This window comes from Gymnodraco acuticeps, unplaced genomic scaffold (genome assembly GCF_902827175.1).
Source record: "Gymnodraco acuticeps unplaced genomic scaffold, fGymAcu1.1, whole genome shotgun sequence".
NCBI lineage: Eukaryota > Metazoa > Chordata > Actinopteri > Perciformes > Bathydraconidae > Gymnodraco > Gymnodraco acuticeps.
Genome location: NW_022992351.1, coordinates 5,506,473 through 5,648,906, shown reverse-complemented (window position 1 = coordinate 5,648,906; position 142,434 = coordinate 5,506,473). Strand labels below are relative to the sequence as shown.

General features: G+C 40.7%; 9 protein-coding genes across 25 annotated transcripts; 4 read left to right on the top strand and 5 right to left on the bottom strand.

Moving 5' to 3' along the window:
- Nucleotides 1–36,796: 36,796 nt before the first annotated feature.
- Nucleotides 36,797–38,150, top strand: wfdc2 (WAP four-disulfide core domain 2). The gene is made up of 4 exons (XM_034209020.1): nucleotides 36,797–36,943; nucleotides 37,084–37,227; nucleotides 37,378–37,515; nucleotides 37,600–38,150. The coding sequence occupies exons 1-4, from the start codon at nucleotides 36,844–36,846 to the stop codon at nucleotides 37,731–37,733; spliced, it is 516 nt and encodes a 171-aa protein (XP_034064911.1). The 5' UTR covers nucleotides 36,797–36,843; the 3' UTR covers nucleotides 37,734–38,150.
- A 561-nt stretch (nucleotides 38,151–38,711) lies between these two features.
- pigt (phosphatidylinositol glycan anchor biosynthesis, class T) lies at nucleotides 38,712–46,139 on the bottom strand. Its single transcript, XM_034209019.1, has 11 exons — nucleotides 45,685–46,139; nucleotides 44,895–45,072; nucleotides 44,597–44,724; nucleotides 44,332–44,432; nucleotides 43,987–44,161; nucleotides 43,758–43,855; nucleotides 42,696–42,852; nucleotides 42,086–42,286; nucleotides 40,500–40,665; nucleotides 40,247–40,330; nucleotides 38,712–40,141 (listed from the first exon to the last, which is right to left on the bottom strand). The coding sequence occupies exons 1-11, from the start codon at nucleotides 46,091–46,093 to the stop codon at nucleotides 39,892–39,894; spliced, it is 1,947 nt and encodes a 648-aa protein (XP_034064910.1). The 5' UTR covers nucleotides 46,094–46,139; the 3' UTR covers nucleotides 38,712–39,891.
- Nucleotides 46,140–46,966: 827 nt separating this feature from the next.
- Nucleotides 46,967–78,440, top strand: phactr3a (phosphatase and actin regulator 3a). 3 transcript variants are annotated; one of them, XM_034209017.1, is made up of 13 exons: nucleotides 46,967–47,227; nucleotides 64,206–64,367; nucleotides 65,634–65,801; nucleotides 66,332–66,547; nucleotides 68,254–68,473; nucleotides 68,912–68,959; nucleotides 69,109–69,359; nucleotides 71,834–71,987; nucleotides 76,159–76,214; nucleotides 76,617–76,678; nucleotides 76,801–76,941; nucleotides 77,282–77,358; nucleotides 77,839–78,440. In XM_034209017.1, the coding sequence occupies exons 1-13, from the start codon at nucleotides 47,125–47,127 to the stop codon at nucleotides 77,852–77,854; spliced, it is 1,674 nt and encodes a 557-aa protein (XP_034064908.1). In that variant the 5' UTR covers nucleotides 46,967–47,124; the 3' UTR covers nucleotides 77,855–78,440. The 3 variants fall into 3 exon arrangements, with proteins under 3 accessions (XP_034064908.1, XP_034064907.1, XP_034064909.1); XM_034209016.1 differs by having other exon boundaries at nucleotides 64,203–64,367; XM_034209018.1 differs by lacking the exon at nucleotides 68,912–68,959 and having other exon boundaries at nucleotides 64,203–64,367.
- A 79-nt stretch (nucleotides 78,441–78,519) lies between these two features.
- On the bottom strand, nucleotides 78,520–103,477 carry sycp2 (synaptonemal complex protein 2). 5 transcript variants are annotated; one of them, XM_034209011.1, is made up of 47 exons: nucleotides 103,366–103,477; nucleotides 102,796–102,873; nucleotides 102,531–102,671; nucleotides 102,310–102,441; nucleotides 102,116–102,220; nucleotides 101,998–102,022; nucleotides 101,682–101,767; nucleotides 101,489–101,583; nucleotides 101,361–101,395; nucleotides 101,125–101,267; nucleotides 100,947–100,999; nucleotides 100,607–100,652; nucleotides 100,351–100,455; nucleotides 100,170–100,230; nucleotides 98,583–98,731; nucleotides 98,391–98,465; nucleotides 98,087–98,170; nucleotides 97,365–97,473; nucleotides 96,732–96,895; nucleotides 96,581–96,655; nucleotides 96,423–96,486; nucleotides 96,274–96,319; nucleotides 96,043–96,122; nucleotides 92,928–93,361; nucleotides 92,725–92,852; nucleotides 91,897–91,933; nucleotides 91,749–91,813; nucleotides 91,610–91,655; nucleotides 91,428–91,471; nucleotides 91,267–91,327; nucleotides 89,754–89,919; nucleotides 89,542–89,606; nucleotides 89,192–89,416; nucleotides 88,402–88,563; nucleotides 87,711–87,869; nucleotides 87,243–87,396; nucleotides 86,249–86,556; nucleotides 85,223–85,501; nucleotides 85,007–85,058; nucleotides 83,945–84,073; nucleotides 83,058–83,257; nucleotides 82,313–82,407; nucleotides 80,904–81,003; nucleotides 80,685–80,743; nucleotides 79,509–79,587; nucleotides 79,141–79,197; nucleotides 78,520–78,933 (listed from the first exon to the last, which is right to left on the bottom strand). In XM_034209011.1, exons 2-47 carry the CDS (start codon nucleotides 102,817–102,819, stop codon nucleotides 78,877–78,879), a joined length of 5,058 nt encoding a protein of 1,685 aa, XP_034064902.1. In that variant the 5' UTR covers nucleotides 102,820–102,873; nucleotides 103,366–103,477; the 3' UTR covers nucleotides 78,520–78,876. The 5 variants fall into 5 exon arrangements, with proteins under 5 accessions (XP_034064902.1, XP_034064904.1, XP_034064905.1 ...); XM_034209013.1 differs by having other exon boundaries at nucleotides 89,192–89,413; XM_034209014.1 differs by having other exon boundaries at nucleotides 89,754–89,916.
- A 402-nt stretch (nucleotides 103,478–103,879) lies between these two features.
- On the bottom strand, nucleotides 103,880–106,037 carry ppp1r3da (protein phosphatase 1, regulatory subunit 3Da). Of its 4 annotated transcripts, none has more exons than XM_034209243.1 (2): nucleotides 105,633–106,037; nucleotides 103,880–105,324 (listed from the first exon to the last, which is right to left on the bottom strand). In XM_034209243.1, the coding sequence occupies exon 2, from the start codon at nucleotides 105,298–105,300 to the stop codon at nucleotides 104,377–104,379; it is 924 nt and encodes a 307-aa protein (XP_034065134.1). In that variant the 5' UTR covers nucleotides 105,301–105,324; nucleotides 105,633–106,037; the 3' UTR covers nucleotides 103,880–104,376. The 4 variants fall into 4 exon arrangements, with proteins under 4 accessions (XP_034065134.1, XP_034065135.1, XP_034065132.1 ...); XM_034209244.1 differs by having other exon boundaries at nucleotides 103,880–105,312; XM_034209241.1 differs by having other exon boundaries at nucleotides 105,638–106,037.
- ttll9 (tubulin tyrosine ligase-like family, member 9) lies at nucleotides 105,256–115,040 on the bottom strand. Of its 5 annotated transcripts, none has more exons than XM_034209237.1 (15): nucleotides 114,253–115,040; nucleotides 113,846–113,892; nucleotides 113,446–113,538; nucleotides 113,250–113,361; nucleotides 112,937–113,122; nucleotides 112,777–112,845; nucleotides 112,598–112,688; nucleotides 112,422–112,462; nucleotides 112,249–112,336; nucleotides 111,811–111,869; nucleotides 111,398–111,594; nucleotides 110,889–111,002; nucleotides 110,469–110,593; nucleotides 110,225–110,323; nucleotides 105,256–105,324 (listed from the first exon to the last, which is right to left on the bottom strand). In XM_034209237.1, the coding sequence occupies exons 1-14, from the start codon at nucleotides 114,265–114,267 to the stop codon at nucleotides 110,253–110,255; spliced, it is 1,308 nt and encodes a 435-aa protein (XP_034065128.1). In that variant the 5' UTR covers nucleotides 114,268–115,040; the 3' UTR covers nucleotides 105,256–105,324; nucleotides 110,225–110,252. The 5 variants fall into 5 exon arrangements, with proteins under 5 accessions (XP_034065128.1, XP_034065131.1, XP_034065130.1 ...); XM_034209240.1 differs by lacking the exon at nucleotides 105,256–105,324 and adding an exon at nucleotides 113,662–113,719 and having other exon boundaries at nucleotides 110,066–110,323; XM_034209239.1 differs by lacking the exon at nucleotides 105,256–105,324 and having other exon boundaries at nucleotides 110,066–110,323; nucleotides 113,662–113,892.
- Nucleotides 106,082–109,999, top strand: fam217b (family with sequence similarity 217 member B). The gene is made up of 4 exons (XM_034209234.1): nucleotides 106,082–106,618; nucleotides 106,739–106,838; nucleotides 106,971–107,035; nucleotides 107,138–109,999. Exons 1-4 carry the CDS (start codon nucleotides 106,512–106,514, stop codon nucleotides 108,591–108,593), a joined length of 1,728 nt encoding a protein of 575 aa, XP_034065125.1. The 5' UTR covers nucleotides 106,082–106,511; the 3' UTR covers nucleotides 108,594–109,999.
- An 837-nt stretch (nucleotides 115,041–115,877) lies between the features above and the next one.
- On the bottom strand, nucleotides 115,878–117,197 carry LOC117541922 (protein polyglycylase TTLL10-like). 4 transcript variants are annotated; one of them, XM_034209249.1, is made up of 5 exons: nucleotides 117,165–117,197; nucleotides 116,852–117,037; nucleotides 116,692–116,722; nucleotides 116,513–116,603; nucleotides 115,878–116,377 (listed from the first exon to the last, which is right to left on the bottom strand). In XM_034209249.1, exons 3-5 carry the CDS (start codon nucleotides 116,704–116,706, stop codon nucleotides 115,917–115,919), a joined length of 567 nt encoding a protein of 188 aa, XP_034065140.1. In that variant the 5' UTR covers nucleotides 116,707–116,722; nucleotides 116,852–117,037; nucleotides 117,165–117,197; the 3' UTR covers nucleotides 115,878–115,916. The 4 variants fall into 4 exon arrangements, with proteins under 4 accessions (XP_034065140.1, XP_034065139.1, XP_034065137.1 ...); XM_034209248.1 differs by having other exon boundaries at nucleotides 116,513–116,627; nucleotides 116,692–117,037; XM_034209246.1 differs by lacking the exon at nucleotides 117,165–117,197 and having other exon boundaries at nucleotides 116,513–116,627; nucleotides 116,692–116,760; nucleotides 116,852–116,869.
- Nucleotides 117,198–130,648: 13,451 nt separating this feature from the next.
- On the top strand, nucleotides 130,649–137,958 carry edn3b (endothelin 3b). The gene is made up of 4 exons (XM_034208941.1): nucleotides 130,649–131,051; nucleotides 131,178–131,394; nucleotides 135,414–135,572; nucleotides 135,688–137,958. The coding sequence occupies exons 1-4, from the start codon at nucleotides 130,982–130,984 to the stop codon at nucleotides 135,740–135,742; spliced, it is 501 nt and encodes a 166-aa protein (XP_034064832.1). The 5' UTR covers nucleotides 130,649–130,981; the 3' UTR covers nucleotides 135,743–137,958.
- Nucleotides 137,959–142,434: the final 4,476 nt, after the last annotated feature.

Below are 142,434 nucleotides of genomic sequence, written 5' to 3'. Positions count from 1 at the left end.
GACATATGTAAAAATGAGGTAGATTACTTTAAAAATGAAACGTCACTCTCAACATATTGTTCTTTAATTCAAGTTTAAATCAGTATTTATTCCTATTTCATTTTTACTCTTCCATGCGATTCTATACTAGTGTGTCGTGGTAAATCAATAGTCAATCATTGCTCTCAACTTCTGCAAAAAAATATCTCGCCTGTGTCCCAATTCCTATCTCCTTATTATAAAAATGTGTCAGTGAGCAGCCACCTGAGCAAGACATGGATAATAAACACTGCTAGAGTAGCTCTTCAGTTCTCCACTGTCTGATGGAGGAGGAGGAGGAGGAGGAGGAGGAGGAGGAGGAGGAGGAGGAGGAGGAGGAGGAGGAGGAGGAGGAGGAGGAGGAGGAGGAGGGAGGGGCCAGGAGAGGAGAAATGAGATTGAGCACTGATGAGGACGAATAGTGAAGAGAGAGGAAGAAGAGGAGGAGGGTAGGGTAGTAGAATGGGGGGTAGGGCCTGTGAGGTGGGGAGTAAAGGGGAGGTACTGAGGGGAGAAAAAGGAGAGATTGGGAGGGAGCGAAAGGGTGCTGAGAGGGGTCTAACTCCGGCATAAAAGTAAATTCAAATGCATTATTCATGGCTCTCTGTGTCAAAATATCATTTACGTGTGCTGTGTTGACTCATGGCTCGTAAAATGAGAAGGACATGAAAAGAAAGAACGAAGGAAGGAAATAAACAACTCGGGAGGCTTTCTCTATTCTTGGCCCAAAAAATAAAGAAGAGGAGCCCTGCCGCACTCTCCCTCAACTTATTAGGCATCATTTATGTATTGTACTCTCTGTTTACTATTCTTTATCTGTGTAATAAGCAGCCACCTTGTCGGAGAAAGTCTCAAATCCGTCTTCAAAGTATGACTGAACAATATATATTTCACAATGCAGAAATATCCTAAAGAAAACAAACCTCACCTCTCGTTGTTGAACTTAAAACTCTACACCCCACGGGTGTATGAGGGGGACAATTTTCAAATCAACCCCAATTCCACTGTCAATAAATCTTAGATTGTTTAGTCGCCTGCCTTAAATCTGGGCCAAGATAACCAGCTGTCTGTAAGATGTTTTTTCCCACTTTTAATTTTTGGGGATTTTCTGAATAATGACTACACTGTACCATCAGCAGGCCCACAGCCTCTCTGGTGGACCATTGGGTTCATGCAGAAAGTACACCGACACCACAGCAGCTCCTACAGGTGGACAGCAGTACTACCACGGCCTTCTGCTTAAATCCTGTTGATTACAGTAATGGTGGTTTCCAAGCTGGGGCTTGACATCTGCAAAAGTGGCCGGCTCGATCAATTTAAGAGGTCATGAGATGATTAACAAAAGTAGGAAAGCTGGGAAAAAACGTAAAAATGCAAAAATAAATCTATTTTATTTTGTCCAAGATGTTCTTTTAATCTTTGCTTTGCTTTTCTTTTGAAAAGGTTATTTTACCTCTTCAGGCAACTAAAAGTATTCAAATAAAAAACAGACTTACACTTACAAAACACACACTTACAAAAAGCACTTTGTGTTTGACCTGGTTACAAGTCATAGACGCATGCAACATTTAGGATAGGTCACAGTAAGACATTGCTTTATAAGACGTTAGAAGGTATAAATGGCAGCAAAATGTGTTTAAAATCTGCAAATACAGGATACTAGTTTGAATGAAGTTAAAGTCAAAGGTATCAATTATAAATATGATCATTGCTTGTCTGAATTTTGATTGCACATGTTTAAAAATAAACAAATCTTTTGCAGTTATATAATGTAAAGAAATTGCTGCTATGCATTCAAATACACAAAAAGCTAAATGACTGACAGCAACACGAAATAATCGGTTTGAGGGGAAAAGCTCATTATATTTGGTTCAAATAAATGGTATACAGGCCTTCTCTAAACATGTATCCGCATGCATCTAATATTTCTACACGTACGTGTGTGCATGTATATAAATATATATGTATATGTGTATTCAGTGAGGGCGGGGGCACATATGACCTGCTCTACTTTTATTTTTGATTTATAAGGCTGGTGGAGAGCATCATCACAGAATCGCTTCATCTTCTCTCCTTTATTACACCACATTTGTTTTCATTTTACTCCCAAGGCCTTGCTGAATACATTACAGATTTCCCATGGGGCAGTCTCCTCCACCACGGGAGACAATGGGATGACGGGGAGAGATTTCTGGGCATGCTTCATCATTAGAGGCATTAGCATTATTTGGACTTCAAAACATTATCATGGGATTATAATTATTCTCTGTATAAGCGAGATAAGTGGACCCATTTGTGGGAGCATCGGTCAAGCGAGTTGGTAGTCATAAAAACGTAATAATTGCACAAGGCAGTAAGTGAAAATTAGAGACATTTAAAGTGTCAGGTGTCAGATGGCACTTTTCAAAAAGGAGCTATTTTACCCTATCTAATGGTAAAATATAAGAACTCTGTTTTACACCCATATCTGTAACTCTCAATTCTAGCCACGGAAGAAATTCCCCCTCCCTTCTTTACTGATGCAGCTTCTACCTCAGATCCCAATTCTGGTGATTTAGATGAGACAACCCCCCTAACCTCACAACCATCCATACAGCCGAGCATTCATTTGAGACCCTTTTTATGCCTCAGGGTAAAGTGGGACACAAAATCAGATTCAGTCCGAGGAAGATAACTAAGAGAAGAACATTACGGTGGAGATAATATGGCAATTGGGTTTAGCATACAGAGGTCAATGGCAGGTTAATGCACAATGTAATACATGATTGACTATAGTAGCCCAGGGGGGAGGGGCCTTGAGGTCAAGGGGTGGCATTGTGACTTGTTTTGGGTCAGTCTGGAAACAATATGAGCATGAGGTGGAGAATTATTCCCATTCATCATGTTTGTCATATGACTTTGGCCCGAACTATTTCTGTTCTAAAATATGTTTACAAACCCCTATATCCATTTATGAAACCAATGTTACATTTATTTGAGGGCTCTAAAATATATGTATAGCCATTTTCCAATATCCTCAAAATAATAATATGCTTTAATTTTTGCTGTTGGATCCATAGACGTCACGCATGAGGTAGATATTGAATTTTGCTGAATAAAACTGCTGTCAACTATTAGTACTTGCTGACACATCTCAATTTTAAATCTTGTCAGCCAGATTTTCAGTTTCCTTGGTTCCGTTATGCAAGCATATCAAATAGCTATTGTTCATTTTCACCTTCTATCTACGATCCTGTCTTTGCAGACAATAGAAAAGGCACAAGGAGGCCCTAAAAATGAATCGATTTCCCAAAACTTTACTCCTCACGATATAACTGCATGCTCCATCTTTCAGGTACAGTAATACAGAACCATCTTTTTACTCCGGCTCATTCGCATGTTCAACATTCACAGCCAGTAGTGAAACTGATAGCATCTACATCATTTCAAGGACATACAATAACACTCACTAGCCAAGCCTTGTTGCATGAATACATAGAGGAAAGGTTTTGAGCAACATTATTCCATGATTGAATTCCCAAGGACAAGAGCAAAAAAAAAAAAAAAAAAAATGGGGAAATTAAATGGAAGGGGAGCTAGCACATACAAGGTGATTCATAGGTGTGGTGTGCTGAGAAGAGTCAAATGTTTGTGTGTATATATACATTATATACATACACCAAATTATAACAATGCTATATGCCTATACTATAACCTGTTAAACATGTATATCTAAACATTGACAGGCACTTGCATGTGTCAGATATCTGGTAAAATAGATAATAATAATAATAATAATAATAATAATATCAACAAATATGTGATCTTAAAAAGCTCACACCTAAAATCCCATTGGCTATTGAGCTTTCTATAAGCAATGCAATTGTACATGTAAATTGCATGGCCTCTCCACTCCTGGGGCTAAAATGACTCACTGCACCCTTTATAATAACCCCCTGCTGTAAGGTTTGGGGGATACCTGTCAATCAAATCAAAGCCAGACAGAATACATTTACATAGTAACACTACATCGCAACATCTGAGAGACACTGAATATATCTCACAAAAATAAGCAGATATTGACCCAAAATATGGGATTTTATCAGATGTTATCTTTGTGACTCAAACACAAGATGCATAAAATCACACCGATACTGAACCATATTTATTATTAGGAGGTGATTTCTGTCCAACTATAATAATGTTTCAAAATAAAACTGACTTGACTTTAGCAATAATGCACAGATTGGTGGAAGATTAAAAACAGGGTATAAGGCTAAAGATATCTTCAAGTGGAGACTCCCACCCAGAGGTAAGAGATGGTACTGCGCCTTGTTGAACAATGTTATTATACCGATTATGGATTAAGGAACAATATAGGATATGACGATGATGTTATAGCCTATCATACACATATCGGCTACAAAGAAAGTGCATTGACAAGTCAATTATACAGGCACTACACCATATGTCCAAACCAACAATATGTTCCTTTTCTAAAAACATGTGGATCAATAAGGCAACACAACCTAACAGAAAAGAAGAACACAAATAGGGCTAGGACAGCACAGTGGGTGCAACAGGCATTATAAAGCTAGATAAATAAAACAATGACATTGTTCATAGAATCAGCAGAATAAAACAGAGATATTAAAACAATACAAAAAAGGCCACCAAGATGCAGCCACACACATTAAAGGTAAACGCTGCTCAGTTTAAAAGGTAAATCATTAAGGCCTGCTCGAAAAAAGGGTGCGTTGTTGTATTTACCTGTCTCTACGTCATTTGGCAATGGCACTAATAACCCTGCTGAAAAAACCAGCATAGTCGAGTTTAAGATGGTTGCTGGTTTTGGTGTTAGGCTGGTTTCATTGGTTTACCAGGCTAGACAAGCTGGCCAGGCTGTTCTTGCTGGTTCAAGACCAGCCTGGTGAGCTAAACCAGCATAGCCCAGCATGGATGTCATGCTGGTTTTAGCTGGTAGTTAAATTGGTATATATGCTGGTGAAGCTGGTATTTATGCTGGTCTACCAGAAGTCTTGCTGGCGAAACAAACAAACAGACAGACAGACAGACAGAGAGGGCGGGACACGGGGGAACGGCAAGACGGCAGTGGTTGAAACTAATCAAATCAAGTTTTATTTATATAACACATTTAAAAGCGATGTTTGGTCGAGACAAAGTGCTGTACATGGGAGCGGTGGAGATGGGGAGGTGTCGGCGTTCTGGCGATTTACTCGGAAGGCTTCAGTAGAAGCTGCTGGGAAGTCCCTAACTCCGGGGACTTCCGGCCGGGGATTTTGGGCGGCAGTCTACGCCGTAAAGTTGTTTGCGGCCTGCCAGTAAACCCAAAGCAGAAGAAGAAGAAGTGACGTCAGCGGCTTCATTTGCCTAATCCACCCCCAGGGACCTATTCCGGTGTGAACCATAGACTGTATATGTGTGAACACGATCTGTACTTACTAAAGAGTTCTGATGAACTAAAGTGGGAAAAGTACTGTGGTATGAACCGCATATGCGGTATAAAGGCAGCTGTCAGGTCTAACAGCACCAGGACAGCTGGGCTACCTGAGTCGGCGGCTATGAGCAGATCATTAAAAACTCTTAAAAGGGCTGTTTCAGTACTGTGCATAGGTTTGAAGCCAGACTGAAACTTTTCATGGATGCCATGCGTGGTTAAGAATGACTGCAGCTGGACATACAGTAGACTACTCGCTCCAGGGCTTTAGATAAAAAAGGTTGCTGAGATGGACCTAAAATTTGCGAGAATGGAGGGGTCGAGATTTTTCTTTAATGGTATGCTCATGACACTCATTTGTTAATAATTATCATCCGATAAAACAGACCAGTCTCTGCCAGTCTTTTTTTTTTTTTTTTAATCCGATGACATTATCAGTGATTTTAAACTGATTAATTACCGAAATAACATCAACACTGTGGGCGGCGCCATTTTACCGGACGTGACGTAAACCATGCGTTTGGTTTCGAGGACACGTTGATGTTCATGTTATTTACTGTAGTTACTCTCTTCAAATATGCCTCATTGTATCGCGAAACATTGCCACAATTCTGATAGGAACAATCCACGGAATGCTCGGTTCCATCTGTTGCCAAAAGGTAAGCGTAGGAAGTACGTTCGGAGGCAGTGGCTAGCGAAATGTGTCCGGCCCGAACCGAAAGATCCACAGGCGCATGTATGCAGCGAACATTTCAAGTTTCCGGACGACTACTCTGAGAGTATGATAAAACATAACATGGGATTTATTGAACAACCATTACTTAATGGAGATGCAGTACCATCGGTCTTTCTGGTGTCATCACCGACCAGGACACCAGTTCGGCCAGTTGAGAAATCGCCCTCTGCATGTGTGAAGCGACGGAGGACCAGAAGTAGTGCTTGGAGTAAGAATAAGGTATGTTATGGCGCATTTCCATTGCAGCGGGTAGCCCCGTTTAAACGTCCTTTATCGTCCAGGCCAGGCCAGTTTTTGGTGGCCTTTCCATATAGCGTAGTACCGGCTAGTGGGTATTTCCCCCCAGTTTTTCCGGCCCCATAAAATCGTGGTTCTAGGGCCAGGGACAACGAGGCTGAGTATGCTAAAGAGGGAATCGCTAGCAAGGGTGGTACTACATGCATACATATCTAGTAATCAAAATCATTGTATCTACTAAGTAGTACTAAGTAGTAGGGGTGGGCGGATCGATCCCAAAATATCGATACTTCCGATATTACGTTACGTTTCAAAATATCGATACTAGAGCCAATAGGATCGATACTGTTATACTTTTTTTCTCGTCTCCTCTACTCGTCAATTTCTTCAAAAAACGATGTGCAGACGAACACAAGTATATGCTCTTTTCTTCTCTCTCCACTGCTGTCTCTTCTCCTCGAGGCTCCCTGCCTGAACGCCGATTATCAAGCTGACTGACGGCAGCCAGCAGGGCAGGACAGCAGCAGCCAGCGACTCGCGAGTGCAACACACACACGCGCATGATGGCTGAGAGAAAGAGCAGCGTTGTGTGGAGCAATTTCACAACTGGCAATTAAAACTTAGCGAACTGTGATGTGTGCAAGAAGACAGTTCGCTACTTTGGCCACTTTGTATTGTTATTTTTCATGTTTGCACTTTAAATTTGCAAAAGTAAAACGTGTATTTGTCTATAAAAACTGTCCTGTCTTTATTCATGAAAATGAATTCAGATTTAGTCTATTTATGATGATTTCAGCTCAAAAATCATGTCATGCAGCTCTCCCCTATATGAAAGTACATAAGACGCTTTTCATTAAAAAAGTATCGGTATCGATATCGGTATCGGCGATACTGGCCCTGAAATACTTGGTATCGGATCGAATCCAGATTTTGTGGTATCGCCCACCCCTACTAAGTAGGCTCGAACCTGTATGGCTGAATTCCCCCATCCAATCTCTACATATTGCTCAAAACTTCTTCCTCGGCTGACGAGTCCGAACTCAAATACTCCGCCATGTGTTCGTGTGTTTACAAAGTGAACGCATGGATGACGTCACGACCATCACGTGACTACTGAAAATGGCAGCGGCCTGACGGAATATACAGGTTTTGATAAAAAAGAGCTATAAAATCATTATTTACCGGGGACTATCGCTGATTTCTTCAGGGTATGGTTTAAACATAATGTTTCACTAAATACTGAAGTTTTGATTAATTATCTAATGAGTGGAGCATTCCTGGATGGCTGGACCACGGCATGTTTGAAGGCAGCTGGGACGCATCCTAAAATACTTGCTCCAACTGATTCGAAAACATTTCTGAGAAGGCGAGAGGGAATGCTGTCTGAGGTGCAGTTTGTCGGCCGCAGGTGCTTGACTACATCCGAGAGAGAAGACAGGCTCAAAAAGGTCGAGGACAGCAGGGCACAGAAAAGGAGCAGGATCTGGGGTAGCATTAGTGTGGGCTAGCCTAAGTGCAGATACTTTTTCAATAAAAAAATGTAAGAAACTTATCACAGAGAGTAATGGCACAATAGAAGAAACATCACAGGGATTAATAATAGAGTGTATGGCTGTTTTGGGAGATTAACAGATAAATGTGCTCTGTTTTGGCTGCCGTCTGGTAGTCGGAAAGGCAAGCACGAAGGATTTCTAGGGAGATATAGGGTCCTTCTCACTTCGGTTAAATGGATTCCTTGCGTCCCTCACTTGCGTCGTTTCCCTGCGACTAGTCCCTCCCACCAGGGAAGCATGGAGGGACGCAAGGAAACCACGAGAAGCAGGGAAATGAGTTTTAAGAGCAATGGGACGTCCTTTCCTCCGGAGCGTCACGTGAAGCGACGTCCGTTTGATGACGCCGCACAGCTGATCGTCTGACAGCAGCTCTGTCCCCGTTATTTTCACAAACACCCCCGCCACACATTTACTGACACAAACATTTGTATCATCTGTTGTAGACCCCAATAAATAAAATAAAATAAGAACTCATTCTCAAAAAAGATAAACGCCATTCTTAAAATGTAAACGAACATTAGTTTGATTAATATTGATTAGAGTGCACAATAGAAATAAAATAATTGAGAGAAGAAAAAGAGATATGTTATCTATCAAAACCCAGTTGGATTAACATTCATTGGATTGCACACTTTGTTTGTTTGTGTGGATATGTAGCACATTAACATTTTAATAGCACTTAATGACTGACTGAATGGAAATGACAATAAATAAAAATGTAAAACGAAAAAAGCGATCATGAAAATGTTTCCAATAAATGAATAACATTTTTTGACCACTTTGTTGTTCAGATATATCACATGTTTGTAACTAAATGATACATTAATTGAAACAAAACACGGTATAAACTGAGGAGTGACTCCCGTGAGGTTCATGTATTTTCTTCACTCCGCTGGGAAACTGCTCTCATGTCAAGAAGCATCAGATCAGTGCATGCACTGCATCGTCCAATCAGTGAGTGATACACATTAAGGGGGTGGGGCGAGTGTCTGAGGATTTAATCGAAGGATGGTCTGGTGGTTTCTCGATTATAGCTCCTCCATTATCGCTCCTCGATCCTCGCTCCTCCGGCAGAAATAAGGCCATTGGGACGCTACTCAAGATGGCGCAGACAAATCAACTTCCGGTGAGACCGAGACCGAGGAGCGAGGAAAAAGTGAGAAAGGCCCATAGAGTTTATCCTTTTTCCATTTTCTCTCTGCACGTCTGCAGGTGCGTCTGAGTGCACGAATAGGCCTACACTACAGTCATTGAGCCACGGCTCTGAGAGAACTTTGGTGCGTGTTACGCCCGTTACACCCCACCTTTAAAATGGCCCTATGGTGCTAACAAAATTCCGCATATTGCCTTCATATTTTTAAAACTGCCATAATTCCCAAACCCTACATTCCTGAGACATAATTTGTCCTGACAAATGTAGGAAAACATCTCGTAGCTTGAAAAATGACAAATAATTAAGCAAAAAATAATTAAACAAAATACCTCTTGAGGGCATGAAGTGACACAAACTTTCAACATGTCTCCATTAAAGCCCATTGTAGTTTCAGGCTGATATTTCCTCACAGCAGCAGCCGCACACCTTTCTGCCAAAAAGGCCACATTATTGACCCGAAAGTACACAAAAAGCACACTTCAGATACTCAAGGTCCTTGAGATGCTTCACGCTTTGAAATTTCACCGATATCTGTTACGGTTCTTCAACAAAACGTTCACATGTAAGAGGTTTATCTCTCATTCAGAACAATGGAAACCTTTGATCTCTGGGCACCTCGTTAGCTCAAATATAAACACCTGTGTCATGGAACACGATGATGTCATAACTCCAACTGACATGCTCAGAGCAGCAGACTGCAGATAATGGTTAATGGTCCTGCCCTCAACAGCTCTACGTCAATTATGGGGTGTCATCATATGCCGTTTCCATCCCTCGCCATAAAAGACGATGTCGCTATACATTAACTCCTATGAAAATGTTCAAAAAGTGCTCAAACTTCACATGTGTGCTAACAGTCCAGCCGTGAAGACATCTACGGGACAGTTTGGAGATTTCTTCAAATACCGTTGCCATGGCAACACAATGCTCGCCATGAAACACGGTTTTCTCATAACTTCAGTGAAAATGCTCCACACGGCCCAAAACTTCACAGGTTTGGTAACGATGCAGCCATCAACTAATCTAAGCGTATTATGGGGTGTCATCAAATGCCGTTGCCATGGCGACAGACCACTCGCCATGAAACACGATGTCGCTGTAAGTCCAATAGACACGGTCCAATCGTCCCCCAATCTTCACTTGTCCATGCCTCAACAGCTCTATGCCAAATCTGAGATCTCACCATATGTCGTTTCCATGGAAACACATCCCTCGCCATAAAACATGATGTCGCTATAACTCCTGAGCAAAAAGTGCTCAAACTTCACATGTGTACTAACAGTCCAGCTGTGACGATATCTACGTGAGAGTTTTGAGATTTAGTCTAAATGTAAGCCTAATTAGTTCAACACCTGGTACAGCACATTTCACAGGGAGATATTACACCTATTTCCACATGCAATAATTAAACCGCTATATCTAGAGCAATATCTAGAGCCTTCTTAGTTAGGCTATATAAACAGACTGGATTACATGTTTATAGTATAGTTTAAGTTAGCTTGCTTTCGACCAGTTAGACCAGGGGTCGGCAATCCGCGGCCCACGGGCCGCATGCGGCCCTTTAAGCCCTCTGCTCTGGCTCCCTTGAGCTTAGACAAAAATAAGAAGGAAATAAAAAAAAGTATTTGTAGGACTATTTATATTTTGTTGCATGGTTGAAAATGTTTCGTATCTTGTATTTTGAGGTGATACTGTGACACATAAATAAAAAACTAAACGGTTTTAATGAGGTCAACTAAAATATGCGTCACATCCTGCTACGGTCCCGCGCGAATGCCTTTTCTTGGAGGCGAATAACCTGACCCCCGGCTCGATGAGCGAACTATGGATAAATCAAAGAAAAGTACCGGAGGAACACAGGATTTAATTCTGTGTGGACAGAGTTATATACTTTCACAGCAAACGATGCTGGTTTACCGGTATGTTTGATATGTAGGGAGAAGTTGTCAACGGTGGTGCAGCCTTTACGTATCGAGGAACAACAAGGGAGGGGAAGACAGCTGACGATCTTCAGTCATAATTCAATAGATGAGAGTAACAAATGCGTCACTTCCGGGCAAAAATAACGGCTCCGCCCACTTTTGGGGGAAAACAACGCTGTCAGTTGAACGGCGGTCAATACAAATTCTGAAGTTTTTGCCAATCCGATCAGAAATGTAAGAAAACCGGAGACTTTTGGATCTTCAAAGAGCCCGATTCCAATGGCCAGACAGGCAAACAATTGCATTAAGCCATTAGAAATCGACGATCGGGCTCGATATATGGTTAAATATAGCAGTAGGCTATCGATTTTCATAGATGAGAGTAACATCTACGTCACTTTACGGCCCCGCCCACTTTTGGTGGAAACAACGCTGTCATTTGAATGGCGATCGAGCCTGAAGCCACAGAGCTCTTCTGCTACTGTCCTTTGTTCTAAGAGGAAGTTTAGAAACACTAAACTCTTGATTATTTTTTATGTTTGAGGTGCAAAAAACGACACAGCAGCTTTTTGGCATGTTAAAACTATTATTTTCCGCCTCGCTCATGAGAGTAACAGCTGGAGAAATTACAGGCTCGCCTACTGATTTTAATTTAACCATATATCGAGACGGATTGTCGATTTCCAATGATCGAATGTAATTGTTTGCCTGACTGGCCATCGTAATCGAGCTCTTTGAAGATCCAAAAATCCACGGTTTTCAAAAAAATTTGATCGGATTGGCAAAAACTTCAGAAATTGTATTGACCGCCATTCAAATGCAACCCGGTATCACGGCAAGACGTGAACATGTGACGATTTACCATGCTGGGAGACGTGAAGATGTCACGGTTTCTTCCCCTTCAAACGTGACAGCTACACGGTATTGTTAACCCATGTTAACCAGTGGAGAAATAACCGGAAATACCAAGCAAATGCTACCCCGACGTAATGATTTATTTTTTAATAGTCACACTCGATTACAGCGATTTTCTTGTTGCCCCAGCTGGTCGACACCTCTTTTAGCAGAAAAAAAGGCTACATTAATGTATTAAATCGATGTTAATCCATGCGTGTGGATGTGGAATTAACGGACGTGACGTTGTGCGATTGAGTTGCCAAGCAACAGCTTCGGTTCATGTTAATTTACAAACTATTCAACTACAACCGTAGTTATATTTAAAAACATGTTAGAAGGCGTCACGAAATACTTTAATGCACATTAAAATGTAAATGTGAAGGAATGTGTTTAACAAAATACATCGGTCATTAAACGAAACCGGAAACAGACGTAGGCAAGATCCTCAGCTCGATGATTGGATGGTTATCCGCAATGCATGCTGGGATTTGGTGTTTATGTGATGTGAAATCTGAAAACGTTTTTTAAAAATACAATAATACTTTATTCCGAGTGTGCTTGCTTTACTCTTTGAAAGTCATCACATAACGGCATTGTAATACACGGTTCGGCTGCATTAAATATGACATATCTGCCGTAGTTCTCTATTTATAGAACCCTGCTGAGAAGACTTCTGGACAAACATGAGGAACTGCCGCCAAAACTGAAGATGTGACGTGGATCATAAATATATAAGCAATTATACAACATCTTACATTTATTTTCACACAATGCGTCTCCTTGCAGTATCAACACTAATTCGGCTGACTTTTATATTTGATCCAATTGGTAGATAGGCTGTATTTAAACCATAACCGTGCAGAGCTGATAGAAAGGGACACCTGGTGGTCAAAGCACGTTATTGAATTTTATTATTTTATTATTAGATATTAATAGGATCTCTATAAAGTATATTCATTACTCGTTATTCTCTACTAATAGTTAATTAAAGACTGTATATAATGACTAGTTTGAACATCCCTTTCAAGATTTCATAAGCTAAGGTTTATTGACATATCATATTATACACAACTACTGTGTAGTTATGCAATGAATGAAAAACTTGGGTCGCAGGTTCCTCAACAGTGCATTACAAGACATCTATCAATATGTGTGTATACTCCACCATTAAACTGTCATTCTGCACATTTCTTATACTATCTACATACATCTTATAAGAGTATAATACATATGTATAATATCAGTTTAATAATAAACAAATAAGTGCTTAAACATAGTTAACATTGCAGGAAAGCAATATATTAGACGTTAAGTACTTTGTCAGGCTTAATATTTATCTGTAGATACAAATGTCACTGTGTGTGCTGTGTGCTCTGCATGTGTGTGACCATTAAAGAATCAGAATCAGAATACCTTTATTAGTTCCACAGAGGGGAAATGTGCAGCGTTACAGCAGGAAAGAGCCACAGACAGCTTAGTGTTGCATATGTTACATGCGTTAAAAAAGTACTAAGTTAGAATAAAATAAACAATATGCTAAAAAAGTACTAAGTTATTGTTGTGGAATATTTTCCAAGGCCCATAACTTTGACCCAGTGTATCAGTTCAAACTGTCCTGACTGAGCACAGGCACCGGTAACCTTGGCTGCTGTGCTCTCAGTGTTTTGTCTCCCTGTTCCTGCCTGTTGGCGTCAGCTGATAGAGGTGTTATCATTCTATCTTGTTATGCAGCATGTTGATGATGCTCTCTGAACTAGTTAAATACATGGGTCTGGGGTAGAGTTCTTCAGAATTGACGTGGCAACTCTACCGTGAAGTCAGAACCTCTGACTCTTGGACTTGTGATGTGAATCCTCCGGCCGTTAACTCCAAATAAACCATCATGTGTTTGACATCAAAGCTACTGCTCTTCCCGTGTCTCCTTCCTGAGTCGGTGACTCCCACTGCATAGCTACACAGAAGTTTCCTCTACAGTTATAATATAATAAACAATATGCTAAAACAAAGATAAAAAGTTACATAATTTTCAAAAATACAGATCAAAAACAAAACGGCATATATATTGATTTAGTGGCCAGGTATAAATTACACAGTTATTAATGGCATATATATATTGCACATATAGCACATATTGCACAAAGTTGGTTTGTATTTAGCAGCAAGGGGTGTTATAGTCTGTGTTGTGGTGTGTGCAGGAGGGTCTACTAGGGGCAGTGCTGGTTGTAAAGTCTGACCGCTGCAGGAAGGAAGGACCTGCGGTTTCAAGAGGGTTTCATCCCTCCATATTCTTCTTAAAGCTTTTTTCTTATTCAAAATAAGACCTTAACCTAAAGTACTCTTTATTGTTTAAATTAAGCCTTATTAGTTTGTCTGTTTTGCACATCCTCCTATTAATATCTAATAATAAAATAATACAATTCAATAACGTGCTTTGACCACCAGGTGTCCCTTTCTATCAGCTCTGCACGGTTATGGTGTAAATACAGCCTATCTACCAATTGGATCAAATATAAAAGTCAGCCGAATTAGTGTTGATACTGCAAGGAGACGTATTGTGTGAAAAGAAATGTAAGATGCTGTTTAATTGCTTATATATTTATGATCCACGTCACGTTTTCAGTTTTGGCGGCAGTTCTCCTGTTTGTCCAGAAGTCTTCTCAGCAGGGCTCTATAAATAGAGAATTACGGCAGATATGTAATATTTAATGCAGCCGAACCGTGTATTACAATGCCGTTATGTGATGACTTTCAAAGAGAAAAGCAAGCACACTCGGAATAAAGTATTATTGTATTTTTAAAAAACGTTTTCAGATTTCACATCACATAAACACCAAATCCCAGCATGCATTGCGGATAACCATCCAATCATCGAGCTGAGGATCTTGCCTACGTCTGTTTCCGGTTTCGTTTAATGACCGATGTATTTTGTTAAACACATTCCTTCACATTTACATTTTAATGTGCATTAAAGTATTTCGTGACGCCTTCTAACATGTTTTTAAATATAACTACGGTTGTAGTTGAATAGTTTGTAAATTAACATGAACCGAAGCTGTTGCTTGGCAACTCAATCGCACAACGTCACGTCCGTTAATTCCACATCCACACGCATGGATTAACATCGATTTAATACATGAATGTAGCCTTTGTTTCTGCTAAAAGAGGTGTCGACCAGCTGGGGCAACAAGAAAATCGCTGTAATCGAGTGTGACTATTAAAAAATAAATCATTACGTCGGGGTAGCATTTGCTTGGTATTTCCGGTTATTTCTCCACTGGTTAACATGGGTTAACAATACCGTGTACTGTAGCTGTCACGTTTGAAGGGGACGAAACCGTGACATCTTCACGTCTCCCAGCATGGTAAATCGTCACATGTTCACGTCTTGCCGTGATACCGGGTTATTCAAATGACAGCGTTGTTTTCCCCCAAAAGTGGGCGGGGCCGTAATTTTTGCCCGGAAGTGACGTAGGTGTTACTCTCATCTATGGGGTATGTAATTTATTTCAGAAAACACTTTTTGTTATATTCCATGGAATGCTCTTAACGTCCCGATAGCAATGAATATATTAAATGCTTTGACAATAAATACATACAAAAATTAATCTCTGGAAGCCGTAGCGCTGTAAAAAGCACGACCAATCCTCTGAGCCGGCCTGGCTAAAGTAACTGGATGGCCTAACTGCCTGTCAGCCTTCCATCTGTGCACAAACTTATCTCGTGCCCTCATTGGTCATGTGCGCGTTCGTGTGTGTTGGAGGAGGGGCTCTGTAAGGAAGTCTGAAGGAAGGGGCATATTTTTTCCGGTTGTGTATTTTCAAATTCTAGCGCACTCGAGCTGGTTTCTCCATTCTTCCATACCCTACCTTTAACTCTTTTTAGGGTGCAGCTATATGTTTTATTTATTTCAAAGTGGGCCCATTTTAATAATATTTGTTTTCCCTTCAAATGTGCAGAGGACTCCCCAAGTGCTGTGTTTAATTTATTTTAAAGTAGGCCTGTGTATTATTTTAAATTCTTTAGTTTCTTATTAGAGGTTAACAGTTTTATATCATGTAATACATAACCTAATAAATGCAAAAAAACTGTAGTTTTTGTCTGATATAACAATAAAAAACTATGAAATATGTTTTGCGGCTCCAGACAAAAAAATGTTTTGGAAAAAGGAGCAAAATGGCTCTTTTGGTCAAAAAGGTTGCAGACCCCTGAGTTAGACCATTAAAATGCAGCTTACAGTATAAACCACTGGATGTTCTGCCTCCTTTCTGATAATATGGAGGTGAATGGTTCATGTGATATTACATTTAGAAATGAGGTACAGCAAATCTTTCCATCTTTAGAAAAAGTAATTATGAAAATTGTTCATGAATCTGTAGCTTTGACCGTCAGTGTAATGCTGATATGTCAATTTAAATATTGAATTGTATTTATTACTTTTATTTTAATTCAAACATACCGGTTTTAGATAATATATTTATTTTGATGTGTAGGTTGATTTGCAGGTTGGTTGTTATTTGTATTGTTACTGTGTATTTTATTATATTAACTAGCTATTTATTGCTATTTATTAAATTAAAATACTGTTATGAACACTATACAATGTCTTTATTTTGGTAGATACCAGAGTATGACACAATGAATCTTTGTAATATATTTATATTCTCTAGTGTGGTGACACGTTATAAGACACATAATAGGCTCTGTGCACAAGATGGCGTCTATCAACTTCCGGCGGGTGGGTGTGAGGCCGAGCACTTCCGGTTTGAGTACAGAGTTTTGACAGCTTGACAGTTTGTTATGACACACCAAGAGCAAGAATGAGCGGATTTTGGGGTAAAGAAAAGCGATTGGCCGTCCAGCGGGTAAGAAAGTCGGCACTACATTGCTGTGTGGCCCTTTGTACAAATTTGTCCCGTTATAATCGGGAGATAAGTTCCCATTCATTTCGGCAAGCCTGGGCAACAACGATTAAAAGATTTCTTGCTCCCAAACCAATTGTGTATTTCATTGTGGTCATTACAAAAAGCAGTTATACCATACTATGTTTAGGTACTAATGAATTATATCCTCAAAACAAACGCACACATAAATAACATAGGAAAATACATAATTTAATAAATCCACAATATGATACCATTTTACAGATTAATTTAATAAACTTTTACAAAACATAGGTTGATGTTATATCGGGGGGGAAATACATATTTAAACATTTCAATTAGTCTCTGCATATTTAAGTAATGCTAGTTTATATAACAGATGAACAGATGTACAATATCCAGAAAATAGATTCAAAAAATATATATAATGTGTGCATTTCCAACATTTCCTCTGAAAGAGTGTTATATCAATGCAAGATAAGTTAGTTAGCATCCACAACTTTTGTTAATGGATAACTATTGAGTAAGTTGAGTAGTGAGCCATTCGTTTTTTTTTTCGTGGTGCGATGTCTGCTGAGTCCTTGTATGCCTCGCTGACTTTGAGGACATCTGGGTCTGGCAGCTCCCCCGCACGGTCTTGTAACGTGTACTCCTTTGAACATGTTTATATGATAATTAGGACTTTAAGAACCATTTTACACTCAGACAACAATCACAAAGTTGTAGCAGGCTACACACAATTACTTAGGACAATAGATATTACCTTACACCGTCAGCAACTGTAAACTGCTTTGGCTTAGTGGAAATGAACACCATGTCACTCACTCTGCCTGGTTTCACACCCTATTAATTACACAAAATAATTGTCAAATTAATTGAAAAGGTTGTTGATGCAATATACTAGATCAGCCCTTGGCACAAAGGAAATACTCATTAAACCGTGGATTGGTTGTGAACACATACTGTACTTACCATGGTTCTTGGCTTGTACCATCGCTGCTCTGTTTCAGTGCGGCTGAGGACAGGGGGGACAGCAGCCAGGTTGAGTGTGGAGTAGTGTGCGGTCTGGAACAGCAGTGCAACATTGTGGTTGCAGAGTGCTGTTCCAGCTACACAGGAACACTGCCACTGCAATCTCCTCAGGTGAGCAGTTCTCAAAGACAATATACACATTAAAACAAAATGTCAGTCATTTTACATTTAGGACACGGCTTCAATACAACACAGAAAAAGGAGAAAGCTGAGAGCAGGCTGATCAGGCAATAGTAGGTGTGGGAAAAGGCTAAACCATGTCAGGTTATCAGTCACATCACATACACAGAAGTTCTGCTGTTTGGAATACTGTAATTTAAGGACATTCAAACAGATACGCTTGTATAGCCTGTCTCAGCTCTCTCAATGTATTATCTTATATTATAACTACATAAAATAGTGTTAGTAGAACGTTGAACAGCTTAACATAGATGTAGGGTACAAAACCAGCACTTACCTAACACTGGCCCATACAAATAATTGGACCCTACATGGATTATACTAACCATTCAGTAAAGAACAGCAGCCGTCACAACCAGTTTCTGGGGTTTCCATGAAAGCAGAGACGGTTTTCAACCTCTCATTAAGAATCTTTGATGAAAGCTAAGTTTGGGTTTAGCTAATGTATTTATCATTTTATACGAGAGGGTTACAAAACGAAAATAAATCTGTAGCCCCTTCATGCTACACACTACTACCAGTTGATGTGAGCTAATGTATTGTCACTATGTAATCTGTTGCAACACGTCAGCTAGCTGGGTTTATTTGAATCCTAAATCACAGGTTACCTACTCTAGCCACATCAAAACCCCAGAACATGAACCTGATTGAGGCTTTGAACCGATGAACACTTTTTATTTTCCTCCCTACTCTGAGATCGTGAGGCTTTTCATGCTTTCTCATGGACCTGTAACAGTGAGATGCTCACTCTAGTAATAGTACATCATTAAAACACTTGACACTGTATCAAGACTGTCAAGTTGTCAAAGTTAGCCAGTAACTACAGCTTTGTTTGTCACTTACCTTCATAATTGTCGATGTAACTGGATATGTACATCTTGAACCCCTTTTCTCTTTTGCTCCTCGGGGCTGAGCCTGCCGCTTGTACCAGCCGATGTACATCACTGATGTTAACCTTCGGTAGGTTTTGGAGACATCGAGTGTAAAATAGTGCCAATATAATATCTATACGCTATCTCTCTCGCTATCTATACACTATCTATACGCTATCTATCGCTCTTCCCTCTACGGCGCTCTACCGTAGATCGGAAGTTTACAACCACACACTCAATGAACCGGAAATGGAAATACGTCATCCCGTGCAACTAGCCTATTCCAGAGCCATATAATAGAATATATTATATCATATAATATATTATATTATATGGCTCTGGAATAGGCCAGAGCCATAGGCCCCGTCTCAGGTCGGTTAAATAAATTCCTTGCGTCCCTCACTTGCGTAGTTTCCCTGCGTTTAGTCCCTCCCACCAGGGAAGCATGGAGAGACGCAAGGAAACCACGAGAAGCAGGGAAATGAGTTTTAAGAGCAATGGGACGTCCTTTCCTCCGGTGCGTCACGTGAGGCGATGTCCGTTTGTGATGACGCCGCACAGCTGATCGTCTGACAGCAGCTCTGTCCCCGTTGTTTCCACACACACCCCCGCCTTTGTTAGTACACATTTACTGACACAAACATGTGTATCATCTGTTGTAGACCCAAATACATTAAATAAAATAAGAACTCATTCTCAAAAAAGATAAACGCCATTCTTAAAATGTATAAACGAACAATAGTTTGATTTTTGACCACTTTGTTGTTCAGATATATCACATATTTGTAACTAAATGATACATGAATTGAAACAAAACACAGTATAAACTGAGGAGTGAGTGAGTCCCGTGAGTTTCATGTCTTTTCTTCACTCTGCTGGGAAACTGCTCTCATGTCAAGAAGCATCAGATCAATGCGATCAGTGCATGCGCTGCATCGTCCAATCAGTGAGCGATACACAGTAAGTGGGCGGGGCGAGTGTCTGAGGATTTCATCGGAGGATGGTCTGGTGGTTCCTCGGTTATCGCTCCTCCATTATCGCTCCTCGATCCTCGATCCTCGGTCCTCTGGCAGAAATAAGAGCCATGGGACAGTACTCAAGATGGCGCAGACAAATCAACTTCCGGCAGTGCTTGAATTGGAATGAAAAAGGTGCCAGTACTCTAAAATCAGCAACTTTTTCAAGTCAATTTTATATATACAGCCCACAAACAAGAATGTGGCTACTATAATGCTGGTGGGTTTGTCTCTTTACTACTGTATATTTTAGAAAGGTTCACTGTACTTAACATTTTTTATGATAGGCAGCGGATATGGCTAAAGCTCAGTAAGGTCAATATTAACTGAAAATATAGCAATCAAAGTCTAGATCTTCTGCTGAAGACACATGAAGCAGAGACCTTTCAGGTGAGAGCCCCTCTGGTGGTGTTCAACATTAATGACAAGGAAACAAAGCTCTGGTCAGAAGCATTTTTTATAAAAAGCTTTAACAAAATTAAGTATTTCTGTACATTTTGAATGCAATCTAACTTTCCAACTCAGAAAACGAAAAACGAAAAAGTTCCAAAAGTCTTCTCACATGGCTGAGCTGCTTTGCAATATACTTCACCACTGAAGAATACAAATATGTATAAAGTAAACTATGATGCAATCTAACTTTCCAACTCAGAAAAATGATAAAGAGCATGAACAAAGAACATGTAAAAACAAATGCAAAATTTGCACAATCTAAAATGAGAAACTGTAACTGCAAGTAACAAAGTCTGAGCCATGGTAAAGAGTTACATTGAACACCAAGCTGATCAGATAACTCCCTGGTTGGTCTGAAGTCCTTCTATCTCCAGGATCTGTACAAATCGGCACATTATGCCAAAAGTCTTCTCACTGGGTGAGCTGCTTTGCAATATACTTCACATTGTTAGAAAAGGCTCCAGAAGGCCTTGGGGACATCAGTATCAGGGGCTGGAGCTGGACAGGCTCTTTCATCAGCACTTCTCCTTCCCTTTGCCAGCCAGGACCTCACATACTGTTCCGGATTGAACTGTCCTAGTGATGGTCCATTACATTTAATGAAAACCAGGCTGGACAGTCGGCTGACAGAGAGAGCATTCCTTTTTGCAGTAAGGATATCGTTCATGCAGCTGAATGCCCGCTCACACTCACTAGTGGAGACAGCGATGGTTCGGACTGCTTTCAGTAGAGGCTCCATGGCAGCAGGTGTACGGGATGCCCTGGTTTCCTTGTATTCGCGAAAGCCCTGAACAGTCTCTCTTCTGTCCACTTTCAGCACTTCGCACAAACGTAGCACCTCTACGTCCCCATACTGTACGTCTAACTCCTCTTCAGGCCAACTTCCAGGATGGATAACTTTCATGTCCTGGATTAGCTGATTGTCCCGGGCCTCCCGGCCATGTAATGGGATTTCTCTTGTGCTGACATGAGAGGAGGTTGTGGAAGTCATTCTGTGTCTCAGATTCTCTACCATACTGCGGAAAAACTGACCTGCATGAATCTGTACAAGCCTGCCATTCTCACGCAGGGCAATACCCTTGAAGGACTTCTCAGCTAGAGCTGTATGAACTGTAGTCATGTGTGGGCCAGGCATGGTGACCATGGATTCAAAAACTCGTATTTCTCGAGTTAAGAGCCTATCTGCTGTAGGCAGTGTCATCTCTCTTTTTTGGAGTTGCCGAGAGAGGTCGCTGATCTCTGTGAGCGCATCGTACATCAGTCCCAGATTGCTGACAAACGTTGCAGATGTGAGCACATCATCCAGGCCCTTGTACTTTGCTCTGTCTCTGGAATCCCTGCTCGTGTCGTTTGCAGCATTTGTGAAGTGATCATGAAGCACTCGGTAGTTTTCCCAGACTGCTCTGACGCTCCTTTCACTTGAAGCCACCCAGTGGATGGACAAAACACGCCCTATCACCAGGAGACGCTGTCCGACTGCTTGCGCACACTGCGCTAACTGCCTCTGATTTTTGGGGGAAGCATGGAACAAGGAATAGAGTTTGTCAAAAAAGATCTGGAAATGATTGAGCCCTGAGACCTCCTTGACCACATCCCCAACTGCCAGCTCTAGACGATGATTGGAGCAGTGTCAGACAAACAGGCTTGGGAATTTACTACACAACTGGGTAGCAACGCCTGTTCTCTTCCCTAGCATGACTGAAGCCCCATCACATGCAAAAGAAACGAAACACTGACCTAAAAAGTCCTCGTTAAAATCTCTTCCAAGACACTCAATTAACGCCTTTGTGATGTCATCAGCCGTTGTTCCATCCAACTCGATCAGCTCCCAAAAAAACGTTTCGGGCTCAGCATCAGCTAATGCTGAGCGTAGACACACAACAAGCACCGTTTTACCACTAATAGTGGTAGATTCATCGACCAAAACACAGAGTTTTCTTTGGTTTTCTGTAATGTCTTTTGCCATTTTTTTCTTCAGCTCATGAGCTATGTGGTCGATGATTTCGCCACAGGTTTTATTGGAGTGCAAAACCCTGCCCACGTTCAGCCCATTCAGTTTCTGTACATTCAAATCAATTGGCATGTCTGTGAATGGCCGGCTATGTTTGCCAATTTTATATGCCGTTCGAAAAACTCTGATAGTGGTGTCTAATTCAGATTTATGCATAGACTGCACTTGATGTTGAATAGTTTCACATAAAGCAGATGTAAGGATGTCAGCAGCTTTTACATGGGCTTGTGATTCTTTATGTTCTTTGATTTTTTTTCTCAGGCTAGCTTGTTGTTTGCCCTTGTCAACACCGAAATGAGACACTGCACACTCACCCCATTCAGTTGACAGTTTCAGTCCTTGTCCAGTGTGTATTCCCAAAGATTTGACATCTCTGCATATCCGACATCCTAGCTTCTTATCTTTAAGAAGGAGCCATGCATTGGTCTTGCAAAAATATTGCACCTGGTCCGTTGTCCAGCAGTCAGGTGCATCGCTTTGCCTGGTGTTGGTGTTGGCAGTTGCGCCAGCAGCAGCTAACGTTAGAGGCTCTGGAGGAGGCGGCGGAGCTAGTGCTAATGCTAATGCACTAGAACTTGGAGCAGGAGGATCAACCAAAGAAAGCTCCCCATCAGACACAATTTACAACACAGGCACAGCATTCTCTGTATTTGAAGTTTCTTCCGGCGACAACCGCTGTCTTTTTGCACTTTTATTAATCCACGCTAACATTTTAGAAATGCTAATTTGTGACGTGACTTGCTTTCCTTCTCTCGGGGGCGTGCCTGCTCTGTTCTATCACTCTACATAGCCACCCACTGGGTGGGAGTTGCACTGCATAAACACAACACACGTGCATCTAGGTATGTAAATTGTAAAGCATTAAAACATGGTTTTACTAACAGTTTTCAGTATGTTGTTACTTCGGCATTATTATTATTATTATTTTGAAACGTGTATTACTATTAAATCACGGTCAAATAGGTTAATTTTGACATAGTCGTTTCCACCACAGTATTTACATGGAGAAGATAAGCCCCGCCCCCTCTCCAGCACGTTCTGTTTGAATGACAGGAGTAAACAGCTGACAGCCGCTGTGAAACTCCAGCGGTTAGAGCGATGAGAATGTCCGTTCGGCACCTCATGATGCATCTACTGAGTACCGGGCGGCTGTATATATATATATGGATGTATAATAAGAACGGCGGGAGAGTGTTGAGTACTGGCACGGTGCATGAGTACCGGAGTACCGCCAGCATGCCGGTACTGAGCAAGAAGTGCCGGTACTCCATGGGTCAGAACCAGAAGTGCCGGTACTGCGTACCGGTGAGTACCGGCCCAATTCCAGCACTGACTTCCGGTGAGACAGAGGAGCGAGGAAATGAAAATAGTCGACCTGAGACGGGGCCATAGAAGAGTTACGGCCCGTCTACACTACAGGCATCGAAAAAGCTTGAAGCTGGGCGTGTCTGAAGCTTGGCGATTTTTTGCGAGCAACGCGACCAACAACCAATCACATGAATCTCCCGCCCCCGACATACAAAGCAATAGCAATGTTAAAACGAAGTAAATTGGATATAAAATCCCCAAACAGGCGAAAACCTACCAGTTTCACCCACTGTCTCTGCCACCTCCCTCCATGCCTGGTTCCTCCGGTTTGTATCCCGGTAAATAGTTCTGGTCGGAAAGAACCGGGTGATTTGCTACCGTAATTTCTCGTTTGGAATATGAGGAAATGAACTGCGGTCTGGCTCTCCCAGCTTGCACGCGGTTTGATTGGCTAGCGCTTGTACTGGCGGGAATTGCAAAAACGGGATTTGATTGGCTGACGCCAACTTCGAGCAAGCATCGACGCGTCCATCGACGCCGATAGACGCTCGCGATGCTTGCAACGCCTTGCCATGCTACCCACAATGCAGTTCGGCGAAGTTTGAAAATATCCTACGTCACCCCATTCAAATGAATGGGCGAAGCGTTGAAAGCATTTTTTGACGCCTGTAGTGTAGACGGGCCGTTACGACTGTTGTCACTACCCGATCCGTCCCCCTGCCCGATCGGTACTGCGCATGTGCGAGATGGTCCGCCATATTGGACAAGTCCGGACGGCAACCCAAGATGGACACTTGACACAGTGGCTTTTAGCAAAGCTCAAAAAGAAAAACCGAGAGAGATGAGTTATTGTTATTACAACGTGACTTCACTATTATTGAACAACTCTTTTTATTGGGTTCTTTTATTTGGGGTTAAGTACATTGTCAGAATAAGTGAGAAATGGATTTAACTTCTGTTAATGCGCGAAAAAAAATTCTTAAATTTCCCCTCCTCGACTCCCCTCCTCGAGACTTAGTCCCGCCCACAGGAGATGCGAGCAGAGGACCTCGGAGGGGAACCATGGATGTATAATAAGAACTGGATACAGCGTGGGAGGCGGGGCCTCATTAATTCCTATGAGAGTTGCTCATTAGCGCATGATGATAAAATGGCCCAACTTTTGAGAGAGTGAAACGTCACAGATTACCCAGCATGCCTGAGAAGTACCCGTATGTGCGCTCATAGCGCATGCGCAACTTTAACCAAAATGCTCGTTCATATCAAGCACGTCAATTTGCGTACACGTAACAGCACCGTGCGTTCATGACAGCATGGTAATGGATTGTTGTTAGCGGCAGCTAGCGGCTAGCTAGTAATGATGCTAATGTAACATCAATCGTTATGTAGGCTACTTATATTACGTTGTAACAAGATCTAGTGATATCCAAGCAACAGAGCTTCATTTAGCATGACATAATTATTGCACTGTATATATATACACACACAGTGCAATAAGCTTCTTAGTGCAATAAGGACCTACAGGGACGTTAATCTAACGTCGGTAATATTAACTTTATTTAATACAACATTTACGGTAGGCTACAAGATTTAATCATACAGCCCATGTAGTATACTATTTTACAAATGATGAATTACAGCAAACATGTGCAATATATCCATTATTACAGCTCCGTGGTCTGGCAGCGATATGGGTCCGTTGTTATTGTGCATCCATGGGTAAAGATAAACGCATGTAGTGCTGAACACGTAACTTGAACGTGCAGGGAGGCGCGGTCCCGGGGTTAGATGCGCGTTCATAATGCAGAGGGAAATAACTCTCAGAATAACGTTATTAGCACATTTTTACAACTTGAGGAACGAATGTTTTTAATAAGGGCTATACAAACGTTCATACTGGGTAGTTTATTTAGTTAAAAAAAAAATATCCAACGAGTTACAGACCACTCTTTCCCCATGTAAGTCAATGGGAAAAAGTGTTTCCGGGCCTGGCAACCAAACGGATGTGCAGTACTGCCGTTTGGCCACAACGAATATTTTCATCTGAGTCCGGCGCACTTCCTGGGGGCTTGAGGGGAACCGAGGAGAGAGGAGGGGAAGCAGCAGACGTTTAAAGAAATGAGAACTCCTCTCCTCTGAGTGGTCATATTAAAGCGACGTCCGTTCATTAGTACGTGGCAACAGCTGCATCAGCTGTCGAGTGTTTTGTCATAGTGCTGTATTTTATAATCTCTGTTAGATCAGCTGAACATTGTTCCCCCACATATTTACTTTGAATTCATTGAGAGTGCGGTATAATGAGACAATAACAGGCTACAGATGCGGACACACACACACAAATATATTTATATAAATATATACAATTTAAAGTATGAGAGCTCAGCACTCTCATAATAACGTAACACAATCAGAGACTGGATATATCCCCCCCTCTCTTTGGTCGCTGAAATGGGGAATTGAAATTACGGGCCAAAAGTTGTATTTACAAGTAGGCTATTAAAAGTAAGCAGAGGACACCAAACCAACTGAGAACCGTCTGTCCGCCGCATCTACGCACAGTACACACACTGTACCACACGCACACACCTACACACTGTACCACACACACCTACAGCTATAAAGCATATCAGCCGTTGTGTATTTTATTATGTGAAGCACTAAATGGTCTTAGAAAAATATCGACTCTTTGTTTGTAGATATCTACTAAACTAAAGCAAATAAAGAGTAGGCCTGTTATAGGCTACTCAGTGATATATATTATACACACTGCTCTGCTTTCTGCACGGACCTCACAGCTGTTCTCTCTGGAAACATCGGGACGCGATGAGAGCAGTTTCTAAAATACTAGGCTTGTTGGGCGTCGCAGCCATTATATGAGGGTGGGACAAGTCCCCCCCACTTTTTCAAATGATTCGTTTTGACCCCCTCACTTTTACCATGTGGAAAGTCCGTGAATCGGTCTATCCACTCGCCGCACTTTGTAGAGCGCTGTGTCAGTGCTTCACTATCAAATCCATTCCACTTGCTTATTGAGAGAATGCCCAAATCAATGAAACTGCGTACCATGTTTTCACTGCTACTTTGTACCAAGGCAGTTTCTCCCATAGCGCGCGCATGTTCAAGGAGTGTTGTCATAGTTGGACAGCTCGGACCTGTAGAAGCGATGCCGATAGCGGAGGTAATGCAGTAAAAGGCACACACACCAAATGTTCAGGAAATGGTTAATACAGTGAAAATCAAAGCTGACGATCTCTTGGTTTGATATGTTTTCTCCCTGTGACGGGGCTCTATTTGTCCGTTCACAAACACTGGCCTAGTCGGTTGGGTTACGCTCCAAAAAACGTTATTCTTAACAGCAACAAAAAATATACGTAACAGCACACCTTAAACAAACAGAATACAAATCCAAAACAGGCCGTCCATCACTCATTCAGAGTACACATGTTCTGTTGTTGCCTTCTCTGCAACAAACTCCCAAACTTGTCCCAGCTGTTGCCTTTACTGCAACATTATTCTGAGTGACCCTTCCAGGGCCAAACCCCGTCCCTTTTGAGCTCATAGCCCCTCCCACAGGTTTACCGTCAACAGGTGACAACAATTAAACTTCAAACCACATTTCAACATACAAATCCGACCCAAACATAAAACAGGTTAACCACCTCTTAACATAATCATTTAACAAATTAACAAACACACAATAAATAATAAATTGCATGGTTCCTTTTTAGGAAGAGAGCAGGAAATGTTTGGTGTGTGTGTAGTGTGTGTGTGTGACTGTGTGTGTGTCGGCTGTCAGTGGCGGAGTCGGTCACTCATGTGATCCGCTCCATCACACTCCCCCAAACAACATGGACATAAGAACATTTTTTTCAAAGAAGAGGAAAGTAAGTCATCAGCTGTAGCAGTTAATCAGTTAACAGTGATGGCGGCGGCAGCGTCTCACTTCTGGAGAGGAATTTTGTCTTTATGTCATAATAGAGAGATACAAATACTGTTTAGATGAGAAAAGGCATCGAAATGCCAGGTTACTAGTATTTATCATGTAAACAGGGAACATGAATAACCCGATCTCTCTGTGCTCATGTAAACACCATGATGTCATGTAGAGACGCAGTCAGTGTGTTTTACTGGAGCCTCAGTTCGATAAGAGATTATTTTTCTGAGTTATTAGGTACTCTCTCTTAAAATGGTAATGTGCATTATGTTTTAATTGTACTTCTTATCATTCAGAAGCTTTTTGTGTGTGTTTATGTTTTACTGAGTGCAGGCCATTTCCATCCCAGTATTCAGTTAACTATTTATTTTCTGTGCACATTGCATATAGCTAATATTCTACCTTCTGCTTGGGACTTTGAGTCTTCAAAATGTCCAATGTCACAGACTGGGACTTACTTTAGAGTCAGTTGTATTTACATTCAGTATGACTTGTTATGATTCAATGTGAAAGAGTATAGCCTACTGCTCAATAAATAATGATCACTTACACTTCACCACCTCTCTTGACATCTAGGCGCTTGAGAGTGAGTCAGAGGCAGAACACAGGGACAGTGGAGAGAGGTCCATTGCTGAGGTGAGTGATGAAAGGGAAATGACAGTTTAGAGTAAATTGTGATGTGGACTCTCATCCCAGAATTTTAAGGAAATCAGTGGGGATATTGAACAGGAAACATTTCAGTCAAGGGGCATCATATGACCAATATAGACAGAAGAGCAACATTTATTTGAACATTTAAGTCAATGATACCATTCCTAGGTGAACTTAACATCTGTATGGAGTCAGATCAGTCTCAATATTAATAAATGCTCACAGAAGGATTCACAAATGTATTTTGCGATTTATATATAAATGACTCTCCACAACAATATCTCTCAATGCACAATATTGTTATTGTTGTATATAAATGTACAAAAAATGGGCATTTAAACTGCTTTTTATTAATTGAAAGACGGCTCTGAATTAATAATCAAATATGTTTCCTTTCTTTACTACTGGATGAAATTACAAAATGTACTCATCATTTTCCTCATGCTAGTATAGCCACATAAAAGTATCAAACCACCTGTTAAAATGCACCAGAATACAGGAAATCTATATTTTTTTCGTGGGGGGCGACCCCCACACCCCCCGTTAAAAATGTCCCCCCCACATTCAGGATGCATCCTACGCCCATGGGGTTTGAGACGCGTTGCGGCTCACCTCGAAAGTAGACGAGAATAGCCGATCGCAGCCGGGGGAGGTCTCAAAAAGCTCGCCTGAAGTCGGACAGCTCGGGGTCGACTTCTTCATCTTCTTCTTCTTCTCTCGGTTTTTTGGCGGATTGCAAACAACTTTAAGGTGCATACCGCCAACTCCGGAGTCGACTTGACTCGGTGTGCATTTATAAAGAATGCACACATGTGTTTAATCGTTAATGTCAGATATGTACTAAGTAAATACATTTGTTCCTGCTCAAGATTAGATTCAACTTTATTGTTATTGCACATATTACAGGTACTGAGACAACGAAATGCAGTTTAGCTTCTAACCAGGTGCAACAAGCAGTAAAGTGAAAAGTAATGTACACAACCTACAGAATAAAATATAGAATGAATTGAATGATGAATAAACAGTGAGGGGTATGAATACACTAGATATCAGCCTGTGAGCAGTATGAACAGTGTGTATGAATATGCTAAGATATATAAAGTATGAAAACGGTAAGCAGTGAAAGTATAGTATAACATAATAGATATTAATTTCATGATGATAAACATTGTGGAACAATGATGAAAAATGGGAATGGATGTGGCGACGTAAAACTGACACAAAACAACAACAAACTTTTGCCGAGCCAATTGGAGAGTTTCATCAGCAGCACGGGGTAAAAACCACCAATGAGCGCTCAGCTCGAGATACCAGCGAGTCGTTTCCCATCAAGCATTTCGTTTCCGCAGCCCGTGGAGAGGAACTGCGCCGCCTCGCTCTCAAGGCTGTGGGCGTCTTTGTCCCGCGAGATTTCAACGTCTCATGTAGGCGAGCCTCCAGAGCAAGTCGGACAAAATGACTAACCATCATGCAACGCACTAGCAAGACGTTGATCGCAACTGCGCAGGTCTCGCTTGTCTCAAACAAGCCTACTATCCAGGGGATGCATGCAGAGCTGTCATTGGCTGAGATAAGTCCGGCCGTGCGTCACGCCTCCACCGTTCCCGGAAATGCATCCGCGGAGGAGCCGTGGAGGAACCATAAGTGTATCCTCGGTTATAGCTCCTCCAGAGAGCCTCCTCGATGCTCGATTCTCGGTCCTCGGTGTGCATTTAGAGAAATGAGATGTCCTTCAAAATGGCGCGCTGAAATTCATTTCCGGGTCATTACCGGAGGACGCACTTATTGTAAGTCGCTTTGGATAAAAGCGTCAGCTAAATGCAATGTAATGTAACTGCCCCAGACCCAGTAAAAACCAGAGGTTTTAGTGAAATTGTTCTTTTTTTTTAAATAATGGTTTTAGTGTGCAATTATAGGTTTTAATTTTGTATTTGTATTCATTTAAAATAAATCAAACTCCCAAAAAACGAAATGTTTTAGCTCTATGAAACCTGATGTACTTATATGATTCTGTTTTCTTCAAGTTTGTATCTTGTTGGTCGAACGCACTTATTGTAAGTCGCTTTGGATAAAAGCGTCAGCTAAATGCAATGTAATGTAATGTAATATAACCGATTGTAGCGTGTCTGTGATCCCATACAAACAGTCCTCTGTGTTTCTGAAAGAGAAACAACGTGCAGAGGAAGGGCAGCATTACCCCCGGGACTGCGGTCAAGCCAGCCTGCCGCAGTCCCCCGGGACTGATAATCAGTCATCACTCACAAATGAGTTTAGGGGAACAGAGACGAGGCATTTGAGTCCTGCAGGGTTTCCCCGTTAATATCAGTGTTTCGAAAACACATGTTGGCGACTGAAAGACATCCAGTGTTTGGTCTTTTCCGGAAGCATCCTACAGTGTCTCAACTGAAAGAGGACCACAAACACACAAAAAATATAATATAATTTTGAGATTTTGGGATATTTATCTCCCATTCTTTCACATTTTCGGAAATTTTCAACACCAAACATGTCGTTAATGTCTCTGTTTAGTGAACTACAGCATTCTGAAAGCTTGTACATTATTTATATCACACTGCAAAAACATGCAGGAAATGACTTTTTTAATGCAGTATTTTCTGATTTATGGCGCAACACAAAGATATATCGCTCTGTGCAAACCTTTGACTAATATGTCAACAACATGAAACAAGAATATGAACCTGGCTTTATCCAATGTTCACACAAGAGTTCTGGCTTTCCTACATCCTTACACATCCTTCACACACTGTCTCAACTGAAAGAGGACCAGAAACACACAAAATATAATAAAATGTGGAGACTTTGGGATATTTATCTCCCATTCTTTTACTTTTGGAAATTTTACAGACCAAACATGTCGTTGATGTCACTGTTTAACTTTACCAAACTACCACCTTTTCTGAAAAATGCATAAAATGATGCAATATATGTTAAATACATGGTTTATACCATACTATCAGCTGACGCCAACAGGCAGGAACAGGGAGACAAAACACTGAGAGCACAGCAGCCAAGGGTACAGGTGCGTGTGCTCAGTCAGGACAGTATGAACTGATAAACTGGGTCAAAGTTATGGTAGGGTGACCAGACGTCCCCGTTTCCCGGGGACAGTCCCCGTTTGTATTGGCCTGTCCCCGGTTGAAACTGTCCCCGGAAATGTCCCCGTTTTTTTAATATACGTTAAAAACACATAGCAAGGTGAAATTAAACGTTTCATGTCAGGAAACACTGGGTAACAGAATGTGGTCAAGCCAGCCCCCACTTCGGAAAACACAGTCAAGCCAGCCCGCACATTGTATTGCGGTGCGCGAATATCCTATGCATTACGGTAGAGGCCTGTAAAAACTGCCTTCAAAATAAAAGCGTTTACTCGGTCAATAACAAATATACCTAAAAAACACACCAAACATATTCATATATACTGGAGCTTAAATTAAGAAATATGTACTATATAATGTGATCAATAATCATTTAAAACAAACTATAACTACCACATTATAACTGAGTGAATGCAGGATACAGTTATGAAGACATATCTGACATTTCCACTGGGTGACTCATTCAATTGATGTTGACACCATCTCAAAACACTCCTAAAATAACATTACTTTCTGAAGCACAATTTAAAATGTATGCTGTTTAAAATCTCAAATTAGATCTATTGTCCATCTATATTTTGATTATTATTTAATGGAAACTGTCCATAATCAAAGAGTCATTCGAAGTCAATCAAATACTTACTTCACTTCAGGGTGATAGCAGGACACCCCATCTAGTCAATCAGAGAAAATCAGGACAATCTGATGAAGAATTTCAAAATAAAATACTTTTGAAATCTCATATATGGGCTATCGTCCTTCTGTTTTTATACAAGAATAAATAAAAAACTGTCAAATTATCAAAGACTTATTTCACTTTAGGGTGATAGCAGGACACCCCATCTAGTCACTCAGAGAGAATCAGGACAATCTGATGTAGAGTTTCAAAAATAAAAGACCTTTGAAGTCTCATATATGAGCTATCATCCCTCTGTTTTTAGATAAGAATAAAACAAAAACTATCCAGTTTCAAAGACTTATTTCACTTCAGGGTGATAGCAGGACACCCCATCTAATCACTCAGAGATAATCTGGACAATCTGATGTACAGTTTCAAAATAAAAGACCTTTGTAGTCTCATATATGAGCTATCTTCCTTCTGTTTGTATCCAACAGTTCAAATGTTCGAATTACATTAAACCAGAATTGTCCCCCTTTTTTCTTTAACAGTGAAGAAAATTGGATATGTTAATGATATATTGACCGTAAAACTCAAAATGTCCCTGGTTTTCATTTAGAAAATCTGGTCACCTTAAGTTATGGGCCTTGGAAAATATTTACCCAACAGTCTATGCTGTTTTTTTAGCTGGCCAGGATGGCTGCTAAACCAGCTATCCTGGCCAGTTAAAGTGTCCAAAATCCCTCTAAACCAGCCAGGCTGGTCAATTTAGCTGGTCAAGCTAAATTGGTCAAAGCTGTTTTTTTCAGCAGGGAAGTCCTCCTTAATCTGCTCCATCGAACTTTTCTGCACCCCTTTTCTTAAATCCAGTCCACTCAGCCTGTGTCCCCCTGCAATCCGAAACGTTTTCAAACATGTTGAGCTAAAAAGAGGCTCTGCTGTCACTAACAGTGGCAGGGCCTCACAATCCCTCACTTAAGGTAAAAGTCCCTGAGTAAACACACAAGTTACAGGAGGGTCCACGGTTTAGCATTTACGCAGTTAGCATGTTAGTCAGATCCAAATTGCACCTGTAGGTCTGTTTCATTTAGGTCACTTAGCCTGTTAGCATGTTAGCTGGGTGATGCATAACAATCTGTGATATAGGCAGGTGCAACCTGTTGGGGATTCATTTTGTCTTACTCCTAGGAGTCTAACCTTATTTCCCGTTGACGTTAATAACCAACCCTGACTCTGTTATCTCCTTTAAAGAATGTGCTGCTGCACTTATTCTCAGTTTTATGACCGGTCAACTCTCGGTCACAGAGCCTAGAGAGTCAGGCAAGTGATTCAGTATCTCCAGATGTTGGGGATATCTCCAGTGTTCCCAGGTGTTTACGCACCATCCCCCAATATGTGGATTAACTCTCTGTAAACTAGTTAAAAGGTCTATCGAGAGAGAGAGGCTGGTCAGAATTGATGTGGCAACCCACCCGTGCAGTCAGAACCTCTCGCTGCTGTGACTTGGGATGTGAATTTCTCCGGACAATACTTGTAATAAACAACTAGTGTTTGACATCAGAGCTCCAACTCTCCTCGTGTCTCTCTGATTCCTGACTGTCCATTGCTGCAGAAGTTTCCCTTACACAACCTTTATTTATTGGAATTATCTATTATTTATACTTTCAATGTTAGGAATTAACTAGTACAATTCTGTGCAATTGTTTACTTATAATCACTAACTATGAGCAGCAGGCCAGGCGCCTCATTTATAACGCCGTGCGTAGGATTCACGTGGGAAGTTTGCTTGTAGTAGAAATCCAAAAAATAGGTACAGAAATTTTCCGACATTTTCCGATTCACCAAACATTGCGCACCGGCGAGGAAAGTGCGTACAGCACTTCCTACGCCGGTTTCCCTTTATAAATCACAACCGACTCGAAATGCGGTGCAGCTTTTGCGGGCTTCACGTAACGCCCATATTTGCCTAGAAATAGTCAAAGAAACGCCCATTCATTCATTCATTCTGACTGACTTTATGAAGAAGATCGCAGGAAATGACGACAGAACAGCTAAAAAAGACATCTCACACCGTGTCAGATTTTGGTTATTTTGGGGAGGTCGAGATAAATCATATTGTTTGGTGGATGCAGTTTGCGGATCGTCACCAAAATAAATAAATAAATGGCCCGAAAAAGGTTAATGACAAAAACAATACACATCCTTCCTCAGGCAGTGTGTTTGTACCGGGGACAGGAGACACCCCCTTGATGAGAAACTGTAAGAAATTATCGCAGCAACCCTATATCCACCAGTTAAAGGAAATAGGCTACAACTTGTTATATTAGCTGTACAATTGACCACATATGGTGTTTTTAGCTTCCATACCTCCTGTGTTTTACGAGCGACTTATCAAGTCTTGGCAAACGGCATAAAACACGATTAAACATGATAGTATATAAAACCATGCTCGTATCTACAACCTAGCCTATAGAAATGAAAAACGGCGTCAGTTTAGACGTAATTCTGTCCTTCTGCTTACCGCATCATTTGAGAAAACATTTCATAACATTAACACAACATATTCGAGGTGGTTTTCAATAACATATCCGTATTTATTTATTTCTCCAAGTTATGTTTTTGTGTGCACTGAGGAGTCGCAAACAGGTATTTATTTAATCATTTTAAGATTGGCTTTAATCAATGTTTGAAAATGAATTCTTCATATATGATAAATGAGAGGTAACATTTTATTTATGGTATTATTTCCACATATTTCTCTCCATTCTTCCTTCTGCCAACGCTGTCGCAGTTTCTCGTCTCTCCCGTTGTTGTGCTTAGTGCGTACGCATGGGTTAGAGTTTGCGTGGAGGACCTCACATTTTCCCGTCAAGTTAGTATTTTATAAATCGCAAACATTGCGTAGAAACTGGCGTACGCCATCTTTTGAGCGTATATCCCTTTATAAATGAGGCCCCAGGTGAGGGACCTTCATGAGTCATTTCCAGAGTTTCAGATTCTTCTTCTGCTGCTTCTTTTTCATGTGACTATTATTTTTCTATTGTTCTGCTACATAAAAACGACTAACAGTTGCCTAAATATTTAGTCTAAATGTAAGCCTAATTAGTTTAACACCTGGTACAGCACATTTCACAGGGAGATATTACACCTATTTCCACATGCAATAATCAAACATATCTATAGCCTTCTTAGTTAGGCTACTCAACAGACTGGATTACATGTTTAAAGTATAGTTTAAGTTAGCTTGCTTTCGACCAGTAGACCATTAAAATGGAGCTTACAGTATCAACCACTATGTTCTGCCTCCTTTCTGATAATATGGAGGTGAATGGTTCATGTGATATTACATTTAGAAATGGGCCTACAGCAAATCTTTCCATCTTTAGAAAAAGTCATTATGAAAATGTTCATGAATCTGTAGCTTTGACCGTCAGTGTAATGCTGATATGTTGTGCTTTCGGCTGGTTCACCATTACACAGCACATTAGAGTGCATGCATTGGCACCATCTTATCAGGATCAGGGGACTGGATCAGATAGTCCAGTCTCGTTGCTGCAGTGGGAGCCTCAGCCACTCTCATCTGAAATCTAATACATACATGCATGCAAAGCTGCTAGCTGACTCATGGAGAAGCAAAATGCAATCGTGCAGACTATCTCTTGTTGTTTGTTTCTATCATGGCTCATGGGCTCTGTGATGTTTTTCATGCTCTTAAGCAAAGAGATCAGATTTCATTCTTGGAATACAAATAATACTATAAGTGGAGTCATACTGGAAATAAAAAAGGAAAAATAAAGATGATAGGAACATCATGAGGGAATTAAAAAGTAACAAGGGAGAATATTTTAAATTCAACTTTCTGTTCCCTTCAATTTATATTTTGGCAAAACATATTTGTTATTAATGTGTGATCATCTCCCTTCCTATAAAATGGTCAGCAAAAGCTACACTTAAATAAACACATACCCTTAATTGGGAGTAGTCCCCATATCTCGTCCAAATAAAATCGTTTTTTCCTTCATAACCATGGTGAATTGTAAAGAAAATACCATTTACAGTGCTTTAGGTGTGCAGCATAGTGTAACTGGGAACAGTTTAGATGTAATTCCAGATGTTGCCAATAGATGGCCACACAGGGGCAGGCTGAGTCTCCATGCTTTGAGAGACACACAACATCAGAGGATCTTTATTGTTTCATAGTGTAGTTTAAGTGCCATTTTGCTAGAAGGACAACTGAAGCCACATTACAAAAAATAAAGCAACACACACAAAAACAACTTAGTAAATACAAAGTGCTGATCGAGTGCAGCCAAGTTATGACGGTTTTCATCTTAAAATAACATGAATGGAAACATGATCATGACTAATTTATTAATAACAGTGTAATCACCATCGACTATCATTTGCTCAAAAATAATTTAATTATGCCCAATCGTTGTAAGATTATTCATGCAATAATAAGCATGGCATTTTAGGTAAGTAATTGCTCCTTTTTTCCATGATAAACTAAAATGAAATAAAATGTTCTGCTGTAGTTTCATTCAAATCCAAATAAAAATAAAGATGAATATGTTGGCTGCAAGCACTCAAATTATGTTCAAACTATTACCTAAACTTCATGTAATTTCTAAATAAAGTCAAACACTCTTCATTATGAGGTTCACCCCTCTGACAAGCTCAGGACCCCTAAAGTGCAAAAATATGAATGTAACTCTACAGGCACGAGGACCCAGCATCCTCCTGGGCTGCTCAGCCTGCAGGTTGTGTACTGGGATATTTGTCCAAACAGGAGAACATTCTTGTGAGAAAGCCGGTAACATGGAGCAGCACGGGTCAGTTTGGGCACTGCTTTTAGCACTCAGTGCTTTGGTGCACTTTGACATCGTTTTTGCTGTAGGTGCTGATGACAATTTAACAAGTAAGTTTGTTTTTTAAAGTTCAACCTCCAAATGTGATGTTTGTGTGAAACATTCCACTACAAGGACAATTCCATTAATGTAATCCAAGTTTCCACAGCTTATCCATCTCCTCTTCTGCTTTACTGTTTCTTTCTCTCAGCGATTCTTCCCAAACCAGGCCACTGCCCACGCCTTCTTAATGTTATCCCATCACATAAGGGTTGTGAGTGTGATGAAGACTGTCCTGCTGACAACAAATGCTGTGTCTTTGACTGTGGAGCTGTCTGTGTCCCCCCTGCTTTCAGTACGAGCCTCAAACCTTTTCTCAAGTGGACAGCTGTTTAAACTTCTGTTACATTTTTCAGTGACACGGGAACCAAGAATGGACAGGTTCTTGTAACTAATTTCTGCTTCATCCATCTTTGTATATGTTATTTTTCTCTTTTCCCTACAGCCAAGCAAGGAGTGTGCCCTCGCAGGAACTGGGGCTCAGGAATGTGTGCTGAATATTGCTCCAATGACAATGACTGCCCCAATGATGAGAAGTGCTGCCATAATGGATGTGGACATGAGTGCATTTCCCCGTACACAGGTTAGATGTTAGTCAAATCGTCCACATGTTCCTCTGGCGTTGTTTGAGTAATAAATGTGTTGACACTGTGATTTGTCTCTTCAGTGAAGCGGGGTCGCTGCGCTCTTCCCCAGGGGACCTCAATGTGTGCCGAGTACTGCTATCATGACGGTCAGTGCCCAGGAGAACAGAAGTGCTGCAAGACAACCTGCGGCCACGCCTGTAGCGAGCCCTGCTGATTGGACAGCTCGGGACTCAGCTGCATGTGGAGAGACAATGTGTCATGTTCTCTTTTTCAACTCCATAAAAGCACCCTTTGGAACTATATCCCAGCATTGATTTGCAAGTTGGATTCTTTGGGGAGGAGAGAAATGTGTCATTCAAATATAGTTAGGATATTATTTTATGTACCTGTACTTTAATAACCAAAATAAAAGTATTTTACTCTTCATTTAAAGAAGCGTTGGCAGGTTGCCATGCATAGTCTTCACAAACCCTACATTATGTTTGCAATCTTATACTATAACATCTGGGGTTTTTAACCGGTTTTGTGTATGGGTTTTGATATAATACCCCTCATCTCAATTGATGAAAAATGTACTGTACTATACTGCAATTCTTTGTATTTCAACCAATAAACCTGTTTCCAGAACTTAGGAATGTCTTATGTATTTCTCACCTAGCTGGTTATAGGTCTTGGGTTTAACAGGTCTCTTTTGTGGACTTATTAGGCGAGAGCTTGGCTGAATAAGCAAAGATGAAATATGCCAAGAATGGAAAGTGCTTACTGGCAGAAACAAGACTATTAAAAGAGGTGGCCAAGATTGTCTGCAACTCAAACTCTGAAACACACATTACCATAGCTGTGAGGAGCCACTCATTATTGAAGATATGCATCCTTAACAGACTGTTTTCTCTGGCTGTGTTTATGTACTTGATTGGAAAGAAAACAGTTTGCAGTGGAGCAGATCTGAACATCATTTAGGTGGAATGCTGCTCTTTTCTTTGTTTTTGTTCCATGTTGCCAAACGTGAAGGGGTGAGAATCACTGACCGGCCAAACACAGAGTCGTCTGTGTTGGTTCTCTCGAGTCTGCCAGAAGTGGGGCCAAGTTTGTTTACACAAAAATGTCGGCGCTCGGTGGGAAGTAATACAGCTCCAGTGCAGTTTACACTGGCGTACCTTCTTTCTCAGCTAGAAAAGTAAATACATTGAAATAAAGATGTTTTAGTTTATTGTAAAAAGCAATAAAGAACATACATTTTGCCACACACACAAAGTACCGCTTCAAACATTCTGTGCACTTTTTCCCAGCCAGGGGACCAGAATGGACGGACAAACATAACAAAAAACAACAAACAAACGCATGGTAGTGTTTCATGATAGGGTAAGGTCTTTTCCATAATGTAGCACTTCTTTTTGCTATAAGACACACCGAAACGGCATTGAACTAATGAGTGAGTTAGGCCGACAAACTAAAGGCATTATATAACGAAGAGACCTTCAGACAATCGCGTTCAACATTCAAGCATGCATCCAAAAACCAACAAGTGCAAAATTAATGTTTGGTAAGAGGGCGGTCCCTTTTCTGTGGAGCAAGTAGTATGCTCTTGCTATCGCTCAGATGTTATAGTTTTGATTACTTTTCATAGTTTTTGTTGACATGTCTTCTTTTCTTATATATTAAAACTACTATAAAACAGTTGTCAGATACCACAAATGACTTAGGGACAAATAAATAAAAGAACATACCACTCGGTGTCCCATAGTTACATTTTGATGCTGTGTATATTTCTGGTTTGACATGGGAAAGTTATTTGATATCCTATAATGAGACATTCAAACTGACTGCTTATATGCATTTCTTTCAGCAGGAAGATAACAAAACAGCAGATAAGGAATAGAGTATGAAAACAAAGATGATCATCCTTTTTTCCATTCAGCTCTGAGGCTTTTTATGCTGTGAGAGGCAATCAGTTTCATATTTGTAGAAACATCATCTTACCCTATTGTAACAAAATGGTTAAATATTATGATGTAATGGAGTTATGGCTTAAAACATTCAAAAAACAATAATATTCGAACCAACCCACAGTGACGCGCTATCCACTGCAGCATAGTGCATAGCTTTGGTTCCTTACAATAACAGAGCTCTTACTTTCCGTTTAGGTAGAGAAACGTCTTTATGTACTTGTCCTTCCCCGGCATAATAATTCAATATTCAAAAAAACGATTTGTTGTCTGTCATTTAAAAAAACAAACCTTCAAGATGACTGTTTAGAGAAACATTCATAGCAGTGCTTGACTCAGTCCCTGAGTGTCACATGTTTACCAGTGGTTTCACCAAGAGGAGGACGTCCATCCTAAAAGTAGATCCAGTTGGCCTTCATTCCAGCCTCAGAGTGGCGGTACGCCCCTCATCCTGCGGATGATGTTGGCTAACCGCTTGGCCAATCCCGGGCTGGGCTCCTCTATCTGGAAGCTCCGGGTCAGTAGGTTGTAGAGCGAGCCGTAGCCCACGGCAACCACAGTGCAGGTCAGGCAGATTACGTTGTATGGCATGCTGAAGTCTGGAGTGGGCAGGTTGACCAGCAGAGGCTCCGTGTAGACGCGCACAAAGAAGCTTGACTCCTCTTTACAGGGGAAACTGGGGGAGATGGGAAATGTGATCATTGGTCAATTATAAATAGACTGTACAATGTGTTCCTCCACAGGAAGTCAACATCAGAAAAACAAAACACTCTATACTTACAAGCTGCTGAAAAGTGGCCGATCCATCGTTATGTTTGTATCCATGGCGACAATGCTCGGTACAAGAGAGCTGATTACTGAAGACCTAAATGTTGGAGAAAACAATGTTAGTCCTTACGAAAGAGAGGAAAAATGACTTTAAAGACCTTCCACTCTTACACCCCTGAAACTCACGCTACACCACACTGTGTGAAGAGACACAGATAACATGTGCTAGAAACAATTGGTTTGAAAATACCTTACATGTTGCTTACCCAACATAGAAGCCGTGGTTGGGATCGGGGGTGTATTCAGTCCACTTGAGCAGAGCCCTCTCAAACTGCACCGTGACCTCTGTGACGGAGTTGGGAGGAAGCTGGACGAGCATCTCCAACAGGTGGGGCCTCAGGCGATCCTTAGATGGCTGGTAGTGGATGTAGCCTGGTGCAGGAAGAAGACCATTAATACACTATTGTAATGTTTATGCTAGACCTCTGCAATTTCACAAGTTTTATATACTTATTGAACAATGTGACAGTGAAACTCGATGACTGTGCCTTTTTTGCTGGACTGACAAAGAAGCTCTTAAATTAGTCCAGCATTTTCAGAAGCTAAATATTTGATCATATCTATTTAATTCTCAATTTTCGTAGATTTCCAGTAGAAAATAAAGAACAGATTCAGGGTATATGCAGGAATCCTGAAGTCAAATGTAATACCTTTTAAGACCCTTTCCATACATTTTAAGACCTCATCGCCACTTCGAGTTTTAACCGGTTACATTGGCGACACACTTTACCTCACATTATACAGTATTGATTGTCCTTCCTCCTTATCTTCCAACCATTTGGACGCAAACTTGCATTCCCCCAAAACGAAGTTGTTTAACAACCGGCGTAAACGGACCTTTGCGCTATCAAGCAGTGAGCGTGTGATGTCCTGTTCAGATGACGTAAAATCCAACGGGATTCCATAAATAAACTACACAGAATCACACTACACACCTACGCCATGATTACATTCAGGCAGACTTTAGAATACAACCTCTTTGGACAATTGATATACTTATTGAAAACAAGCTACAAAATGTAATACCTTGGAAAATGCCGTTTAATACTTTTAAATAGCCTTCATTTTTGCTAAATTGATTGATCAACTTTTAATACTTTTTAAGACCCCGCGGACACCCTGAGATTGTAAAATACTTCTTTAATGTTTTTAAATCCATGAATGGCTCAGCACTTTCTTTAGTCGTTGACATGGTCAGTGAATGAAAAAAAAGAGAGTTGCTAGAAAATATGACTCGTGTTCTCCTCCCTCTGGTGAGAAGAAGCAATTGCAGGAAATTAGATTAAACAATGAATCCTGTAGGGAGGCTAATGTCCAGTGTATAACTTATGGAGCTACAATAATTAACCTAGTTGTGAAGTTTTTTTAGGCTTAAGGTGTGCAATCTCAAACAATAAAAGCAGTGTAATTAATAGGTACAAATATTGGGCAGAATTGTTCTGTTGTTATCCGTGCTGCTGACGATGCATGTGTGTGAGTGGGACATGATGGTAGTTTTAACTCAATTTGAGGGGAAGTAATTGTGTGTAAAATACAGGGAGTGTCAAGAAAACAGTTTGCATGGTTAATTAAAGTACATTTAAATAGAAATGTCTCACTTAATGTTTGCTCTTTGTTTGTTTATTGATTTCTATAATCTCCAAATGTAACCACTTGTGAGTTTCTTCCAATCTAACCAATGATAGAAGAATAGTTCCAGCATTTGGCACAATTCTAATTGTTAATTTCAGACCCTAATAGATGTTAATGTGTGCAGCGCAGTCATACGTCTGGACTTTCTAAAGTGACTCACTGGGCTTGTTGTCCTTCCCCTTGCTGGTCACAGTGAGAGTGTGGATGTAGAGACGGAGGTACCACGGCACGGTGTCCAGCAGCAGCACAGGGAACGACCTGTACGGGTGGTTGTTGTACATCAGAGTGTGAATCTCTCCTGTCTGCAGCCCGTAACCTGCCACGTAGCGCTCAGCATGGAGCAGGGGACGCAGCATGTCTCCTGCAGGGGGGGGGGGTATGAGACATGGAGGATTATTGGTCAACCATATGGGAAACATTGTGCAGAGACAATAAGACACATGGGTAATGTTTCATTTCATGAAGTCAGAGAATATCGTTTATGACTGAACTCAAAAATATCTGTTAGTATGACTAATGTTGAGAAACTAGGGAGCCTCTGGGAACAAATGAAAACTATCTGTCTTCGGTACAAAACACAATTAACTCAGACACAAGAAGTGTTTTCTTCTTTGACAGCCAACCCTGAGAATAGCAGAACAGAAGATGTAGCCAAGAGAGTGATGACAAACAGATGCAGTTGAAACATTTAGTTAACTCCTTGTGTGAGAATACTGTATGTCCGGCCTCTTGTACAAAGCGGTGTGTCATCCTCTGCTCTGCTCACTCACCCTCACTGGATTTCCAGCGGATCAGCGGGTTGAGAGAGCGCACGGTGCCGAAGGTGACTGGCTGCATCAGATCGTAGACGGAGAAGGTCCGTCTGTCCCCGAGCACCATCGCCTGGCTCAGCAGAGGAGTGGCCGGGCTCAACTCAAACAGCTCACCCTGCAGAATCACATCAAATGTCTCTTGAGTTGCAAAACCCATACACACTGTAAAAGATAGAATCTATTTTGACATGTTTCTACGTCTGATCAAGTGATCTCTAACAGGTACCGTGTGGAGTTTCCTTATAGCAAACTAATGTTGTGTTTACATTCCAGACCTTGTTGCTAATCCTTGACTCTAACAAATGTGTTCAGTGCATTTATTCCATCAAACATAGAAATGGTGTTTATTTAAAATCTTTTATTTTATTTATCGTAATATATATCCTCCATTGTTAACGCCATGTTTACTTGTGAGCAGTCTTCTTCTTCGCTGCTTTTGTTTGCGCATTGCAGCACATTTTGCCAGCTCATCAACAAACAGCTCCATAGCTAATAAAGGTCAAACATTTCAAAGGGGGCTTGGGGGTCACCCTGGTAGATGATATGCCCCATGCAATATAGTCCTTACCGCGGGCTGGGTGTGATCCGACCCACCGTCCATGTCCCCTCTATTTCTCCTTTTTGTGTTTATCCTTTTACTATAGAAGTCTTTCCAAAATGTCATCACTTCCTCATTTTATCCTATAAAAAGGCATTTGTGCGAAATGGTCATAAAAAGCGTATACATTTTTAAGTTACGCTCAAAGACGTGTTTTGTGAGGTCACAGTGATCTTTGACCACCAACTTAGATTATCTTTGAGTTCAAGTTGATGTCTAGGCCAAATCTGAATAAATTGCTTTTAGATGTTCCTGAGATATCGCCTTCACAAAAATGGATAGACGGTCAGTCATCTCAACACAGAGGCCATAACAAATATTAAACTCTGAAGGGAAGCTTCGACGGTTCAGTAAAACTAAAATGTTTTGCTTTGAGGGAATAACTAAGACTGGGTTAAGGGCATATTATGTAGGAGTCCAACCTGAGGGTCGTCTGTGATGTCGATGTAGATTTTACTGGAGGAGGCCAGTGGACAGGCTTCTGTCAGGGTCCGAGAGAACATCTTAAACAGAGACCACTCTGAAACAACAAACAGCTTAGGTCAAAACAAAGGTAGGTTAAACAGGCCGGGGGGGGCTGATCTTCTATTCTAATACAAAACACACAAAAACACCAATCAATCAATGTTGGATGAATGCACTTTTGCTCACCTCGTTTGCCCTGACCAGAGGTGTGCAGGTCAAACACGACATTCAGAGTCTGCCTCAGCTCCCAGGAGGTGGTTTTACACTGCCAGTCCTGGCAAACAGGTCTGATGTGCACTGCTTGGGAATGAAAACTGCTGTGGAACAGTTTCTCTGACTTCAACAGGACAGTGAGACCAGCCTATGAATCCAACATCGCCAAAAAAAGAAACAGAAGGAGGAACTGCGTTAGCTGCAGTCAGCCTCATATAGTTTCCAGACATGGTTCAAGATGTCAACGGGTACATAATACAAAGGAGACAACGTGAATTTTGAGATGTGTTAAAAATACAGACAAACATAGACGCCCACCTTGGATCCACATGGCAAGAGTTTCTTCCAGGGTGTCAAATTCTCAGTACAAACTATCTCTCGTGGGAGGGTGGCATAGCGGAGGAAGCGGTGGTCTGTCACTGCAAGTTCAACACAAAAAAACATAAATAATGCATCTTGGACCGTCTCTGTAGCACCGGCACGCTGCCATCATTTAAGGTTTCCAATTATACCATTAGCTTTTATTCAGGATATTCAATAGAGAGCTTTACAAAATGCAAAGGGAGATAAAGCATCACTTTACCGTTCCCTATTCCCAGCGGTTTGAAAGACGCACTGGGCTGAACTGTGTTGGTGGAGTCAATGAAGTTCAGTGAAGCACAGAAGATTCCAGAAAGAACATTTGTCAGCTCCTTCCACGTGCCATCAACACTGAAAAGAAAGGAAATGTTATGAGCATATTGAAAAAACTGACAAAGCTCGTCCAATGAGTTGGATGGTAGTGCTAGTGTTTAGGGATGAACTTCTTTATAAGAAAAACATAAACACAGAAAATATATTTCTCCTCTGATGCCCTGCAACCACCAGAGGGCCGTACTCACTCGGTCACTGAGTCCTGGAACCACACCCAGAGCTCAGCTCCAGGGGGGGCCGGCTGGAAGGGCTGCCCCCACTGCATGGTCCTCCAGTAGCCCTGTGTGAAGGAGATGTGCAGCTCTCGCACTGAGAACTTGGAGATGACCTGGCCCAGAGACTTTGGAAAAAGCCGGTAGTGGGACACTGAGAAACAAACATTACACAGTTAAGGCTTATAGTTAGCAAACTCATTGTCTAATGATGTGGGTGTGAATGAACAAAAGGAAAAACTGGTATTTATCAAAATCATCAAGCTATGCAACTTTGTTTACAGTTTACCAGTGGTCATAGTGTGAAGCTACATTTGTGGTAAAAAATAGAAGTCTGGCTAATAGCCTGAATGAAAAACACTGGTACCCTTACTAAAATGTTGATATTAATGCAATACATTTTTTTAAGTATAGTTTATACAATAATATATCGTTCCTGAGGTAAATAAAAGTGCCTGCAAGTTACAATTTTAGTAAAGTCTTTTCGGACCTCCTTAAGTCAATCAGTAGAGTAGAAGTAAATTCAAATGTATAACTGAAAAAGCAAACTAAACACAAAAAATACCATTTAAGGAGTTCATATGTTCCCTATTCTTACCAGACTATAAAAGTGAACCAGTTCAAAACCGGAATATTCACTTCAATGCCATTACAGAACTTCCGTGGACACTACAATCGTCACCTTCGTTTAAATGGAGCGTTTGAATAATAACATTAGAAGGTGTGTTTCTGACTCAAATTAAATCAGTGCTAACAGTTAGCTTACCTTTGTTTCCACTCATGAAGTCAGTCTCCCACAGGGTGCGGAACTGGAAGCTGGCATAAATATCTCCTGAGTGCAGCGGTCTGATGACCAGCTCCTCCTGGAAGTCGTCTTTGGGCTGTGGTACCGGGGAGGGGGCCTCGGTTTCAGGGGCAGGAGTGTCCTGTTTGTCGCCTGCAGCTTCATGGAGAGTCGCCTCTTCAACCTCAGTAGCTTCCCAGCTCCTCTCCTCCACCGCGGGCTGCTCGGACGTTTTTCCCGCTGCTTCTGTGGCTGCTTGTGGATTATCCTCGACCGCAGCAGCATGGTGACCACCAGATAGAGTCGTGTCTTGACTGTCTGCGACAATAAACACTGACACACTGCAAATAATCAGCAGCAGAGCCGAGTAGTTGCAGCCGTGCGCTGCCATCTTTCTCTTCCGGCGGTGGTTCACTTCCGCATTACGCGTCACTCGTGGAATAAACCAATGGGCTGCTTGCATATGTATTTCTGCGTCAATGCTGGACCTTCTTTGTTTTAACTAAACATATTGTAATTTAAAAGATATTTACGGGAAAAGGCTCATATAAAAGTGTGTTTTATTTTAAGCAATTACTCTAAACATAATAATATTGTAAAACAGCTTATAAGGGGTTTTATGTAAGGTAGCATAGTGTTTGTATGCATTGCTTGGATTTTAGATACGGGGTTTGTATACACAATGTGCTTTTAACCATGTGCACATTAGGTTTTCTGACTTAAAACTTTGTTAGTTCGTTTTTTTATAAATAGATTTTTCTTTTAGAGTTTGCATTTTCTCAAATCAATGCACCTTTTCAGTATTTCCACATATAGGCCTATATATAAGAGTAAAGCCAATGTTTGCCACCAGTGGGCCAATGTGGTGCATTTTAAATAATAAACCAATTAAAGACGATGTCATAAATTCTTGATAAATAAGCTATTATGCGTTCTCGACTTAATCTGGCATTTTATAGCGTTATACTAGGGCTGATTAACCTATTTTATAGACACAACATACACGATGCGAGAGGGCGATTTGTTATGAAAATAAAGTACATCAATACACGCTCCAAAAATGTATCAATGTTTGCAGCATGCTGGATATGTGTTGAATATTTTGTCGTGTTGCTGGACAGGGACGGGCATCATCGGGGGCATATCACCCCTCCCACATCCACACATCGACGCGCACACACACGCACACACACACACACACACACACACACACACACACGCACACACACACACACACACACACACACACACACACACACACACACACACACACACAGCTCAGCCATGGCTCCCTGGTAGATGCTCAAAGCGGCGATTGTCGGAGCGAATTAAATCTGTACTCGCTCGCTGCTTTCCTCCTGACCTTGCCTGCCTCTGGTTGGGTTTTCAATATTTTATTCAGGATTCCAGTGCTGTCTCCCCATGGCTACATCGGATGGACTAGACGGCTGTCTGAATCGAAGCAGATCTCAAAGTGACCCGAACATACTCACCGAACCGGGCATCGATTTGGCTCATGGCACAGGTAAGATTGTCGTCACAGGCGTCATTGTCTGGATATTATTTTCAAATGTATGCAAGTGCTTCTATCTTATTTGGCGATGCAGCGGTTTCCAGCAGGCATCATCGCTTTCCCAGCGGGATATAGCAACACTGAGGGATAATTAGCGCATATGCCTCCAATCTTGGACGTAAAGTGCAGGCTGTAACACTGAATCGTTGAGCTGCAAATTGAAAATGAATGTGCCATATCAGCGCGTCTCCAGATTTGCGCGTTATAAAGCTGCCTGTAGCCCTTAGAGCTGGAAGTAGTATTTACGAACAAGCATGAATGCCTTTCTAATGCCTTTCAGTCCATATTGCCACATGATAACCTCCCTCTGTAGCACGTATATTTTTCGTCACAAAATCCGCATGCATGTGGTCCAAGATGCTAAGCTGAGTGTATTTTGTTGTTTTATAAGCCACCATTATCGCTTCATTATTCAGGAGACACATGGGTGTTTTGGTTTTAGTGTTTCAAAGGGCACAAGCACATCTTTTTTTTCTATAAAGCCCTTCGCTCTGACCCTGGGTATTGACAGCTCTGTCACCCCCACCCCCTTCACTCTTCCTCTCACTGAAATGATCACTGTGTTGATCAATGATCGACCGTCCACGTGATGTAGGCTTTGGGTGGAAATACGCCAATTCTGCACAGCTTTTCACGTGGTTCACCAATACCTTCTGCTGCAGGTGTGCTTTTCCAACATGGAGCATTTGTTTATCTCTCCTGTGGTCTGTTAGTCACCCCTCTGCATAAGGAATACTGAATGGATCTTTCATTAATAAAATGAGAACACCAGGGAGCAGTCTGGTTGTGAACTACCCTGATGAACTCCTGCAAATAGACTTCAGGTGGGTCTTGTGTTTGCTGTGAATCCTCCTCGCTCCACAATCTTTCCTCCGCTGCAAATACAATGTTAGATTTTTACGTAAGTGAGGCTATTTATGGTCACATTGTGTGGGCTTAGAAAGAGTCATTTGCTATACTCCCACACATGGTGAGTTTTACGCACATGAAGAATGCTTGACTGGATGATTCAGAAGAAAAAAATCCACTGTCCCTCACCTTTCAACTGTTTACTAATGAGGCCGGTCTTTTTCACATCTCTTAAATCGCACCTGTCTGCAATCATCAACTGCCCATGGTACATTTGAATGGACCCTTGCTGAAATAAACCCTCCCGTGGATGATTTCATTCACACGTTGTTGGATGTGATAATGTCACACTGGGTCTGAATAAACAACCCAGCAGCCTGGCAGATCAGCCATTGCTAGTGTTGAGAGCTACAGCTATCGGGGAACACTGAATATCATCCTCTTACGCTCGAATATGCACAACTGCACTACTGTCAAACATGTGAACACCGTTGTCAATACACTGCAAGGACAATGTCAGTGTCTGGTGACCCAAAGTACACAAAACATGGCCCATCCCCTCTCTGTGTGGATCATCACTGCGCTAGCGTCTGGGACACCAGTCTTTGCCAAAGGATTACTTTGGCAAAGACTGCCTTTTTCCCCCAACACAGTGGCCTTTGCAGCTGCAGAGGCTGACACTGTATTCATCCCCTTACTCATCACTGAGGAGAAGAGTCAATAGAGACAGAAGTCACAGATGCACATCAGAGAATCCTAGCTGTGTTTTCTCTTAATGAAGGTGCAGTTATAATACAGCAGGACGTCCTGAAAACAATCTAACCCTACTTCTTTTTTAGTGTGTTGAGTCACATTTGCAAAAGTTTTCAGGTTTATCTCTCAAGGATTTATAGTATTGTTGCGATTGTTTGTCTTGTAGTCTGAGTGGAGACATTCTCTTTGAGCGGTTGCTGTTATATACTGTATATCAAAGATATTTAGGAAGTCCAGTCAAAGGTGCCGTATTGTAAAAACATGTTAAGTCAGTTTGTCCAGACAAAGGCCCTTTAGATTGTCCTGCTAATTAAATGTCACTTTCACTCCAACTTACACTCAGTCATCGCAGAGTGTCGGTCAAGGTAATGGTGTGGAGAGGACACCTTGAGGCTTTGTGGACAGGGAGCATGTCCAAACAGGGCTGTCCCTGTAGCTTCATGCCTCTGAGTCATTCCACTGTCCTACAGAAGGATATAAACAGCAAGAGAAGCAAGGTATATTTAGGCAGGAAGTTTGAAAATAGTTACATCGGACACACAGGGTGCTGTGTTTGCAAGAATCTGGCAATAACATAAGTGTCATGATATAAAGAAATCAATTCAACATTTTGCAATATATTGTGATACTGTAAAACAATGCGATATATATTGCACAATTTAAAAATAAAATGTTACATCAACCGTAGTATAAAAAACACACCATATTTGCATACAATCTGAGTCAAATGTTTTACTATTTTTTTCAATCAGCACATTAGGATCATAATTGATCTCTATGCCTCTGACATCCAACATCATAGCACTGTTTTTTGTGCAATCTGAGCCACTGTCACAATACTCAAGTGTATCAATATGTTCCTATTTGCTACATTGGACCTATATCAGGATAGAGTAGAATGGGAAAATGAGCAAAAATGCAGTTTATAAACACAAATTGAGACATGGCTGCAACTAACAGTTATTCCTATCAACAGCTCAGATAGAAGGGTAAAAGTGCTTATCACAATTTACCAGAGCATAGACAGCTAGAGCAGGAACTTACATTTGTGAGTAACTTTTGTTTTGTGTTAACCTATTTTATTTGTTTATTGACACTTTGTTTTAGCATCACTCTATGTGCAAATCACCAAAGCTGTAATATGTCATGTCTTTTCACTTGCCCTGTCTCTAGGGAAGTCAGAGCTCAGGGTAAATGAAAGAACAGTGTCCTCAGAGCCGACAGGTATTAGTCACTTTGCTCAAGGCGACTTCAGCCTGGTGGATCTCAGCCCACATGGCGGCTTAAACCCTTGAACAGTCGGACCCAATTTGTTCAGTTGTAGGACAGTGTCTCTTACCACAAGTGTCCCACTGATCAGTGATCTTATTGGTCTCATCCTCTTCCGCTGGCCTGACTGATACCTGGGTAATCCTCTCAGATCTGACATCAGAAGAATCTCTGAGGATTGCAGGTTTAAGTGGAGCCCCCCTAATGAACAAGGAGACACGTCAAACCCTGTGAAAGTGGATATTGAGGCATGACGATGACTCACTCCAAACCAGAGCAGAGCAATGTATGAGATATAATACCTCATGCCTTCATGAGTAAATAAGGGAAAATCTGAGTTAGCGGGTATTATATAATATTTTCCCCATGCATTTACCAAAGCTTTGGTTGAAAATGAAGAAGTAATAATGGCAGAACATTGTATTCTTGCCACAGGAAAATCTCTATCCATCCATCCATCCATCCATCCATCCATCTATCTATCCTGATTTCAGATATGAGCTCTTTAAACCTACATTGGGCGTGGTTGCTCATTCACAGAGTTCTCCATGTTGCAACACCATATTTAAACAGTAGTTTAGAGAGGACAATCCCAACACTGGCTCTATAGGGCCTTTTCACATGTGTACTCCGAAGGCCACTAGTTGTCAGACACCTATTTTTTTACACCTATGTTTTACTCCTAAAATAGTGTTGTGGTAATAAAGGTTTCTGAGCGTGGTATGGGCCTAAAAAATACCAATACGTTACTACGGTTTAACAGACAGCGGCTAGTTTCCACAGTTGTGTAAAGGGGAAGGGTGAGCGGAATTTACTCTAAGCTAGATGCCACCAAATCCTAAACAATGTCCCTTTAAATCCCGTTATACTGAATATCTTTCACTCAAGACAAGTTGGATATCAAGTCACTTAATAACATCACTTTGGAATTTGGAAAAATGATATTCACATTAATAATTGTATTTTGACCTTTTATAGATAAAACAATCAAAGAAATAGTGTCAAACTATTTGTGTATAGAATGTTCTTTAGTTGACACATTTCGTTTTCAGAAGAAGCACCCACAACTACAGGAATCCTGAACTTATTTAGGTCTTTCTTTCTTCTTTTTTGGTAGCAGAGCTGTAATTCACACAAGCGTAACTACTCACTCCTCATGGTCACCCTGAAGGGACTGAGTCAGTCGAGGCCACCTGTTAGTGGTAGACACTGGAGAGCAATTCATTTCCATCCTTCTTGATGCTATAGAGGTCCCCACAGGGGCCAAGGAGAGACTCTCAGCCATCGAGTCTGAGAGCAGTAACAAGATATCTGCTCTCAGGAGCCATCCTGAAATGTTTACTGTAGTATTATTAATTGATGTGGTTGAGACTGTATGCTTTAAAGCTGGCACTTTGAGAAAGTGATACATATCTGTTGATCCATGACTAGAAGCACGGATTCATTCACTGAGTTATTTTCAAGTCTGATGCCTGATGAAGGGTATGCCATATAAATAAAAGTATTATAAAGCATTATATGCAGTAAGGAATCTGTCTTACCGGTGAGGGACCAAGCTGCCATAACAATATATTTTAAACCATTATAGTCACCGGCATAAAAATACGAACAAAGATTTTAGAAACATAGACTTCTGTTCGGGGCACAATGAGTCACTAAATGGTTTAATTAAATGATATGAATCATATGCTGTGACCTTTACAGTCTTATTTCAGACTTTTCAGATCAACATGTTCTCTACGCACAGTTAAATATATTTATGAGGAATGTTGTTCATTCAATCCGGTTAATATCTTAGAGACTCTATGCTTTTTTCACTTTTTCACTTTGGTTTTAACTTTTAATAAAACATTTTATTTATATAAGTAGGGTTCTTCCTATTCGATGGAAAAATGATATGTTATAATTAATGAGTTCGGAATTTCTAGTTTTTGACTAGTCAATTTAAACACTTGACAATTAAGGCACTTTTTTCATTTATATCAAATAAACAATGCAATAAAATCACTGATTGCAACACCGTCCACATTGGCTTGATTCAATTAAAGATTTGTACATTATACCTTTCTAGAAAATGTATGGCAATATATTTACTGGACGGGGAAAATTCAGGAAAAACTTCATTGTTGTCTTTTAGATATTGATGCAACTAACTATATTCATTGAGACTATTTATTTTAAAGAGATAAAATAACCATACAACCATAACCATCACAGTTTCATCACAAAGTCAAATATCTTGCTTTTTTCCAATCATCTGTCTGTAAAAAAAAACAAATGTTTTCAACTTACAATGTTACAAAACACAAAAGCAGCCTCATTTTACATTTGATAAGCCTGGGCCAGCCAATCCTTGGCTTTGTGTAAGTCTATCTTTCTCCTCTCTGTCTCTAACATAACTGCATGTTGTTCCAACTGAACTGTCACATTGTGGATGCTCGACCGCTGAGTAGTGAATGGGGATAAGCTGCATCTGGACTCCTTGTTGAGCCCCACTCTCTGCGGACGCCTTAACTCTCTTTCAGCCGCCCATGAAAATAGAGCACAAAAATGAGGAGAACTACACAAGCCCTACATCATGCCTGCTCCCTGTGGAAGGGGGAGCACATTAGGCATTTGACAGTGTTTGAGCCATGTGTGTCTGCGCTTGTTGTTTGCGTGCGTACACCTGCGTGTTTCTTTTTTGGCAGGTGCATCCAAGTGTGCATTGATCTGCAGGAGAACTGGCAGGCCTGAGCAGACTCGTGCAATGAAATAAATCTCAAAATCAGAGCCAGAATATGCAGGAGCCAGACAGAAAGGCAGGTGGAGAACACAGAATTAGGACCCAAGCAGACTCAACATATTTCCCCAGCGTAAAGGCAATATGTAATGGCGCTATTTAGCCTTTAGAGACTAAGGTTAAATGAAGTTCAGGAAGTTGCATGCACTATGCTGTGAAGGGTAAATAGCTAAGAGAGGGAAACACATTTTTGGAGGAAAGGAGAGGGAAATGAAAGAGCAACAAGAGAAAGTGATGAGGAGAAGGCTGCCTCTGTTGGAAAACAGCCAAGAAGTTGTCCCTGTTGCTAACTGATGATGGATAGTCTACAGCAGACCATTAACAAAAAGCCAGTGGCTGTGTGGCTCTGATTTGGAAATCCTCAGCATGAGCAGCACGGGACAGTTTCCCATGGATCCCGTTCAACCTTAACGTGATGTAGAAATCTGAACTACTTATTTTGTCACAGAAATAGGAAAAGATAGGTAACATTTTTGTTTGATTAATTATTTAAATAATTAAAGTAACGTAGAACTAGTGTCTTTCATTGAACATGTTCCTTTTCTTTTGAACGTTGTAAACAATTTATAATGAATTTGCTTCAACATTAACACCGCAAGTTGTGTCCTTTAAACTAGGAAAGCCATAATCCTGTTTTCGTATTGTACATTTTTCCGAATAGCTGCCCAAAACATGCACTCTTCTTTCATTGTAGCTCTGGTTTTGGTCCCTTCACACGGCTGCTTTAACAGCTTATTGCTCCGCTATGTTCACCATATAGTATTCTAAATGTGCCAGTCTGCTATTTGTTGCTGGGCTGGTAGCCTACAGTGAGTTTCTAGAGTTGTTAAAGCTGCCCGTTGCTGCCAAAAACGACGCTATGAAAGCAGTGTGAGCGAAACAAAACGGTACAATTTCAGGGAATAATACAAAAACAATTAACTGCAGAGCTGGGTTATATTCAGTGTGTCCATCATTGCATGCAGCTTATTCAAGTATTCATGTGATTTATCAATATAAAAAAAGTGATTGGATTCGCTTTTAATATGTCTCGCTCCCTCCTCCCCAGTCAGTATGTTTGTAACATCAGCAGCACACCCTCTCCTTCTCTCTCACACACAGAGACACTCATAAATCGATGTTTTTTTACCCTCACACCTGTTCTTATCCGCCGTGTCCCTCTCTCCTAACAAACCTGCCAGATTCAGTCAGAGATAGATGAAGAGGGCAGAGGGGAGTCCCCGGCCCCATAAACGATAAACGCTCCTGTCTGGGACGGAGAAACAAAGTGGCCAGGCAGGAAGGAGGCATACATTAAGGATGGTGTGAGAGAGAAAGACGAAAAACCTGAGGCAGGTAGAGCCTAAAGTAAGAGGTATAATGAGGCAGAGTGACAGACTTTAAATCACCGCAGAGTTGAGATAAAGTGGTGTGAGGCCTTCCATAGAGTGACTGTTTGATGGGCACTTACACTATACAGTATTGTTGAACATCTCCACCAGGGCCTCTCAGGAGATGCTAAATTAAATACATAGCCGGATCAGATAACTGCACAAGAAGTATTACGGTCATAAAGAGGAAATGAATCGAAGCTTTTCATTGTGTTGTTGAACTGACTGTGTGTGAGGTAAAAAAAGTATATTTAAGGGAAGTGAGTGGAGGCTGAGAGAGTCTGTTCAGAAATACTCCGTTCATTCAATAGTCCCTATATAGTGAAAGAGCCCTCACTAGTTTACCTATTTTGAAATGTATTTATGATTTTGTTTAAGTACATATTTGCTAAAGCCAAATACCAAAACACAAAAATACATTTTGAGTTTCACATATTGATTCTCAACATACTGTATATGTACAAAGGTAAAGTAAATCCAGGTTTTGGACACCATTGTTTAGCACCATCACTGATTGTTGTAATGTCATATAGCGATTGTTTTTACATCTGTCAAAGGGGAATGCCGGCAGTGTGTGAATTTAAGCAAACGTGTATAATACATATGCTAAGTAGGCAATTTTCTTTATTTTGTTATCTGGAGTAAGTTGTTTTTTTGACCTTTGACGGCACATTGCGCTCTGTGAACTTGATATTAGACTTTTTTTCTTAATTTCTGACATACACTAAAAGGTTCATTAAGAAGAAATAAATAACACGAATGCGGACACATCCTTCTTCTTGCTACAATATCACACATTCTGTTTGCAATAATGTGGACAGTTTTCACACAAACAGTTTAACAAAAGAATGGAAGGGAAATATATTGCACTGAGCTGCTAATAGGAAGTGATGCTGGACTTGGTTTCTCCTGTATTTCAGCAGTGATTTCCAGAACCATGGAGAGCACCAGGCTTAGCTTTGCAGCGGAGCCGTGTTCTGAGAGCTGATCAGTCTTCCCCGGATCACAGAGGCCTCGTCCCAGCCGGGCTTCTGATCTGCCGGGGAAAGGACCCGGCATTTCTCTCTCCTACCCTTGCACTGATTAGACACATTAGTGAGGAAAGCACATTGTGCAGATCCAGGCACAAATGCCATTAATTTAATCATCCCATACATTCATGTAAGCCAAAAGCTCAAATCCAATTCCATTAAAACTGCTATTAGAACTGAGGCTAAGCCTGTAGTACAGAGTGTGGTCATTATTGATTAGTTAGTGGCTTCTAGCACCTTCTCCATCAACACTGATTCATCATATAGCCCAAACCTGTTGGACTACCAGATAATGTCTTTTTTCCCAGCCCCGCAGCGTCCCTGTGACACTGTGACACTGCAGGGAAGCCTGTGCTGTGTTTGTGGACAGTTTTCCCGTCTACCATCAGTCCCAGGCAGCGCTTACAACAGTTTCTGATCCAGCACTGACTCATTTTTGCTCCAGACCAAAACAGCAGACCGTTTTTCCTCTTTAAAATCATTTCAGTTAAGATATACAGTACCGAGATCTACGTGCAAGTGTTTAGAATTAAGTTGGATGCATAAAATCAATACTTTAAGAGATGAAGCATAAAATCAATTTGTCAGCAGAAGCTTAGCTTTAATTACTAAGGTCATCATTTTAACTGCAGTCATGACTGCTGTGATTATATTACGCACACATTACATTTCCTATCTGTGATCTCTCATTAGAAGCAGTAGGCAGCGTATTTGTTTGACCCCTTGTCCTCAGTATGTTCCATCATATGCATGAGATGGCTATTGACATGGTTATTACATGGTTTGATGATAAATGCCTATACTGCCTGGCTTGTTTAAGTATATCTGTACGTCCGTGACAAATGAGGTTACTGGACGGTTAGCGCGCTGACTCGTGTCTGTGCTGTTTGACGTCACAAAACGAGCCATTGGCGACTGTTCATCCTGGCCGGCATGATATCCAGAACATGGGATAAACACAGCTTTTGGGGCAATAACATAATTACAATGTCATGCTATGTTGTGTTCCCTTGCAGCTTTGCACACATCACGGTACACTGTGATTAGGTTCCTAGCCTAAACCACTGCTTAGCCTGGGACATCAAGTTGATTTCAGAAGGGCCAAGCTGTCCCAGGCTCCTACACTTGAGGGAATCTGAATGCGAGTGGCATCCTTGCCGTGGGAACACGTTTGGAGATACAGCGCTGACAGTGGTGATTTGTTCAGGTCCTCTGTGCACCTCCCATTGTCTTTCCTGCCTGGAGACCGTGGTGTGCTCTCCTCCCTGTAGAGCCCTGTGGAACTGAGCTTTCTGCTTCTGTATCAAGTGTAGACACACAAACATGTAGACAGACTCATGTAATCACACAGATTGGGGTTGCAGTGAATATTTACTCCCCTGCTCTCCCTCTCTGTCTCACACACTCTATATGCTTTGTAGGAATGTTTCAGGCAGGAACAAACTACACACAATCGCTCACCCACCTGACTCTGATACTGGAGTCTATAACTAGCCTTGTAGTCTAAAGAATGCCTCCACACAATGGGAAGCCCACAATTCCTTCACCTGAGCGTTGACTTTGAGAAACCGGCTGCTACCAGTGAGGAAAGACTGCTCACTTCTCAGAGAAATAAAAAAGACACAGTACATTCAGGATATTGTTCAAGGATGTCTGAATAATACTCTGTTGATAGACACAGCGACTGCTGCAGGATGAAAGCTGTGACCTTTTTGTTGCTGGGAAACTCGTTCAAAGCACAAGGCTGCACGCTTTTTTGTTGCCATCAAGGACAAAAAGTGTAACTTAATAATTAGATAATTTCTCTGAAGAGGGAACTCTTTTGCAAGCAGCACTTTTGAAGAGCTGTTGAATGAGTCAATATGAATCTGGTAGTTGTTAGATTAATGTGATAGACTGCAGGAACAGCACAGGGTACTGAGGGTGAACCACAACTTCCATTACCTGATTGGAGGCAGCGTTTTGATGGAACAGTATGAGATTTATTTCAACAGGAACACAGTCCAAAACGTAACTATGTCCTGGAAGTCTTCCTGGACACATTCACGGTCTCCATTCTTCTTCTGGTGGTTGCTGCTGGGTGGGCAGGCTGGAATGACATTTTCTGACGCTCGCCCTATTGTGTGGGTGACATGAAAAAGCACTTTTAGCAAGAACATTTTCGACCCACAGGATGGATGAGATGACTGTAGCGATGCTTTCACAGTCGGTCAAAGATAGCCTGTCTTTTTTTGGTTCAAATGCAGAGGCGTGTCTGTGTGTAAATGTGTCATGTCTGTAAGTAGTTCTGTTTAGAATAGCAGTGGTCTCCATTTTCAACTTCAAAAGTCAATTACTGTCTAGGCCAGGACCCATTTAAAAATATTTGAGTAGAATTAACCTTCACCAGTGCAGAACAATTGTTAAACTTGCTTTATTCAGTCCTTTCTGTTCTTACTCACCTTTAACCTACCTTAATAACAAATGTACAGTTTTTGTTATTTCACTTGAGATTACAGTAGGGTGTTTTTGTGTGCCTTTCTCAGTTTGTCGGAAGTGGTCAAGGCCGAGTTGGAAAACATCTTGGGTGCTGTCGTGGACCGTTAACACTCTAGTAACATTTAAATCAAAATGTGATGACAGTAGATGTGTTGTTTCCTCCCACACATTCCTGATGAAGAGGAGGAGTTTTGGCTTTTAGCTTGTTGCTTATTAAGTCATAAATAAAGTTGCAGATAATAATGTTGTATAAACAATACTTTTTAGATTCAAAACCAAGCTTTATGGGGCTTTGAAATAATACTATATGAATACTATACAAATCCACCAATATCTGAGGTACTTGTAAGGGAAGAGAGGATGAGATATAACACAGGTTGAGTAGCACTTTTGTACTTCCATGGCTAGGAAACGTTTCTTAACCAATGTTGCTAATTCAGTTTTGAGAAGGAACTACATTCTTAGTTCTTCTTGTCGATGCTGCAGCAAAGGCTTACACACAAAGCCACCCACTGGTCCACATTCTCAGCTCAAACATATGGTAAAAACAAGAGCCCCGGGCACTTCCCATTGGCTGCTGGCTTCACTGACATCATTCCTCTCTCTTGATGCCAGAAGCCCACTCACTGGAGTTTCACACTTTGGCTGTAATCACTTTGATGATGTGGAGGCTTGACCTTTGCTAACTCAAAGAAATTAGTTTCCAGAAGGAGCTTATTTTGGTTTCTTTAGACCAGAACTTACTTATTTCTTTCAATATAGACTACTCAAAATGGTATACATGTGTTTTATTTATAAAACTAATACACATTTGAGATGCTAGTAAGAATAAGCTTGAATTTTTTAAGGTAACCAACCCAAAAAAATAAAACCGTCAGTGCTGCCGACTCTTTTTCAATGAAAATAGCGAGCAGCACTAGCTTCAAAACTTGCTAAATCTAGCAAGAAACTTGACATGTTGGCAACATTGACAGTCCTCCATGCTTCCCTGAAAAACCATTTTGATTGTTTTTCTTTTGTTTGTCAGAGCGTTTCATTTACTGATTGCTGTCAGGATGTAAATACTGTAGTAGGTCGACAAATATATCAAAAAAACGAAAATACATTGCCCACCCTAGCTCTAAGGTCATCATTTAATTCCAGTTAGGTTGTTAAATGAGAATGACATGTGCGCTTTTAATGGAGAAACTTCTCTGCTTAATGAAGTACATTGTTGTGGGGAGAATGGAAATTAACAAGGAAACAAAGGAAATGACCTTTTGCGTCCTGAATGGTGATTACTGTCTTCCAGTATAATAAAGCATTACCTAAGGGAAAATACTGATTAGTCATTCAGTTGTTTTGTATTGTTGTAGCAAAGCTTGATAGGAAGAATATCGGTGATTGGATAAACATTTGATTGGACAAGGTTTAGAGCTGTGACTCTTTATGAGACAAGGCTTTCAGATGTTATTAATGAATTGTAAGTTGGTCTTTGCACTTTTTAAAGACAGAATAGTCATTTTTTTAAGGTGTTCATTACTCTCTCTGCTTCTCCATTAATCATTCTGCACTTGATCACTGTCGTTCTTAAACCCAGCCTTTGTCTCTCATTCATACTTTCTTTAATTCCACAGTGCTTTATCCCTTCTGTTCTTCGCTCTCTCCCTGCGAGTGGTTAGCTGTGTGCCCTGACTGTGCCTGGGCCCCTGAGGCAGGGGGCTACACACAGATGGCAGCACAGTTGTAAAGCCGGGGGGGTAAAATGAGGAGGTTATCTGGCGTGGCAGCGGGTAAGAAGGTGGTCCATTCAAGGGCACATTGTCAGTTGACATGGTGGAAGGAGCAGAGCAGCTTTAGCCAGGAACAGAGGCACTGTGGGGCTCGCAGAGGTGATGAGAGTCAAGGACCATTCTGATGTTATTTATAGCTGTGATGAGAACAGACACACACACACACACACACACACACACACACACACACACACACACACACACACACACACACACACACACACACACACACACACACATTGTTAAGCAGGAATGGTTGCACAGTAAGATGTATATGTTTTGTTATTAGCCACGGGTTTGCCTGCAGCAAGGTACAGTATAGTATACACGCCTTGCTAGCAGTGGTGTTAGGCTGCAAATTGCAAATGCTAACCTGGTAACATGCTCACAATGCTAACATGCTAAGGTTAAGTAGGGATACTGTTTACCATTAACATTTAAGCATATATTAGCATGCTAACATGTGCTATTTCGCCCTAAATATACTGCAGTGGAGGCTTGTTGGAATATTATTAATGATGCAGGAAGTTAGTCATGAATCAAACTGTTGTAGGAAATACAATGTTGATGTGATGAGGCAGCAAAAGGAAAAGGAAAATGATAACAAAAGTGCAGATATTATTATTATTATTAACACATAGCCAATGTTAAACGCTACTGTGAAAAACAGTGCAACAGACTGGACTTGTTGTAATCGGTAAATACTTGTTTATTTTATGTTGTAGCCTACTAAAAGTAGTAAAATAGTATTTCCCTGACTCACTTTACAACCCTCCAAGGCCTTTTCATCGTTTTCATTTCCAGTGTTGATTGTGTTTAAGAGGTTTTAACACCTGTTTGCAAAATAACATTACATTTGGATTTGGGTTAAAGATGATACATTCTTGAATCCTCAACGTTTTTGTAATGCAGTCTAATAGTGCAAACATTAATAACATAATTTGTGTCAAAGTGAAAGGCCACTCATTAGATCCATCCGTCAGGTCATTCTGCATAGCAAGGCTTTCCGCACACAACCTCAGTGCTGAAACTATGCCGTTAGTACTATCCTAATCCTCAGTGTGAATGTCTGGCAAAATCTGTAAATATAATTTACACGTATTCAGAGTTGTTTTCGTTGCTTACTCACATGCATTGCCTTTGTGATTGTCAGTGTTACAACAGAGCAGGAACTTTGGGAGTTTGGCACTTTGACAAAGCATTCCTTCTATTAACGACCGTTGACTTTGAGAAACAGACTGTATAAAAGAGCTATAGTTGGTGGTTATTAGTGATTTGTAGATTACAGTGTTGAAGCTTTACATTTTGGCCGTGGCCATCTTCTTTTAATGTTTACCCTGCTTAATTGCCTATAAATAAATGTACATCATAGACGTAGATAATGTTTACGAAGGAGAAAGGCAAGTGTGAGCTCTTTCACATGGGCTTTACATTTCTGACCTGGTTGTGCATGCTATTAGACTTTCTTCATTTATATTCCTGTTCATTCACTCACTATAGGCACTTGAGAGGGAAGTTCACATGTGGGGTGAGATCCTAGGCTCCTGAATGTGCTGACAAGCTGGTTTAGAGGGGTGTAGTCCTTGGTAGCACACTAAAACACTCTGATGTAGTTTCCTCGCCAAGTGAAATTATCATATTGCCTTTATGTATTTACTTTGCTTCATTCCAGTCCTAAATCATGTTGGAGTTCACACTGTTCTAATGCAGCATAGACTGTAGGATTCACATGGTATATATTTACTTGTAATCCTGAGGTGGTATTTGAATTATATGACGTGTTCTGTTGAGAATTTAATCTTTTAACTTGTGTAAATCCGTGACGCAACCATCTCATTGGAATTACAGTATGTGCAGATTTATTGGAGAGGACCATGTGCAAGCAGCAAATGGTTATTGGGCTTCTGCATCAGCATGACACGTGGATTTAATAAATCCTATTTGCATTGCCATATTAATTAGAACCGCCACATGGTGCATGTAGTTCATTCATGCTTATCTGACACACATTTCGACATATCCTCATCTGTTGGATCAAATCAATCTCCATGTGCGTGCACGTGTTTTCACCTAATTCTTGTGCTCCTGTCATTTTCTCTTAAAAACCACCCCTTCTATGAAAAATGAAGAGTTACTTGATATGCATTATAAATAGCTGCTCCGTGATTGGACGAGCCCAAATTCTCTCTTCCGTATAGCAACAGCCCCCTCCCATCCCTCCTTCTCGCCGCTTCTCCCTGGAATCCCCTCTTTCTTGCCCCCCCCTTCCATCTCCTTCCTTCTCCCTTTCAAAAAAACGCAGACAGATCTCCTTCTCCATGTGGCTTCACAAACTACCCACAATGCACTGCTGCCACTGGCTTTAGATGTGGCAGGCAGTGTCTGTGTGGGGGCTCCTCTTCTCTCCTCCTCCTCCTCCTCCAAGCTACAGACCGACTCTCGCTCCTCCCGCTGGCTCCCACTGCTGTGGCAGCATCTGGATGTGGATGTGGTCGCCATGGCAACAGCAGCGGGCCTGACCCCACCTCCTCTCCCCTTCTCTTCTCTCTCCCTACACACTCACACACACTTTTTCCCTCTCACACAGACACAACGCCTTACCCCTCCTGCTCCCCCTCTCCTTCTCTTAAGCTTCTCTCTCTCTCTCTCTCAATCTCTCTCTCTCTCTCTCTCTGTGCGACTGGGTGCGTTTCCTTGGAGCTTGACCTGATTCTGCGTGCGCCGCCACGTCTGCCACGCTGCTTTTGTGACAGCAGTGATGGTAACACAGACAGAGGGGGTGTGCGGGGTCGACTGACCTGTTTCAAGTAACCTTCAGGGTCAAATGTCAAGCTGGAAATGACTTCCTGTCATCTCATCTTTCCTCCTTCACTTACTCCCTTTACTCCCTCTGTTTTCTGACATGACTTTCCTTTCCTCACATCTGGCTGTTTACCCGTCCCCATTTCCTCTTTCCACTGCCTTTTCTTTCTTATTTTCCCCATCTCCTCTCCCTCTTCTTTCTTGGACCACCTGTCCTTGTTTTTCATTTCCTTTTCCTTTAACGTTTCCTTTTCTCCCATGATTCTTCTCTCCTTTCCTCTCCTACATTGTGTCTCCTCTCCTTGTTGACTGTCCTCTCATTGTTTCTCCTTTCATCTTCTACTCTTCTCTCCTCCCCCAAACAAACCACCATCCTCGTTCTACTCCCTGCTGCTTTGCTTCAGGGCAAGGAGCTGCAAGAAAAGGCGTGAAAAGGAGTCAGCTGTATCCTCCCTCCTCCATCACTGTACTCAACATCACACCCGATCCCCTCTGCACCACCCTCCCTCCACCCCCCAAACCTCCCCCATTACAAATCCTTGCCTCCTCCTCAACTGAATATTTGAACAAAGATATCAGCCTCCTGAAGGCATATATCCCTGCCTTTTTGTCACAATGACGCATGTAGCTCTTAAATACATGGAATAGCTTCTACATTTCCTGTTTCTTGGCTCTCTTGGTGATTGCAACCCAGCAGCAATGTTCACACATGGATCTGTAGGCCAACATTTGGCCTGTTATGAGTCATAGCCATCGTTGAATGAAATACACATTTCCTTTAGAGAGAAAGGGGATCTCTGTGCAAGGATAGCAGCACAGTAGGTGGTTCAGCTTATTTATATTATAAATAAATGAACTGCATATGGACTGCACTCGTCAGACATCGCTGCATACCGGTACTTTCATTAGTATTCATCACTTTTATCAGTTTGTAAATGAAACTGTTGATTCTTCCATATATTTATCTTATATATTTTTTTTCTTGTTTTATTTGTATCACTTTCATTGTAAGCGATTGTGAGCTCATTTCTGATGTTATAGTATGTTCGGATACTGCCTGTGCTTTTAAGTTGTTGTGCACAACATAACTACTTGCATGTATGACATTATCAAAACAGCAGATCTTACACACCCATATCATAATGGCCTTTGTGTAATGCATTTGATTTCAAAATGAACAGCAATCCTTATTCTGCCTTTTTCTTGCCATTATAATCCATATTGTAGAGATATTTACACTGCCTGAGGACACTGATCACTTCGGAGACATGTATGCTGTGATAGCTAGGACAAAATGTCATATACGTATATGTAGCAGAGGAGCGGGATATTAGAAACAAAAATTGGTTGAAACAGTAAAAACAATCAGCCGTTTAACTGGCCGATTCTAATGAAGTTAGTCTCCGGGGAAATGCATTTTTTGGAGCTTTATGAGGCTGTCTGTGTCTGTGCACTCTTATCTTTCCAAATTGAGACTGTAAGAGATATTTATTTTGATGCGTGACGTATGGCTTGGAGGGAGGGAATTCGCCGGGAAGTAACAGCATTGAGGGAGTGTGCCTCGATCAAATTAGTCTTTCTAATTCAATCTGTTCACAGCACTTGGAGTCCATCATGGTTTATTCAGTAAGGTGAGCATACTAATTGTGCTCTGGTTTTTCTCCCTCTTTTTCTCTCTCCCTGCTCTCACTTTTTTTTTTTTTTTATCCTTGTATCCCCACCACCATGCTCTCTCTCCCTTTCACCCCCTCTACAAACCAACACTCGTTTTTCCTTACCCCTGTATTCCTCCTGCTACAATTATTCCAACTGTCACTGTAGTAGAGTTGGTGGACCAGCAGAGGGTGCTGAGGGGCGGCTGTCTGGTGAGCGGGGTCCACACTCCACCCATCCGCCGTAACAGCAAGCTGGCCACCCTGGGGCGCATCTTCAAGCCCTGGAAGTGGAGGAAAAAGAAAAATGAGAAGCTAAAGCAAAGTTCCACAGGTATGGTGCTGGATGGGAAATTGTTGTAAAAAGAGAACTAAATAGGATCACACCATCATGACACAATTACACCATGTCCCCTTCTTTGCTTGCTTTTAAAAGCAGCCTTAGCCGGTATCTACAGTTTTCCATCATTATATTGCTGATCAGATGGCTAAATGCGAGATAAAGTGTGCTTTTTAATCAAGATGATATACTGTAATTGGTGAATGTCATTTAAAGGGGACCTATCATGCAACATGCACTTTGTGATGTATTTTATATAAATGCGTCGGGGAACTCACGCAGCGTCAGAAAATAAAACCCTCTCTCTTTTCCTCCGTACCCAAATCTTTTAAAAACAGGGGTACAACGAGCGGATACAGATTTGCTGCCGATCTGACGTCAAATCGGCAGAGGACCCACAGAAAGTTGCTATCAGAAACAATGCCTGACGTGTTTTGGACGTAATCTCGTCTTTGTTTCCATTATCAAGCATCGCTAACACTCAGAGCTAACCTGTACTGGAGAGCACATGTGTTTTGAAAAGCAGGAAATAAAAAAAGGAACTCACCTTGTGATAAACCCGCAAGAGAAAAAGCATTTGAGCTCCATACTGTTTCAGAAATCATCTTTGATGTGGTTTAGAACAGAATGGCGTTTTATCAAAGCAGAATTTAACTTTATCTCTGGTAGAATTCTGATCAGGCATTAGCTCCGCCTCCTATATATATATTTTTCAAGCTAAGGACCCAAAATCCGCGTTTCTCTAATAGGGCTACAAAAGAGGGGTATGAGCAATATGAGGCATGGCTACAATGGGTGAACTGTTTGGTATTTTAAGCACAAAACTTCACAGACATGTTTTGTATATGTATGGCCCTACAATATATTTGTCCAATATAGCATAATAGGTCCACTTTAAGGAAATTGTGACATGTGGTCACTGGTCACTTCATCCCCCATTTGTTTTTCTAATATAAAACATGTATTTCTTTCTATTCATATAATAACTATTTATTGAAAGTGTATTTCCACTTCTTTTGCATAGTTTATTGTAAATTTGAAAGGCAATACTCACATCAAGGCATAAGTTGTGTTCAATATGCTTCATTGTAACTGCCTGCCTTATGAAAACAGAAAATAGGGGGAAAGCAACAGGAGGAACAGCGTCATTATTAGAAATTACATTCTATGATTGGAGATAACTCATATGAATGTCACAACGTTTTATGTATCCACAACACATACATCTTGACATACTTATCCCCTCCTTTCCTCCTACAGATGTAGCATTATCAAGCAATCTTCTATGCCACGACCCCTGTTCCCCCCCCCAGGGCTGCTGCTCAGACGGTGCAGTCCGGCTTGGAGGGTTCGGGGGGTCTTTGACCTCAAACCTCACAGTCAGCAGTGTGGAATACCTCTGTCCTGAGGAGGAGCTTCCCCCACCAGGTAGGACAATCGATCACTGTGGAGTCACCTCATCGATGCACATCTTAAAGGAGAGCAGCAAAAGCAACAGATGAGGGGGAAATTCATATTTGTAAAAATGGATTGGTGTCTTTACTCAGAAAAAGTATATTAAGAGGTTTTTACTGTTTTCTTCCAACAACAAGCCTTTATTGTTATAATGTAATTTATTATTTATGCATCACAAGTAAAGGTTTGGTATTTTTGTAATTCTTTAGCTGCTTATGATATCAGCAAAGCTATTGCTAGATGAAACTGAAACTAGTGTGTGTTGATTCTCTATACATGTACCTCTAGAGGGCAGCAAAGTCAGTTCAATAACCTTCCTGGCCTCCACTCCCATCTGCTATAAGAGGTCTACAGTATGCATGTTTATAAAAGCAGTACATTTTAGAATTGAACATTGTAGAAGCATGTCATCAATAGGACCAACGCAGCTTGGCAATACTCTACAGAAAAAACAATTTAACCTCAATGTTGATTTCCTCTTTTCCTTAATTTCTGTTCTACAGCAGTCGCCCCTCCTCAGGACTGTGAACAGGAGGAGGAGAATGTACTACTACCGGATGAGGAGGGGGGCGAGGAGCTGCACCCTGCCGGGGATTTACCTGAGGGGCTGCAGGACGTGGGCGAGCAGACGGAAGAAAGAACAGAGGAAGAGACTCCTACAGGAACGTCACCACCACAAGTACCTCCAAAACCATTTCACCAGCTGAGTCCAGGTGATGGTGAGTGCAACCTGAATGTAAAAAAACTCCATTACAAGTAAATGTACTGCATTCAGAATACTACTTTAGGACAGAAGTAATTTTAGGGAAGTATACAGAAGGCTTCAGAAGTACTCTATCAGTACTCCTGTGACTGGTGGATTATAACACATTATTGAAACTGATACATCAATGTGTACGCGGCATATGACTGTTGCTGTGAATTTAAACCCTTACAGTTTGGTAGATAGGTAAATCTGAAAGGTCTATGATTACGGGTATCAAATAATAAAGTTCTACTTCACAAATGTTTATTTTACCTAAGATTAGAGGAGAAATGTCTCTCTCTTTGGTGAACAAACAACTCATTATCATCTGAAACTTAACAAGGAATAAGACACTGTTCAAGAGATCACAAATCAAAAAGGTTACTGGTGAATTCAAATGTATCTATAAATAAACATGACTAATGACATGCTTTGTCAATCGTATGACATGGTATACACTTCCTGTTACTTAAGTGAGCGTGGTCTAAAGTACTTATGTCTTGTTTTGCTAACATTCTATATTTACCCAGGTAACAAACATATTTAGTATTGTGAAAATTAAGGATCTAAGGTGTTCACAAACATTAGTTAATGTTTGCTTTACATTTACAGTTACACTCTGTTGCCACATCTCACAAAAGTGTGTTGTTCAGACAGATACATTGGTCTCAACCAAAGTTAATATCCCCCCTATTTGTCTGTCTGGGAGATGTATTTTTTTAGAGAAAAAGATTGTGAATAATGAGCTCAATATTTACTAGGTGACTATGGAGCTTTAGAAAATCTGAACGAGGAAAAATCTTCTAGAAGAATTATGTCTATCCCTGCAGGAAGTGTTCCAGAGGCTTATAGCATTATATCTGCTCTGGTGGGTCAGGGTGACTCGACACGTTATTTACTGTGTAGTTGAACAAATCCTACTTTTGGTACAGATACGCTGTTTTTAAAGCCAAAGTTGAAGTAACTCAGGTTCATCTAGACTCCTATGCCCATACCGACTAGGTCAAGCCAAACTTTTAGACATTAAATAAGGAACACACGTGCTGTAGATACAGTGCAGAGGACAGGTTGGCAAAGCCGTTAGTGCTCTAATTTCTTCAAACTCCAGATGTGTAGTCAAGTGTACTGAGAAGTTTATATTCCCATAAAAGACGCCCATCACCCCAGCTACAAACTGTTCTGTCTGCTGCCGTCTGGCAGGCGGTACCGCAGCATCAGGACTAAAACCACCAGACTCAGGGACAGTTTCATCCCACAGGCCATAAGAATGTTAAACACCTGAACTTTGAAACAACATCCATAACATTAATCTGTTTGCAACTCATATATATATATATTTATCATATATATCAATATTCCAATTACTGTATATAGACTATTCTGCACAGTTATTATCATATTCTATTTCTATTATATTCTATTTTATTTACTTGCACTATTATCTGTTATATTGTGTTGCATTGTAGGAGGAGCCTGTGACCTAATATTTTCATTGTCATAACTACACTGTAGCTATGCACACATGACAACAAAAGCCTTGAAACCCTGAAACCTTGAAGTATACATGTAAATGTGCTTCCCAAAGCTCAGTTCAGTATCAGTGAGACCCACTCCAGCTCCCATGAGCCTGAAGAATTGTTGTTAACTAACCTCCGTATTTCTGCTCCCCCTCCCTTTCAGATTCAGGCCCTGCGTCACTCCCCACCCACCTGCCCAACTCCTACCTCCCCAAGGAGCCTCCGCCCAGGGCCACAGAGAGCATGGTCTCAATGACCCGAGGCCACCTAGCCAACAGCTCAGGGTCGCCACATATAGGCAATATGATGCATCCTCCCATGCCTCCTAGCTGCATTATGGAGGAGCTGCAGAGAGCCTTTGCTTCCAAGAACAGACAGGAGAGGTGAGTCCTCAGGCTGACCAATAACATCTGATCATGTTATCGACTTCTCTCAGTCATTGGGACTGGGAAGAACAAATGTTGGTTTGTTTCTGGTGTGCTGGCTGTGGTGACTATAATGTACTTTGCTGACAATTCTTACATTCCTGAAAATACAACCATATGTTTACATTTTCCCCAATGAATTAAAGAAAAAGTTTACCCCCCAAAACCCACACGTTCCACTAACAGTAACACATGTTTTTCTTTTTTGAAAAGTCTTGAATGAATTCAATTAAATGGAGGGTTTAACCACTGCACAACTATATCACTACAACATATTACAACCTCCCACACAACCCGTGCAATATAATCAGGCGTGAGACTATTTATGTGTGTTTTTTTCTTTAAAGTTTGTTGTTGTTGAACACATCTCTTTTTTTGGATTCTTCATTAACCAAGGCATGTGAGAAAAACAAAGTTTTCTACAAGAATTCCAGGTGACACAGGGTGAGCAGTTTGGTGGTGGAGTATTCCTTTAAATATTGCTTTGTAGGGTGGCACCATTAAAATATTCTACATTTCAGACGTTTGCTCCCCCTGTCCTCCACATTAATCCAACATGTACCCTCCTCTGTGCCCCCTCTGTGCCCCCTCAGTGTCCATGAAGGGTGTGAGCAGGCCTCACCCCCCAGGCTGTGGTGCTCAGACGGACGGCTCTCTCGCTCCTGCAGCTCTGAGAACCAGCGCACTTTAACCTTCGGGGGCTGTGTGGGAGGAGGAAGAGGGTCCGACTGGCCCAAGAAGGAGGCGGAGGAGAATAAGGAGAACATGCGGCTGGACCAGTGCTTCTCCAACACCTCAGGCCTCCCCAACGACCTGGAAGAATGGAATGACTCCGTAATCTCTGGTGGGTTAAAGAGCTTAAAGGTTTACAATGTAGTCTGAAGCATCTCCACATTCACACTTTCTTTTGTTTTGGTTATGTAGTTTACATATTGAATTTTAAATTAAACAATGGCTGTGAGGTTAAAGTATTGACAATCGTTTACATTTGAATGTGCTCACATCGATACTGGGAGATCGTTTAGGAAATGTAGCTCCGTCATCGTCCTACAGCTCTCCTTTCCTGAATCCTACCTGTACCCTGGTTTGCTGTCGCAGCAGTTTGGGAAAGGTAGTTTAAAACATTTTTTTCTGCTATTTCACAATGTAAAGCTGAACCAATTAATGTTTTTCAATAACTATAGGTGAAATAACTAATATAAAAGGGTCTACTCGTAGTTAAAAACCCAGAGATATTAAGTGTATTTCAGCTCATTGTTTATGTATTATGTTTTTCAACTTTTGTTCAATCAAATGAATTAAATAGGCTTTGAAACTATATTTTTGAACAACTGTGTTCGATCCAAAACTTTTTACTATTCAATTTGATATAGTGCTCAAATATACCGATAGTAATTTGTAATTTAATATTTGAATGGGGCAGAAGCCTCGTTTGCACGATTGGTAATCCAGATTTAGCAGTTACATATGAAAGGGGCTCAGTTCATACAGCCTGACTTTAAAGTTGTCACTTTAGTTAGTCATTTTAAATCAATGTGCTGCAATACAGAGCAAATTGAACAGATTTTTCATAAATGTAATATATTAAACTGGAAACAGACACTAGGATTCTTAGTAGAGCATAAAAACGGTTTAACCCTGTTAAGCCCCAAAGACCCCTTCGGCGGGTCTTCTTTTTTTTTTCACGACACTGAGTCTCAGTGCATCTTAATATTTAAAAACCTATTAATGTGTTATACCAGATTAACGGGAAGAATCTCAGCTAAGTGACGATACAAACAATGTTTACCAAAACAAAATACAAGTCTCATAAGAAGCATCTAAATGACCCCTGAGCGGGAAAATGCTAACGCACTTTGGCACAGAACTCAAGATAAAGATACCCTTATTACTTATCGTAACTGCACATACAAGATATTTGATTAAAGCTGAGACTCCACAGATTATATAGGTATAGTATCATCACTGAGCGATCAGAACTCGCGACAGGGGAAGCAAACACAGACATCACAACACGTAGCATTACGGAGGAAAAACGGGACATCGTCTCACCTTAGCTGTTATTCTGATCAAAAGTCGTGTTCATATGGCATTAAAACGAGAAAAAACGCGGCTGAGGGTTAATACATAGATGCATAAATGTGTGTCACTTTGAAAAAATTATTTATAATCCATAATTCCATTTTTATGTAAAAATCGGAGAGTAAAAGTTAGCTGCTAATGGTAGCCACCAGAGTTATCGCAGCTTCCGGTTTTGGCTATGCGTCACTCTCACTCCTTATTTGGTAATGTGTATGTGGGAGTTCCCCTCGATTCCATTGGCTCTAGCAGTTAAAACGTTTTTTTGCTAAATCTCTCTATAAAGGTCAAATGTCACTTGTTTTGCATCAATCTTGATACAGGGTACTTATTATATGTTGTAGTTTGGATTCCTAAAGCTTTTAGTCTACCATCCCATCATTCAAGGGTGGTTTTCACTATAAATCTTTTTTTTTTTTTTTGGACGGACACAATAATTTACATTTTTGTACTGTGTTCAATCTGAATTTACTAGGGATGTAACGATATATAGAATATCGCGATAAATAAATGTCTCATTACCGTCGTGAGACTGTAAAAAAAACTACCGCGATTTAAATATATATTTTTTTCTTTTTAAACCTTTATTCAACCAGATGGTCCCATTGAGATAATCAATCTCTTTTTCAAGGGAGACCTGTCCAACATGGCAGCAAGTAGGTTACAACATGAACATAAAACAACAGATAACACAAAAGGACATACATTTAGGACGTATTTACAGGGCTACATGTACATACCTAGAGACATTGACAAGTACCAACAGTATATTTATATCTCGCCCTGTCAATAAGCCTCACCTTCTTGGCAACAACGGTATTGTTTTTGAAGTGGTGGAGAGACAATGCACAGTTTTACCTACTGCTGTCACCCATGACCAAAGCAAAAAAAAAATAATTCACATTTTTTTTCTTTATTTTTCAATATTGCGATAAATATCGTACCGTGGACTTTTTATCGCGATATTATCGTACCGTGAGTTTTTGGTATTGTTACATCCCTAGAATTTACTTTAAAATAAAAATATCTATATTGATTCTGACACTTCTACATCCAACTCACAGATGTAACCTTGCTTTGAAAAAAAAGATTATTAATTTAACCCTTTTAGAAGGGAAGATATGGTCATTTGTTCTGGGAATGTCCTTTTCAAGCCTGAGACCTGAAAAACAGGCTCAGGGCTTAACAGGTTAATAAGTACATGTTTTCTGTATATTAATCTTTGTTTGTGTGGTTCAGGCACACTTCCTCGCAGGCTAAGGAAGGAGTTGCTGGCTGTCAAACTACGAAACAGGCCCAGCAAGCAGGAGTTGGAAGACAGGAACATCTTCCCAGCCAGGAGCGACCAGGAGCGCCAGGACATTCGCCAGCAGATCGAGATGAAACTAGCCAAGTAAGAATTTCAACTTTTCCTACTTTGCCATCTGAGTATAAGTGTTGTAAATATTAAACTTGAGAAATATATCAGTCCCATAAATTATCTTCGTCCTCTCCTAAATAATATTTATCTGCAGTTAGGCAGTGTAACGATGCAATCCCATGACAGATATAGGCAATGCTTTGCAGGGTAACCTGTATGCTTAATTGCGTTTATATATCAACCACCAGTAGGCGGAGGAGAGATAGAATATCTGTTCTAAAGGGATTATGTGATTGTTTTGCCCAGACTTGATTTATTTTGTGTAATCTACTGCTGCTGCTCTGAGGTCTGTTTGAGTGTAACGCTCTGGCCAAATCTTCATATTGGGAAGCTTCTCTATTCAATTCCAGAAAAACACTCAACCCCTAAAACTGACAAGAATCCCAATGGGGGGAAATTATATATCTTATCAAACTAGTAGGCGACCAGTTGGAGTAAAGTCCTTTGGCGCAAGGAATACACATGTGCAGAGTACATTTCTGGATGCTCTCAAAAGCATCTGCTTCTAGGAAATCCTCCTGCAAGACGCACCGCAGATGTTTGTTTGTACCCGCCAGGATATTAATAGAACAACTGGCTTTTGTAACACAACTGCAGAACTTAATGGGAAAACCGATATCAGAAGTCTCGTGAGTGAATGTATCACAAGACCTAGGTGTTTTTAACACCGACATATCAAACAGGGACCAACCACAGCGTTACATAACCTGCTATGCAAAAACTCGCAAACAGGCACAAATACCACCCACACTTTCTAGAGAACGAGATGTATCATCTGTCTGTGAGACAACCACGAATACTGCTTCACAGATCTATTCACTGGAAGAACATTTTTTGGTTATTTGTGAATTGTATAAGTGTTCACAACAAACTGCTTATATAGAGAATGAGGATGGAGCACAACGCGCATAATAGACAGCAGGGTCTGTGTTTTGAAGACAGAGGCTCCACTTGTGGCACAGCAGTGAGAGAAGCTGCTGGTTACATAAGGTCGTGTTTCTACAGAGCAGCGAGTTCACTTGATCATGAACCCATTTTCTATTTATAGCAGTTTTTGATTTTCGAATAATACAGAAAAAATAATGATCTTAGGAGAACCAAAATGGGCTCTAGAGGCAGTTTCATTTTTGTGTTTCTTCCTGACGTTGAGAAAATCCTTTGCTCCATGAATTCAGAGGCTGTGTTAAATGTAATGTAAAAGGCTTCTGGCGTTGTTGTTATCTGTGAAGCACTAGCGCTCTTAACAACTTACATTTAAATATGATTTAAAACAGTGTCAGAAATATGCAAGAGAATGCCTTTTTATCCTACTGTACAGTATATGCATACATTAAAAGCATACTGCACCCCTTTGGGAGGAAATCCTGGCTAAAAATAGCTCCAAATGGTACGGAGGAGGACAAATCTAATTTCCCCTGGGCATTCATACTGAAAGACAAAACAATCCATCACACCCTCCTCTGGATTTGCTCCAGGTAACTCCCACAATAGATTCTGCCGCCCTTTTTCGCATCCTGTCTGCATCTCGCAATGAAGACCTACTGTTGCATTTCTTGCCGATCAAGCAGAAACTGCCATCAGGTATTATGGCAGATAATGACACCTTGTCTGTCCATTGTGTCGGTGACAGATGACCTTTCTATCTTTAGAGACTCCAGGCCAGGCGATTGTGCTGCAGCCGCACTCTGCTGTTTCTATTCTTAGCTCCTGACTCTGTTCAATAATGCATCTCCCCATGCTCGCCTTTCACAATGTGTTGTCAGGGACTTATACCAGCAGATATAGCGGGGGTGGTGGAGCCTGTGGGGGGGGGGGGCTGCTACTGTACTTAAAGGAAGAAAAACTGGAAATGGCCATTTGTGTCTCCTTGCAGTCGATATGAAATAAAAGGACAGACTGAAAGCCTCGTTTATTTTCTATTCCTTTGTTTGGATTTGTCATCCCTCCCGTGGAGGACAGAGTTAGATTTTCTTTTGTTACTAATTTTTTTGTTTTCCTGAGTGGGAAATGGGAACCCTCATGCCAACAGGCGTTTATGCGTCATCATGGGGGATACCTTTCAAAATCTTATTATGAAATATCCTAAACCCAAATGTGGAAAGCAGTAGGTTCTGATGATCTCATTATCAATACATAAACCATCTTCTGTCACCCAAGAGGAGAAGAGTGATAAGGTTTTTGATTATTGTGTCTGACGAAGGACATGTGACTATGTGACCAAAATAGTGTTTTGTATTCGCAGCGATCTCTGATTTATTTGGCTCCGCGCCATAGAGATGGTGTGATGCTATAAATAGCTGGAGACTCTCTGTAAAGCACATACAGCTCTGTGTGCAGTCCTGAACTCCCCATTAGTCTGTTGCTAGGGAAAAGCGAGAATCTCTGCGAGGAGATGCTATTGTCTCAAGGATACCAAGTGTTGTTGCTTAGCAACTCCGCGGCCAGGTCAATAATACAGTGGCTGGTCGTATTCGCTGGGGTTTTGAAAGTGATTTTCCGTGTCATCTGTTTGAAATGTAATACTGTAAGAGCTTTGGAAACACTTTGTCTATTGGTTAGTTTAGCGGAGAGTCGTGAAGCGAAAGAGTCGTCGTGCAATGTAATGTGTTGAGCCGTTCCCCGCCTCATGACATTTTATGATAGAAGCATAAAACGTGGGTAATTTCATCTAAAACTGCTATAATAAAAAAGGGGAACCTCCCAGAGAAGGATGATAAAAAGCAAGAAGAAAGACATGGATCAAACACCTGCTTACTGATCATGAGACTGAAATGGCTCTGGACCACCCTCTGTTAGTGCTACATTTGTTATCTTATTTCTCAGAGGGGAGTACAAATATTGCTTTGTTCCTCATGGTATTCTGGGACGTCTCGTCACATTAATTAACACAGACCTGATTGCTCTTGTACTCATTACTGTACAAATATCTACAAGTGTAATTGTCACCCTCTCTTTCCTCTGCCAATGTTGTTATGTTAAAAACTCATCTTAAAAGCTTATACGTGATGCAGTTTAGTAGCGAGGCATTTTCTGTTTTGATGGAGGTGCCGTGTTTTGAATTTGTTCAAGTCCCACTTTAAGGCCAACATAATTGAATTAGCTTGTCAGTGCCCATCATGCCAGTGGTACACAGAGACACGCACTGGGCCATGTGCTTTGTGGGCGTCCAGGTCTCAGTCTGTGTGACCTAACTTTGATCTTTCACAGGACAGATCAACAAAGTGTCCGGTGTTATCTTGGGTGAAGGCATAGAGAGCCCTGCTGAGTGGCGGCATTCTGCCCTCTGTCCTTTCCACCCCTGGAGGTGTGCTGTGTGGGGCGTGCCACATGCTGTCGGGCTGAGCCCTGTTGTGCAGCTTACATTTATTATTTATACAAAGTATGAATAGTTCACACGCACAGGGGACTCCGGGAAAACATTTGATTTGGAGACCTTTCAGATGCTTTGATGGTGAAGGAACACGACAGCCTGAAATTAATGTAGACTACTGTAAGTGTGATCTGAAAGGCTTATTAGAATAAAGAAGAATATCAGATCGTAAAATAGGCTATCACATATTCCCTGTTGAAAAATATTATTTATTTCTTTGTAAGAACTGGGGGTTACGTGACCAGAAACAAGATGAGCTGTAGTAACAACGTGGGTATCTGATGTGTGCCAGTAGCCCAGTGTACACAGGAGGATGCTGGGGATGCCGTGAGTAGCAACCTGCTAGGCTCCGCCTCCTCCTCCTCATTATGCATGCAGTTACCGGGGAAACTAGGGGAGTCTCGCGCCGGCAGCCCGTCACGACTCACTTCAAAAGCGCCTGTAGTCTGTGTCGGATAGTAGAGAGGCCGAGCTGCTGCTGCGGAGTACATTTATCGCAATACGGCAGCTGCAACCGAGATACAGCACCTCGAAAACGAGAAGTAATCTGGTGGGGGATTCTCAAAAAGGAGAATTGCGCTTCTTCATTATTCCAGATGTGGGGAGCGCCTCTGCCGAAGCACCACAGCCGGGGTTTGGATGCAAGATGGAGACATAGGGGATTCCTCTCGAGAACGCGCACAGTGAAGAAGCTACAGCCAGTTTACAGAGGGAGAGCAGCGGGGCTGTGCAGGGAAAAATGGTTCAAAACGTGGTTTTGGTGTTTCTCCGCAGGAGGCTGAGCCAGAGACCGAATGTGGAGGAGCTGGAAGGTCGGAACATCCTGAAACGTAAGTTGAACACTTTAATGTCTGTCTCCAAACTGACATCTCCGCCCCGGAATAATAATATTTACTAAATGTATATGGAAAAGCCACGATGAAAAACACAGGGCAAGATGATGCATTAGTGATAGCACAGATCGTCCAGTGTACATTATTCAGGAGCAGGAGATCTGCCTGAGTGCACATCTCCTCCCCACTGCTACAAGTGCCCTACTATAGCAACTGCAGCTGTACACTTTGGATATGCAAACTTTATATGAATTACATATTTCTACACTAGTTTAATTACATTATGGGCATTTAATCTATCTTTGTTCATTTTTTATTGACCTAATACCCGGCTGTGTTTTAAATTGTTTACTTACTGATATATTTACATTCCTTATTTGTCTGGTTGTTTTTTTCCAGAGAGGAACGACCAGACAGAGCAAGAGGAGAGGAGGGAGATCAAGCAGAGGCTAAACAGAAAGGTACAAAACTGCGTGATTTTGTATTCTCCCTATATATTCAAATGAGTTTCTGATTACAGCAAAACATGGAGACTCCTATCATCGGCTTGTTCTTAATGTTTGTCCAATTTCTTGTGTTTCAGCTAAACCAGCGGCCTACAGTAGACGAACTGCGAGACAGAAAGATTCTGATCCGCTTCAGTGACTATGTGGAGGTGGCCAAAGCTCAGGACTATGACAGGAGAGCAGACAAGCCCTGGACTCGGCTCTCGGCAGCAGACAAGGTGTGCATACTGTGGAGCAAAGAGTAATGAATACTTAGTAACAGTAAACAAATAACAACTACTGACCTGCAAATAATAACTTGGACTGATCCCTAAATCAAGTTCACTACTTAGCCCAGTGTGATTAGAACATTCCCAAATGCTTCTGATACTTTCATCGTCAAAATGACTGCTATGGCTTGTTGTTGTTATTTAGCTTATCACACCAAAACACCTGTTCTCTTTAGATTTTCTTTGGTTGATTATATTTCCTTTTCTCCTGCTGTTGTTTTGCTCTCCAGAGGATGGAGCCCCACAAAGGCTCAGGGATGCTAACGCTTTTTCTTTCTCTTTCCCAAAGGCTGCCATCCGAAAGGAGCTGAACGAGTTCAAAAGCACCGAGATGGAAGTGCACGCCTCAAGCAAACACCTAACGAGGTCAGTATTGTGAAATATATGTCTGTGCGTAGTCTGTGTTTTGGGAAATGCATGCATGTTCTATTCTGGGCCACAGTGGTCTATTTTTAGCCCCCCTTACTCACCAAGAGGAGCTAAAGATAGATGGGAGTGCTTGTAAAATGGGGAGGGGGGCAGTGGGAGTCATTGTCCTTCTGGAGAGCTCGTACTGCCAAGCAGAGAAATGATACAAAAAAAAGCCACGGCGTCCTTGGCTAAGCTTGTTAGGAAAGCAGGGGTCTTTGCTGCGAGTTGTAAAAGTGATCCGGGGGGGGGGGGGCTGGATACGAGAACGTGACCAGTCCCTGCACACATATAATGATCGCGCTAAAAATAGCCTCACAGATCTGATTAATAGCTGCGATGATAGCTGGCTGTGTGCAGAGACAAAGGCACCCTCTGTTCTCACTATGTGTACTTCTCCCCTTCACACTCGACTTATCTGCATGTTTGTCTCTCCAGGTTCCACCGACCGTGAAGCGAGGACTTTCTTCTGTGAAGAAATGCTGAGCTTGTTAATTTCCTGGACAGTTTAAAGAGCCTGGAGCCTTTTTGTCTTCAGCGGTTCTTTAACATTCTTCCAGCACCCTTGACCGTCATATCACGTGTATGACAGCCCGGGTGTGGGAGAGAAGATGACGGTAATGTTTGCGGCAGTGTGTCCTGGAGACTACTGAATGTCGCCACATGGAAGCTGGCTGGTTGGAGGAAGACTGGTGGAGCCTCTGCCTCTCTGGATGAGAGCGGAGGGAAAATAACAATCTTGTCATTCAGTCAGTGTTGTTTTTTGTACTATTTGATGGACTCCTTTGACAAGGCGCTGTGAACCCGTGTAGTGGGAGGAAGCTGTGCATGTGACCAGCTTCACCTTTTCTTAACTGATGAAATAATGTGTCACTTGGACTGTGTAAAGACTGTGCAGTCTGGGGGAGGTGGGATTGGGCATGAATTTGATATCAACTGTACATACAGTATGTCAATCTGAATGGGACGTCTTCACTGAAAAGAGAAATACCTTTGTAAGCACTACTTGTCTTCAAAATACAAGGTCTTTTTATACAAAATAATGGTTTTATCTCATTATTTCCAACAGTTTTATTCTCAATCAAGAATTGTGTTGAAGAGATATTTACAAACAAATTATAGATTTAACAATTTTATTTGTTTCCAGTAGTTAACTTCCTTACATAAATATATCAGGAATTTGTTTTAAAAACATCACAGAGCAGAAACAACTCAATGTTTACTTTCAAGAACACTAAAATGATTACAACATTTCATCAGGTGATACATATTAGAATAACATAACATTACCAATAAAAACAAACATTGAGCAACAATGCATCAAGGTCAGAATAAATTAGAAACATCCACATGGAATAAAATCAGAACCTGGAACAATCAACACTTTTAAATTACACAGCGCGATGTGCATGAGGCAGTGTAATACACAAGCTTGTTTACAGTGCAGGATGGTCTTCAGCTCAACATATGGCTCTATCAGGGGAAAAACAAAGCATGCAGGCCTCTCTTCACACTCTTGATCTCCCCGTCTTGCTGCGAAAAGGTAAAGGAGCACAAAGAAGACAGTTCATTTGATACCTAACACAACATGATCTGAGTCATAACTCATCTCAAGTCTGTGCGTGTTGTACGGGCTTTCAAATGAGCAGTGTTACTGCTGACAGAGTGAAGGACACAAAAGGAAAAGCCAGAGTAAACGTTTTGGTCTAATCCTCGCTGAATGGTCACATGTCCACTCACCATCTCGCTGAGGAGTCTGTCCTGAACTGACTTCATGTCTTTCCTTATCAGGCACATCTGATGGCAGGCAGAGCAGCAACGATTCGGAGGTGGTAACAGAATATGACAGTCAGGACAAGCAGGGGACAAGTTGACACATGAGACAATGACATAAGCAAAATTCTATTAAGGCTACTCAGCGAAAAATCCTCAGACAGACAGGTTGACGGATAGAGGTGACACAAGCTCTATTTAAAAACAATAAAGAAAGTTCAACTATGATTGAAAATTCTTCATATGCCATCAAAAGTCTTGATTTATACATCTATTAATGGAGTCTAACACTTGGACAACACAATGGCGCACATATTAGATGTGAAGGTTTTAACCTGGGATGTGAATATTCTCTCCTCATACTCCAAGCTGTGGCACACGTTACTCTGGAGGGCCGTCTTCAGGGTCTCATTGCTGGAAAGAGTGACACACAACCGCATGAGGGAGAGGCAAAGTAAAAACAAGTAAATGTAAAATGTATATAGACTATGGGTTGAAAGGGGATACACATCAAATGTACTTAGAAAAGTATGGAAAAGGTGGTTTACTTGACACAGTGACAGTTCATGGTAATTCAAATTGCTTTAAAGATATACTTGATGTGCTGTTTTTCATGATATGCCTTAAAAAGCACCATTGGCCCCTTTCAAATATGACACTTATTCAAACTCAAACACGTGTGGTATGATTTCTGATAAAGCTCTACAGTAAAGTCAAAGATTTGATCAAAGGCAAAACGGTTTTGGGCATTTATGTAAGTAGCCAAAAGCCTCTTACACACCAACATAACCGCTCTGAGCCATGGTGGCAGTAAGATAAGAGGGAACTGAGATACTGGACTCTTATATGGACAGAAGGAACGATGCATGGATACAAATCAGAAGCTGCGTATGATGAGGAAAGTCAGACTTCATTTTGTCCAGTGAAACAATGTTGGAATCTTAATTATCTTATATAAATATTCATTTTTAGAAATGCTGATTGGATCATAAGTGCTGATTAAAGCATAGAGAGGAGAGGTATGTTCATGAACCTGCATCGCTCCATGGTAACACAAAAAGTACTGTTGTGGCCATTCTCTTGTAAAGGTCACAATGAACTTATATTATGTCAAAGCCATTTGCTTTGACCGTGAGAAATCTGGGTATAACAAGAAGGCCAATTCCAGTCCGGTCAGCGCTGCCTGGCTGGATAATGGCTTGCTGAACAAACATCAGTGAACTCAGCTTAGTCATATGAAGAAACACTGGTCACATCCCTCTGAAAAGTAGGTTATCTTAAGCCTGAGGAAGAATTTGTTTTGCAAGCTTTTTAATCCATGTTACACGGAATAAACAAGTGTGTAGAGCAACACACACACACACACACACACACACACACACACACACACACACACACACACACACACACACACACACACACACACACACACACACACACACACACACACACACACACACACACACACACACACACACACACACACACACAAAGAGAGGCCTAACTTTCACCTCGTGGTTTCCCGCTCCTGGTAAGAATGGAAAGCAACAGCCTGCTTTTTCCAATACACCTGTGAGAGAACAGAGACCGAGCACTGATCAAATCAACATCGAAAACACGTCACAATTAATGACAATTTCATTAAACAGTAGTTTAATAGTTTGAGGTTTTTTTGGCAATATTTCTTTAGAAATTCTTCTCCAAAAAGTCAAAACGTGAGCGAGACATACAGTCAGGTCTTTCTCCATGCTTTTAAGCACAGTGTCATTCTTCTCCAGTTTGTTGATCTCGTCCAGCAGGACCTTCTGAACCTGCTCCAGCCTCTGAGTCCTGCACACAGGAGAGAGCATTAACCAGTGGAAGTGGAAATCTAAAATGTAACACAGACCATACATACAATGTGTTTACAGGCCGCAGGGAGGCAGAGTACTGTAGACTTAAAGCCCATCAAATGCACAAATGATTACGTTAAGTACTAACCGAGTATACTAAGAACCGTTTAGGGAAAAGAATACTAACTACTCATTTCCTCTAAGAACTACATCAATGGGCAACTAGCTTCCAAAATAGGGCTGCACCAAACAACTCATTTGATAATCGATGAATCTATCGATTAATGAAACGATTAATCGACTATTCAGACTATTACTGTTTGCCTTGCACAATTTCTCAAACGCTCTTATTTAGCCATCAACTTTTAGATGTAGCTTGAGGTTGTTTTAGGCATGTGGAAACTAACAATGAAGACAATAAAGATGAATACTTAATATTAATAATATTTCACATCAAAATAAACAACACTGTTTTAACAAATCGTATTAAATAATCTGATGACAGACTGTAAACAGAATAGCTGAAACTTTAACAAACTAAATAACTCAGTTACCTCTAATCATTAACCCATGTTTGTATCATGGAGTTAACTCTGTGTGTTGCTGCTAGCATACATAACACCTGACGTGGAAACGTTACTCGTGGACGGGGCTACAGAGCTGCTAGAAAGACGGTGGAACCCGGTACATTCCTCCGTCTGCATGTGGAGCACTTTTGCTAAATGTTTAGACACATTGCTCGTGTTCCCGCCCTCACATGCTAAACTCTTATTGCACTTTTGGCAACGAGCATTGTCCACATCGAGACGGGTAAAGTTGAACCACACCTCGGAGCGCGTTCTCTCCGCCATCCCCGCCGTGTGTTGCTGCATGTAGCAGCCGCGTGTGTGTAAACTGCCCCGCCCCTTCGCACACAGACGGGGGAGAGAGATCGCGTCTGAACGAAAATACATCATAGACGCATTTGTTTGTCTTTTTGCATGTTAGAAACGAGTTGGCGACACTAAGACTGCGATATAATGTTTTTGTAGCAATAATACATGACATATATTTTTTAAATGTCTCCAGTACCGATAAAAAGACCAATAACCTTGGAGCTTAACGGCGCGTAAAACACATGTGATGACGTCACCAACGAATCGACGACTGAATTAGTTGGTGACTAATTTGGTCGTCGATTTTAATCGATTAAGTCGATTAGTTGTTGCACCCCTATTCCAAAATAAGCTATATCTTCATTATGTTGCAATGTATTAGCCAATATGAACAGTACAGGTAAATGTTAGTTATTCCACATACTAACTGACCTGTGCTTGGTGACCTGCGTGTTGAGGGAGGAGACGTGCTGCTGGACGGTCTTCAGAGTCTGCTTGTTGTAAATCTCCACCATGTTGTGACGGTTCTGAAAACAAACACATTTCAGGATTAAGAAAGCAGAGCTGACAAGAGATAACAAGTGCTGGGAAATATTCCAAGCTCAGCCACTGCTTTCTAAAACACACAGTGTCATCTTCTTTTATTTACGTTGAATAGGTTTTTCTTTCAAGGTAAAAAGTGACTTGTTGCCGCCAGTTTTTGTTTAACCTGTGTTGGACTATGGAGATCTTCTTTATATGCATAGCTCAGACTTTGAATACGGTTCACACAGCTTATTATGCCTCCCTGAGGTTCATTCCAATTGTTAAGTTCTGTCTCATTACTATAAGATTACTCTTCGTCTTTGTCCCACACAATACCTTTTTGTTTGCATTCTCAGGCTTTCATTTCATCTCTCCTTCTGTGTATTCTGTCTCTTTATCTGTGCTTTTGTCAGCCAGTTCTCTCTTGTAAAGTTCATTTCAATGGGCCTTACCTGGTTAAATAAATATATATATTTGAATTAGTGGTGTTAAGTACCTTCTGAAATTCCTTCAGGAAGAGGGGAACTACATAATGCACACGTCAGTAGTGCAGTTACTGTGGCATATTCTTTCTCCCCTGTGGACTATTTCAACGTTTGTCGTGTGTGTGTGTGTGTGTGTGTGTGTGTGTGTGTGTGTGTGTGTGTCCAACCTTGAACTTATTCTTCAGGTCGTTGCTGAACTGCTGGAACATGCTGCTCTGGTTCACAGCCAGCTTTGGTAAGTCGCAGTCCTCCTCCTCCCCCTCCATGTCTCCGTCTCCCCCCTCGGCCTCCCAGCAGTGACTGGAGCTCATTGTGTGGGAAGAAGACATCACGTGGCTCACCTCAGCGTCAGCAGACATCCCAGCGACTGAGGGTAACAGGCAGACACACTGATCGAGTGAACATCCCAACAACAACAACAAAATATATATATATGATTTTAAATATACAGGTTGCAATCGGTGTGTTCTTCCAAAACCAAAAAAAGGCCATGAAAACACAACTATTTTCAAAGAGCTTTTTTTGTCTACTCTACTATTGTTATACATATATAATGTAACATCTACATTTGTATTTTACATGTAAGTATTACATCTTATTTTAAAACAGCTTTGGGATTTCTGGCAGTCTCAGTGAACACAGGACAACACGCCCAGAAGTATTTAGGGTACCTGTGCCATGAGTGCTTTTATTCACAGTCCTATTCTGGTCTCTCTGATACACTTCTGTATTCTTTCCTTGATACCTTTCAAAGCATTATCCTTTGACTACATTCCCTTTCGTCTAAACTGCTCTGCACCTGACCATGAGGTCTGGTTGAAACGATAAGGAAATATGTGTACCATCAAGAGGCCTTCACTTAATAACTAAGTTTCACAACTATATAACTTTGAGTGATTCATGTTTTTCAGGTTTGCATGTGCACTTATATTCTACAGACAAGACGCACTGATTCCTTAATAAAAGTTTCTCTACCAGGAAATGTCATTCCTGCCTGAAATAAAAAACAAATGTACTTTACAGCGGCTCACTGGCAGTCAAGAATACATCTTACAGGACTTGAACAACTTCCTCGGTTTCATCCGAGGAGAGCGCTGCCCTCTGATCTTGCTTTTTTTCTTCTCTTCCTTCTCATCTTCCTCAGAATCACTCGACGATGAGATGTGGCGCTTGCGACCTGGTCCTGTAAAAAGAACCATCTGTTATAACCAATTACCCGGTATACAACTGTTTCCTAACACAGGGGTTTCCTCTTAAGCAGACTCTCATTTGACCATGGAGCCCCATTAGAGGGATGACATTACCATAACGACTATTACATTACATTTCATTGAGCTGACGCTTTTATCCAAAGCCACTTACAATAAGTGCATTCGACCAAGAAGATACAAACGAGAAGAAAACAGAATCATATAAGTACATCAGGTTTCATAGAGCCAAAACATTTCAAGTGCTACTCAACTGGCTTTAGGTAAGCCAGTCCTTTGTTAGAATGTAAGTGTTTAGTTGGTATCTAAGTGCTTTTTTCCCCTTCATTTTATTGCTCAAAGTGGAGTCGAAGGAGATGAGTTTTTAGTCTGCGCCGGAAGATGTGTAAGCTTTCTGCTGTCCTGATGTCAATGGGAACTTGGGTCCCCCTCGCAGCGAGGGTGCAGCGAGTTGTTTGGCTGATGCAGAGCGGAGTGCACGCGCTGGGGTGTACGGTTTAACCATGTCCTGGATGTAGGAAGGGCCAGATCCATTCGCAGCATGGTAAGCAAGTACCAGTGTCTTGAAGTGGATTCTAGCAGTTACCGGAAGCCAGTGAAGGCAGCGGAGGAGCGGAGTGGTGTGGGAGAATTTAGGAAGGTTGAAGACCAGACGAGCCGCTGCATTCTGGATGAGCTGCAGAGGTCGGAGGGCACATGCAGGTAGACCAGCCAGGTAGTCTAGGCGTGAGATGACCTGGACCAGAAGCTGCGTCGCTTTCTGGGTCAGGAGGGGACGTATCCTCTATTTAATAAGATGTCATTTTATACTGAATTAAAACGTTGTTTAGGCGTGGAGGCGACCTAGAGAGGTTAGTATGTAGCAACTGGGAAATACAACAACAAGTTAAACACAAAAGGTATTTTACCTGAGATACGAAGCTGCTCAGAGTTTCGTTCTCTGTCTGAAGATGGTGTTTTCTGTCAGGATGGACAGTAATGCAAAAGCCATTTGTTAAACTGGTTAAAACTATTCAAAATCACAACAGCAGTCAGTGGACTTTCATTGCTGTTATCAGTGAGTGCATGTATCCATCTAATTAGAATCAAGCGATCATAAAACATGAAGTGTGGTAAAGCCATACCTCTCTTTTATGAGACACAGCCAGGCTGTCATCGGGGCTTCCCTTAACTCGACTGGTGAGCACTGATGACTTAGTGGACGACTGGCTGGAAACCCAGGACAAAGAAGACATTTTACTGAAGCCATAACGGCTGCTGACGGTGACTTCAGGGATCGGAGATTGAGGAGAAGACATGGGGGGCTTCTCCTGCTCGAGGAAGGTGGATGTCAACAGGGGCCGAGCGGACGGAGACAAAGGCGATGGAGGCGCTGAGTGCAGACTCTGCTGGTTTGAACTTATCTGGAAACAAATAAAAGAATGAAGAGGGACAGAAAGTGATGAGAAAATGATGGACAAGAAGAAGTATGGACACTCACTTAGTGGGTATCTAATCACCATGGCTGTCAGAGATTAGGGACAGAACAGACATTTCCAGCAACGCATTAAGAGGCACAGATGAAGTGTTGCAGTGCTATTATCTGCTCTGTCTGGAGTTAAATAGGTCCTTTTAATCATTCGGATCATCATGTGCAATTCCACCATTTGATCCTTAATTACTTCATGTATTTATCTGGGGAAGTTGAAACTCTTAAATAGCCACTTCAGACTAATGGTTACACACATCCACCCCCTGAGAGCGGCTGTCAGTTCTCTAAGCAATGCTTAGGTCATAGTCATACTCACTTCAATTCTTGGTTATGAAGGCCTCAAGCTATGTAATAATTCACACCTCCATTCATGTCACTCTCGTGAATCTCACGTGACTGTGGCATAACGTAAATAACTTCTATGTAGTGTAAAGGTGTGTTTTTTAATCACTCCAAGATGTTAAATACCAAGAAAACCCAGCAGTCATCGCAACTGATGAATAAGACGTTTGTAGTTGAGAATGACTTATAGTACATTTTCTTTGCTACTGTTTGTATCATTTGGGTGAAAGTGAGAATGTGGTATTATGCCACGTTAAAAATGTAATTGTGACCTTGAACACGGAATACATATATGGCCATGTGACCTCCATAAGGTGTCAGAGAGGTGCTGTTGTACCTCTGCTGCACGAGGTCCAGTGGGGAAACCTGCAGCGGGGGTTTGACCTTTGCGGGTGAGTGAAGAGAGAGAGCGTACAGACTGGACCGAGTGAGTCTTGGATGATCTGTGCTTCTTATCCACGCTGCAGAAAGAGGAGAGCCTGAAGGTCCCTTTACTGCTGAGTGTAGAGCGAGGTTTGGGAAGCAGCAGGATTGGCGAGGGGGTGTCCTCGCAGGGAGGGTCAGGGGAGGCAGGGAGTGGGGATCCCAGCGGGGTGAGGAGAGGGGAGCAGGTCAAACCGAAGGTTGGGGCTGACCTCTCGGCAGCTGTGAGGGACCAAAGTAAACACAGATGTTCAAGCAGCTGGCCTCAGAAGTTGGACAGAGAGTATAAGGTCAATATATACATGCTTTTCTTCATATCAATTTACAGTTAAAAGGTTAGAGAGCAATACGGTCATTTATGTAATTGTTTTAAATCTTTCTCTATAAAGTAAAAATTCCTCTAGTGGGAACATCTTCCAGTACACACATTATGTTTTGCACATTTTTCAGAACTTAACACAAAATATCTCATGACTGAAACAGGCAAAGCAAGGTGCAAAACGTTGGGGTTTTGGGTCAGGGATATTTTTAAATACGTGTTCAAAGACCTTCAGAAATTAAAATCTTTCTTCTTGTCTTAAAATGTAAACTGATTTTTTTTTCTTTTTTGACCACAGGGCTTAACTTTAAGGCCACATGGGGACTTAACTGAGACGAGGTCAGCCCCCCCACCAGGTGAATCATCTCCAAAGGTTTGAGCTAGTTAAGGAAACATGCAGTGTGGCTACACTGAGTGAAAACCAAACACTATGTAGCTTTACAATGCTTAAATAAAGGGAAACTAGTTCCAGAAGTATCAGTAATGTATGGCTACTGTGATGGAGTTAGCTTATCATTGAATCACTATGACACAGGCTGATGTCAAATGGCTGTTATCTAACTTTTGGTGAGTAACTTTCCACTCTTACATCTCATCCTCTCGATCAGAGGAGGGGACGGACAGAAAGAGGTGTGGCGGGCCGCCCAGGAATCCTTCACTCCATTCATCTGATCTTTGGCATGGGCGTAATTTTTCTTGTTAAACTTCGAAGTTTCCGGAAGAACATTCTTAGGCCGCAACTCCTGAAAAGCAAAGTGTCTCTGTTATATGTCAACAAGCATGAAAGCCATTCTGAACCACAATGTGAATGTTCAAGTTCAAGACTGTGGCTTATTCGCAGCTTCAGAGTTAAAAAGTAACATCTTGATATTTTTCACCATTTGCTATACATAAACATATACAGCTATGTGCTTACATTTGAGTTGAAACAGCTTTTGGAATGTTTTTAATGCTTTTACTAGCAATTAATGAAAAATGTAAAGCATGTTTTTATTTATATAGCCTTATGCTTTTCAAAAAGCACGCTGAAATGACTTAAACGGGGCTGGGCTCCCACCTTCGAACCAGATGGCTTTTTCAGATCTGACTGCTTGTTGCTGTCCAGTCTCCGGTGTGTATCTGTGGATTGCTCAGAGGAGGTGTTTTTTCTCTTCTTCACCTCTGGAACCTCTAAACGGCTCTTCTCCACCTTCCCCTGCTGGCCTTCAATATGTTTCTGTTGGCAGAAAACCCAAAAAGGGATGGAAAATATTCTGCAACAGTCTACTATTAATGCAGCGCCATCAGGCTAAAAGGATTTGTTAAACCTACAGATCTCAGAAAGTAGAGTGAGAGTACGTCTGTGTGGATTCCTGAAAAAAAAAGGATGCCCGTGGCTGAACCTTTCTTGGTCATTGTCTGCCAATATACTAATTGTGTTCAAGCCCTTTTTATTTTCCTGCCATTGTATTACTTTCTTTCAAAAACAACACTTTAAGATGCCTGGAGAACAGCTACATCCGTCTGCATTCACTTTGAGTGCTAATGTGACTCTTTAATCATTCTAGAAAGATAGATGCCTCCTTATACATGCCCACTAGATAGATTTGCTAGGGCTTTAATAAAATACAAATTAAAGTCACATAAAGCAAAGAGTTACCATGTGGTAATATAAATATGATTTCATATATATTCAGACAGGTGCTTTATGCCATGCAAAATAGATATAGCTTGATCACAACATGACACATCAACTCAACGACCTCTACCTTGGAAGTGGGTGGCTGCAGTGCCATGAGCTCCGACTCTGATTCGCTGCTTTCTGGCTTCCTGTAGCTTTTGGTTGGTTGTTTGCTGGCAGTCCTTTTCTTCGTCACTTCGGCAGCGTTGTGGGTTTTCTCAGCTTTCTCCAGATGATTAGTGGAGGAGTACTATTATTATGGGAACAAAGACAGTATGATTTCAGTCTATTTGCAACAGCACTATAATTAACTGCCTTCTTTCTAAAATACATTTACATTAGGTGCAAAACAGTCGACTGTGTGCTCCCAATGGCTCCTGCTGGTTTTGCTTGTGTGCGTGGGATGAGGAACAACTTTATGCATCTATTACTACTACTTCTACTACTACAAAATGTTTGTTAGTATTTTCAGATATTTTTTTTAACACCTAGCATGTATTTGTTAAGGATAAAACACAAAATATTGAAACAAATGTCTTGCGTAACAAGGGATGTAACGGCTTAGACTGGATCAAAGATGAGCTCATTAATGGATGTATTATTTGGAGTTAAGACGTAGGCTTCATTGTAATGCCTAACGAGTTTAATACTACTGGTCAGTAGCATTCCTTTTATTAACAAGATTCCAAAATGGCAATTGTTTTTGGCAGATCCACAATACTTGGAGATCAGATGTTCTGATCAGGTCAAACCTAGTCACACACATTACTCTATTAGAACAAAAATGATGTCTTTTGTTCAGTAATATTTCAAAAGAGGATGAAATGTACTAAATGTGAAAATGGAAATGAAAGTAATATATATGGAAATATGTTTGCCTCGGGAGACAGAGGTTTCTCTGCCTCGGACAGGCTGTCATCAGTGTCTGGATCCCTGTAGCTCTTGGTAGAGATGGCTGTAGTTCTCCTGGGCCTCCTGCATGCTGCTTGAGCTCTGCTGGGTGCTGCTGCTGCTGCTTCGGGCGCTGCTGCTGCTTTGGGTGCTGCTGCGGGCTTCGATGTCTTTTTCCGCTGCTCCACTCTCTTGATAACGTCAGGCTTCTGCTGATTAAACAACAATGACACACTATGGCTGAAAGGGATAGTGTATGACTTGATTGAATGCTAGTTGCTGCCAAATCCTACACACTGTACCTTTAAAAACCGAATCAAAAACAATACTGGCTTACCTTTTTCAGTTTGGAAGTGCTCTTGACAGGTTGTTTAGAGGGTAGGGGTAAACCTGGTGATTCATCTGTAATGAAAGAAAACCCTTTTTACATGAAAATACTCATTCTAAAAAGTGGAAAACATATACAAAGTCTTCAAATATTAAAAGTTAGTCTTAATGTAATAACTTCCAAGTTAAGAGCAGCGTGAATGTGTGGCTGTAAAGGCCTACATGGAGTATGAAGAGACACCGCTTTAGGTTTGACCGGCGCCTGCCTGGAGTACGTGGTAACTTTGGGTTTGGGTTTCCGGTTTGATTCCTTTAGCCAGCTAACATCTGTCGTGGCATAGTCAGTGTCGGTGTCACTGAACAGATGCTTCTTCACATGGCGCTTCTGCTGCAACACACAAGGTGGTGGAAGACAGAGAGAATGATAGAAAAAGAGAGACAGGGAGGAAGAACGTTTGTTGGCAAGCCCATGGTGTATTTCAATCTTGTGATTACCGCAGAAATATTTGCCTAAAAAGAAGCGTAAAGGTATACAATCACAAATAAACCAAGCATGTCGTGTCTCTCCCCTCAACTTCTTATAGCTAATATAATATCTCTGGCTTTTGTTTAATTATTTATTTATTCATTTAGTTCTTTATTTTAATATTTATAACATAACATAGGATTTCATAAAGTATTTTAAAAATAGTTTATACATTATTCGAATATAGGAATAGTAGATAGGATTACTTAAAATATAGTACCTTATATTTCATATTTTTTCCCTTTAGACCCTTGCGGTTTATTCTTAAAAACCCTTACCCTTACCCACCCCCCATTTTCCCTCTGCTGGTCTATGGCCTTGTAGAGGGTAACAGGGTACAGAGGGTAACGGGGTACAGAGTCGCTTAGATAAGCGGGGGAGTGCATCTGATGAAGAGATAGGTTGTTGTGCTCCCTATCTCTGTTTCTTATCCTATATCTAATAGAACTGCTCGGGTCTTGATAGATTGAGTGGGGAAGTTCATGAGATCTTTCTAGAGGGTTATCAAGAATAACTTTTATCCAATGACCTTTTCCCTCTCTGTCTGTGTCTGTGTATTATCTTGTTCCGATTAACCCAGCCAAATCTTTTTTCTTGTTTTGTATCTATATCTACGTCGGGATCCGGAGTCGAGGCTGATCCTCTTGCTGTAGTCCTGTGTCTTGGATCCTCTATCCTGAGTTCTGGATTAAGTCATGGACTTCGGGTCGTGGCTGAACCTGTCTCTGCGGTCCTGCCTTGGGTCTCGTCATGCTGCTTCCGATGGCTTCCACAGGATTGTAGCTGACATCCTCGTGGATTCATCTTCTTATTACAGACACATGCATTTCCTAACATTCGGTCTATATGCTGTAAAATGTATTATCTCTTCGATTTACACACGGCATCTATTGCACGTCTGTCCGTCCTGGGAGAGGGATCCCTCCTCTGTTGCTCTCCCTGAGGTTTCTCCCATTTTTTCCCCTTAAACTGTGGGTTTTCTCTGGAAGTTTTTCCTTGTACGATGTGAGGGTCTAAGGACAGAGGGTGTCGTTTTTCTCATACTGATATTCTGAACAATCTGTGCTGTTGTATTTGCTGTAAAGTATCTCTACTGTAGGCTATTTTTATTATATGTACAGCACTTTGGCTCGACCAAAAATCGTTTATAAATGTGCTATATAAATAAAACTTGATTTGATAATATACTACAGTAAAATGAAAGTATACTTTTGCCACAGGTTCTGCTTTCTTGGTTGTACTGGGCAGTGCTGATGAGTCCTGGATGCCACTGTCAATAGATATTGGGAATATAAATGAGACAGTTGTTAATAACAAATCTTAACACAAGTTAACTGTTGCATGAGTCCATTCTCATCTGGCAGACCTACCTCCTTGATATGAAAGAAGTGCTGGAGAGGGTTTTGTTCTTTCCCTAAAGAACAATAACAAGGACTTTAAGCATTAAAGTGACAAGTACCCAGATATACTGGATGCATTATATCTGGGTTCAACTGACGGTTGATGCAGGTTTTTCAAGGTATCAAATAATGAACATGAATCATTTGTTTACCCCAGCACTCAATGGTGCATCAGTGTTGAATGCAAAAACATCCTTTCTGTGCAACACAAAAAAAGGCATTATTACATTCTTAAATGCACTGAAAGCCACAGAAATGACTTAATGTGTCTAAAGTATTGAATCAAATTACCGAGTAGTATTTGTTGTGGTTTTGCTGTGGGACTTCATGAGGCTTACAGTTCCAGACTCGTCCTTCTATAGCAGATAAAGATCATCTTTATTCAATCAAGCAGCACTTAGTGGAACTCCTCACCATTGATTAAGTAATGATCCCTTACTTTAGCAGTCGATAACCAGCTCATATTGAAGATAGGCCTGTAACAAAAACACATTCCATAAGCAGCAAAGTTATGACAGTGATTTGTTCATTTAATTAACCCTAGATAACAACCTGTCCTTCACTGCAAACATCGCTGCTACATCCCGCTTCTGCAGATACACTCTTTACAACATCAGGAGGATACGTCCCCAGCTGACCCAGAAAGCGACACAGCATCTGGTCCAGGCTCTCGTCATCTCACGCCTAGACTACTGCAACTCCCTCCTGGCTGGTCTACCTGCATGTGCCATCCGACCTCTGCAGCTCATCCAGAATGCAGCGGCTCGTCTGGTCTTCAACCTTCCTAAATTCTCCCACACCACTCCGCTCCTCCGCTCCCTTCACTGGCTTCCGGTAACTGCTAGAATCCACTTCAAGACAATGGTACTTGATGTGAATGGACCTGGCCCTTCCTACATCCAGGACATGGTTAAACCGTACACCCCAGCACGTGCACTCCGCTCTGCATCAGCCAAACGGCTCGCTGCACCTGCACTGCGAGGGGGACCCAAGTTCCCATCAGCAAAAACACGTGGGTTTGCTATCCTGGCTCCAAAATGGTGGAATGAGCTCCCCATTGACATCAGGACAGCAGAAAGCCTGCACATCTTCCGAGGGAGACTGAAAACTAATCTCTTTCGACTCCACTCTAAACCTAATGTACTTATGTGATTCTGTTTTCTGTTTTCTTCAAGTTTGTATCTTCTTGGTCGAATGCACTTATTGTAAGTCACTTTGGAGCGTCAGCTAAATGCAATGTAAAGTAATTTAAAAAAATGAAATGTACCTGTTGACAAGAGGAGGGATCCAGCTCTTAGGGATCGTTGCTGCAGTTTCTTTTACTGAAGATTTGGGGGTCATCTCATAACGGCTAGAGATGAGCTTCACCATGCTGCCTGTGACCTCTGCATCTCTCTGCATGGACACAGTAGGTGTGAGATCACAATACACTACATTAGAACAAACAGCAAGCTTACACAGAATGTATACCTTCTCTTTGTTTGAAAGGGCGTTACTGGTTTTATCCTTAACATTCGATGGATCTCTCTTCTGCAGAGCTTTGGCTGTGGAGGCCTTGGCCGGAGCTTTGACTGGAGCGGCATCTTCCTGCAAGGACATCTGGTGTTTGCTCTTCCCTTTGGCCAGGCTATTTTTGTGGGCCTGCTGCGCTTTGGGACCACACAGCGTTGAAGCACTCGGGTCTGCAGTGCGTCTGCCTTTGGCGTGGTCTTTAATATCAGACATCTTCCTCTGTGCTGCAGCAGGCTCCTGTGGTGCAGGGTCCTGGTTGCTCTCCCCGAGGACCTGCTGCAAGCGCTGGGTGAGTTCACTATGGAGCTGCTTTTGGCTGTGTTTGTCTGAAACCGAAAACCTCTGAGCTGAGGAGGGGCGGTCCTGCTGTTGTGCCAAACTTGAACGAGGCTCTAAAGAGAATAAATCATTTAATATAATTACTTCAAAAACAAACAAAAACATTTGATGACTTTTTGTGTACTTGCTAATATGTGTGTAACTAGATTCAGGGTTCTTACACCTTTTCCAAAGTCAAATTCAAGCACTTTTCAAGCATTTTCAAGGTGCATTTTCCAGCTTTTCAAGCATCTTACAGCTGTTGTAAATTACATATTTATATACACATACTCAAATGATTATTTCCCTACCTCACATTAAATCAGATGTTCTTTATGCTATAAACAACCAAATGTGTGTTTCGTGATAGCCTTCTACACGAGGATGAAAAATTAAAGAAAAGAAAACTAAGTTTAATATTTCAAAATGAGTGACCCATCTGTATGTCCCATATAACCTGTCTGAGCCAATATAAAACAATCAGCCAAATAACTTTTCAATACATTATTGATTACTATTTTTGAGGTACTTTTAGGTTGGCAGTAAACACAAGTCAGAGGTTCTACTCCACTACAGTTCAGAGGTACATGGTGTACTTCTACTCCACTACAGTTCAGAGGTACATGGTGTACTTCTACTCCACTACAGTTCAGAGGTACATGGTGTACTTCTACTCCACTACAGTTCAGAGGTACATGGTGTACTTCTACTCCTCTACAGTTCAGAGGTACATGGTGTACTTCTACTCCACTACAGTTCAGAGGTACATGGTGTACTTCTACTCCTCTACAGTTCAGAGGTACATGGTGTACTTCTACTTCACTACAGTTCAGAGGTACATGGTGTACTTCTACTTCACTACAGTTCAGAGGTACATGGTGTACTTCTACTCCACTACATGTATTTAATACCTTTAGTTACTTTACAGATCAGGATGAATGATGTGAAATCTAAGTGTTAAATCTTTAGTTCCACCTGGAGTAAATCCACAAGCTACCCTGCAGTATTTTTATTTTATTTTATTTATCCTTTATTTATCCAGGAATGTCCCATTGAGATACAAGATCTCTTCTTCCAGGGAGTCCTGACCAACACGGCACACAACAAGTTTCAACAGTATACAAATGAGAATACAAAGTCATTCAAACTAGCTGCACCTTTACCAGCTTTGAGAACACTTTCATGATCAATCATTATAAAACATATCATATATATTATTCTGAAATGGACCAATCTGCACAGTGACTACTTTTACTGTCGCTACTTTCACTAGATTTGGATGAGAATACTTTTCTACTTTCACTTGAGGAACATTTTGAATGCAGGACTTTTACTGTGACAAAGTATTCCTACACTCTGGTACTTCTACTTTTACTCAAGTACAAGATCGAGTACTTTTTCCACCTCTGGTAGCATATTAGTCTGAATTGTAGCCACAAAATCACGCAGAGCTGCATAAAAATAGACTCACAATGGTAACAAGTGGAAAATAATATTTACAAATGTGTACAATGATTTGTAGGTAATTTTGACTACTCAAGACACCTGACTTATACAAAGGAAGACTGTGTTCATTCTACAATTACATGGGATTAAAGCAAAATGTAGTTTTACTTGTATAATACTTCAATTTTATATAAAAGACAGTTTGTTTTCATCTGATTTCAAATAAACAAAGTATTGGCTTTCAGAATATTAAACTTGTTTCGGCAAATTCAGATGATAAATACAACTTTGAAGCTTCGGCATAATTACAAGCAGAGAACGGACTAATGTAACGTCACAGCAGGCATAACAACAGCCGGTGTTTCTTGTGAGTGTTTCCCCGGTACACAAACGCAAAAATACACAAACACACTCGCGAGCTTCCCCCAGACCAGTAATACAAACGAAAATGTATCTTCGGGTCAATGTGACTGATTTCGAGAGAGCAAGTCACATTTGGTTTAGGCACGAAACATAATACCAGTAGAAATACATTGCTTTCAAAATCGCTCTGTGTCGAATCAATAGATTATATTTCGTGACTATAACACGAAATGCCGTGAGTGCTTCATCCTCTGAACACCACAGGATGGCGACTGTAACGCACATAACATAGGTACGCTCCTCTGAAATGATTGTCCCCTGCAATTATTATCATCCCTCAATCGAGTTCGCTATTCAGCTCGCTAACGTTAGCTTAAACAAACGTAACATGCAACGTTAGCCTAATCTAAAATGCTCTTCTACGGCGTACCTTTCATGTGGCTCGTCAGTGCAGACTCTCGCATCGTTATCTTTGCAAACTTTGCAGGAGGCTACTTGTGGGCTTGACCCTCGTCTTAGCCATGGCTTGTATTTGTCTTCTGCTAGCCAACGCTCGTTGAAACTGCAACCTCCTGGCACACAGTCATCTATCACTCTCATCAGAATGCCCAGGTCACACGTAACACAAACACTTGCAGGTCGCGCGCATAGCGCGGGAAGGCCGCAGCGGAGCTGTTTTATGTAGAAGCGAAGCAATTATTTTCTTTTAATCTAAAAAGCGAACTATTCAGTCAGACAGCAATTTATTGTAAAAGTAAAGCATTTTCAAGCACTTTATCTCAATTTCAAGTACCATTCCCAAAATTCAAGCACTTTCCCAACCTTGAAAACACCACGTCAAATTTCAAGCATTTTCAAGGATTTCAAGCACCCGTACGAACCCTGTAGATTATAATATGCAAAACATTTGGTTTCTTGTAGATAGTCAAGATATTTGAGGACTTACCACTTCTTGGCAGAGAATTTATTTTCTGTGTAGGCATCATTAGCATTTCAGAAACGGAGAGTTTGCTCCAGTTAAGGGATCTGCAATTTGAACAAATAAATGTTAATGAACACTTTATACAAACATACTGTATAAAGCCCACATATAAACAACATTAACATTCAGAGCATCACATTCTCTGATAGCAGTATAAATATAATTATAATTAAAATAACTGTATGGAGTTCTTACAGGTTTTTCCCAGTTTGGGGTTGGCTGTCAGGAACAAAATTAGGATCTGTAAGCAAAAAGATCAATGGTGCGTTCAAGAATCTTGGTAGAACAACAATATTTGTATTTCCTGGCTAAGCTAACGTCTAGGTCAGTATAGCATTTCATACCAAGAGACTGCTCTTCTCCCTGTCCAGCTAGAACCATTTCCACTGCTTTTGCCAGTGGTATGTTCTGTAGGACAAGGAAAGACAACAAATGCAGGAGAGTGATAATAGTTTGCACCATATTAGAAGAGGGATTATTAAACATTCATTTGGTATTTTACCTTTTTGTGTAAATCCAATCCAACATTATTCTTCATGGAAAGTTTAGAAGCTGTTCTCTGTTGAGATGATTCACTCTGAAACAGACCCGAGGAAATTAAAAAGAAAATCACATTTTGGGCTTGCATGGAGAATATTCAGGACGTGCCATACCTGCTTTGTCATGCCACCTGTTGCTGTTATTGTACTGTTAGGTGTTGTGCCATTACTGGAGGTCTTAGCAGTCGTCCGGAGCTCTCCGAGGTAAGAGTCACCTTTCCTGTCACACGAACGAACCATCTCCAGAGACGGCTTCCCTTTACCCTTGGCGGAATTGTCTAAAAGGTAGGGGGGGAAAAGATCAATGTCCTGGAGCTGAATTGACAAACCTTGCTTTAACACTTTGTGGACAAACACAACGTAAGAAATAGAAAACATCTTTCTTTGATTTAACATCACCTATCACTAGATGTGACCTAAGAGGATCTTTTATGACTGTCTCATGCATAACTGTTAAATCTTATAACCTTGATCACTGCTAATTCGTCTTTGACATGAAAAAGCTCAAAAAGCCCTGTAATAAGAAACATGTGATGACAAAGTTTAGTATAGGATATATAATGCAAAATACATGTTTACATGTTGTACTATTAACTCTACTTTAAAAAAAAAAAAAATGTATATCAACAATTTACAATTCCATTTGAATCGTTTTAAAGTATGTCAACTTTGAACTTTCAAGACTTTTCAGGACCATTCCATCAACTGGTGTGAAAGCAATTCAGGACAATATTTGTTGACACATACTTGATGACAGGACCGCAGAGAGGGACTTAGCATCATGCACACTTCCTCCTGCACCACTGCAGATGAAGGTGGTCGACTCTGAAAACCTCATCCTGGTAGGAGTCACAAGCTGGAAGAAAAAAAGAAAAGAATATTAAAATAAAACACATGAAAGGTAACAGGAATACTAAAAGAATGAAAATAAGGAAATACTGCCATCAATATGAATAGAAGGTCTAGGATAGCGGCCAGCCAAAGGATTGGTTCCCTTGCTTTCTACGCCCCCTACTGGCCTTGACTGATAGTTTTTAAGGCTGAAGATCCACAGATCCGCAACCAATAATTACACTTTTGGGTAATATGTCTTCTTTTTATGTGGCCATAGTAAAGGATGGTAGAAATGTGGTCTACTTAGTAATAAGTATCCTTATATTTATTTTCCAAAAAAACAAATGGTGAGTAATCTTCTGAAGGCAGAAGAACATAGCGGTGTTATTTTGTGTACTGTGACATACAATTAAATCCTTCTATACAAAAAAGTGTAATAACTGGAAAAACACAGTTTCATCTACTGTAAACATCAGTTTAATTTCCCTGGGCCAATCAGAAGATAATATAATAGTAACTATTTTCAGAACCTGGAAAGCCTGTTTTCTATCTTTATGAGCTCAGTGAACTGAATGTGATTGTCTTGGACAAACCTCTATGTTTTTAAGTACCAAAAAAGTACAAAACTGTTTCACCTGTAAAGGTGCAGCTGGGGCCGGTAAGTAAGGAGCAGTGTTTTTCTCACTTTCACCAAGAGACATCTGACTCTCTAGAACAACCTGCATGGAGAGCAGCATGCAGGACAACACACAAATGCATCAAAGCTGTCATGCTGGTTTGCACATTGTATAACAACAATTTGATCGGCATTGATCACAAAAAACACATAATATGCAGAATATAGTTTAGACCACATAAGCAGTCGCCCCAGCTGTCTCCAGTTAAATACATCGTGGCTTCTGTATATCCACAGCATTATGATAACAGACAATTGTTTACCTGGGAGATGCTATCTTCCATTTGTATTTTAACCGTAGTGTTGACTACAGATATGCCTGACTTCCCCACAAATCCCTGCAAGGGAAACACGGTTGTTAATACATACTGCCAACTAGTGTTGTAGTCAAAGAAAGCAGAATATTCCTATTCACATTGTGGCCAATGAGATGGAGTAAACAAGCCGTGACCTACTGCGCTCTTGCTGTGTCCATAGACCGTACGAGCAGCCTGCAGGATGTCCAGGGAGGAGCTGAAGTGGATGGTGAGGCTGGAGCCTTCCACCACACCCACGACCACCACCTCCGACAACTTCAAATGCAGGACTTTTCTCTTGCCCTCCTCTAGAATAAAAACACACACAGACATACTCAACTCTCACACACACATATTTAAGACATTTGCAGTCACATCAAAATCAAAAGGTGATGTTATCTTCCTAAAGTTTTGTGCTTTTAAATAATCTATTAAGCTTATTTAGTTCCTATCAATTTACTTCATGAATGAAAATACTATGGTTTAAGAATCTACAAATCATTGAATATCATAATACAAATCAGATGTATTGACTATCTGGGTAAGTAAATACATATGTAGCAGGGTATATGCAGGAATCCTGAAGTCAAATTTAATACCTTTTAAGACCTTTTTTAAGACCCTTTCCATACATTTTAAGACCTCATCGCAACTTGGAGTTCTAACCGGTTACATTGGCGACACACTTTACCTCACATTTACTATATTGATTGTAAGATAGCACAACTAAACAGAGTGCAGACAGACTACTGAAGCCTCCTCTCCACATGAACTTCAACCTCTCTGTGAAGGTCAGGTTTAATGCAGTATGCTGCTTTGTTGCTTCTGTACTCTGTGCTCTTTCATTCCAGTAGAACTCCTCAGAAACCATTAGAAACCAGTATTTGACCAATAAACAAAACAATTGACAAAACTTTGAACTATGAAATATATTAAACTTTGGTGAGCTTCAGCGGGGTAATGCCATATGGGAGCTCCCTCACAAATACCCAGGGGTGAAATTGGGCTGGGGCTGTCCGGGGCTAAGCCCGGCACATAGGACGATGCTCTGACGTCATCACCCTCACACATTTGTCATATGTTTACAAAAAACGATATATATGTTAATATAGACTATATTTAGGGTCGATATACCTTACTTTAAAATAGCAGATCTCTGTGCCCGGATATAGTTTGACTTAGACCCCGGCCCCACGAGGACGCATACAGTAAAACGCAAAAAAGTCTTCCGTTCACACGCATTCGATTCATTAACGTGTCCGTTCACACTAGACAGCTGGAAATGCTGGAAACGCTGTAGTACATATGCCAGGCCTGTAAGTGGCGCTGCTGTCGCCACAAAATACACCAAAAGCAGCGAAGAAGACCCCGGAGCATGGTTGTCATGGTTGCCCTTCTGTTTATTCTCCGCGGTGGACGGCGTGTTCTCCTGCTGTATATCTCTCAGGTAGTCCACCAGCAGATACCCCCCCCCCCACAGAGCGGAGCAAGGCAACGAAACTTAAAATAAGAAGCAGCATTTTATGGCACGCTATGCATGGGGCCACCTTGAGGGGGTTTCCCGACATGTTGTTTCAGTCAATTAAAGGGTGTTTCATGTTGTCGTTGCTGTGGACCTTCTTAATACCTTGGAAAATGCCGTTTAATACTTTTTAATAGCCTTAATTTTCGCTAAATTGATTTATCAACTTTTAATACTTTTTAAGACCCCGCGGACACCCTGTGTAGAGTTTGTGCTTTGATTACCTTTAACAGTGTAGCGTTGGACTTCATTCTCATTGATACATATTGTTTCCCACTGGCTCTCCTGCATGAAGAGGACATATCTTCCTGTTAGGCTTTAACACGTCGTATACTGTCCATTTAGTGTTGATTCTGTAAATGTTGCAGTTTTTGATCATCACTTTCAGGAATTCTTGTGAGGTACCTGTGCTTCTTCATCACCCAAAGAGAAGTAGAAGGAAATGCTGTGGCTGTCCAGGTTGAAGTCGATCCAAAATTCTTCAAGCTTCTCATCAGCAGGCATCATTAGCTGACGACATAAACACAACCCTTTCAACACATCTGTGAATACACTTAGGACAGCATTGTAAAAGAAAGGTTAATAACACCAAGAAGGCAAACATGGAGGGACAAATTCTGTAATTGTTTTCTATTATGTTTCTGATTCTGGTGATACTTACCTCATTCTTGTCCAAATAGACCTCCAAACAGGGATAGGAATACACTCTAGAGTAGAAAGAGAATTATTCAAATGTGCATCTGTCTTTGCATGTCTTCCCTAACTTCGTTCTGTCAAGGTCCACCAAATACTGTTTGTATTTAGAGGTTAATGATAAAGTTAAAAAGGAACAGAATTAGAAAATGGCTTATTCTATGGGTAAATGATATCACTGAGTAAAGAGGAAGACATATGTTTCATTCTCTCACTGTGCTAGAGTAAAGGATATGAAATAACAGATCAATTACATTATTCCTATCTCTAATGGTCTTTGGAGTTACTGAGCTTTGGGATTCGTATACCTTCTCCGGTCTCCCTGCATCCCATTCACCAAGTTCAGAAACTTGCGACAATCCTGAAATCACACAATCTTATATTAAAATTCTATGTAGCTGAACTCCTGTTGTAATATTATACGAAATCATTCCCACTCATGATTGTAAATGCAAATGAGAGTCAAAGGTGATAAATTGCTTTTACCGTCTCAAACTCAGAATCCTGGATCTTGACAAAAGCACTGGCCACATGCTCCATGCTAAACCATCGATGAGCCAGCTCCTTCCTCTGGCCAGGAGTAGCCATTCTGCACAAGGCCTCCATCAGGGCTGTCTGCAGGTCATAATCTGACAAAAACAAACTGCGTTGTACATTTGTTGTGTCTATGTATGGTCCAGGGTTTCGAGCGATGGACGGTACTATGCATAACTCCTACTTACCACCTCCCTTCAATATCTGACCAGCCAGCTTGATCCTGTCAAAATGTAATGAACAAGTAAACATTTGTCTGTTATAGTGAAAAAAGAGCAAAAATGAATTTTACCATGACGATACTCCCAATACATACATGATATCTGAGGCATCCTGAGACGTAAGGATCTTCCTCTCTTTCTTAAACTCCACTGGGATCTTGTCCAGAATTAAGTTGAATTTGCGGATTGCCTGTTAGAACATTGTAAGCAAGTTGATTTACGAGAAAATACATGACCCACAGTTGTAATGCTCTTCCAAATAACTGGTTATTGAAAAACATTTCAAACCTCTTTTTGGATCAGGATGTAGATTCTGGGGTCTACTGCCAATTCACCAACAGGATACAGAAAGGACTCTGTGATTTGATGTGTTCCTGCAGAAAAACAAGGGGGGGACAGCAATACTGTGAATAGAGACAAAGCTAAATATGTTACTTACTAACTGTCATCATGAACGTTGTTGGGTATACTATAGAATACAATGACTTCAATATTACACGAATGAATAATAAACCTTTTAAACATTTAATAATACAAGTAGAATATACTACACATGGCTCATTGAACTGACAAAACAAGATATTTTACAAATGTACAAACGTACCCTCTTTGCAGGCTTCATGAACCACCTGTAACAGTGAGAAAATAAATCAGTTTAACATTATGGACACTAACATGAGTGGTATATTGTTCGTATGTTTTACTGTAACAAATCAGCTCACCAACAAGGCATCAAAGAAGTCCTCAGAGAGGTTGAACAAGGTCTCATCCCACTTTGGGCCACACTGGATCCATAGTTGCCTGCATTTCTCAAACCACTGCACCATGTGCACAAAACAGGTTTAATATACACCTGACTAAAGCAATAACTCATACAGCACTAACAGTGTGAGTCTGTATTTTATCTTTCACTTATCTTTTTGATCAGGCCTTGAGCGATTATTCCTGACAGTCCCTGACGACCACCAGGTCGTTTTAGGTTTTTCCCACACTTGTAGAGGATAGTGAAACCCAAACTGGCTGACTTTGAATCGTTTTCATCCAAACTCTACATAAACAATATAGATGTGGTTACATTAAACATACATACAACATATCACCATGGCATGTTAGTGAGTGTGCTGGGCTACATCTTACCCTGCTGACAAGCTTATCCAATTTGGTGAGAAACTGTTGGGAACATTTTATGGTGGTCCCTTCACCAATGTTTCTTTGCAAGAATAAATGCAGGGCTTGGACTTGCCCACTCTTCAACACCTCATCAACGACTTTCTCTAACTGCACATGAAAAGGGTTCAACTATGTTTACTTTACACCACTACGTGCAACAACAACTATTTAAGTGACATTGCGTGAAGTGATATGGATGTTGACAAGGTTTTTTAAAGTTTTCCATTCCCACCTGAGTGTCCTGCACCGGTGCCATGTTGTCTTCCGAGATAGAGCTACTGCCGCCAGGCCTCTGCTGTCTTTAGAAACACTGTTAAGATACACCATCAGCATCAAGCTGTCAATAATAACGCCAGGATTGTACTTATTGTACATAACTGTAATTTTTGAACTAGTAAGTCGTATCTATGAAACTCCATGGACAGTAATAACAATCTATTACCAGCTAAGAACGAGTGACTTTGGAAACTCAACCGAGCTGATATGAAAGTGAACAGTTAGCTAACGGTTGACTAGCTTACCTTATTACAGTTGTTCAATGCTAGTAACGTAAACCTACACAAGCTATTTAACTACTGTTTACAGACGTTTTCCATAAGCTATACCACTATGACGTTTACCATACTGTCCTAATGGTGGCTACACGACTCGATAGTTTGCTCTGGGAAAGTATAATAATAGATACCTGCGGCTAATGCTACTAGCTAATATAACATCTCCTAGCTAACGCTCGTTGCCATCGTTAACGTTCTGCGGGCATTGAATAATTAAGGTATTTGATTGATCTCGTAACGTAACCTACCGTGATGTCAAATGTCGCCCAGTAACATAACATAATGACTATTTATCTTTATTTGTTTGACAGTTTTGATAGCTCCATCGGAAAACGCGCGAATATTTTTCATTTATCGCGCATGCGCGAGAAAGGTCGCCCAGCAGTCACCTCTACAGTTCGTCCAGTTGTACATAACGGTATTTTGGTAGGGAAAGTGTACTGAAAATTAAATGACACTGTTTATTTATAATATTCAAACATTTTGTATTGATCCATCAATAAACAATATTATTTATTATTTTACCCCTAATTTTAAATTGATACGATTTAATGTTTGATATGACTAAACTTATATTTAATTTAAACAATCATTTATCAGCATTGTCAACACCTATAACATTTAAAACCTGTAATAAAAACATAAACAAAACTATGTATGCTTACTCTTCAATTTAAATGGCTACCTGCATACATGGAAAATATGTTCGAGACTATTAAATAAGCTATACAGGAAATAATAAACATATCAACACAAGCTGAACATTATGTGGAATTGTGCTTTATTGTTAAACAAAATATGCGTTAATTTCTGATTCATCTATTGCATGGTTATGGTTTGACAAAAATAAACTCTGAATACAGAGCAATTTGTTTTGCAGACAAAATTCCTGCAATGTATAAACTGATAATCCAAGTCAGACACCCAGCTAGAGGTGGACTGACATGCATTCATTTCATATTGCTCAGTGGGTTTCACTTCTATTGGCTAAAAATCAGCCGCAAAGATCAAATAATAGAGTGCCATTTTTAAAAAGGAACCCCAAAAGTGTTAGTTTCAGGTGCATAGAGTGTGCAACCTGACTTGGTTTGTCCAGAGTTGTCAGTTTTTATTGAATCTCATTCGATTCAAAGATATCACCTGCAGTCACCAAAATTAATATTATATGTCAAAAGCGGTTATTCATACACAATAGGTTTATCTGATAAAAGTAAAGTCATAAAGTGCTCTAAATGTAAGTTGTACCTTTAGTCACCACCCTAAATGAAGTGCACCATGCTATCCTCACATTCTTTGGGCACAATAAGCTTGTAGTTATGGCACACTAACTTATAATTCTCTCCATTATTGTTGTCCCAATATTCAGTCCCACAGACTTTGTATTGAATGGCAAACTGTAACACTGCTCCCGGATGCAGGAATGGAGGAACAGGCAGGTGGAAATGAAAGGTATCACAAGTGAGTTGACCCTCTCCTCCTTCCCAGGCCTTGGTGGACACCCAATAGGCTTTAGTTTCTGAGCTGCTCTTCCACTCTGTAAATGAATAACGAGCTATGACATCTTTCTCAAAGTCCATATTGAGGACCTGGGTGATTCCGATAACACACAGTTCAAAACACAAGACTCTCTCCAGGCACACTTTTTGCTCATGGAGGCGATGCAGGAATCCTTGCTGGTCACCAGGTTGCTGGGCAAAAACTGGCTTTAAGTATGGCAGAGATATCTCGAGATGCCTTCCATCTGCCAACTCTGCACCCATCAACAATCTAAAGGCAACATGATGCGGTACAGATGGATGATCGGCAGATTTGAAAAGCTTTATGTCCTCCAGGTCGAGCCCCAAAGAGTCAACAAACCGCACGCCAACATTTCTGAATTGCTTCTTCTTCTCTGCGGTGGAAGGCAGAGAGTGGGATCGCTGTCTGATGATGGGTTTAGGCGTGGGTTCACAGGATAGACTGCGATGAAGCTCTGGTGCTTTTGTCAGAGATACTCTGGGAGTCGGAGGGCGGATTGGAATTGTCTTCTTTGCAGCACCAGGTTTGTCAGCTTGAAGCATTTCAGTCACTTTGATAGTAATGCAGGGCATTGAGACACTGCTGGAAGAGCTGGGAGTCTCATCCTGGGAAAGGGGAATCCTCTCATGTCCAATAAACCACCCTCTTTTCATGTTCTGTTTCATGTTGTCCTGCACCTGAAAGAAAAACTGTGAAGCATTATTTATTAGTATTATGTCACAATCATCCCTAAAACACACTCTTATCCAAAGCATGATCTAATGACAGAGTTGTAACAATATTACATAATGAAGGTGTATGTTGTTGTGCTGCAAATATGACAAGAACAGTTTTGTTGTTAACATGATAGACAGAAACAGTCCTGGCAGGAAGATAGTGGGCGTGTACTCTGGGAGTACGTGCATGAATGCAGCCCATTTCTGTCTTTTTGCAGTACATTGACGCTTTACTCAATCTGCCTTTAACGTGGTTTAATAAAACAAGACAACGACCTCACCTCACCATATACATGAAGCGTTAGCTACATCTAAGCTGCAGGGTGAAGCCTCAGATCCTCCATTAAAAGTAGTATGTGTCAGAACTGCGCGTTCCCGTGAGTCACAGAGTGCCCGCTGTTGGCTGCAGTCACGTTACCTGATCTAAGTGCTTTACATTTTCCCAATTCTAAGACACATATGCATGTCCTCCATGGCGATCAGCTAATATGCGCGCAGTTATCAGGAAGCTTCACACGGACCAACACGTCACAGACTGTTATATGGGACATTGAGTAATTTCAGATCAGAAGGAACGTGTTTGTGTAGTGGTTTAACTCTTTGTTCCCCAAATCTAGCGTTGACTCTGTCGCTCCTGTCTTGTGTATTATTTTCCAATAGTAACTAGTATCCTCAGAGACCGTTTGGATATTTCGTTTGGAAAAGCGGCTAGTTTGACTTCACTCCAACTCCCACAATGCATCTGTATCGCCCAGTTGGACCCAAGCAGCGAGCCAGTCAGCAGCAGGTAAACAAACCAATCTGAGACTGGGACAGAGAGCCAAACAAAGCGTATGTGCTGTTAGACGGACCGTCTTACATTGTTAATAGCGAGGAGGATGACAGTCTTAAAAGAGGCACGTCTGCTGACAATACGTCGTTAAAAACAGTCGCTGCATTGTAATTCAACAGAGAGGCGAGTCGACGGCAAATAGAAGGACGACTTTAACCTGCATCGGCTGTCTGCGCATGATGCATTGCAGCATTTTCGAGAAAATGGGTGTTTTTACCCTCATCCTCAGAATAGAGTGTATGATCCGAGATGTCGGTTGGGTTCTTTAGCTACCGTGTCATTTGCTCGGGCTGGATTCAAAACAACATTCCTACTGGCGACCTGCAACATGGGGCCCATCATGCAGGAGCGCACAGCATCCACGACACTGAAACGCGTCGTCTCCAAAGAGAAGATTCGAGTAAAACATACTGAAAACAGCGAACCAGTAACCAGGTGGGCCTAATTTTACAGTGACACATTTACGATTAAACTAAAGGTGTTGTGTTATTTCTCAGACATACGTACGTTAGAGGCGAACCTGAGTAACCGCTATCCGCTATCATGTTTCCACAGTTCAAAGAAAGGTAACAAGATGAAGAAAGCAGTGGGCCAGATGAAAAATGGCCTCCCAGGGCCAGGTCAGGATAAGGACACAGTAACAACACTGCAGAAGGTGAGTGTTCAGCATCCTTGTACATTAAAAAGAGATAATGTCTAAATGAATGTCCTTGTATAAGATGTGTTCTGGGATATGTACTCATATAATCCAAGGCAAAAACATATTTCTATAATGATTGTTTTATAGGGCACACAGTCAAAAGGTGGCAGGGTCAAATCTGGCACTACACGCAATACAACCAAACTCTCCAGGTACGTGTGGTGAGGGTTTTGGTTCATACTGCATACTTTGTCTCAAGTACACATCTCTAAATCCCCAACAGCTTTCTCTAACACTCACTTGTCTCGTTACAGCCCTGAAGCAGAAGGAGATGTGAAACCTCTCCACCGCAAACATTTATCTGTGCATAGAAAAGAGGAGCAACGCGAAAATCAACGGATGTCACAGTGCAGCAATGAGCTACACCAGAATCGTGGGGGGATGGGGAAGAATCGCCGAGCTCTCTCGCTGCCTCTATCCCCAATATCAGGGCTTCGACACATGCCAGCACACCCCCTAACTCACTCCCCGGCCCCCACCCCAGAGGCACTACAGCAACACTACAACCAGAAAGATGTAGACACTGACAGTGCGAGTGATCTGTCAGACTCTGAGAGGCTGCCAGTGCTGCCCTCTCCCTGTACCCCCTGCACCCCTCCTCATCTTAACCTCCGGGCTGAGGTCATCAACAGTAATGACTTTCCCCCGGACTTCCCAGGACCTCATGGCGCAATGGGTGATGAAGATGAGATTGATAAACCCAGCTACAGTTACCCAGACTTTCTGCCTCCTCCCTTTAACAGCTGGAGCCTGAGACAGCTGGCAGTATTTCTTCATACGGATGGCCGGGGTGCCCCTCGACCTAAGCCTATAGGGACCCTCGAGAAGTACTTGGAGAGGCTGCTGCAGCTGGAGTGGCTCCAGATCCAAACAGGGCAAGCAGAGAGCAGCCGTGTGCCAGGGAGCCGCCCAAGGCCACAGAGCTTCCCCTCTGCCACCACTGCTCATCCCCCTAGGCCTCACACGGCTCCACCATCCCGACTCAACTCCCCTAAAGGGCTGAGGCAAAGCCAGCGATCCTTTCCATTTACACCTGTCAACAACCCCCCCTCACCTGCCTCAGCCCAGCAACCGCACTCCCGCTTTCCAGTTTGCCCTCACTGTCATATCCGCTACCCGTTGTGCAATGGAAGCTGCTCTGCCTATGCCTACCAACGCCACTCAAGGCTCAGTCCACTGCTTGAGCGTAAAGCCAGACCTGGAGCACCAGCTAAAAGAAGCAGCAGTGAGACCAGAGCAACCTCAACAGAAGGGAGGAGCCCTGGAGCACAAGGTGGAGGAAATGGTGATGGGGGAAATGGTGGAGGAGGAGCCCAGACCCCAGTTAGCCCCTCAGGTGGAAGGAGTCATCTCAGAAACATGCAGGCCGCAGGCAATGCTCGTAAGCAACCCCAGGAATCTGGAACTAACCCGAACAGCAGAGGTCAGGTGAGGAAAAGCCGTGTCAGAGCTAACTCTGAGACGGATGTGAAAAAAGAGCCAGGTGGCAGCAAAGCAGCTGGTGCAGAGAAACAGGTTGGTGCTGCAAGTAAGAGAGAGGTCACAACCTCCAAGAGAGTGGAGAAGGACTGGCAGAGGACAGAGGCTGTAGGTCAAGCCTCTAAAACTGCCATGAAAAGAGCTGCTAAAGAGCCGCAGTCCCTCTCCAAATCCTCAGCTAGTAGTAAGCAGAATGGCAAAACAAAAAATGTGCACTTTGTTGCAAAGTAACCCCTATACATCTACAGTATAGTGCTTTATTTACTAGAGGTTACTTGGTACAGGAGCTTGAACCTATGCTTGCTTTCTGTGTGATCTGTGTTATACTAACATGTTGTAAATGTTGAACAGCAGTCTAAACCAGTCAGTGGTGTACAGCCTTGTAAAGTTCAAAACTAACAAGAGGTTCAGCTGCTATAAGAAGAGATAAAAACAGCATTTATTTCAAAGAAAAATACTCAAATAGAACAGAATATACATGCTGTATTTCATTCAAAATGTACAGTAAGTATACAATCATAATGTTTTACTGTGTTTTGACAGAAGACTCATTATGACTCAAAGCACTACTATGATTCCTTAATAACAGCTTTTATGTAAATTGAGCTCTGCACTGCACATCATCATCTCTAAGTATACTACTAATGTTCAATAGGCATCAAATAAGCAACTACTCTGCCATAGGATAACTGTCAGCATAAATATTCCATAGTGAAGTTTAACACATCATTACATTCAAGTCATCAAATGCAACCATAGCGGTAACTAGTGGAGTCTGTGATGTAGGGATGTATTTGTTTGTAATGCTTTTACTTTACTTGATGTGGCATTTATTTCGTTTTTTCGGAGCCTCATGTTACACGACATATGTTCGGTTAAAGCATCTTTGGCTGAAAAGAAGGACGCACATTGAGTGGTGGTGTAATGCCGTGCTGTTATTTGTTTCAGAAATATTTGTGCAATGGTTGAATTGTTTGTTACAAGGGCTTCTCATGTTCAACAGCTTGAATTGTAGTCCATGATGATACAGTGTATTTTGCATTGAGCTGAGCTCTCTCTGACAGAAAGTGTAATGTTTGCTACGAATGTAAATGCCTATTTTTCCAAATTTTATATACCATAGTTATATTTATGAAAAGTGTTGTGGCTGACTTGTATTCATCATTAGCATTGTTATGTTTACATTGTCATGCACAAAAAGAAAAAAAGATGGAGTCAAAGAGCTGAATGTATACTTAATGTCTACTGTGCCGTACCATTGCTCATCCCTGAGATTCAATGTGATTTCAACACATCATAGCTGTAACATGGTAATGTTATATCACACTGCATACTTGAAGTCTGTATGTCACTGTGTTAACATTAGATTGTCTTATCTGTTCGTTGTGATTTACCACGAGCACTTCTTGATCCATGGGAACACCACATCAATGTAAATAACACGATATGTATTCAGATTGCACCTCTTTACTTAATATTCATGTAAAGTATCAAAGCCATAAGAGGCTACAAGGGGCAATGTTATTATAAATGTGTACATTATGCTGACACGCACGCAGAAAGATTGTGGTATGTATTTTCTCAATGTTGAATGCAATTATTTGTAAGGCATAGAAATAAATGTTTTGCACTCAAGGGATATTCATTCACTGGCCATTCTTTGCAACACGTGCACACTCTTAAAATCCCAAACTTAATAGGGCTTAGTTTAACTTAAATGATGGCAAGTTTCATTTATTTTCATATTTAAATGTCAACCTTGTTGGATGGATTCTGATCAGTTCATCACAGAGAGTTAACTTTTTATGAATATGACTAAAGTTGTTGTGTTTACTGGAGGCTGTCTTCTCCCAGGCACATACCAGGTGGGACATAACAATGACGAGTGTGTTACATCCTTTTCTGTCCTGGAAATGGTTTAAGGAGCCGCCGCAGCTGCTTCTCCCTGTCATTCACACACCCTGCAACAAACAACAGGTATATATTGGCAGCATGAGTATGTTATCATAGCGCAACAGAGGCTTTCCAACATGATGCCAAATGTCCTAATTGCACACACATTTTTTATAATCTGAAGAAATTGAGACATTTGTTGCGGCAGGTTACCTAGGTGTGTGTTGGCAGAGAAACTTGCACTGCCAAATGTTTCTAGATTGACGTCCTCTCTATAGACGGGCCCATCATTCCACATCAGATCGTAGCCTCCCACCCTTTTCTCCTTGCCAGAGAGCCTGAAGGGGGAAAACAACAAATTGATTAGAAAGCAGCACCAGTGTGTTAAAAGAAACATATCTTATCGTGTGTTGTGCAGTATCTTGTGATCTGAGGGAATTGTAGATAATTACTATAGTTTGTTTGCACCCACATCCTTTACTTTTATATACAACACCCAAGATTACCCTTCCAAAGGTTTATAGACTGTTAAATAACAAAATAGAAAGTGATGTCTATAATGCATGCAGAGAAAGAGAGCCCTTACATGTTAATGACAAAAAGGCAAACACAGAATGGGAAGGTGGCCTTTACCTTCCCTCCATATCAACAACATTTAAAGTGTCTTCCACCAGACTGCACTTCATCTCGTAATCCTCTTGACTACTGGGTGTGTGTGATGGAGAAGCATTCACCTCTATTAACCACCTGCAAAAAGATAGAGGATGATATTATTCACCAAGACATATACTTAGCATGTCGAGCAGACATTACCTCATTCCATGAGAACTCAAATGAATGTATCCTTATTTTCACTGGAGAGGGATACTGTCACTGGTGCGTTTTATAATTCACAGCAGGATTATTGCATATTTGTCTTCTTTTTTTTGTTGATACGCTCTACAGATTTACGAGGTATTTTATATAACACTAGAAGATTTACTGCTTTGTAGAAAAACAAAGCAACGTGTGCTGTATTTGCTTGTCTGTGCTTCTCTGTGCTTTAACTTTCCAATAATGAATCCCTTTGTGCATGTTTGTTAAGGGGATCTGTGTGGGTGATGATGTGTAGGCTCACTTTGTATGACCAAAGGAGCACTTACGGTTTGAGGTTCTGATCCAGTAGAATGTCGTACCCATAGAGCTCAAAGCAGTGTTTGTCATTTATAATGACTTTCTGAACACTCTGAAGACTGCGGACAAAGATGTTATCAATCTCTTTGAACAGGGTTTCTATTGTCTCTCTGCCATGTTTTGCAGTGAGGTATCTTCGAAGCTGTTGCAACTGCCACTTGCATCCCTATTTAGAGATTGACAAATAAATGCCAGAATAAACAGGATATTGAATACATAAATATGCAGCTAGAATCTTTTATTAACCATGGTACCAAACGCATGCATTCCCGGATAAGATGGATGCTGAACCACAGAAATATCTAGCAGAGTTAAAACATGGATACACATACCATGAAAACACAATCTGTTACCTATTTTCTGAGCTTCTTGAATCACAAACCTTTTCAGGATCATAATCTGGTGCTGTTTTCTGTACAGCCACATTGGTGAGGTGCATATCTGATGAGAGGCGCTAAGAAGAATTTGGGAACTTTTATGACTTAGTAACACTTTCCATGGGGACGAGGATTAAAGCGACACAATTAGGAACAACTGCCTTAGAAATTGGGTCAAACCCAGGCTATTTAAAGCTGACTTTGCTTAAATATTTCATCAGACAAAAGCTCAAAACTAGTTAAGGGTTGACTAATAATATCACATAAGTGTATATACATTTAAATGAAATGCAAATTGAATGGGAGCATGACGCTCCATCTTATGTTCATGTTATGACTGTCATGGTGCTTCTCCCTTACATGTACATATTAGAAATAAATATTTGATCATAAAAAAACAACATTCACATGAAGGATTCAAAAATGTTATTAAAAAAGGATACACTTGTCATCAATACTGCTGAGGGAGAAGCGGGTGCTTGAAAAGCGGCCAAAGCCATCTCGATACAGCCAGGCTTTCAAGGGAACGTACTAAAACACATGCATACTGATTCATGTATGTAGAAACATTTATATTTTGTATAAAACATTATGATTTACAAGGTTTAGTACTTACTGACGTGACCAGCACATAGACCCTCAGATCAAATTTCCGGCCTGTGGGGACAAAAGCAAAAAAAGTAAGCAGGGATATAAATCCAAATTCCCCTTTCCTTGTCCATTTTTTAGTCGTCGTTAATTAACATTCATTTATTTTTAGAATAAAAGTGCATTTCTCATTAAGTTTATTACCATTTATTAGGTAAGGGTTCTCTATATAGCGTTGTGCCACATAGCTTTCCACTTGAGCTGCATCCTTCTGTTCCTCTGAGCGTGTGCCATCCTGTGTTAACACAAAATTATCAATCTGAATTATGTGGATGTAGTATTTAACTTACAGCAAATGCCTTTATGTAATAAATAAACAGTACCTTCTTCCAATCCATGATGTCTTTCAGTTTCCTGAACAGAAAAATTCCTTTCCCTTGCGATTTTGCCACCTAAATAACATTGCTAGTTAATTTTGATGGTGAATTGATGATAATAAAGATAATTTTTATTACACTAGATTTAATCTATTGCCTAGCTTACCGGCTTCATGATCCAGGTGCTACCAGGGCTTCTTTTGAATTCCTCTACAAACAGATGATATTCGCTTGGCAGTGCAAAAGTGCAGGGGAAGAATTCACATTTGGATGCCTCCATGCGACCAACATCTCTTTCAAGATTTTTCCTATATCTTTTGAGATTTTTCACCATGAGGTTTTTGCGAGTCAGCTGTAACAAAAGCTCAGAAAACTCAGAAAAAGACGTCATGGCATTTGATAATATGAATGATAAAGAATATTAATGTTGAAATCTATAACTTATAGTCTCAAAGCATGCTAGACTGAAGCTGGCTCACCTCATAATGATTGCGAAAGTGGTTTATCCTCACATGTTCCTCCATGTATGAATGATCAAAATTCTCCCTTAGCCAGCCCACATCACACCAGTTGAAGTCCCACTCACCTTCACTGTTAGAAAAAACGTGATGCCATGTTCGAACCACAAATATTACTGAATATAGGTAAAATGACAGTTAAAATAACACTACTTACTCTTTGACTTCAACCCAACCGGGCCTTTGGCGCAGGACATCCTGTATGGTGTTGAGTAGGCCACACTTGTAACGCACACAACTCCTTCCCTCCCTGAAGTGTAACATTGCCACTGTTACCAGTACTTTCGAGGTTTGTTTAGTGTTATTCACCAGAGGAATGTAATTAGGTAGATTTAGTCATGATGTACTTTAAGTAAGTTTGATTTTGCAATACTTTTATTTTCCTTCAGTCTTTCCTTTCCGTGCCATTTACTTCTTCAACAAAATTTCCCCTATGTGGGACAAATAAAGGTATTCTAAAATCAAGATTTTGAGTATATTCAGATTTCTTTATACTGTACAACAAAATACACTGTGAACAACTGTTAATTGACAGCCAACTTAAGAACAACACTCACCGCTCCTCACTTTTGCCATAATCATTTGTCCCTTTGAATCCAGATGTCTGCAACAATGAAAAAAGCAAAAACATATTTAGCTTTCATCCAGGTTGTTTTGGGTAACTTGTAAAAAACCGATTTTACAATTTTAAGCTGCAAACTACACTTCAAAAAGCAACTCCTGGTTTGCTTATAACTTACTAACCTACTTACTTTCTAATTGTTTAATACAAGTATAGTCTTAAGTCCTATCCCTACTTTAACGACTAATTAATTGATGGATAAGCAGTAACTCTCTGTAACGCTCTGTAACGCTAGTTGGAACTTAGCTAAGTCAATCACACAAATAGCTAACAATAATAAGTTAACATCAGTCAAATAAAAGCCTACAACACAACAAAGCGTACATAGTGCTTTCTACTTACCTTACACTTTGACATGGAGGCGCACGCTATGAAATATTAGAAGACTAGGTTTATATTACAAGAATATGCGTAATTAATGATAAGTAACATCTAGTTAGCAATTAAGCTAGCTCGTCTCAATGCGTTGTTTGGCAATTGTTGTCATGGCAACCATGACCGAATGACATAGGGTCCACGTCTTCATGTGCTTACCGTAGAAAGCCAACGGGTGACCTACTAAATTCACAGCAAACACGCATCACACAAAGGCTAACAAAGTAATCATATTTTAAAAATAAATAAGTTTATCTTCCGTCAGAAATTATTACAATTCCCAGAAGTTTGGCGTTAGAGTGAAAGTATTGCGTTAACAGTAAGACCACTGGCAAACATATTATCTTCCCTCAACTTTACAATAAATCCACCACTTAGTGGCGCCAAAACCACATCTAACTTTTTGTGTAGCATAATGTTGATCCATTATAATGTCTAAAAAAATGTATTAGGTTGTGATTTGAGCATTAGATTATATATGCTTAATACACACAATTATCACATCTAGGCTACTTATTTACTCATATAGCCTAGTATTCACGTCAACAGATAGGCTATCAGCTATCAGATTGATTGATTGTTTGTTTGATATGTGAATTGATTTCTAAATGGGCCTTACTGTAGGTCAAAATCAGCTAAAACTTGTTGATTGCCAATCCTTTTTGGTGTTTTATCTATCATCACTTTGCAAATGCTAATTCCCACTGGCTTATGTGATATGTGATACATTTACCATTTGACCAAAATAAACAAATGATAAACGTCAAATCAACACAAATTGTACAATTATCGAACTATTATAGTTTTTAAATATTTAAAGCTAAATGTGATCTACAAATAAAAGAACACAATGAAACATTTTTGGTTTTATGTTGCAAACATTGAACTTTTGGCCCAGTTAATACCCCCAGCAATTTACATAGACAAGAGGATTATGGAACAAACATTTGGTAGTGGAGAGAGAGATGGATCATGAGACCTTTGATCTCTGAGGGTTATATAAGACCCTCGACGACGTATTGAGGACCACACTGCCCTGCATACCAAACCCCACATATTACCTAATGGTTGATAGATTGTATTGAATGTTTGTGTTTCTTTACTTTAATCAAGGAAATTAAATGGTAAATTATCGCAATGATCCTTTGGTTGTTGTTATAATAATAATAATATATTTTATTTATATAGCGCTTTTCTTGAACCCAAAGACGCTTTACATTTGGGAGGGAGGGTAGACAAACAAAACAAAGACAATGCCAAAACAAAACAGAAAAGCAGTCAGGAGGAAGTTGATTGAGAGGGGGGGGGGGGGGGGGGCTTATGGATACAGAGTTGAAGAGGTGGGTTTTGAGGCGGGACTGGAACAGGGTGAGGGACTCAGACTCACGGAAGTATTGGGGGAGGGAGTTCCAGAGCTTCGGGGCTGCCACAGAGAAGGCTCTGTTCCCGAAGCGCCAGAGTTTGGCCTTGGGGATGGAAAGCAAACCGGCTGAGGTGGATCTGAGGGACCGGGGTGGTTGGTAGAGGATGAGGAGGTCAGTGAGGTAGGGGGGGGCCAGATGGTGGAGGGCTTTGAAAGTGAGGACCAGGAGTTTGTTGTGGATGCGGTGTGAAACGGGGAGCCAGTGGAGTTATTTGAGGACCGGGGTGATGTGATGCCATGATTTGGTGTGGGTGAGGAGTCTGGCGGCTGCGTTCTGGACACGCTGGAGTCTACTGAGGGATGTGGAGCTGATGCCGTAGAGGAGTGAGTTGCAGTAGTCAAGGCAGGAGGAGATGAAGGCGTGAATGAGTCGCTCAGCTGCAGGGCGGGTGAGAGAGGGACGGAGTTTGGCAATATTGCGGAGGTGGAAAAATGAGGTTTTTACAACTTGACGGATGTGGGGCTCGAGGGAGAGGGTGGGGTCAAATATAACGCCAAGGTTGCGTGCCTGGGTGGAGGGGGAAACAGGGGTGCCATCAATGGTGACTGTCAGGTTGTGGGTTTTGCTGAGGGTGGATTTGGAGCTGATGAGGAGGAGTTCAGTTTTATTGCTGTTGAGTTTGAGGAAGTTGTGTTGCATCCAGAATTTTATGTGATCAAATTTCCGGCCTGTGGGGACAAAAGCAAAAAAAGTAAGCAGGGATATAAATCCAAATTCCCCTTTCCTTGTCCATTTTTTAGTCGTCGTTAATTAACATTCATTTATTTTTAGAATAAAAGTGCATTTCTCATTAAGTTTATTACCATTTATTAGGTAAGGGTTCTCTATATAGCGTTGTGCCACATAGCTTTCCACTTGAGCTGCATCCTTCTGTTCCTCTGAGCGTGTGCCATCCTGTGTTAACACAAAATTATCAATCTGAATTATGTGGATGTAGTATTTAACTTACAGCAAATGCCTTTATGTAATAAATAAACAGTACCTTCTTCCAATCCATGATGTCTTTCAGTTTCCTGAACAGAAAAATTCCTTTCCCTTGCGATTTTGCCACCTAAATAACATTGCTAGTTAATTTTGATGGTGAATTGATGATAATAAAGATAATTTTTATTGCACTAGATTTAATCTATTGCCTAGCTTACCGGCTTCATGATCCAGGTGCTACCAGGGCTTATTTTGAATTCCTCTACAAACAGATGATATTCGCTTGGCAGTGCAAAAGTGCAGGGGAAGAATTCACATTTGGATGCCTCCATGCGACCAACATCTCTTTCAAGATTTTTCCTATATCTTTTGAGATTTTTCACCATGAGGTTTTTGCGAGTCAGCTGTAACAAAAGCTCAGAAAACTCAGAAAAAGACGTCATGGCATTTGATAATATGAATGATAAAGAATATTAATGTTGAAATCTATAACTTATAGTCTCAAAGCATGCTAGACTGAAGCTGGCTCACCTCATAATGATTGCGAAAGTGGTTTATCCTCACATGTTCCTGTATGAATGATCAAAATTCTCCCTTAGCCAGCCCACATCACACCAGTTGAAGTCCCACTCACCTTCACTGTTAGAAAAAACGTGATGCCATGTTCGAACCACAAATATTACTGAATATAGGTAAAATGACAGTTAAAATAACACTACTTACTCTTTGACTTCAACCCAACCGGGCCTTTGGCGCAGGGACATCCTGTATGGTGTTGAGTAGGCCACACTTGTAACGCACACAACTCCTTCCCTCCCTGAAGTGTAACATTGCCACTGTTACCAGTACTTTCGAGGTTTGTTTAGTGTTATTCACCAGAGGAATGTAATTAGGTACATTTAGTCATGATGTACTTTAAGTAAGTTTGATTTTGCAATACTTTTATTTTCCTTCAGTCTTTCCTTTCCGTGCCATTTACTTCTTCAACAAAATTTCCCCTATGTGGGACAAATAAAGGTATTCTAAAATCAAGATTTTGAGTATATTCAGATTTCTTTATACTGTACAACAAAATACACTGTGAACAACTGTTAATTGACAGCCAACTTAAGAACAACACTCACCGCTCCTCACTTTTGCCATAATCATTTGTCCCTTTGAATCCAGATGTCTGCAACAATGAAAAAAGCAAAAACATATTTAGCTTTCATCCAGGTTGTTTTGGGTAACTTGTAAAAAAACGATTTTACAATTTTAAGCTGCAAACTACACTTCAAAAAGCAACTCCTGGTTTGCTTATAACTTACTAACCTACTTACTTTCTAATTGTTTAATACAAGTATAGTCTTAAGTCCTATCACTACTTGAACGACTAATTAATTGATGGATAAGCAGTAACTCTCTGTAACGCTCTGTAACGCTAGTTGGAACTTAGCTAAGTCAATCACACAAATAGCTAACAATAATAAGTTAACATCAGTCAAATAAAAGCCTACAACACAACAAAGCGTACACATAGTGCTTTCTACTTACCTTACACTTTGACATGGAGGCGCACGCTATGAAATATTAGAAGACTAGGTTTATATTACAAGAATATGCGTAATTAATGATAAGTAACATCTAGTTAGCAATTAAGCTAGCTCGTCTCAATGCGTTGTTTGGCAATTGTTGTCATGGCAACCATGACCGAATGACATAGGGTCCACGTCTTCATGTGCTTACCGTAGAAAGCCAACGGGTGACCTACTAAATTCACAGCAAACACGCATCACACAAAGGCTAACAAAGTAATCATATTTTAAAAATAAATAAGTTTATCTTCCGTCAGAAATTATTACAATTCCCAGAAGTTTGGCGTTAGAGTGAAAGTATTGCGTTAACAGTAAGACCACTGGCAAACATATTATCTTCCCTCAACTTTACAATAAATCCACCACTTAGTGGCGCCAAAACCACATCTAACTTTTTGTGTAGCATAATGTTGATCCATTATAATGTCTAAAAAAATGTATTAGGTTGTGATTTGAGCATTAGATTATATATGCTTAATACACACAATTATCACATCTAGGCTACTTATTTACTCATATAGCCTAGTATTCACGTCAACAGATAGGCTATCAGCTATCAGATTGATTGATTGTTTGTTTGATATGTGAATTGATTGCTAAATGGGCCTTACTGTAGGTCAAAATCAGCTAAAACTTGTTGATTGCCAATCCTTTTTGGTGTTTTATCTATCATCACTTTGCAAATGCTAATTCCCACTGGCTTATGTGATATGTGATACATTTACCATTTGACCAAAATAAACAAATGATAAACGTCAAATCAACACAAATGGTACAATTATCGAACTATTATAGTTTTTAAATATTTAAAGCTAAATGTGATCTACAAATAAAAGAACACAATGAAACATTTTTGGTTTTATGTTGCAAACATTGAACTTTTGGCCCAGTTAATACCCCCAGCAATTTACATAGACAAGAGGATTATGGAACAAACATTTGGTAGTGGAGAGAGAGATGGATCATGAGACCTTTGATCTCTGAGGGTTATATAAGACCCTCGACGACGTATTGAGGACCACACTGCCCTGCATACCAAACCCCACATATTACCTAATGGTTGATAGATTGTATTGAATGTTTGTGTTTCTTTACTTTAATCAAGGAAATTAAATGGTAAATTATCGCAATGATCCTTTGGTTGTTGTTATAATAATAATAATATATTTTATTTCTATAGCGCTTTTCTTGAACCCAAAGACGCTTTACATTTGGGAGGGAGGGTAGACAAACAAAACAAAGACAATGCCAAAACAAAACAGAAAAGCAGTCAGGAGGAAGTTGATTAAGAGGGGGGGGGGGGGGGGGGGTTATGGATACAGAGTTGAAGAGGTGGGTTTTGAGGCGGGACTGGAACAGGGTGAGGGACTCAGACTCACGGAAGTATTGGGGGAGGGAGTTCCAGAGCTTCGGGGCTGCCACAGAGAAGGCTCTGTTCCCGAAGCTCCGGAGTTTGGCCTTGGGGATGGAAAGCAAACCGGCTGAGGTGGATCTGAGGGACCGGGTGGTTGGTAGAGGATGAGGAGGTCAGTGAGGTAGGGGGGGAGCCAGATGGTGGAGGGCTTTGAAAGTGAGGACCAGGAGTTTGTAGTGGATGCGGTGTGAAACGGGGAGCCAGTGGAGTTATTTGAGGACCGGGGTGATGTGATGCCATGATTTGGTGTGGGTGAGGAGTCTGGCGGCTGCGTTCTGGACACGCTGGAGTCTACTGAGGGATGTGGAGCTGATGCCGTAGAGGAGTGAGTTGCAGTAGTCAAGGCGGGAGGAGATGAAGGCGTGAATGAGTCGCTCAGCTGCAGGGCGGGTGAGAGAGGGACGGAGTTTGGCAATATTGCGGAGGTGGAAAAATGAGGTTTTACAACTTGACGGATGTGGGGCTCGAGGGAGAGGGTTGGGTCAAATATAACGCCAAGGTTGCGTGCCTGGGTGGAGGGGGAAACAGGGGTGCCATCAATGGTGACTGTCAGGTTGGGGGTTTTGCTGAGGGTGGATTTGGAGCCGATGAGGAGGAGTTCAGTTTTATTGCTGTTGAGTTTGAGGAAGTTGTGTTGCATCCAGGATTTTATGTGATCAAATCTTCGTGCACTGGAGATAAAGGCCATATTTCTGAATGATAAAGCACAATTACAGCTCAATATATATGCCTATCCAAAAAAACGTACATTTATTGCTTTTAGCCCCTTGATGTAAATTCTGTAAAAGGAGCTTGCACCTGAGTCAGATTCCTGTGTAAAGCCAAAAAAATGGGTTATATTATCGTTTCCTATGTGCCTATTGCCTTTTTAACATTCTCAGCACTCCTCCACTAATCAAACAATCAACCTACTTTAGACTCTGACATAAATAATCAGGACAGTTTTGAGGTAAAGGGGCTTTAAATTGAATTTGTTTGGGTTGGGTCAGTTAGAAAGAACATAGGCCAGGCTTCTCAGCAGTGTGTGATAGGATCGCTCTACTACTGCAGCTGAGTCAAAATCTAGTCTCGAAACGTCCCTGTCATGAACATAAACTATAAAATCAAGTAATTAAGTTGCGTCATTTCACAAATTGCACCAGTTACAAAACATAACATATGGTTAGAAGAACTGACTTTCTATGTGCTGTCAAATAGGAATTTTAGTATTATTTCAAACTCTAACAAAGATTAAGAACAGACAAGAAAGTCTATGAATTATGGCAACGCTAATATGTTTCATATCGAAAACAGCTGGCTATAAGATGGCACAGTTTCTTTCAAACTTCATCAACATCTGCTTGGGCGGGCCTCAGACAAGAAAAGCATACTCTGGCATCTTTTCTTTGACGATGTTTTCTGCAGATGAGATGTACATGTGTTAATTCAGTCTCCAGAAAATTGTTAATAAATGTTTCCATCTCCTCCAGATTAGCTGTACATGTCTAATGATTGCTTGTTGGGAAAAACAAGAATGTGATTGTAGCAGTCATTCAAAATATCAAACTGTGATAAGTTAGGGATTTATAACTGAGATTGATATTTGCCCAAATCCAATCATCTTCAGCTCTTAAGAATGCAATGTGACAAGCCCAGAACATTTTGAGCTTGAAGATGCAATGTAAGACGTGGTTCATTTGCTGATAGTATTTCAATATTTTTTTAATTTGCAGATAAAAACATTGCAGCAAACCACTTTTAAAGACTATGTTTATCTAGATCTCATTTAACAGAATATAGCATACAATTACAGCATTAGCCTTTATAATTTGCTGTTGCTTTCATTGCCAGTAGTTACCATTTACATCACCATCAAAGCATTACAAATGTTGTCACTCCCTGCCCACCCAAAACTCTGTTTCTGAAGCCTTAATAATCGGTTAAACCATATATGCCGATCAGGGGTCAACCTTTCAGCAAGCTTTTATTTTGAGGTCGATTTCTAGCATTTCTGTTTTTGCAATGGTTTATGGTTTGGCAGCCATTCCTGCAGAGCATTTATATCATAAGTAGCTGTACCTTGCATATAATTTAGGCTAACCACATACACTTTTATCCTTATGCAACATGAAAAAACAACTCCATGATCACCAGTATCTTGGAATGGATATTGTTTTGAGGATCAACCCATGGGTTTGACTCTTTTAAACACGTAGCCCATATTTTGTATGGATCTGAAATTAAATTCCAACCCTATAATCCAAGTTGGATTGTCATTTTAAATCTAGATTTTTCTTTGGAAGGCCTTCATGCTGGCACAGTGGGGATCTTGCATACATCTCAATACCCCCACTCACTGTTAGGCATCCCACAGGTCATACTTTTCCCAGTGGATGATAATCATCAGTCCTGCTAAACCAATTGCTCCTCAACAGCAACCACAGAGCAGGATAATCTGTGGCATCAGCTGTTACTCATAATGGAGGCATCTCGCTGACTTTAGAACAATAATCCTCACCTTAGAACGATGTTATTATATGTGGAAAGTTGAGCTCAGCCATAGATAGTTTCACCAGAGTCTACCCTCTTCATGCTCCTCTTCACATACAGAAGAAACGTGTCTGGTATGTTACATATTCAGGTCCAGGAGGCAAAGGTTAGTAAGGGTTAAGCTTTGAATGGTGAAATAGTAGAAGAAACTGACAATCAGTCAGGAAATGATTGCCTTCATGGCTGGCTTTTTTAAGTTTGGGCAATGGTGACCTGTCATATATTGCCATAACTAATTAGATCTTTCCCACTTATAGAGAGGGTAAAACATGTCCACCTGGTTTTAAGACTTTAGGACACAAATAAAGAGCAGGTAGTGTGACTTAAGTCTATGTTTCTTTGTGTATCAGTGGCTTTGCATCCCATTTACATTTCACTTCCTTTTTTACCGTTATCAGATTTGAAGAACCAACAGGCTTACATATCTGCAGCCTCTGAGATGTTACAGTTTTTCTCGATTGCTAACACACTAAAATTCTACATAAAGCACAATTATTTTAACTGACACTCAAAGAGACATCGGCTCAAATTTCCAAAACTCTAAACACGTTTTCAGCTTTTCACACAATTTGCAAATCAACATGGCACTTTTTGCAAACCACTGCACACGTTTCTCCATGTAAGACACAGGAATCTGACATAAAGTCACGTGTTAGCAGGTTTCAAACACTGATATTCAAAATGCCTCACACATGGACCAATGATCAAGAAACACGTTCCACCTGACCAAACACCTGATAGCATAATTGTTGGCTCATCAATCAGGATGTTAGCACTATAAAAAGAGCACAGGTGAGTACTTTCTTACAGCAACAATGGAAGCCAACATGGAAGCAAGAGGAAGAGGAGAGGAGGAGGAAGAGGAAGAGCTGGGCTGAGAGTGAGAGGAGGAGGAAGAGGTGGGTGAGAGTGAGAGGAGGAAGAATGAGAGGTAGAGGTAGAGCTGGAGGGAGAGCACGTGGACAAAGAAGAATACTCTAATGAAAGGAAATGTTATCAACCATGGTTTGACGATGAGAGAGGCTGGACACAGGGTTCAGCCTAATCTATGCCGATTTACTGTCACCTCTGTAATCCGGACACTTAGACTTGAAAACAGGTTAGTTTCCAGTTTTCAGCTCTGCCTAACTCATGATATATCAGTGCTTATATCTGTTGTGTGAAACGTATTTACTTCATTACTGTAATTGAATTGTTGGCATGTTGCAAACTATAACTGTACAACAATCCTGCACAATGGACTGTGGTAAACTTACTGTTATGCAACACAGACACTGACCAACCACTATATATTTGTTGTTTATCTGAAGGACTGAGAAACAAAGAGGTGCAGGTGGAAGGCTGCAGAGATCCGAAGCATAGTAGCTATGTGCTGAGATGCATGTTGCACAATGTTATTTTTGAATAAAATGTGATTTTGTTCAACAACTCATTTGTATTTCTTCATTTACTGTATTTCTGTATACTTAAGCAATCTTTCTCTGCAGAAACCTCTATGTAAAGAGCACAGCCCATAACAGATGAAAGTGCTTTAGATTATGCTCAGCAGTGTGTAGTTGGGTGGTCAAACAATCTAGTACTATGAATGAAGTGTGTTATATTTGGTGCAAAAGTTTGCATTTGGAAAGTGTTTATGTAGTTTTGAGTGCAGTTCTTAATTTAGCAGGAAAAATGAGGAGTTTTGCACTTTTGGTGTGTGGTTTTGTGAATTGTGTTTAGTGTTCTGAGAAACTGAGCAATACAAAAAAAAATGTGTGTTAGCAATCGAGAAAAACTGTAATGCCACCTGTTTATTGTTTTTATGCTCGCTACCTCTGTTGCTTCCCAGCACTCCAAGGGTAATGACGCTGCAAATCCCAAGGCTTTGCGCACCCCGAATCTTTTCTAATAAAATATGAGGAGGCCAACAAAAACAGGACAGAGTGGCAGCTGGAATCCTCCTGAAATGTATTACATTCCCTCATGTCTCACAAATAAACTGAGAATCCACCGTGGTTTACCACTGCTACACTACACAAGCACATGTTGGCACTGACAGGCAGACATAGTAGACATACTGTACTGTACAGTGATACTTTATGCTACAATGTGTACCATATGTCTGACCTCTTGAGGTAAAACAGGGAGAATACCAAAGAAAATAAATATAATTCTGTGAAATTATTACAGGGATTTTGGAAGTTTCCTGCTGGGTAACACGGTGGGTCAAGAATGGGTTTTTAGGGCATTGATAATAAACAAGAGTTAAACAATTTAATTAGTTGAATGCGTTACATAATTCAATGAGGCTCAAGTGAGGGAAACCTAATGAAAAGAAGCTGGCTATAAGGTTTCATGCCTCATCCATTTGTATTGCCTTGATCCGTTATTATGCCAAACCAACGTACCACGGAGATTGTGCACCTATACTTTATATTTATACATCAACATCTATATTGGCATGAACAGCCTTCATGATCATTTGGGCTCTCAATGCAACATCAGATTCACCAGACCTCCTTAGCAGAAAAAGAAAACAAAATATGTTCTTAATTTATCTGGAATTCTCTTTTTCCCAGCTTGGGGAATGTGCCAGAGAATTGGGGTATGGCACAAAACCATGGCCTTGGGGTATTTGGGAAGAAACCAGAGGGCAATCTAGAGTCAGACAGATTTAGGTTTTACTGGATGCCTCAGTAGCAAAGTACAAATCTAAGACACTTAGTGTATACTAAGAGAGCAAGAAGGTAAACAGTTTGGGATACTTTGGATCATAATGTCAAAGCATCAAAATAAAAGCACCAATTTTCCCAATGCTTGTGCATTTGTGATTTCTGTTTGGATATTCTCGGGATATGTGTGATTATAATGCCAAGCAGAAAAGACTCAATCTTTTATTTCAAATATGTTTTAAATCAATTTGCATCCTACATGCATTTGTTCATTTTATAATTATTTCAACATGTGAAGGAGAACTACAATACAGTACAGTCAGACTGGATTATTGCAGATGTACTCTCCTCTGTTCCAGTCTTTAATGGCTGTCTACTGTTTGATAGTAATAATCGCCCAAGGAGGCAACACTAAATGAAAGGAAATTGGAGTTGGAGGCTCAGTAAGGTAAGTTTGCTTTCATAACAGTTATCCGACAGCTCGGTACACCCTGATAAAATCTGTGTTTTTTTCAGTTCTGCTATGTGGACACAATATCTCCTGCAAAAACCCAAAGACATTCTCACTCAGCTTCCCTTTTACTTCAGCTATCTTACATGTGATCCACATTTACCGTCAAGCCCCACAATGGTTTGATCAATTCAATTGAGTTGAATTGCTCACAGGGGCTTCAGTGCCAGGAGCAAGGCCGGGCGTGGTCCTCACAGAAATGTGATCGGCATTTTATATTTAATTGTAAATCTGTCACAGACTGCTTGACGTCAACGTCTCACATACATCACCTCACATACATCACCAGATACATCTTCTGGTGAAGCTGACCCCAGGTTTCACTTTCAGTCTGCTCTTCAGTAAGAGAAACACACTAAATTTGACTGAAGTTTGGTGATTGGCTCGATCAGTCAACAGCATTTCACTGTTTGGACCAATAAAACACAATAGAAGTTTGGCTGCATGTTTAGGGTCATCGTCCTGCTATATTATCCTCTCTATGTCTGACATGAGGTGGTTTGCCTTGGATTATGAGCTGTTATTTTCCACTTTCCACCACACTGAAACAATTTGACATGTCTGTCCACAACAGTTAGTTTCAATACTGTGCAGACGCAAAGCGTTAACCTACCTCGTCTTTGTATTCTTCAGAGGGTTCTTGTTAACCTTCTGAAACTATGCTGGTGTCATTGGCACACTGAAACTAGAACATGGAGGGTGTTCTTGTTCTATGGGACAGAAGGTCCAATTAGGCCACTCACTTCATTCAAGGTGTACTGGTTTTGACACTTGTGGTCATTTTTCATTTTAGACAATCACACTAAAAGTCAACAGCAATTTACTATCAAAACAGTGTCCCCCTCATTGAGACCTACAACAAACCACGAGTGTTACATCGACTACATTTCATTATTTGTGATCCATTTCAAGACAAATACACTTTTACAATATGACGCGTCCCTTAGTCATATTAACATTACGCACAAATAGTGAGCTGTAATTCTATGCAAATTGTTTGATCTTGACAAATATGGTATATTTATGTACACCTAACCACTTGTCAAAGCCTATAGCTCTCCATGACAATAGACACAGTAATACTGCAGATGGACTGCAGAGGGAAAACAGTACCTCTGTGTGGCGCAGCCAGATGGCCTTGGGGTTAGTTTGTTCAGATCAGTGGGGTTATACTCTCACAAACAGTTAGCTAACTCTCCTGCTCATAGTAATAATACATCATAGCCTACCATAGGCCTGGAAACTGTATATGAATTACATGCATATTTCAACTTACTCTCCACTGTAAGAAATGTTAAGGAAAAATACATTTACCATACCTTGTGATTCATATTTTCATTTTGGAGAACCCAGATTGATAATTTTGTGAGGTGTTAGTGGTTCTGATTTATAGGTAAATTCAGGGCCGTTTCTAGCTTTTTGGGGGCCCTATGCAAGATGCTGTTTGGGGGCCCTAGTTTTGATAGTTGTTTAACTACAATGGGGGGGATTCCGAAGCCTTTAAGTTGATCTGTGGAGATGCATCAATCTGTTACACTTTAATAGGAAAACAGGCTAATTTCACGAAAACCAAGCAATTGAAAATTACAAAAAATGATATTAAAAAGGTAAACAATAAGGCTCCTCTATGTCAATAAATGCAAGAGATGCAGCATTTTCTCAGCTGTCAGCCCAACGATGATTTGGACTTTTTTACCCCAAAAACTCAAGCCACAGCTTTGCTATCATTGCAGTTTAGTCGTGTTTATATCCTACATTGGATTTGTAAGCATATAATGCTTCACGGAACACTCACAGGAGGGGGCTTGGCTGTCTACAAATAAAGACGGCTCATTTTAATTCTCCCCAAATATATTGAGGCTGAACCTGAACTTTGAATTCTCTGCTCCCATCATAATCTTGGTGATCTTGTTAAAATTGTGAATGCAGAATTAAAAATACTATGTAACTGGTTTGCAGTTAATAAATTATCCCTTAATGTGGCCAAAAACAAATTACATGTTATTCAATACAAAGTCTGAGAGTAGAAATGACTGCATTATACGGATTTGCAATACAGAGATAGAAAAAGTTGGTGCATGCAAATTTTTAGGACTGCTTGTTGACGAAAAACTCAATTGGTAGCACTATATAAATTATGTACAGACTAAACTGTCAAAAACAATAGGTATTTTGTATCATACTAAGAACATTCTTGAAGAAAGGATACTCTTTATAACAGTCTATTTCTCCCTTACCTTTACTACTGCTCCGAAATATGGGGAAACACGTACTCAACAAATCTACAAAAAATAATTACGAATAGTCTGTGGTGTTGGTAAATATGAACACACAACTCCCATATTTAAAAAAAACTCAATCTATTAAAATGTGTTGAGATAGTACAGCTTAAAACAGTACTGATTATGCACAACATTTTCCATAAGAAAATGCCTACTAACATTCAAAAGCAGTTCCAAACCACAGCGTGAACATATGAATGTAAAAAAAGTCACTTGAAAATAAGTGTTCACAATGTTTATATGCAATTATGCATATATTATTATTATTATTCATTTGCCAAGTGCATGTGTACCTATGTATATATAGTATTTTAATTTCCAAAAAAAGATAGTTGAAACTGCTATTGACATGTGCAGAAAATGACCCTATATCTAGTTTTCGTATATATATGCATTTATTGTTTTCCTGCCCTAACTTTTATTTAATTTTTTCTCCTGTTTTCTTTATTTCTTTGTACTCCTTAATTTCTATACATTTTTGACGCAATCATGCGGCTGTATTAGGATGATGCACGGGAGGGCTACTTTCCACAAGCTATGCTTCAGCCCTCCCGCTTCTACTAATTTTGTTCATCTTTGTGTGTATGAATTAAACTTTTTTTGTTTTTTCGGATGAATAAAAAATAAATAAAAAATACTTTCAGCTTGGGGGCCCCCTAGTGGCCGCGGGGGCCCTATTCCCCCGCATAGTCCGCATATAGCAGGGGTTGGCAACAGGCGGACCGCGGTCCGGATCCGGACCCAGATGCCGACCTATACGGACCCGGAGCTATAATCAATACATTAATAGTGGATTTTTCGGCGCCTCCCGCTTTTTTAACGCTGATTTGGGTGATTTGCGTAATTCGTGGAGAACCGAAGAGTTTTCGTTTTGGGGGTGGGGGGGAGGGAGTCCGTCCGTCAGTCTGACTGATGGACAACTTCTCACTTCAAAAAAGAAGAAGAAATCTAGACCGCAAAAATAATTAAACAAGTGAGTACCTGTTTTTCCTGGCCAAGGACAGGTTCCTTGAACACAACACGAGCGTAACGTGTCTTCACGTGGTATATGTCTCACCTGAAAGGAGTGCAGACAGAGAGCACCGGAACGCCGCTCCAGCCCTTAACATATTGCAATACCCATAAGGAGCCGTACACATGCCGCAGTGTTTGCGTGGCTGTGTCTTTAGTTGTAAGCACAGTGGCGATCTGTTGTTATTAGCATCTGGTTAGCTAGCTATGCTAACGAATTTAAAGAGCTTTTCTACAACCAGGTGGAAGAGAGCTATCTCCTGAGAGGCTCAAATAACCTCAGCTCAGTGAGGTTAAGGCACACCTTGATATGATCATTATAGTTATTAATGAGACTAAATGAAAAACAGGTATAAAATACTATATGACAGTAACAAAAAAGTTGTTAAAAATAACAAGAATAGAGTTTAAAAGGGGAGTGATTTATAAAATATCCAAAAAGAAAAATATGCTTACAGTTCTGTTTCATATGGGTGTTGAGAGATGTATCCATAGATCTCTTAATGTTGCTCTCAAAGTGTACTAGATTGATGCTTTTATTATCAATATTTAAAAAAAATCTTCCCGGGGGAGCATGCCCCCGGACCCCCCTAGAGGAGGTTAGGCCCCCCCCCCCACTTAAATCATGTTCACATGGATAGGATACTAAATACATTTGCACACATCTTGTGTCCATATCTTTCTGTTTTGGTGGTCATGCCACACCGTGCACATGCATGCATACGTGAGTCATGGTGAAATATCTGGATTAAGAGGTTGCTTTTTCTGTGCACAGCATGAAAGAAAGGCCAAATTAATGGGCTGTGATTTTAGTTTTTTTAAGCAAAGGTTGAGTTCAATAATTTGTACGACCCTCGGAGGATGTTGTAAAAATTGAAAGGAAAAAGGCTCCCCACCCCTGCTGTAAATAATAATAAAAGCCCTTGATTTTTAGCTTAACATCTCTGTCTCCTATTGATCTGAGTATATTATAAAGAATAGCAGTTAATTGAAGCATTATAGCACAGGCCTTTGTCAGATGGTATATTACGCTGTTTTTTTTCTGCTTCGAATAGTTCTCTCTTTTTTCACCATACCTGTGTTTGCATCACTGTAACCAATGAGCACCTGCATGTGTATGAGAATAGCCCTGACTCCATGTCAACCCAGATTTACAAACTCCTGGCAGGACAAGCTCGAGCTCAATTCTCACACTGAATTTAAAAAAAGTGAGTGAAGGACTGCAATATAAGAGGGAAAGAAAGAGCAACTTTAAAACTGTTCAATTGTTATGATGTGTAAAGACTGATATTGTTCTATAATCGGCTGAAACTGTTAAGTCATGATGTGAAACGGTTAACAAAGAAAAAGGGAAACTCAAGCTGCTGCTACACTTTATTTTATTTATCTAAAATTAAGCACTTTTAAGATGCACATATTTTCAAAAGCTATTTTATTTATTTTCTCTATTTTATTTGTAAATGCAGCCCGAGAGGAACATTACACATATCCACAGTATTTAAGTAATGTTAATTGACAATAAATATTGTTTTTTTTAAATTGTACTTTCTTTATTTGATTGGCAGTCAGTTGTTGATTACATGCAGACGTTGATAAAGCTACAGGCTACTTCAATATATATCACACTAATTCATAAAGCAACTTAGACATTTTGATGTTCCAGACCTTTGCATGGGGAGATGTTCTCTAACTGGACCTCCTTGAATTTGAGTTGAAGACCCCTGGCATATGAAACGGCCCTGGGTAAATTACAATATAGAAGGGAAAGCCTTCATTACCATATGGATTCATTTGCAGTATAAAGACAATATCATTAATGTCCCATTTGGATGAACAATCTCTTTTATCGTCTTTAAATACAACAATGATTATATGTTACATGTTGTGCAGGAACTTCAGTGGAGTATTCATCTCAATGCACACACACGGTTATGTTGCTGCGTTTGACAGAGAGGGTTGGGCCTATGGCAAGCGTGGGCGTGTACCCAAAACTCCCCAAAGCCCTTTACCTTTGATTTGGGGCTTTTAGAATGCGAAGTGACTGAGAGGAGAACCGGTGCTCTCTTTGCTCCACAGATCCCCACTTCAAAGCACCCTTTTGCTGTGTGATGGCAGAGCGATTTGTTTGGAATTAACGCAGTTTCCTCTCTCTTCAAAGTGTATGCTACAGGTATGATTTACGACGCGAATCTATAAATATGAGAGGAACCGCGCGACCAGCATCCTCGCATTTTTTACATCTGGACCGTATAAGATGATTTGAACATGGACATGTACACTGAAGTTAATCGATTTTCACTCGGTGCTGCTAGGAGAATCATTTGACAAGTGCGCTGTATCCTCACCGGGCTATGATTCAATTTGGGAATATCTGACATGGCAAGGACAACATCCATCCTCACAGAAATCATGCTTTTCAACATGATGGTATTAATTCTCCTCCAAGGTACTTTGGAGTCGTTAAGCTCAAGACACTTTTATTGTATTTCAATCATTCATTCCTAAAAATGTTTCTTAATTACCTCTATATAGCTTATTTCTAACTTTTTTCTCGTTTCTTGCTCTATACAAGCTGTGTTGTCATCCCACGCCTCCCTCACATCCGAGGTCATCCCCGGGTCTCTGCCAGCCTCCAACAGTGCGTTTGGCTCCGGGAGGTCTTCAGGTTCACCGCTGTCTGAAACAGCGGAGGCAAAGTCGAGACCTAAGCGCTGTACCTGCTATTCTTACAAGGATAAAGAGTGCGTCTACTACTGCCATTTGGATATAATCTGGATCAACACTCCCCAGTAAGAAAAATACCTTTAATTCCGCATGATCCACCCAGACGCGCTATTGAGCAAGTATCTCCGGGGCGGGCTTGCACAATATATTTGGGGGGAGGGGGGGGTTAAGAGTGGTAATTGGTTATATAAAACTGATTGACATGTTGCGGTTTTGTGAAACCTGATTGTAGCAAGTCACGCCCGGTAAACGCTTTAGGACGCAGTCATGGTTCAAGTGATGACAAGCCCAGCAGAAACTAATTGGCCCAAGGTCAAAGTTTAAACTCAGTGAGGTGGAGGTTATTATTGTTACTGTTCTTGTCTCCAGTTACTCCTTTTCACCTTTTGCTCCTTTCAGTAGCCCAACAGCAATAACCCATGGCTAATTTACAGTTTTTCTCGATCGCTAACACACTTTTTTTTTTAAATTGCTCAGTTTCTCAGAACACTAAACACAATTCACAAAACCACACACCCAAAGTGCAAAACACCTAATTTCTCCTGCTAAGTGAAGAACTGCACTCAAAACTACATTAACACTTTCCAAATGCAAACTTTAGCACCAAATATAGCACACTTCATTCTTAATAGATTGTTTCTCAGTCCTTCGGATAAACAACAAATATATAGTGGTTGGTCAGTGTCTGTGTTGCATACAAGTGAGTTTACCACAGTACATTGTGCAGGATTGTTGTACAGTTATAGTCTGCAACATGCTAACAATTCAATTACAGTAATGAAGTAAATACGTTTCACACAACAGATATAAGCACTGATATATCATGAGTTAGGCAGAGCTGAAAACTGGAAACTAACCTGTTTTCAAGTCTAAGTGTCCGGATTACAGAGGCGACAGTAAATCGGCTTAGATTAGGCTGAACCCTGTGTCCAGCCTCTCTCATCGTCAAACCATGGTTGATAACATTTCATTAGAGAGTATTCTTCTTTGTCCACGTGCTCTCCCTCCAGATCTACCTCTACCTCTCATTCTTCCTCCTCTCACTCTCACCCCAGCTCTTCCTCCTCCTCTCACTCTCAGCCCAGCTCTTCCTCTTGATCTTGCTTCTATGTTGGCTTCCATTGTTGCTGTAAGAAAGTACTCACCTGTGGTCTTTTTATAGTGCTAACATCCTGATTGATGAGCCAACAATTATGCTATCAGGTGTTTGTTCAGGTGGAACGTGTTTCTTGATCATTGGTCCATGTGTGAGGCATTTTGAATATCAGTGTTATGTTTATGTGCTAACACGTGACTTTATGTCAGATTCCTGTGTCTTACGTGGAGAAACGTGTGCAGTGGTTTGCAAAAAGTGCCATGTTGATTTGCAAATTGTGTGAAAAGCTGAAAACGTGTTTTGGAGATTTGAGCCGATGTTTTGCTCTTTGAGTGTCAGTTAAAATAATTGTGCTTTATGTATAATTTTTGTGTGTTAGCAATCCAGAAAAACTGTAATGATGGATTGTTCGTGTGAACGCTGTGTTTCAGGCTCAATTAAAACAAATGTATTCTACTAATGACAATAATAAGAATTAAGATATGAAGTAGTCTAAAATATCAACGTGTCCCTAGCAAAACTAGGCAAGGCAAAAATAAAACAAAAATCCATGATACAGGAGATCCGGAATCCATGCATTCAGAAATAACAGTCGATTTCTCTATGAGTTTAAGTGAATCTCAAGTTTGAGGCAAACATTATGAAAAATCACTGGTGAAGTTGTATTCATCTGGCACAGACACTGTATTCTTTCATGTATACAGTATGGACAAAGACTGAGGAAGGAACACAATTCGGTGGATTGAACCTGGGAGAACCAACACAATTGGTTCTGCTCACCAAGAGCCTGTCCAGGCCAGAGGCATGCCAACTGCCCACCGTCAGTTATGTTGACTCTGCGGGTGAAGCGGAACCATGAAATATTATATGACCAGTTGGCATAATAACAGCCAGAAGACTTTTTTACCACATATGTGCTTACAAGGTGTTTTCAACATGTGGCATGTCCACCGCAAATTAGTAGCAAAACCTTACAATTTAATTTCCAACACCTTTTTCTTTAGAGGACTTATTTTGCCACCTTCTTACCACATATTACAATCTCTGGCAAGACAGTAGGAAATAATTATTTCATACTCTTTCGTCGTGTGCCAACTTTGCTGTCGGCAACACAAAACAAATTGAAATAGTTTTAAGACTGATATTATTGTATAAAGCGGTAGGTCTGTTTTCACATGTGTGCTCACATTGTGGGGTGCTCTGCCTCCGTGATAGAAGATTAACCTCCTAAAAAATGTTCCTTTGAGCTAACGTTTCATAAAGTCACTGCATTAAAAGTAGAAAAAGGAAGGGTATTACCTACCTCCCGTAAAGCTCTAATTCTCCAGAGGAGCTATTTATTATTGGCTCACAAGCCTATAGCTTGCAAGCATTAGTGTGTGTGTGTGTATGTATCGCTCTTTCTTGTCTTGTGACCTCTTCTCCACAATGCAATTATAATTAACATACTTTTACTCTGCTTTCCATATTGTTTTAAAGGCAGGTTTCCATTAAGAAGTCCTTCTTCCACTTCAGATAATAGTCAAAGCTGATATCAGTATTTCCAGACCCTATTGTGACACGTTGAGACACAATATTGAAACACCAGTGCCGTTTCTAGCTGTGAAGCCTTTTACCCTGAGGTCAGTCAGGTATTCAGTCATAAATAGACAGGCTGCGTGATTGGGCTCACACAGTGGTAGCAGCAGGTATTCAATCATATAGAGGCCACAGTCGGAAAATCTGGCAAATGTACAAGGAAAATCCATTTATCTACATAATGTCAATCTAGTTTTTTATCTCAAATGTCTTATGGAAACAGACTTGATAGATCAGTGTTTTTTTGCCCTGCTATTCTGATGCTTTGATTGGTTTATTGTACAACACATTCTTCTTCCTCTTTATCCCTTAAGACCTTATAGATCGTAAAGCATATTTTTTGTTACTCAATCTATTACAGATTTTCTTTTAAATAGATGAGTGGAAAAAAGAACGAAATGATGCCAACTTGACACCAATCATTCACAGTGGCATCCTAGATTTGGGGGGTAGGGACAGACATTTTGACATTTGATTTGATCTATAGGAGATATCTTTCAAGTTTTTCAAGCACTTTCACCGACTCTCTGGCCATCTTTTACATCACCACTGTTTCATCAATAGTATATCAGTTCTAGAGGTTTTAAATGCTGGGCCCTTAGTATGTACAACATAGGATATGTTGTACTGAGAGTACTGCCTGTATCATCTGCATGCTTTTAATTGAAATCTTAACTTCCCCGGCAGTCAGAACTCTCACTCTATAGTTGGAAAAAAAAAGAGTATACATGCCTGTTTGATGGCTACTAAAGTTGGGTCCACATTTGAGAAGTCTCTCATTTATTACAGCTTCACAGAATGGCCAAACTAAAAGTAGAGGCACGAGTTGCTGTGCAAAACTGGAAAAAAGCAGTAGTGAGAGGCACCCCAACCCTGAGCTGCTGATGGAGATGGCTTGCTTAACTTAGTTGGGCGAGCTTGAAGCGACTTTAAACGCTGAACTCACCGAAGACCATAGATATAGCCTACAGCGATGCACTGAAGCGTACCCCCACTCAGGATTACCACCAAGAGAGGCAAAAAAAAGTGGCAAGATCTTCAAACCTGCCCGGTGACTCACTAGTCAGGGTGCTCAAAACTGAAATTGCAAGCTGGTAAACTAATCAAATGCCCAACTAAACAAACAGCAACAACCACACTCAACCAACCAACTCAAAATGAACTAACACAATTCCAGCACTGACCCAAATAGAACACAGACTCTTCTGCTGCTGAACTGGAGCTTTTAACCTCTTCCTTCTCCAGATGCACCTTGTCTTAACCTTGTTGCAGCAACACAGCACACCTGTGTAGAGGAACTAGAGGGAAACAGAAACAGGGAATACATACAGCGGAAACAATAGCTACCAATATTCAACATCTGTTGTTTTTCGTTTTACTTAAATACCACTGTCTTCTTTACCTCGTCAGACGCACTGTGCCCTATGGAATGTCGAGCTACAGAGGATCTCAGCGAGTCAGACGGGCTGTCACTGGACAAGCAACTGAGCGTGAGGGGGCAAAGACTCAGCGCTGCATTTGTGCTGTGCTTGATGCAGACCCTGAGTGCCAAGATTTCTGCCTTCCAAGGTTAGTATCTCATTAGGTATCTTATCACATCAAGCTAATTATAAATGAAGACATAAATGAATTACCCAGAATAAGGGCTTCTGCTAATAAACAATGTGAAATGTTCTCTTCAAAGCCGCATGCAGACAGTGCCCGCCAAGAGTCTCCACAGAGTCCCTGGTGTCGGATGACAGCATGAGGCCTCTCCATCGTCATTCTTCTTCTTGGAGGAATGGACCCTTCCCTTATCTTCGCACCCTTCACTCTCCATTTTCCACTCTTGCCTCCACAGGTTAACACTTAAGGAAAACACTTTGGAGTTTAACAATGCAGACATTCCTAAGCATCACAACTCTTGGAGCAAGTTCCATCAGGTTAAAGTGGTTTCAACTCTTCAGCATATTCAATACTGGTCCCTCGAGGCGATCCCCTCTTTGTTACCTACTGAGAGCAGAAGGATAATTGCTTTCACTCTGATATAATAGCCAATGACCTTGCTTCTGTCAAGCTTGATAAGACAAAACCTTTGTTTCCATACCTGTTAGTGTTGAGGACTACAATTGACTCTTTCTCTTTCAACAGAATGAGATAAGCTTGTATCAACCTATAAGGGGACAACAAAGACATCTCTACAACAATGTTGGTAGACAATAGTGTCACAAGGAACGTCGTTGGACAAGTAGGGGCATTACATGATGTTGTGATTTCTTATCCTTTGAAATATTTAAAAAAAAGAGGAAATAAGAGGAGCGCTTTTGGCCAGCCCCAGCTACGGGGCATATTACTGAGCTTGATTTATGGAACTATCTGCAGTCAGTCTGGAAAGCATTCACACCCTGATAGTTTGCATACTTTGCTCTCAACACATCTTTCAACAATAATATATCATTTGTGCTCTTCACAACTGAACTGTCAGACATATTCACTGTGCTTTACCTTACTACCACTGGTGTACTGTGTATAAACTGTTTTAGCTTAAGCTGTAGTGTCCTTTACAGTATATTCAACCGTTCATTATTGAATCCAGCCCAAAGGAGTCCAAAAACCTTTTGTTCCGATTTAACGAATCACAAGACAGGGAGACATATCCTTTAGCTGTTGCATGAAGTGGTGGATTACTTGTATGTTAAAGAGTAATAGACACTACTCTGTTCTTCTCAAACTGTTTACAGACTAAACCAGCAATTAATTGGTTGTAATAATAAGGATTGCCTGTGTAATCAAGACCTGATATATCTGAATTGTCTGTGCATATTAAGCTATAAAATGCAATAATTCTTTGCACTTTTTGACCCGTTCCAACATCACAATGAACAGTATATTAAGTATATTAAGGAAAAGGTTCTGAAATTATTAAAAGTATAATTATTCAAGGCCCCCATCCTCGACTGTTATACTGGAATATATCTTATTATTAGATAACTATTATTCATGCATTGATGTAAAAGCAGTATTTTACTGTTTTAGTTGGTTGAGGTAGATCACATTCTTTTTAACTATTTATAGGACTGCAACTAATGATTATTTACATTATGGATTAATCTGCAGATTATTTTCATGAATAATCGACTTGTTTCAGATGTACTTGTATATACTGTTGGGTAGATTAATTTATAACAGAACCTCTTTTATAAGCTCTTCCTATGTTTTTTATGCAAAATGGGGATTATAATAATATATACTACTGTATAATTCAAAGGTAATTCTTTGGCTAAAAAATAAATGGCAACAAATGTCAATTTATACAATAGTGAAACATGAGCAAAATGACTGCCAACACTTAATTCCATTTCAATTTCATAGCCCTTCCCAGCCACATAACATAACAGTAGAGTGGTTGCAATAAGCGAATATAACAATTATAAAATTAACTTTATAGCACAATTAAACATCACCAAACATTACCAGCAGATAGCATGATCATATATAAACAATATACAGTAGCTGCAGTCCACACACGCACATATTAAAGCAAAGACAACACTGCACACTTTTCCAAACCATCAAACAACCAAAGAAGAATGAGGCATTTCAGGGATAATTTTAAACAAAGAGCAGAAAGTCTTCACATACCTCACTAAAGGTAAAAGTTCCTCATTGAACGCACAGGTCACGGCTGGAGGACCCACCATTTTAGTATTTAGAATGTTAGCCAGGCTGTGGTGCGTTTGATTTTGGTCATAGGTGGTGCATGTAATAATGAATTGAAGTGGTTATGAAGTAGATTTTTATATAAATAAATATCTGTGGTAAATAATCTATCAACGAATGAGATAACACAATGATGAAATTATTACATTTTTTTAATATATTTGCAATGATATAAACTGTAGCAACATTCTGCTAATGCAAAGCGAAACATTTCCTACTGCTGCAGCTTCACATTAAAATATTTTTACTGGCTAAACACGAGTTGACTTTTATTATACGGTATTCACAGGAATTTGCAATGTGTTTGTCAATGAGCTTGACCATGATAATGTTTGTCTCAATGCGTATACGAAACGAAAAAAAGGTTAATTGTGGCACTTTTTGACAGGGGTTTATATTACATTACATTACATTGCATTTAGCTGACGCTTTTATCCAAAGCCACTTACAATAGGTGCATTCGACCAGGAAGATACAAACTTGAAGAAAACAGAATCATATAAGTACATCAGGTTTCATAGAGCCAAAAATATTTCAAGTGTGACTCAACTGGCTTTAGATAAGCCAGTCCTTTATTAGTATATAAGTGCTTTGTTAGCAATTCTTTGTTAGTAATTCTATCATTCGAAGTGGAGTCGAAAGAGATGAGTTTTCAGTCTACGCTGGAAGGTGTGTAAGCTATCTGCTGTCCTGATGTCAATGGGGAGCTCATTCCACCATTTTGGAGCCAGGATAGCAAACCCACGTGTTTTTGCTGATGGGAACTTGGATCCCCCCTCGCAGTGGGGGACTCTCTTCCCCTGTCTAGTTAGTCAAATAGTTCCTTTGAATAATGTTGAGCTAACAATATTTACTTATTCATTCTAATAAAATATTTGCACCTTGTATATTTTTTTGCAAAAAGCAGCAATAGTTACTAGTAAAAAACACAACAGTTAAAGTCGGTCAGCGTTTTGTCACACAGCACCAAGTTATGAACCTAATTATGAAGTGTATTCTTGTAAACGAAAAGCCACAATGAAAACATGTTATTCCTGTTGGTTCAGCCCCCACATTGTTATAGTACACTTACAGCGTTCCCATGGAAGGGGGTTTAATGTGGGGGACAAGTTTTGGCACAATTTGGGATAACTGTTTTCCTGTATTTATATTTGCCCAATTTCTTATGAGGAATGCGTCAACACTGGTTTAGTAAAAGCATTCACTGTTAAAATATATCGTTGAATAGAAGAATATATCTGGTTATTGTTTGATATTGTTGTTTATTTAGACACTCAGTAATGAGACTCCAACTTAGGTAAATCAGCCATTCTGACCAGACCAGGTAAAAGCAGTGACTTTCCAAAAACTAGTGGGACACAATATATCTATGTATGGTTTATACAAATTGAAGAGGATTCCCATTACATAAAAAAAGACATCATAAATCAATCCAAAAATACTAAAAGATACACAGAGAGAATGATGAAGAAAGCAGGAGCATTAGAGAATATGTACTTCATAGAATGGGCTTGACATGAATTCAACAAACCTAAGACTTTCATGAATAGTAGGCACAGTCTTTAAAAGTTATGCCATGCAGTAACGCTCTTATGCATTGTGTACAATGAATGATGATATTCAAGATGTGGACCCACCCCCCACTTGGGAGTTTCAGTTGAAAGACTTATGACCCTCATTCCTACAGAGGGTCCATTGAATCTGTTGGATAGTTTCTAAGAATGTGTTTCTGAAGGCAGATCCGGAGTAGGAAGCCATACCTTGTCTCAAGGGGAGAAGTTGTGAGTGGAATACTGGTCAGAGGCTCTCAACAGGGCAGAACGGTTCCACAAGACCTGGCACTTGGACAGATGGAACGGGGATGTCCTGTTCCTGGGATTGGAAGAGGTTGTTAAACAGGTTGTTAAACATAAAAGCACTGAAAAGATAAACGAGTATCGCAGATGTGGGTGATGGAGTTGCCAGGCCCAGGTGGATGGGTTGATCAACACAAGACAGTTGAGGTAGTTCAGAGCCCAGAGAAGAGGTGGATGCTGGCTCCTCCAGGACCTTTTGGAGGACTTGATGAATACGCACACAACTCTTAAAGAGGTCTATGAAAAGGATCAGAATATCATATATGTAAAAAAAACTGAACTATTTAACATATCGTTAAGGTGTTTAGCTGCTTCATGGGCGTTGTTGAGATCAAACAGCAACACAAGGTACTAGAAGGGTCCCAGGGGTATATTTGTGTCCATTAGGGATTATCTCCAAGGGATTAGCATTGCAGATGTCCCTCCTGGTGAATTCCATGGCTACCTGGAGAGAGGCAAAAGCAGAGTTCATAAGAAGCTGAGGATGTCTTTTTTTCAATCTTAATGTTGTTAAGCTCTCAGGAGTTGATACACTTGCTACGTTTTTTCCCCTTCTTGTTCAAGAAGAAGAAACGGTTTCCAAAGGGCGTGGTAGACGGACGGATTATCCCTGCGGCTCTTACATATAATTATCTTTAATTTCCTGCTCTGGTTTGGAGCACAGTTGGATGCAGAGTCCAACCACATAATCTGGATAAGCAACTACTACTAAACAATACTTGTAATAACAGAAGAGTAGTGATGTGGCTTGTTGGTGTGTGTTGTTGTTGAGGGAAAGGGAATCCTGCGCTGAAAAGAAAGCTAGAAATGAAAGTTGGCTGGCGGGCTTGGCAAACAGGTAAGTCTGGCAGGTTTTTCTGAAGGAAAGAGAGCAAGTGTAAGTTCTTAGGGAAACAGACAAACTGAACGAATACTCAACTGACAAACTAGTTTAGGAACTGACTGAAAGTATGGCACAACGATCCGGAGGGGAATGGCTGTTAGTGCAAAGTGTTTGATTCTTAATGGCAGACCTGTGTTCTGATTGCAGATTAATGACAAATACTAAAAAAAAAAACACTTATAACATTACCACTGACTACTGTTTGTTGTACTTCTCTACTACTAAAAACCTTTGCTGGGGATTATCAACAAGTTGTCTTGGAACAAATGGCACTGAGGCTCCCATCAAAAATAGTTAAAGCAAATAATCACTAATGGGGTTACTTTTCTGTTTTCAATTCATATAAATCTTACTTATAAACGCCAGCTGTCACTTTTGTACAATGCTCATAAATTAAGACAACATTAAGAGAGAGTGTAAAAAACATTTGCCTACAATTTACAGCCATCTGGTGTAGAGTCAGTCAGACTTCATGTAGCAAAAATAAAGACTAAGACCCAGTGGAATACTTTCAAGGGAAATATTTAAGTTTCTTCTGTCTTGGGAGGCTGCAGGTGGGGTGGTGCACAGCTGAGAAACCTGGGGTTTTATTGTCTTGTGTTGCTTCCAAGGTCAACTGCAGTACTCCACGTCATGTGTTTTGTATATGATTTACTCCAGACCTCCTGCTGAACTATGAACTTCCACCACATACAGTCATAAAACAGTTCTCTTTTTAAGTAGGCCTGTCCATTGAACAGTATCTGATACATTTTTTACTTTGAATGGTAAGATAATATTGAGCACCTGCACATTCTTCTAGCCCGCAGAGGTTTTTATTTTTTTTTATTTAACCTTTCTACACGCGAGGATTACAAAAAGTGCACAACTGCACAAAGTATACATCAAGTACTTTTAGAAACTTTACTTTATTTATAGATTGCTCCCATGGTGTTGATGTTGGCCTTATCACAAGGTCATTCGTTAAATATGTTGTAATCATAATATTACCTCAAAAGCATAATTTTACAGTTATCTGGAGAAAACTAAACGTAGTTTTCTTGTGAAAACGGGTAAAACAAAAAAAAACAATGAGGGGACAATTATCCAGTTATTTCAAGAAAGACACTTTGTTTTCTTTAGATCACAAGATTATTTACCACGAGGATTTTTTCTGTATTTGAAATGTAACTAACCTTTTGTCTATGTTGTTCTTTATAAATTATATATCAATGATTTTGTTGTAAATTAGACTATATATTTAAGATTCATATAAATGCATTTCTTGCATATGAACACCTTTCTCCTCATAAGACAGAATGTGAGACAAACTGGACAATTTGAGGCCCTAATTCCACCTATCATCCTGGAATGTTGCGCTGCCCTAAATAAGCCTACCCTGGAGCCTCCGTATGAACCTTCTGCAGTGAACACCAATAATATCGTGCAGAGAGAAGGGCCTCATTCCCACAGTTTATCCTGGGAAATATTTCTGTACAGACATTCTGACCATGCGACGGCAGGTTCAGGGCCTCTCCCATGGCTTAACGCTTGTTGATTGTATTCTGAATCATTAAATAACTAGACCTTTTGTGCCATGCACTGAACTCTGGTTGCTAACTGACAATTGAACCTGCAGAGGACAGAAACCACTCTTCCAGACACAAGCATTTCAAAAACACATAACACCAGCCGTCCAAGGTTTGGAGGACATATGAATACCCCAGATGTGACCTCCATATACCTGAGCAGTTAAAGGTAAAAGGTTGACCAAGGGTCCTCTGTGTGAATCCTCATCTGTTGAAACCTTAGATGACTGACTTCCACACACACACACACACACACACACACACACACACACACACACACACACACACACACACACACACACACACACACACACACACACACACACACACACACACACACACACACACACACACACACACACACACACACAGCTATTTTTACTAATATGTATTATTACTAGGGCTGTCAAACGATTACAATTTTT

What these genes read in the sequence shown, in the direction of transcription:
- wfdc2 (XM_034209020.1), top strand. Translation starts at nt 36,844, where the DNA reads ATGGAGCAGCACGGGTCAGTTTGGGCACTGCTTTTAGCACTCAGTGCT. An exon ending in TGCTGATGACAATTTAACAA is followed by an intron (nt 36,944 to 37,083) that starts GTAAGTTTGTTT and finishes TCTTTCTCTCAG; the next exon opens with CGATTCTTCCCAAACCAGGC. An exon ending in CTGTGTCCCCCCTGCTTTCA is followed by an intron (nt 37,228 to 37,377) that starts GTACGAGCCTCA and finishes TTTTCCCTACAG; the next exon opens with CCAAGCAAGGAGTGTGCCCT.
- pigt (XM_034209019.1), bottom strand. Translation starts at nt 46,093, where the DNA reads ATGGCAGCGCACGGCTGCAACTACTCGGCTCTGCTGCTGATTATTTGC. An exon ending in CTTCATGAGTGGAAACAAAG is followed by an intron (nt 45,073 to 45,684) that starts GTAAGCTAACTG and finishes TTTGTTTCTCAG; the next exon opens with TGTCCCACTACCGGCTTTTT. An exon ending in TCTTGCCATGTGGATCCAAG is followed by an intron (nt 44,162 to 44,331) that starts GTGGGCGTCTAT and finishes TTGGATTCATAG; the next exon opens with GCTGGTCTCACTGTCCTGTT.
- phactr3a (XM_034209016.1), top strand. Translation starts at nt 47,125, where the DNA reads ATGGCTACATCGGATGGACTAGACGGCTGTCTGAATCGAAGCAGATCT. An exon ending in TCCAAGAACAGACAGGAGAG is followed by an intron (nt 68,474 to 68,911) that starts GTGAGTCCTCAG and finishes TCATTAACCAAG; the next exon opens with GCATGTGAGAAAAACAAAGT. An exon ending in AGAATTCCAGGTGACACAGG is followed by an intron (nt 68,960 to 69,108) that starts GTGAGCAGTTTG and finishes GTGCCCCCTCAG; the next exon opens with TGTCCATGAAGGGTGTGAGC.
- sycp2 (XM_034209011.1), bottom strand. Translation starts at nt 102,819, where the DNA reads ATGGCACCGGTGCAGGACACTCAG. An exon ending in TCATGAAGCCTGCAAAGAGG is followed by an intron (nt 101,768 to 101,997) that starts GTACGTTTGTAC and finishes GTTTTTCTGCAG; the next exon opens with GAACACATCAAATCACAGAG. An exon ending in CAGGAGCGGGAAACCACGAG is followed by an intron (nt 79,588 to 80,684) that starts GTGAAAGTTAGG and finishes CACTCTTTCCAG; the next exon opens with CAATGAGACCCTGAAGACGG.
- fam217b (XM_034209234.1), top strand. Translation starts at nt 106,512, where the DNA reads ATGGGGCCCATCATGCAGGAGCGCACAGCATCCACGACACTGAAACGC. An exon ending in CAGTAACAACACTGCAGAAG is followed by an intron (nt 106,839 to 106,970) that starts GTGAGTGTTCAG and finishes ATTGTTTTATAG; the next exon opens with GGCACACAGTCAAAAGGTGG. An exon ending in AATACAACCAAACTCTCCAG is followed by an intron (nt 107,036 to 107,137) that starts GTACGTGTGGTG and finishes GTCTCGTTACAG; the next exon opens with CCCTGAAGCAGAAGGAGATG.
- ttll9 (XM_034209237.1), bottom strand. An exon ending in CTGGATCAGAACCTCAAACC is followed by an intron (nt 111,003 to 111,397) that starts GTAAGTGCTCCT and finishes ATCTTTTTGCAG; the next exon opens with GTGGTTAATAGAGGTGAATG. An exon ending in GTTGTTGATATGGAGGGAAG is followed by an intron (nt 110,594 to 110,888) that starts GTAAAGGCCACC and finishes TTCCCCCTTCAG; the next exon opens with GCTCTCTGGCAAGGAGAAAA.
- LOC117541922 (XM_034209246.1), bottom strand. An exon ending in ACATCATGGATTGGAAGAAG is followed by an intron (nt 116,628 to 116,691) that starts GTACTGTTTATT and finishes CACATAATTCAG; the next exon opens with ATTGATAATTTTGTGTTAAC. An exon ending in GAACCCTTACCTAATAAATG is followed by an intron (nt 116,378 to 116,512) that starts GTAATAAACTTA and finishes TTGTCCCCACAG; the next exon opens with GCCGGAAATTTGATCACATA.
- edn3b (XM_034208941.1), top strand. Translation starts at nt 130,982, where the DNA reads ATGGCAAGGACAACATCCATCCTCACAGAAATCATGCTTTTCAACATG. An exon ending in GGTATTAATTCTCCTCCAAG is followed by an intron (nt 131,052 to 131,177) that starts GTACTTTGGAGT and finishes GCTCTATACAAG; the next exon opens with CTGTGTTGTCATCCCACGCC. An exon ending in CAAGATTTCTGCCTTCCAAG is followed by an intron (nt 135,573 to 135,687) that starts GTTAGTATCTCA and finishes TTCTCTTCAAAG; the next exon opens with CCGCATGCAGACAGTGCCCG.